Below are 144,179 nucleotides of genomic sequence, written 5' to 3'. Positions count from 1 at the left end.
CACCTTCGCCTACAATACAGTGCTGCAGGAAACCACGCAGCTTGGACCATTCCGTCTCGTATATGGGAGGGAGGACCGCATGATGTTGGACGCGATGCTCCCGTGCGGGGATGAAGCGATCGAACCCGATGGCGCCTATTTCGCGGAACAGGCCGAGCAAGCCCGCCAGCTGGCCCTCTTGCACATCAAGGAGCCGCATGCCACCGACGCTTGATAATATAACCCTCGGCACAGGGAAGTCCACTTCGAACCAGGGGACCAAGTGTGGGTGTGGACCCCCGTGCGCCTAAAAGGCTTAGGTGTAAAACTGCTACACCGGTATTTCGGACCCTATAAAGTCGGTAAGACGTCCGACTACTGTGCCGGAGTACCCAGGTTCGAACCCAACCTCGGCGGCTGCGTTTCGATGGAGGCGAAACGAAGAAGCGTCCGTGGGCTGTGCGTTGTCAGCGCACGTTAAAGATCCCCAGGTGGTCGAAATTACTCCGTAGCCCTCACTACGGCTCCTATTTCTCACTTTCCACTTTCACTCCCACCTCCTTCCCCTCCCTTGGTTTGGCTTGGTAAAACTTTATTTGGACAAACTTTAGGAGGACACTCGACTAGGCGCCAGTCGCCCCTCCCTTACGGCGCGGTTTAGGTGTCCACAGAAAACAAGTGAGGCAGTTACCGCGCCTTTCCCTTCCTAAAAATCAATAAATCAATCTCGGCCCTATAAGTTCTGCGCCGCTTAAGTAGTGTTAGCTATGAAGTTTTTCCAGATGGAAGTGTGACCGTCAGTGGTCGGCGCTAGCGACCTGAAATTGTGCACGTGGTGCGCTTAAAGCCGTACTTTTCACGTGACTGAGCGCCGTATCAACGTCGCGTTGTGTAACCTTGACGCTGCAAGTGAAACCTTGAGTCATTGTACAGTTCACCTCACCCCTATTTTTTTTTTCTCTTCTCACCTTGACATCGGGACGATGTTTCCCTTTCGCGGGGGAGAATAATGCCACGTGCCTAGCGCCGTGCGGCCACCGTGCTTGGTGCCGACGACGACGAAGCGGTTGTTAGCTCGAGAGGTGCGCTACTGCTGGACACTGTCATCGGAGCTAGAAGAAAACCTTACTCCCGGGTCTTACTTTCGCGGTATCGTGTACCTTCAGGCTCCTTGTGGCTTAAGTCGTGACAATACATAACCATTTTTAAATAATCGCACAAGTTATTCTTAAATATGATTAAAGAAGTTAGAATTGTAAAGACCTTGACTGCAAATTTAGTAAATTTTAAACCTAACAAAAATGCTATGATATGTAGATGTGTACTATTTTATAATTTTTTTTCGAGACTTAGTTTTCTGCCTTTTGCCTTACGCGAACAATCGTAGCATTTTTCCTGCACAATGTATATATAAACACTTTGCACACTTATGCCTTGTATTTTGTACTGCGCAATGAAGAATGTAAAACAAGAATGTACAAATTTTATTATTGCTCCCATTGTCTCCAATGCATTTCTTGCTGAAAAGCATTCGTTATAATTATGTGATGAAAAGACCGTAATTGACGATATCGTCACTAACTTAATTCATTGTAACCGTGGCAACCATAACGCATATGACTGTAAAAGAAACGTTTTTTTTTTGGTGAGATATAAAGATTTATGATTGTCGGCGAGGGATGCATATATAGTATATATTTTGACAATGAAAGCAAAGAATATGATTTCGTGTATTTGAACTTATTGATCGGTTTACAATAAAGCTATCTCTTATATAATGCACTGATTTCTTCTTTGTGCTTTATATTACAGTTGTTTCTCAAAAGCGGCTTCTTACCTTAAAGTCCAAAAGCGACTAAGGCTATGAGAAACATCGTACTTTGAGGCTCCGGTTATTTCGGCCACCTGGAATTCTTTAACGTTCACTGACAGCACACAGCCCATGGGTGCCTTGCTACTCCCCTCCATCGAAAAGCGGGTGCCGCCGCCGAGATTCGATCTCAGATCCTTGGCCACACAGTTGAGTGTCCTATTCACGGTACCACTGCGGCGGTGACAGAGTGTTGGTCCTTATAATCACGCCATAAAACATATCTATGTCCGACTGAAAATATCAATATATATTTGGTTAGTATATGTTCAGTTCAGGGGGATTTGCTTAAATGTCTAGACCCCCCTCTTTGTCATTATTAAAGTGATAGCATTCTAACATCCCTCGGCGGCAGCTTTTGATGGAGGCGATAAGCAAGGCGCCTGTGTGCTGTGCGATGTCAGTGCACGTTAAAGAACCCCAGGAGGTCGAAGTTTCCGGAGTCCTCTCCTACGGCGTCTCTCATAGCCTGAGTTGCTTTGGGACGTTAAACCCCACAAACCAAACCAAACGAAGCAATCTAAAATCAAGCGCTCTAAAGTGCGGATGCTAGAGCTTTTTAAAAAAGTTCATACCAGTTGAGAAACTGCGCTTCAAAAAGTGACCGAATTTTGTAGGCATTTTTTAGGTGTTTACGAATTGTCGCGCCACTTGGAAGCGCTCAATACAAGCTTTTAGCTATTTTCGCTATTGCATTTTGGGAATCAAATATTTCTCTCCTTTTCCATCTTAACTAAATATATGACTATCATCTTAAAAATTTGTGCCGCTGCAAGTGTTCCACTAATTTTATTTTCTCTAATGGTTGTTCAATTATCAACAATCAGAAAGTTTGGAGTTTTGAAGCAGTTTTCTTCATGGCCTAGGTGCCGCCACCATTCGCAAACACCTGAATATTGACCAATCAAAACCGCCGTTTTTTGATACATGGGCCCTATGGGAAGTTTCGTAACTGGTGGTATTGAGGAGCTCTGGATAACGCGGCATCGTATTTTATGGTTTTGCGGTGGCTAATAATTTACGCTTTTTCCAAATTGATCTATAAAACGCCTAAAATACATCGAAAACAAATATTGCAGGGTACGCCACTACTTTTTACACACCTGCGGGATGAAAAAATCGTAGGAGCTGCGGCGCATGCAAATTACAGCATCGAATTATTTTAAGGTAATCATTGGATATCTATCCTGAAAGGATTTTATTTCGCGAATGTTGAGCAAATGGCCATAACTGTATTGTTTAGACCGAAATTTGGGTGAATGTAAGCGTTTAAGCTATTACATTTATGTTCACCTGTATGCTTTATAGCCCCTGCAGTAGCATGAACAGACATATACCGTCTTTGCCGAAAGTTACCAGGCCGTATGGTTTGCTTCTCTCTTTTAATATCAAGTCAATAAGAATTTCAGAACATCCCAAAATCTTAAGAAGTGAGGATAGGCGCTTGCAATTACTTTTCCTAGATTTACAGCGTCAAGAGGCATGACTTCTCTAGTAGAGCGCAGTAGAGTATAGTAGAGCGCTAGAGAGTCTGAGAAGCAGACTCTGCAGCCTTCTTAAGTTTGACAAAAATAGTACCTAATAAAAGACAGCAGATATAAAAATTGGTTTAAAGTTATTGAGAGCGCAGGAGCTGTTAGATTTGGAGATTAAGTAACTTCCTTGCACCGTAGTCGCAGTGTCAATCTTTATTAAACGCAAGTTCTCAATACACAGTACGAATTACTGCCGCAACGTGTGGCCATAATTTTATATATTTTCGTTTCATCAAAGACATATGAATTGATTTCGGACTGTCGACAAATGGTTCTGATGTCTAGTTGTTTACTTACTGATTTCAGCACAACCTATGTCTTTTAAGATATACGCAAAGGTTCTTGATTATAACCAACAAGTAACTAATTACAACCATTTCGTCATAGTGGGGATTTCCGCTCGGCTTGCAGCAGACCTGTTGGAGCAGGTTGCATTCCGTGTCGAAATGCATTTTGTAAGATATATTAGTAAACCGGAGCATGGCCTTCAAGTTGAATTGGCTTAAGATTTTTTTTGTGTGTTCTAGGGCGTTATCATCATCACTTGTGTGATCACGTTCATCATTTTTTCTTCAATGCTGCAAACCAGACATAATTCCATTTGGCAATCACCAAGCGTAACCTAAGCCACAAAACGAATCATTGCGAAATTTCACCATGCTCCGAAGAAAATAGCGAGCCTAAAGGCTGTACAGATGCATAGCTAAACATTAGATGTGCCACAGGAAAGGGAATGTCAACACACACACACACACACACACACACACACACACACACACACACACACACACACACACACACACACACACACACACACACACACACACACACACACACACACACACACATATATATATATATATATATATATATATATATATGTGAAGGAAAGAAGCCAACAGTCGGCGAGGCTGAGGAAAGCGTTGGGGGTTGTACTTTGTCGTATTTATTTTTAATTTTTACTTCGATAATCACATCAATTAGTAATGTAATCTGTTCAGGGGAAAGATATATATATGTATATATATGAAGGAAAGATGCCAACAGTCGGCGAGGCCAAGGAAAGCGTTGGGGATGGTACTTTGTCTTTTTTTGTGTTTACTTGGATAATCAAAGAAATTAGTAATGTAATCTGTTTAGGGGAAAGATAATTAAACACAAAGTAGAAGAAAAAACAACGTGCCGATGGTGGGAACCGAACCCACGACCTCCGAATAACGCGTCCGGTGCTCTTCCAACTGAGCTACATCGGCCGCTGTCCCCCCTGCTACTTTCTTGGGTATTTATGTTGTCTGTATACGAACCTTGAGAGTGTTCACCAGCGCCACCCTCAGCCATAGCGGCGGACGCGGAACGTCCTTTGTACCGCCAGCGTCACGTAGAAAAGATCAAGAGCGAGGGCGAAAGCTGTGCTAGAACCCTCTTACGCTACCTATGGCTTCAAGACTGCCAGAACCTAGACCCCCGTAAGCTACAAGCAGATCAATTAGGGGAAATGAGGGTGCTCGTTATAATACATGAAGGAAAGAAGCCAAGAGTCAGCGAGGTCAAGGAATGCGTTGGGGATGGTACTTTATGTCTTTTTTTATGTTTACTTGGATAATCACTGAAATTAGTAATGTAATCTGTTTAAGGAAAAGATAATTAAAACAAAGTAGAAGAAAAAACAATGTGCCAATGGTGGGAACCAAACCCATGACCTCCGAATGACGCGTACGGTGCTCTTTCAACTGAGCTGCATCGGCCGCTGTCCGCCCTGCTACTTTCTTGGGTATTTATGTTGTCTGTATACGAACCTTGAGAGTGTTTACCAGCTTTATCTTTCCCCTAAACAGATTACATTACTAATTTCTGTGATTATCCAAGTAAACATAAAAAAGACAAAGTACCATCCCCAACGCTTTCCTTGGCCTCGCCGACTGTTGGCTTCTTTCCTTCATGTATTATAACGAGCACCCTCATTTCCCGTTAATATATATTGTCAGGCATGCGAACAGAAGAGAACAAAGTGCAAAAAGAGGCTCTCCGGGATAGAAGTGGAAGAAGAGGAAGCTTACCACCTGTTGGTTAGCACATCAGGCTAAGGTGCAGAACCATTCTGTAAATAAACCTTAACAGTGTGGTGGATGTGCTGAAAGATCACCACGGATACCTCTCTACCTCGTTCGAGCCGACGACTCGCTGGGCTCCCCCCTTTGACACCTACAATGATTCAAAACGGCGATGCACGGCAGCCAGGACCAGCGGCACCCGCATGGCAGCATTACCGTGAGCCGCGGACCTTTTCTCGCAAGGCTGGCGAAGACATGGACGACTGGCTCACCAATTACCAGCGGGTGAGCAAGTACAATCGCTGGGATGCCACTGTAATGCTGGCAAATGTTGTTTTTTCTTGGACTCCACAGCCCTGACATGGTTTGAGAACCATGAAGCGTCCTTAACGAGCTGGGATCGTTTTGAAGAGGAGATTCGAAATTGTTTCGGGGATACCACGGCAAAACGGAAATGCGCTGAGCAGACTTTATTCCAGCGAGCCCAAGGGCCTTGTGAAACATGCACAATGTACATAGTAGGGGTCCTAAAACTCTGCAAAGCGATGGATCCGAGCATGTCCGATGAAGAAAGAGTTGGCCCACCTCTTAAAGGGCATTGCGGTGGACGTATAAAACTTTTTAATTACAAAAGAAAACTTGGATTCTCCCATGGCCGTGATCAAGCACTGTCGTACGTTCGAAACTTTAAAGCTGCGTCGCATAACCCCGAAATTCGGCCGTCTGCCTAACGTGACCACTGTTGCAAGCATGGATTCTCACGAGCATTCACATGAGCCCCCGCATTTGGCCGACATGATTCGCCAAATTGTCCGTGATGAGCTCTCCCGCCATCAAGATGTGAACTGCAGTGCAATCCCCTGTAATAGCTGCTCCCTGCAGGCAGCTCCCATCCAGCGCTCTTTTTTGCGTTCTACCGCTCCTCCTCCCGTCCGTAACCACCCAAACGACTCATATGGCCCTGCTTCCCCAGCTCGTACCCACTACAGGGCGCCACCTCCTCCGCAACAACCCCAGCGGCTGGACTTTGTTGATCGCTTCGATCCTGTTACCGAGGACTATTATTTGGACCGTGCTCGTGAACCACCCGTCTGTTACCGCTGTGGTATGCTTGGCCACATATCCAGATTCTGCAGCCGCCGGAACCCGCCACCACGGTACCAGCGCCAGTGGTGGAATCGCCGTTCTACCGTGAGTCCAGAAGTCCGTGACCCGACCTATCCCCCTCCTTCGGGCTCCTACCGTTACGTACCACCACGCAACGACTCACCAGTTTCTGATCGCAGCCTGACTCCTCCTGCCCGCCGCTCCCGACAATCGCCTTCTCCCCGCCGTTCTTCTCCGCCACCGGGAAACTAGCGTGTGCGGCCGATGGAGGTGCGGTCGCCAGGTCATCGATATTGCCAATTCCTCTACCGGTCGTTATGCTGAAGAACCGCTTGGAAGTGTTAGTGGATGGTGTTTGTGTTATGGCCTTAGTGGATACGGGTGCTGCAGTTTCCGTGATGAGCTTAGATTTTAAGAACCGTCTCGGTCTCAAAATTATGTTTGGTTGGGATAGAACTGTCATATATCGAGGTGTAGAGGGAGAATCGTTGGTTCCACTTGGTATTTGTTATGTAAATGTAGCGATGGCTGGACACGAGTTTAGAACTGAATTTACGGTGCTCCCTAGCTCTACGCACGACGTTATTCTAGGAGTTGACTTTTTACAGCAGTGTGGCGCCACTCTCGACTTCAACAGTGGCGAGATATCAATAAGCCCCAGCCTTCGATCGGCCCTCATAGACGACTCGCCGCGGGCTGTCCAAGTGTTTTCTGTCTTCGAGGATACCGTCGTTCCGGCGATGTCCGCCATCTTCGTCCCAGTTGTGTCTTCGGGCGCTGTTCCCAATGCCTTCGACGCTCTAGTGGAACCCGCTTCCCTTTCCGGTGCTTAAAAGAGTGTTGGCACCCCGCAGCGTTGTCCGAGAGAACGAGGGCCGTGCCACGCTTTGGACTGTCAACCATACCAATGAACTTACCGTATTGCCGCGTGGTTGGAAACTCGCCGACTTTGAAGAACGCCTTTCTATGCATATCGCCGCGTTCAGTGACGACGTTGCTCGTTCAACTAGACGTCCAGATCATGCTGATTCCCAGTTTCAGTCCATGATAAATCAATCGCTACCCACCAACGATCGCCGAATATTGATGGAGGTTCTTATGAAACATGCGGACATGTTCGACTTTGCTCGAGATCAGCCACCACCGATTCCGCCTTCCCGCACCCATCACATGATCGACACTGGATCTGCACACCCGATTAGACAGACACCATACCGTGTTTCACTTTCAGAACGTAAGATAATTGACGAACAGGTCCATGATATTATGCAAAGAGGAATCATTCAGGAATCATCTAGCCCATGGGCCGCCCCTGTGATTCTCGTGAAAAAGAAAGATGGCACCTGGCGATTTTGTGTCGACTATCGCCGCCTCAATACTGTCACCAAGAAGGATGTTTACCCACTGCCGCATGTTGATGATGCCATTGACTGCCTCCATTCACCTTCCTACTTTTCATCTGCTGATTTACGGTTCGGATATTGGCAGATACCTATGCATCCGAAAGACAAGGAGAAGACAGCATTCGTGACTCCCGATGGGTTGTATTAATTTAACGTGATGCCTTTCGGCCTATGCAACGCTCCGGCTACTTTTGAAAGATTTATGGACACTCTTTTGCGTGGACTGAAGTGGCAAATTTGCATGTTTTACCTAGATGACGTAATGATCTTCGGGAGGACCTTCGCCGAGCATACAGCCGTTTAGCTGTGGTCCTTAACTGAATGGAGAAAGCGGGTCTTGTGCTGAACTCTAAGAAGTGCCGCTTCGGTGAACGACAGATCGTTGTGCTTGGGCATTTGGTTGACAAAGACGGTGTTAGGCCTGACCCACAGAAGATTGAAGCTGTCAGTTGCGTCAAAGAGCCCCAGTCTGTGAAAGAACTCAGGAGCTTCCTGGGACTTTGCTCTTACTTTCGACGCTTCATCCCTAAGTTTGCTGAAGTAGCCTACCCCCTCACATGCCTCTTGCAGAAGGATATTCCTTTCAAATGGACTCCTGAATGTGATTCTGCGTTTCGCCAGCTCAAGTTTCTTCTTATCTTGCGGCCCGTACTGCGTCATTTCAGCCCGACAGCTCCCACTGAACTCCACACTGACGCAAGTGGCATCGGCGTGGGTGCTGTGCTCATACAACGGCATGACGGAAACCAACGCGTTGTCGCTTACGCAAGTTGCACCCTTAGCAAGTCTGAACGCAACTATACCGTGACGGAGTAAGAGTGCCTTGCCGTCGTTTTTGGCGTACAGCGGTTTCGCTCGTACCTTTATGGACGTTGCTTTACAGTCATCACCGACCATCATTCGCTTTGCTGGCTGGTGAATCTACGCGACCCCTGCGGTCGGCTGGCCCGCAGGGCATTACGCCTTCAGGAGTTCAACTTTACAGTGTCTTACAAAAGTGGCCGCCAACACGCTGACGCTGACTGCCTCTCGCGGCTGCCTCTCGCAACTACCCTCTGCGATGACAACTTTGACGACTATCTTGCCGCCGTTTCCGTACAATTTCCGGATCTTGCCACTTTCCAGCGAGAACAACGAAAAGATCAAGACTTGGTATCACTTTTTGAAAAAGCTCATGATCCGGCATCTGCGAACCCTTTCTGCATTCGCGATGGTTTGCTGTATCGAAAAAATTACTCGTCTGGCGGTGCACGCTTTCTGCTAGTCGTTCCGGCTAGCCTCTACTCCTCTGTTCTACACTCTATGCACGATGACGTCACAGCTGGGCACTTGGGGTTTGCCAGGACTCTTAAGCGCATTAAGGAACGTTTCTACTGGCCAAATATGCGTCGAACGACTTAGCGTTACGTGAACACCTGCGTGCAGTGCCAGCGGTTCAAGCTCCCCACCACTTCTCCGCCGGGCCACTTACATCCGGTGACACCACCGACCACACCACATGAGCAAGTGTGTGTTGACCTCATAGGCCCGTTTCCCCGCTCGTCCAAAGGCAATCGCTGGGTCATCGTGTGCGTTATCATCTCACGTGTTACTGTGAAACTGTCGCCATCTCTTCCGCCACCGCCGCTGACGTCTCGTCCTTTCTTCTTCACGCTGTCGTCCTCCGTCATGGGCCTCCTCGTGTAATTATCAGTGACTGAGGCCGCCAGTTTACGGCAGATGTTGTGGAACAGCTTCTGCGCTATTGTACTTGCCAGTTGCGCCACTCTACGCCGTACCATCCCCAGACAAATGGCCTCGTCGAACGTACAAACCGGACACTGAAGAACATGCTTGCGATGTATGTTGACTCGCGGCACAAGAACTGGGATGACGTGCTTCCTTTCATTACTTACGCCTACAACACCTCGAAGCACGAGACAACTTCCTATAGTCCATTTTTCCTCCTCTACGCCCGTCCGCCTCGACGTTCTCTTGACACCATTTTGCCGTTCTCGCTCGACACCGAGCCGTCTGTTTCGAGCACCCTCTGCCGCGCTGAAGAGGCTCGTCGGGTCGCCCGATTACGCACTCTGGCCTCGCAGGACCGCTCTAAGCAGCGCTACGATCGTCGGAATCAGGATGTCTCCTATCTTCCCGGTGACTTAGTTTGGCTCTGGACACCTCTCCGCAAGCGTGGTTTGTCCCAGAAGCTGTTGTCGCACTACACAGGCCCATTTATTGTGCTCAAACGCATCAATGAGTTGAACTACGTCGTGTCTCGCCAATGTTCCCAAGGTCGCCCCTCTCGGAAAACACAGGTAATTCATGTCGCAAGATTGAAGCGCTGCCACTCTCGCTCGGGACTCTGACTGACAGCCCAGGGGTTTCGTCTGCGAAGGGGGAAATGTCAGGCATGCGAACAGAAGAGAACAAAGTGCAAAAAGAGGCTATCCGGGATAGAAGTGGAAGAAGAGGAAGCTCACCATCTGTTGGTTAGCACATCAGGCTAAGGTGCAGAACCATTCTGTAAATAAACCTTAATATATATATATATATATATATATATATATATATATATATATATATATATATATATATATATATATATATATACTTGAACCTATGGCAGCACAGCATGTCTACGAAGATCATACAATGGCACATGTAAGCACCGCGATTATGAGAGAAGCAGCACTATTCAGATCTACTTGACATTGACTCATTAACTAAGTAATAATAAAAAAGCCCTTGAAGCATTGCCTTGGAGATGTGTAGCTGCGGCAGTTAAAATAAGTTAAAATCAGCAGAATGGCAGTGGCTAAGCTACGCTTCGAATACTGGCCATTCTGCTGTCAATAAACTGTAACTCAGATAATAGATGCTACAGTTATGTCATTTCACAGGGATCACAATAAACATTAATACAGTAAACAGCCTATTGATAAGTACAAGGTGTTTAGTAATGTAATCATCAGCAATGTAATGTCATGCAAGCCTTACATCTCAGTAGGACGAAGGATGAAGCAAGATACGTAAAATGCTGTTCGGCAATAAACAACCATCCAAATAATGAAAAATGCGAGAACACAGATGCCCTGGAATGTCGCTAGCAAATGTTACGAGGAAGCGTTACACTGATCGCAAGCCTCGTTAAATATTAAAGGAAGTAAATATTGAAAAAAGATAGAGATTTGGAAATTCAGAGATCTCTACACAATGACCATTCTGCTCTATAAATAAACAAAAAGAGTCACTATTTGTGTCACGCAAAAAGCCACAATCTTACTGAAACTATCCGCCAGTTTTTTTACAAATTCGTCTGGGGAGTGAGAGCAATTAGGCTTAGCAAAATAGTTTACAAACCAGTGATTAGTGAATGACAAAGTTTCAATTGCCTCAGAAGAGAACCGTCATATATTATAGGTTTATACACTGCACGAAGCAAAATATTACATAATTGTAGGCAGGTATAATCACCCTAACCAAGAGCAGCGGTGGTGAGAAAAAACTACATCAGGAATGAATTCGCCCTTATTTTGTACGGTATTTTAAGATCAGCAATGAGAGTTTTCAATTGCGCCAGAAGAGGATACTAGATGTGTCCTATACTCAATGTCACCTATCAGAATAAAATGCGGTAGCTAACGGAAGGCGTCAACTTAGTTTGGGCATGGCTATGAGCTATGGGAAGGAAAGTGCCATATATGAAATGTTGCGAATAAGAAAAAAAGGCTAGTATTTGAGGGAATTGAAGAAGAGTTAAATATATCCTAGGCTATCCCCATTAGGACATCCATGAGCAGGGAACGTAATACAAATAAAAAAATCATTCGTCTTTATTAAAAACGATGCTATTCAAAAAAATGAGGTTATCGGGATCAGAGTGAAATAAAATAATCGCCTGAAATAAGAATCTTTGAACAATAGGCAAGCTCACATTCCACAGAAGCAGACTGGCCATGCGGATAAGGGAGAGACATTTGCCCTTACAGCAACTGTAGTCAGGTCACTGGTGCGTATGACGAATAACAGCAAATATCTCACAATGTACCACACTTCACTTCGTGAATGTCATGCGTGTGAATGCATTTTTTAACATCAACTTTCTTTACGATCGACGTCTAGGGGGCAGATAGACGGTGAAAGAGGGAGCTGCGTCTCACCCGACCATCCATACTCTTCGACGGGTGCATATAAAGTGTTGTCTCTCTCTCTTGTCGAATTTGTATTGCTTTTGAGAAATTGTCTCGGACGTATAATGAAATAAAACAGCTCAAGGAACGGGACGAAACACGAAGGAAGGGAGACAGACACAGGCGCTGACTAACAACTGAGATTTTATTCCGAAGCAGGAAACATTTATAAGGTACAAAGAGAGGGGTGTGGCCCTTATATATGTGTTCTGCTTCGGAATAAAATTTCAGTTGTTAGTCAGCGCCTGTGTCTTTGTCTCCCTTCCTTCGTGTTTCGTCCCTTTTCTTGCGCTGTTTTATTTCATTATGCAGTACCAACTAGCCCGGCATCTTGCACTTCTGTCTCGGACGGTCGGCAATTTAGCGCAACATAAATTTATGTACTAGGAGGTTCATTTCTTAGGTAAAAGTTTCCTTTTGATTTGTTTTTATTCCAGCCATCGTTACTTTTTGAGCGCATATTTAAAAAAAAATTGCTGGCATTCAAAATGCAGCGTATTTATTAAACCGTGGCTCTTCACCAGCTTGCTTTATATGATATATTCAGGGCAGCATGCCGTGAGACATAGTGTGCCAGGTTTGCTGTTACCATAGCAGTGCCATAGAAGGAAATCTACAAATATTTAATATAAAATAGGTGTTCTAGCAAACCGACAAATTGCTAAGAATGCTGTATTCAGCGCAAGCATGAGGCAACTTGCATATATATTTTTTGCGAGTAATAAAAAGGCGCCGGTATGTTAACATTTAGACATTCTCAAATTACACAATAGGTGCGAAAATTAATTGTTACTCTCCTTTCGCGTTCTTTGGACAGATATCATTACCACCCTTGACAAAATCGCATATATTAACAATGTCGCAGAAGCTGGCAGATATTCTTTATTCTGTTCTCTTTCCTTATCATTATAATTCTTTTTACAGTGTCGACCAAATAACCCAGGAAAGAATCCATGCAAGGCTGGATGTATCTGCCATGGGTTCCGATTTGTTCCAGCATTTCTTGGTGTATGTCTGGATCCAAATATCGCAATTCCTTGGTATATCCGCCCCCAAGTGTCATCGAAAGCGGAGTGAAACTACTGTACCAGGCAGGGAGCAGCGTGCTGCGTTTGCGAGAAATGAAAGTGGCTCTACTTCTGAAGCTAAAGTTTAATTAAACTACTGAAAATATTGTGTCAAATTTTCTTTACTTATTTATTTGTTAATTTATTCATTACTTCCAGCAAAGTTTCGCCGGGAGACTAGAGGAGCTACAATACAATAAATTTTACAGTTGTTATAAGTTAATGTTGTATTAACATGACGAAAAACATTCAAATGCAGTGACATCCTCAGCCTCAAACCTATCTATGGGTAAAAAGTGGGTCATTGTGGCCACTGAGTACCTTATCCTCTACGTCGAAGCAAAAGCTTTGCCTAAAGGCACCAGGACAGAAGTCGCCAATTATTGTGCACACATACTCTTGGGACTATGCGCCCCAGAAGTGCGCATCAGTAACAGGAGACCAGTATTTACGGTGGCATGACATAGGACATTATGGAGTAGTGAAACTAGTCGAAGACGAACAACAGCGTTCCCTTCACGGACAACAGACTCACAAATTGTAAGAAAAAAAACTCTCACCGATATGCTTAACATGTAAGTAGACGCCGAACATACAGCACTGGACGACATCCTACCATACTTGATTTTCAACTATAGAACCGCCATACAGGTGACAACAAAGGTAACCCCATTTAAACTTATATATTTCAGGCAGCCCACTACAACACCCGACGCGATGCTACCGTACGTCACGGAAGAGTACAATGTGAACGTGTCCGCCTTCCTTCATTGCCCAAAGTAGCTCCACTGCTTGCACAGCTATATAATATGGAGATCTGAGCACTAACGCTGCCATCTTAATTTTACTGCGCTGAAGACTGTTCTCATTCTCAAATACTGCTATGCGTCATGTCATGGGGTCGAATGTACAATACCTGGAACCAGAAGTTAAGGAAAAGAGCGCTTTAATATTTTTGAATAATATCTACCCAGGAAGCCAAATTTATTAAACTCGACAAATTTTCTTTTTATCTGCGTGGAGGAGGGCTCTGTGCCCAGTATATATTCGAAAAATATATTTATAAAAAACAGGTCATATACGTTTTGTGACGCCAATATTAATTACCGAGTGGTTCCTCTGAGATTAACGTGCCGCGGAGCAGCTGAGTAATAAGCGGCACTTAAACGAAAACGATATAATGTTATTGGTATTATGCATCTTACTTACGCTTTGTCTGAGATACTCTGAAGAGCAGACATAGCAGGAGGAGTGTATTGTCTTTCGAATAAAAATTGTAGAATTGGGCAGTAATTGGGTATATGACCGCATTAGTCCTAACCTTGATAGGAAAGCGGGAAATGACAAACTTTTCCTGCTTTTCAGTCGTTCTCTGCATCTGCACCTGTATCATTTTTAGAACACTTTGTTTTCAGAGCCATTCATACAAAACGCACAGCACAATCGGATGTAACTGTCGCCCCTTCCTCTTTTTCCGAAACGTTGGTGGGTGCGTGAGTTTAGAGTATGATATCCCGTCGTCCTAGGTAGACATATATCCGTGATATATGTCTACCTAGGACAGGTAGTAACCGCAGATCCAGACCATGAAAAGGAAATATCAAGAAGAATAAGATTGGGATGGAGCGCATTTGGCAAGCACTCGCAGATTATGACTAGCAGCTTACCGGTATCGCTCAAGAGGAAAGTGTACAACAGTTGCATCTTGCCTGTACTCACCTATGGGGCTGAAACGTGGAGGCTAACCAAGAGAGTTCTACTTAAGTTGAGGACAACCCAGAGGGCTATGGAGCGAAAAATGGTAGGGGTAACATTAAGAGATAGAAAGCGTGCAGAGTGGGTCAGAGAAATAACTCAAGTTAATGACATTCTAGTGGAAATTAAGAAGAAGAAATGGACATGGGCAGGACATGTAGTGCGAAGAGAGGATAACCGATGGTCGCTGAGGGTAACAAACTGGATTCCAAGGGAAGGAAAGCGTAGCAGGGGGAGGCAGAAAGTTAGGTGGGCGGATGAGATTAAGAAGTTCGCAGGGGTCAAGTGGATGCAGCTAGCACAGAACCGGGTTAAGTGGAGAAATATGGGAGAGGCCTTCGCCCTGCAGTGGGTATAATCAGGCTGATGATGATGATGATGATGATGATGATGATGATGATGATGATCCCGTCGTTTCTCAGTAATGATTCTACAACAGACGCTGACAAACTAAGGGTGGGGATGTGCTCCGAATAAAGTTCACTTTGGCCACATTTTCGCCAAAGCAAATGGTGAAACTTCCAAAAATTATTTTGCTGCATAATGTGCACCATGAATAAAGTTTATAAAGCAAATAATCTTTGATAGTTTTGAATTTCTTGCACAAAAAGAACACAATAATGATTTATACTCGTTTCGCAAGTTAACAGCTAGTGTCAGAATTCTGAAATTGATATCGTTACCATATCACTCAAGAAGGAGCATCGTTGATTGGCTTTAAAAATATTGAGCACGGTTAAAGCCGTTTGGCGCCTGAAAAGGTCGATGATATTTGCGAACAAAACAGGCAAAATGATAATAAGAATATTATGTATATACACACTTTATGTACAAATTTTCTTCCACCTTGCATAAGCGTCAAATTGCTTGTAGCATATTATCAATTTGCTGAGCAGAGGTGGGGAACTGAAAAAAAAAACTTCAACAAAGGCCACAGTTTCAAATATATCAAAAAAGGGTACGCATGACAGTAGCTAAAAACACGAAGAATTAGATTGATTATCACAAAATGGAGAAAGAAAATAAACAACGGACATACTTTTTTTAAAAGAACGAAGAAAAAAGTAAAGAAACAAGTGAATCTGTTATGGAAACAAGACCTTCACATAGATGTGCTTTCAGGGCTCTAACATCGTCGCCGTAGGAAAGATCTGAGCATATGGAGTCAGTGTTCCCCTCTCTGCCTGTCTTAAAAGCTATCTGCAGGGACGCAGAAACAAAGTGCTTATTTCCTGTCTTTAATCGTGTGTGTTCGGTGCTCGCTCCTTTGTTATTTAACATATGTTTCAGTGATTTGTCTACTGTTATCAAAATGGCACGTGTGCGTAAATGTGCCAATGATTTATGCCGGTTCCTTATTTTTAAGCATGTACCGAGATACAAGAGGATATCTATGTGTTGAAAAGTGGTGCCCTATAATCTGCAACATTTTAAACCCAGTCAAGGCAAAAGTGGTTTCGTTCACAAGCAAGCATTTTGGTGTCAATATTTCTTACTCTGTCGGTGTTGAACGCCTTATTAAATAAAAATTATGGATCTCAGTGTTTATATGAGCCCATGATTGAAATTCAATGAACATATTAGCTATGATATGAATTCCGCTTCCTTATAATGTGTAGGATAACGAGCGTATTCAGAAATTCTCATTGTAAAATATATATTCTGTTCATTGTACGCGCTTAGCTTAAATGTTCTTTCGTGTTTTGGAACTCCATTTGAATTGGTCCACCAGAGGGAATTTGAAAATGATTTAGGCCGTTTCGTACGCATGCACCATGAAAAGTTCCTCAGATGGCAATTTTATTATCAGCTCACAAGAATTCTTAAAAAGTTCAACCTCTAACATTTTCATCTAGGTGAGGAATACGAGACTTCATACGTTTTTAAATGCATGCAAACCAAAATAGATTACTCGTATATCCTGGAATCAATGTTTAAATGCACCAAAGTGAGGCTTCGCAACCATGTTTATTTTCTGCCAAAACAGTTCGTTGTACCAACATGGTGGTGTGAGTAAAATTATTGCATAACGTTTTAACTGCCCAACATTATCATAATGTCGCTAATATTTCTACACCCACTCTAGTGTATGTTGAGTGTATGTTATGTGTATGAGCGCATTATGAGTGTATGTTGTACTGCGTAACATAGCCTAGGCACTTGCTGTTCATGGACAGGGTAAAATTATTAAATATAGAAAACCTTAGTAGTTCAAACAGAAAGAGAGGAATTTATATTCTGACGCCAGCTACAGTTTTAGGAGTGTTTTAACACGGTTGGAACCTGTAGCGCATCTATTCTACACACGACGGTTGAAGGCAAATGCGGTAGTATAACATTTTTGTGCCCTCCTTCCGTAATTTATGTAAATAATGTCCGTAATGCCCAGTTCAGCAATATTCGCTGCTTTGTCGCACTCGTCGAGGGAGAAACAGGAGCAGCGCTGTTGGCATAAAAATGAAAATATGATTTGAGTGGCACATAATTCAACTTATATGAATAGGTAATAGCGATTGGCCTAGACAATCCTGATGGGACTCCGTGTTTCTATTTAAGCGCCGTAGTGATAGAGGTTTCCAGACGAACGCACTGCACATGATGCATGAAATAATCCTTGAAGCATAATCTGAAAATTTCGGGGGAACTATCGATCACTAAACTGCGACAAGGCGCAAGCCTCTATTACGCTGTGGTCCAGAGCCTTTACTACGGCACCTCTTTCTAACTGTTTTTCACCCCCACGTTGGCGAAAGTGCAACCTAATAGGCAAAATATTGTTACGAGTAGAAACCACGTACCAGTGGGCAACACAAATCCGGAATTGATAGAGACTGCTTAGGGGCTCAACTTAACCCTCAACATAGTCTTCGTTCACGCAACAAGACACTTTGTTCAGGTGCTGAATACGAGCATGGGATGCCAGATAACATTACCTGCGTCGCTGAAGCACAGTCCTGGTACGTTCTAGGAAAACGAAGCAGGGCGTCAATATTGCGGCTTGAGTTGCGTGACATCCACAATGTCGGAAGCTCGTGGTGCAGACGTCATTGGGTTCAAAGGTTCGATTTCGTATGTGACGTCGGTGACTCGGCGCAAGATACGGTAGGGGCCTGTGTAGCGTTGTAGAAGGTTTCGCACAAGCCCACCTGGTGGGATGGGAGCCAGAGCAGAACGAGAGAGCCTGGAGCGTAGTGCGACTGTTATAACAGGACGGCGACTGTTATAACATGGTGGCGACTGTTATAACAGGATTGCTGGAAGTCTTTTTAGGCAAAGAATCTGTTTTGAGCCATGCGGCGAGCATCATTAGCGCGGGAGATGGCATCACAAGCGTAAGTACTTGTGGCGGCGTCAGTAGCGGGTAGCAATGTATCAAATGGGAGTAATGGGTGTCGTCCAAAAGCAAATAAAATTAGAGTAGTCAGCGGTATCATACCGAGAAGATATATAGACCAATGTTAAAAAGGATAGATTAATGTCCCAATCCCGGTGTTCGCGGGAAGCATACATTGATAGCATATCTGTGAGCGTACGGTTGAGGCGTTCTGTGAGGCCGTTGGTCTGAGGATGATATGCGGTGGGAAATTTGTGGCGGACGGCGCACACACAAAGTAGCTCATCAACCACTCTGGAAACGAAGCAGGGAACAGGATTCGTGAGTAGTCACGTCGTGAAGGAGGAAATCAGCGACGTCTGTAGCGCAGCTAGTCGGGATCGCGCGGGTAAGGCTGAAACGCGTAACGTAATCGGTGGCTCCAGCGATCAATTTGTTGCGCGAGCCAGAGACTATGAAGGGTCACAGCAAATCAACATCAACGTAGAAAAACGGGTCAGTCGGAATAGAGATTGGCTGTAGGTGCTCACATGGCAATATGAATGGTTTTTCCGACCCCTGCACAGCTCACATGCGGCCACATAATGCTGGACTGAGCTATATAGACCCAGCCAGTAAAAGCATTAGCGCACGCTGTCATACTTGTGGAACACACCAAGGTGACCATCAGTGAAAGCATCATAAAATTGTTTCAGGATGGTGGAGCGCAGATGTTTCGAAATAACGATCAAGAGCTCAGCGCCATCAGGTCGCATACAGCGGCGGTATAGTGCGTCCCCTTCGAGTACGAACACGGCGAGAGCAGGATGAGACTGGCTGGTGGTCAGACGGTCAATAATAGACAGGAGCGCAGAGTTTGTCGGCTAGGTAGGTAAACGTCGATAAAGATAGGACGCATGCGTCACTGTCACATTCCGTAGAGCTCGGAGGATAGACATCGTGACTGGACAAGCAGTCTGTGTCTTGATGGAGGCGACCAGACTTATAAACCAGGAAAAAAGTGTATTCTTGCGACCTTAACGCCTAGCGTCCCAAACGCTCAGTACAATCTTTAAGTGAAAAAAGCCAGCACTGAATGATGTCGTGGTCCGTGATAACAGTAAAGGGTCGCCCAACAAATAAGGGCGGAATTTTGCAATAGGCCAACCTAGATCTAGGCACTCCCTCTTCGTGATAGAGTAATTTTATTCTGCCCTGGATAGTAGGCGGCTGGCATACGCAATCACTCTGGTGCGGTCGTGGTGTCCCTCAGCGAGGATACCTCCAATGCCGTGACCACATGCGTCAGTGCGGATTTCGGTAGGGACAGAAGGGTTAAAATGGGCCAAGACGCGTGGATTAGTGAGAGGAGCGATAAGTTCCGAGAAAGCTGCAGCTTGGTCAGAGTCCCAAAAGAAAGGTGCACCTTTTTCAGTAGGGTGGTGAGAGGGCGAGCAAGAACTGCGGAGTTCTCACTAAACGGCGAAAATACGAACACAAGCAGAGAAAACTTCGAACATCACTAGAATAACGTGACGCGGAAAAAGTACGAACAATGCAAATCTTATCGAGGTCAGGCTGAGCACCAGTAGCGTTCACTAAGTGGCCAAGAACTTTGATCACGCTATGGCCGAAACTGCATTTGGAGTTGAGTTGAAAGCCGGCGTGGCGAAATAGCTCGAAAATAGTAGAAAGGCGAGGGAGGTGGCTCTCATACGTTTTGTGGAGCCTAAGGTTTGATGCTGCAAGCATTTGTTTTATGCGGCGTATAAGGTTGATGGATTTTTTGTCTGTAGAGAGAGACTACAAACCATCATCGACATAGAAATCTCTCTCGACGAACTGCCTGACATCGCTGCCAAATTTTTCCTCTCCTTCTTGTGCTGTTCTTCGAAGCCCATACATAGGTTGCAACTGCTGGTGAAGGGCTATTTCCAAACACATGCACCTTCATTCGGTACTCCGCTATGTCATCTTGGATGCCATTGTTGCGGAACCACAGAAATTTTACATAATTCCGATGGTCGCCTCGCAGTTGCAGTGCTCATACGTCTGGCGAACAGATTTCGGAGCACTTCTCACGATGTGTCGGTGGCCTGTCCGCGTAACAACTCACCAGACCAAGTACGACCTTCGGCAGAACACCTGACTCAAGCGAAAGCAGTCATTATCTTGTCTGTGCAGAAAGAAGTCTATTCATTCGAGCTAGGACTTACAACAAGGAAAGCAACTTTCAAAGCCAAGCTCCCTGTGGAGACTGGATCCATGGATTGCTTCAGATGGCCTCTTAAAATCTGATGGCCGCCTCGACAGAGCCAGCCCCTTCGACCAGCAGAAGCGCACCATCGTGCCGGGGCGACACCACGTTACCACGCTGATTGTGCGGCATTGCTACGAGCAGGTCAGACATCAAGGACGCCACCTCGCTGAGGGACAGCCAGGTTCATCGTACCGAGTGGCCCATGGGACTTATTGTGAACGCTATCGAACATGTGGACGGCAACGTGCGAAAGGTCAAGATCAAGACGGCGACCCAGGAAGTGATAAAGACATTTCTTCGCCCTGTGACAGAAAACGGTCCTGCTTCCGCGCGTTGACTGAAACACCATATTGTGGTATATAACAGAACGGGGAGTGTGCTGTTACATGAGTTTGGTTCAATTTTCCCGCCGCGCGCAACCTTCATCTGGGGACCTATTCTCGAAATTCGCCTTTCCAGCCATGTTGGGACGTACTCGTGACATGTACATCGGGGCGGCGCGAAAACGCGTATACGCAAAAATTGATGACGAAATTTAAAAAACAAGGAAAAAAGTTACAAAAAATAACGTCGTCATCTGCTACTTGGCGCCGATTACAAAAATGCCAACGCTGCGATGCCGAGAAGCTGAAGGGTCCGTGCGAACCGTGTTTACGCTGCATTTACGCGTCGCGCGGCAGGGCAAGGCTGAAGAGATAGTGAAATACTCACGTATACGTTGCGGCTTTACTGTACTATTAGTTGCGGTCGTTGCGACCACAGTGCATCATAGTACACGCGCTGTCCCACGTCCAGCAGCAGCTAGGCTGAGCGACTGGCGGTACTCGACGCAAACCCCGCAAACAGCCGATCATCAAGCGCGAGCGATGCCTAACTTGAGATGCCTGCATGTGGCTGTGCGTAAGTTTCATTTATGAACTTTGTCGCACAGAGAAATCGGCATCAGAATCGAGCTTTGCACATTCACTTCTCAGCGATTGGGTATAAGGCATTTGTTTACGAACACTGAGGAGAAAGCGCCCAGTAGATTTTCGGGCTGCTATTGCCACTAGAGAATAGACAATCCTGTCCGACGACAACGCTGGCCTTCTCAAGGTATCACTTCCTTTGGAAACTGCCTGCAGCAGCCCACCGTTTCCATCATGTGAGCAAGTCTGCTACGGCTTGAAACCTACGTGTCGGCTTCAGTGGCGTAGCCTGCAGATGTCGGCTCGCTGGAGCAGCGTAGTGAAAACACGTATAGTGGAGAGCTCAGGTATTAGACCATATATCTGACGGTCTTAGCCTGCGCTGACGTCGGACCACTTTTAGCGTGTTAATGCCATCGGAATGCGATCGTCGTGGCTGGGCTACGCACATACTGCGAGTCAGAGAGCCGAGCGCCTGTAATCATTATTGAGCCATCGTGGCGGGGACGTTTTCACGCAGCCGCACAGGAAACGTTACTGCGAACTTCATCACAAAGATAAGAAGATATGATTTTCTAGCAGCAATGAAAATGAAATAAAAGAAGTGTAGCCAGATGCCCACTGACCGAAACAGCTTTCACACGATAGCATTTAATGTGCCCTGAATTAGACATAGCACGCTGTATGCACATTTCACCGCATGCAGAGTGTGTCACTCTGTTGTGGCAGATGTATTAATTACCTCGTTAAAATAAAAAATACTGTCGGTATTTTTCTCCTTGGTCTGAGCACGTTGCATACAAACATTTTATAAAAGTAGGAACACTGCTCATCTGATGCAGGTACACATCACACCACAATGTCACAAGTGAAACAAAATTTTTCAGGTACAGCCTAGTTCCCTTGCTACTGTTTACCAGTTTTGCACTTGAAATAGCATCCGGTACTTTCTTTCAGTGCAGCAAAATTCCTCAGAGGAGAGAAGGGTGACCAGGTCGGTTAGAGAAATGCCTTCACATATACTATTTGATGTTAAGGAATTGAAGGAACAGACATCAAGAGTGAATATGATATATAATGGCTAATTACAATGAGCTAGATGCAGAATGGAAACCGTTTTCGTGAAGCAACTGTCATCGTAATGTAGCATTTATGCACACATTAACCAGTGCACATGCTACACAAAGCCCGAACCTGTCCCTGAGTGAAGCAAGGGAGCTTAAGGTGAAAACAAGCGTGACTTTAAGGACACCGTATGTAAGAAGTAACAGCAACAAAAAAGAAAAGCAGAAGCACGCACAGGGACAGTATTAGACAAAAAGAGGCATGAATTGCAAGGCTGCTGTGGCCCGCAGCACATTATTTTTAGGAGAGACAGCAACGCAAACGGGTGGTGTTGTGGGTTTTCTGGCAAAGGTTCAATAATGCCAGGTGATAATACTGAATGATTTGTATTGGCTTTGCCATCCCCTGTGTGCTCTTCCAGCAATGTCTCATGCCCAAAGTGCAACTTTTTACCATTCACTCTGTACACTCCTGACTCAAAGACATGCTCAAATAAACCCTCCTGAATACGGGCATAAATATGGCAATAAAGCATGGAATTTACTTTTTCGATATTCTGATTGCATATCATTGAAAAACTAAACGTGATGGGTTGTTTAAATGAGCGTATGATTTTCAGCCAGTGCGTCGTGTATGCATGGTTTTTCCAAAAGGCTGCAGTATAGATTCTGTCATTTATTTTGGCAAAACATACACACTTTAAGAAACCAGGTGCTCACGTAACACATTCCCTGCAGCTTTCAACAGCTCGTCGTTGACTAACAATTGGTGTACCATTTGCTTTCGGTACGTTTTGGCATTTTTTTGCATGCACCTGACATGAACCCTTGATTACAAGAAAAACTGAAAATATAATATACAAAACAATACAAAATGTCTTTACAGCACTCCACACTACAATACACAGCCTGCAATGAAAGGCTGTCACACACTCAAGTAATTACAGAATTTTTGTACTTGTACAGCTCATAGCCATAGCTGAAAGGTGGCACGGCCTTCGAGACGAAAGAAGAGAAATTAGTTATACAAAGCAAGGGAGCACAATATAGGGTCTAAAACCCATTCTCTAAGTGTTTGGCCTAAGAAAACCCCAGCACCAGCAAAAGAACCACCCACTGTTTTACCAATGATTACCCAACACCACTGAGGATTGGTCCCCAAATGCTCACACCACTAGGCTGCAACTACTGTCAAGAGATGCTACGCGTTCTGCAGTATTACCAGTATCAAATATTATGGAACTCAATGTCATTTAAATGGTAGTCGGCACTTTGGACAGAGCAAGTATTCCCTGATTCTGTTATGGACAGGGCAAAGGTAGTTATAGTGTGTGTAAGAATGATTTTACCTGTGCATAAATGCCTGCCACACCTAGAATGTTCCCTTTATGCAGTCTACCAAAAAGCAGAAATGTTTGTCTCAGGAAGACAAGCTTTAAGCATTATTTCAGCAAGTCACTCAATGTGACGGCTATCAGGCAAACCAACACAGCACCTGAAAACTATAAGTAGCGTACACTCATAAGCTACCAAATTATGTGGAAGCCCACTTGTCTAGATGCCTCTAAAGCCGAATCTAACCAAGCCATACAGATGCGTTTTCATGGCATGAGGGTTGCCTATCTTATTACCCAAAGATCCAGCAAGGTTTATCACCACACACATTCGTCTCAAAGATGAAGCCCGAGACATCACATTGAGTACTCCGCCATGTCACCTGCCTGAAACATGCCCAAGATTTTCTGTTCACAACGTCGCGTTTTGTGCAGCACAGAGGTTTTAACGTTGCTGTATCAAAAAAAGCAAGAAGCCAATAGCTGAACATCTACGCTACATTAGGCTCTGCTGGCTCACAAGGCATTTGACTATGGTGCCAGCAGCCAAGTTATATATGCATCTGTGGGAGAGGCTGTACCACAGAAACAACACATGAATGTGGTCAAGATAACATCAAATCGCTTTGTTCACAAGTTGTTCAATACATCATGAAAATGAATGGCTCACTTATGGATAGTATGATGTCTACTGTGTTTAGTAGTATTGTACCTTCAGGAAGTTATCTTTTAAATGAAATCTTCTTAAGAATATATTGTGGTGTTCAGTCTTGGCAGCATACATAGCAGACATGCTAAATATGGGACACATTCTGAGGGTTAAATGCAGACAGGATTACTGAAGCTGATATAATAAGAAAGATTAGGGATGGCCACCCAGAATATACAAGCCCAGCAGAGAAGTTAATGATGATGAATATGGCCCCAGGACTTCTCACCACATGATGACTCAGATCGGAAGTGTCACAACGGTTGCACAAGGTCCACACTATCACCTGCAAAGGTTTAGTGCCTAAATTATATGAAAATAAAGTTTCGAACACGCATGGCACAGGAACATTCAAAACCATCAAAGCTGCAAGTTAAGCTGCGGTAAAGTGTCAACTATGAATGCAAGAAATGGTCTGTGAAAAATCTACCACCCAAGTGAACAATTTTTGTACCAGACACAGACGGCATGATGGCAGGCATTGTAGAATGACGGTTAACTTTTTTTTTGCAGAAAAGAAACGAGTTATACCAGGTGATTTCACTTGTTTTTCCTTTCTCGGTCGTCGAAACCACAAACCAAGATATCTTGACAACTACGAGCACAATCATCATTTTTTTAAGTTCGTGCAGTGTAGAGAAGTTGAAGAAAATTTTAATGCGCCTTAGAGATAGGCAGCTAAAAGCAACATAATATGCTGATTAAAAATATCGGATTCGCTGCATGCGTACTGTAACTATTCCTTTTATCATCAGTCATTACCCGCTTGCGTACAACTTGAATGCGAATGACGCTGTATGAACAGTCATCTTTGCAGGTTTTCTTATTACACTTACTTCTGTGATGCTCGACGTACTGCACCATTTCCAGCTGATGAACTGGGTTGCATTGCTAGTCGACACTCATCGAGAAGCCCGACACATTCCGGGAGCTCGTTGCTCGGCCGCACGAATAGATTTAGAGCCATCCAACATCAGAGGCATTCCCCACTGGCGATCGCACCCGAAAAGCCAGCAGCTTAACAGTTCAACAATCCGAGCGCAGGACGATTCTCGCCTCGGAGCATGCAAAGCCGCTACACTACACTCCTCGTCAAATGACTGTACTGACGAGCTATCTTTCAAGACAATTTGACAGCATTGCTGTGCTGCAGCAATTCCTTGATCACCACTTGCAGACGACGAACGGCACGAAGACCCCTCATAAGCGTATCTCCATGCGTACCTTCCTCCATGGTCGCCGTCATTGCTGGGTTATCATAACCGCGCAGACCAATGATTTCTTACCATGGGAAGAAAGGGTTTGAAATAAGAAGGCTGTTGGCGCAATCAAGCGGCCGCACACTGCTGCTCCCATTAGAGATGGTCTCAAGCGTCGTTTATTTCATATGCGCTCATACTTTGCCTTTTCATTGCGTTTAAAAACCCATACAAGGTGTTTATAAAGTTATCTTTTTACTTTAAGTAACACGCCAAGAAACTACGGTAGGCTAGCGGCTGCATAAATCAGCTTGCCTGTCGCCATATTCTCATTAGCATTATCCGGGTAGCTCGCCACTCGACTAAATTATGGCGGCCAAACGTCAGCATTTTCGGTAATGGCGCCACATAAGTTACGTCATGACGCGTAAATTTGGCGTAATCTAAATATGCCTCCGGCAACGCACTCCCTGACCAGAACAGGAGTTGGCCACCCTGGTTCAGTAAATGGCCGCAACCTTCCCTGATAAGCTCCATAAAACCCCGGCCCTCAGTCACCAGCGGCCGCGGAACAATAGACCACGGCGACGGTCAGACCTGTGACGCAGCAGGGGGTGCTAAGAATGCCTGGCTCCGCTGGACAGGCCGCCATTGGAAACTGACCATGGCAACGTTTAATGCTAGAACCCTAGCTAATGAAGATAGTTTAGCAGTGCTCTTACAGGAACTAGAGGGTATGAAATGGGACGTGATGGGGCTTAATGAGGTTAGGAGGGCGAATGAGACATATACTGTACTGAAGGATGGGCATGTACTGTGTTATCGAGGTTTACCAGAGAGGCGACAACTAGGAGTAGGTTTCCTTGTCAATAAGTATATAGCGGGTAATATAGATGAATTCTATAGTATTAATGAGAGGGCTACAGGCATTGTAATTAGGCCTAATAAACGGTATAAACTGAAGGTTGTACAGGCCTATGCACCTACATGTAGTTATGATGACCAGGCAGTTGAAAGCTTCTATGAAGATGTAGAATCGGCATCGCAAAAAGTAAAGACGCAGTATACTGTCTTAATAGGTGACTTCAATGCCAAGGTAGGGAAAAAGCTGGCAGGAGACAAGGCAGTAGGTGACTATGGCATTGGTTCTAGGAATAGCAGGGGGGAGTTACTAGTTGAGCTTGCAGAGCGCAATAACTTACGAAACATGAATACCTTCTTCAGCAAACGGAAGAACTGGAAATGGACATTGAAATGTCCTAACGGAGAGCAAAAATGAAATCGAATTCATAATGTGTTCAACCTCCGCCATTATGCAAGATGTAGAGAATCGGGAAAGTGCGATGCAGTGACCACAGGATGATGTGGTCCCGATTTAGCCTAAATCTGAAGATGGAACGCAACCGATTAGTAAAGAAAGAAACCCATCAACGAATTAGCGGTGAGGAGGAGGGCAGAAGAGTTCAGGATCTCGCTACATAATAGGTATTCAGCTCTAACTGAGGCTGGCGACACTACCCTAGAGGCAAGGAACAATAATTTCAGCGATATCATTACTGAGTGCGCGGTAGAAGTAGGCGGTCGGACAGTTAGAGAGGATACCGGTAAGCTGTCTAAGGTGACGAAAGATTTGATTAAGAAATGCCAGAGTATGAAAGCTTCCAATCCAGCAGACTAGATCGAATTGGCCGAGATATCAAAGCTAATCAATAAGCGCAAGGTGGCCAATATACGGAAGTATAACATGGAGAAAATTGAGCATGCTGTAAAGAACGGAGGAAGCCTTAAAGCGGTAAAGAAGAAATTGGGCTTAGGCGATAAGGGACAAGACGCGCAACGTCATCACTAATATGGACAAGATAGTCAAAGTAGCCGAGGAGTTCTATACAGATCTCTACAGTAGCCAACATAGTCAGGACCGTAATGAGATTGGTGGTAGGGGAAAACAGTCAGACGTTCCACCAGTGACGAAGGACGAGGTCAAGAAAGCACTGGAAACTATGAAAAGGGGGAACTCAGCTGGAGAGGATCACATAACTACAGATCTGCTGAAGGACGTTGGGGATATCGTGCTAGAAACACTGACCACCCTAAATACGCAGTGCCTGGTGTCATCGACGGTACCGGAACCATGGAAGAATGGAAACATTATCATCATTCACACGGGGACTCGAAGGACCTTAAAAGATTACAGACCAATCAGCTTACTGTCTGTTACGTATAAGGCATTTACTAAGGTAATCGCTAATAGAATCGGGGCAACCTTAGACGCAATCAAGCAAAAGATCAAGACGTATTTCGGAAACGGTACTCTACTATCGATCATATCCATACCATCAATCAGGTGATAGAAAAATGCTCGGAATATAACCAGCCCTTATACATAGCATTCATTGATTACGAAAAAGAATTTGACTCAGTTGAAACCTCGGCGCTGATGCAGGCATTGCGAAGTCAGGGGTAGACGAGCCATACGTGAAAGGGCTGGAAGATATATATATAGTTTCTGCAAAGCAACCATAGTTCTGTATAAAGAAAGTAACAAAATTCCCATAAAGAAAGTTGTTAGGCAAGGAGACACAATCTCCCCAGTTATATTCACAGCTTGTTTAGAGGGAGTATTCAGAGACTTGGAATGGGAGCAGTTAGGGATAAGGATAGATGGAGAATACCTGAGTAATCCGTGATTTGCTGATGACATTGTCTTGCTAAGCAACTCTGGGGATGAACTGCAAATAATGATTGATAACCTAAACAGGAAAAGTAGGAAGGTATGCTTGAAAATCAGTATGCAGAAGACTAAGGTAACGTTCCACAGCCTCGCGAAGGAACAGCAGTTTACATTAGGTATCGAAATACTGGAAGTAGTAGGCGAATATGACTACTAAGGACAGGTAGTAACCGCAGATCCGGACCATGAAAATGAAATAACAAGAAGAATAAGATTGGGATGGAGCGCATTTGGCAAGCACTCGCAGATTATGACTAGCAGCTTGTCAGTATCACTCAAGAGGAAAATATACAACAGTTGCATCTTGCCTGTACTCACCTATGGGGCTGAAACGTGGAGGCTAACCAAGAAAGTTCTACTTAAGTTGAAGACAACCCAGAGGGCTATGGAACGAAAAAAGGTAGGAGTAACATTAAAAGATAGGAAGCGTGCAGAGTGGGTCACAGAAGTAACTCAAGTTACCCAACAGACGATCACTTCTTTGATGGTCAGCATTACCTTTTTCAGAACGTTGGAAGGGTTCCTAATCACAAATGTTCTGTAAGCTCGAAATACGGTGGAGAACATTGACTCATGCTACAAAGTGCCTTGTATTCATTTTACAGTGGCAATGTAACTAGCACTCGTTAAATTAATAGCCAGAATGATCAACAGTGTCAATATAAGAATGGTTTGCCTATTATGGCGCCTTTATAGCCTGTGTCTCTTTGGGACGTAAATAGAAAACAATCAAGCTTAGCTTGCAATATAATATCAGATGGTCGATTTGTTGGAATGTGAAAATATGTGCTTAAATTACTATTTCAGGAAACAATTCGAACATCTATTTCATATCCATTACACATTTTTTATGTTAAATAACAATTATATCGTTTTAGAAATACCTGATGTATACATTAAATCACGTGAAATGGCTAGCCGAAAGTGATAGCTCAAACCTATCGACTCGTGGAATGCGGGATATTGTTCCAGACCTCTGGCACGTATGCTGCAATTGTCTCACCATGGCACACAGCAGAGACTGCCCAATCCTGGCATCAGCTGGAAAAGCTACAGTAGAAATACATGTCATCGTGGAACACCTTTAACTGACACTGTGTAAACAGAATAAACGCGAGAAATCTGCAAAAGAATAAAGTTACGAATATTGGTCAATTGATTTATCTAATCTCGCATGCAATATACGTAAAAATGCACAAATAAATCTACAGGGCGAAGATCCCTACCAGTAATTTTCAAGCATTGCTCCATTTCCCGATGTTAGTCCTTGGTTTTAAAAGCTGCATTGACAGCCAACTACGCGTTTCATTCTATAAAATATTTGATACCCGGAGGCAACAACACAGGGGATACCACAGTGCGCGTTAGAAGCCCTGAAAATAAATGCACGGGTGGAAGGGATGTTTTCCGGAACAGAGAGGACGGAATTATCGGCCCATCACTTCTTTAGTATCAAGCTGTATAGAAGCACCTCGGCGTTTCTTTTTCTATTGCCTTTTTTTCTTTAAGCGCATTCCCCACAGGTTTTTCGTTGCAGATGACGATCCTTGACACACAAGTTTCTGGTTCTCCAGATTTTGCGCGGTACCTTGTCTTTCCTGCCTTCTTAATAATTATGGTCCCGTACATAACACGCGAGAACTCTCGTCTTTAACACATTAGCCTATTCTCGATGTTCAGATTTCCCCCAGCCAACACATCACCTAAGAGAGATTGCGCACCGGTGAAAGCCATAAAAAACATCCCAACACGTGAAAATCAACGCGAAACTTCGCAAAAGTAAAGTAAAACACTGGGCAAACTAAGCAAAGAACGTCAGGCGTGGGTTCGCTCTTATCTAACTGCGCAGCAACCGTCGAGCCCTTGTTGCGCGATTACCGAGCACACATTGGCCTTCACTTTACAACCACACCAGCTAATGCACAGAGGTAAACGGCTTGAAATGCAGCGTAGTTTGCAAACAGATACAATTTCTCACCTTGCCTTTGCTGGAAGCTGCCGGTGTGACACTAACTGGCCGACCCATGACGTGTGCACCGGCACTTGTTCACGAGATGCGCAATTCAAGAAACGGGCCGGCGCGGTAGGCATAAATTGCTCGAAAAGCAACGTTTAAAGCCAGAATAACATTCCCCACCTTGCCATCCTCACCAACTGCAGTAGTTCCGCTTCGAAGGCCAAGGCAGCCGCAGTCAGTCCTCAGGAACACGCACGCAGCCCGCGTAGACGGCCCTGCCCTTCCGCACTTTGCTGCGGTCTGCGCCGGCAGCACTCGCTCGCGCGGCGCGACAAATGCTGGTGGCGCCATTCATTTCGCGGTGCCGATGGGCTTGTACTAACGTTATCAGTCATGCGTCTTTTCCTGAGGCCAGATTTTGCTGAGTGTCCGCTCTTTACCCAACTGTGGTGCCGCCATCCATCAATTGGCGGCAGCGCAACACGTTGTGCGTCATTTCCGGGGGCCAGTTTTTGCCGAGTGTCAGCTCTTTACCAATCTCTTTCTCCATGGTAGGGATGCCATTCGCTGTGCGAACGGTGGGCGAAACTGTCGGGGTCAGGATTTTCTTCAGGCGAAGACGAAACAAGGAACTGAGAATAGAAAGTTGGGCACCGGAGTCAATATGGGCAGAGGCATTAACACCATCCACAAGGACTTCGATGAGGTTAGATTGTGGATCAATGGTCAACAGAGGTTTTTCAGACCGGGTCGCGGATGGAGCACCACCTCCCGGAGCTGCATCGTTTAGTTCTCCGAGAAGCGGCCGGCATACGACGCAGAATTACGACGAGGAAGAGGAGAATGGGAACGTGGGGTTTGTGGGGAAGGCGAACGGATGGTAACGCAAAGAGGTGGAACTAGATCTGCACGGGGCGGGCAGTTTAAGGCGAGAAACGGCGCGGTGCAGAATATCGACTGCGATTGACATAGTAAAATGGGCATGACGGCATTGACCAGCGGTTGCAGCAGTGACGGGAGATATGACAAACACTCGAACAGTTGAAGCAGATTGGGAGATCGTCAGCGGTACTCCACTCATTAGGGCTGCAGTAGAAGTATCGAGGCATAAACCTGGTGTTAAGAGGCAGCAGCCATCACAGGACGAGTCGAGTTGATGTCGATTATGCCCGGGACGTGGTCAGCAGAGATGCACATTGTTGTGTTCCAAGTGATGTGCTCATCCATTCTGTTGTGACTGGAGCAGTGTGGGTCAATGAACCGGCCCGCACCCCTCTTCGCGCTTCGCCGGGAGGACTCGTCGCCTGCCTGCGCTCAGCGGGACGCCCTCCACGGCGGGCTCCCTCACTCTCCTCTAGTTCTGGGAAACAAGCCCCATCTCCACCTCCGGCCTCCGTTCCCTCCGTTCTGTATAGAGATAGCTGCCCCTGGTGCGGAGACAGTCCGACCCTATACCACGTCACATGGGGATGTAAACACAACTACACTTTCCACAAACAAACTAACCCGAGTGCGGAGCAATGGGAGGGCCTGCTAACCAGCTGCGAGCTCACCGCCCAATGGGCATTGGTGCAGCACGCATGCGAGGTAGCCAGGACCAGTGGAGCCCTGGAATGAGGGAACCACCCGTGCTAAGGAGTCTCCAACGGTGGCGAAGAAGGGGCTGCAGGAAGACTCTCCGAGACTAACCAAAAGACCTCAATAAAGTTTTTTCACTCACTCACTCGCCCGGCAGTTCGGCCTACGCCTCGGCCGATGCTGGTCGCACCCTCTTATCTGGTGGATAAACTAAGTTAACTGTTTAACAGTAGCACGTACGTCTTTACTGCATCGACGACGCACAAACACGACATTGGCGACGAAGATGGGATTTGACCCGCGCTACGCAACGCTATTGACAAGCATGGCTACGCGAGGGTTAATACCAGAATTCAACGGCTCATCTTGGTCATCGTGGGTTGGACGCCTCCAGTTCTACTTCGAGGCTAACAACATCACAGACCCAGCCTTGAAGAGGGCCAACCTGCTAACGCTGTGCGGGGAGCAGGCTTATTACACTGTCTGCGCCCTTATTCAGCCAAGCACACCTGCGGAAGTGCCTTACGAAGAAATCGTTGCGGCCCTTCAAAAGCACTACAACCCGAGGCCATCTGAAGTTTACAGCCGAGCCCGCTTCCGCAAAAAGATCAGCTGGAAGGCGAAGCTGTGAGCGCCTACGTAGCAGCGCTCAAGAAGCTTGCAGGTGACTGCAATTTTGGGACGCTGACCACAGCTAGGACATCTACCGGGCAGCATGAAGACACAGCATCTGCTAACACTACCATGCTTATATTGGACGTCATGTTACGTGACAGTTGTGTGCGGACTGAATGACGAGTCACTACAGCAGCGCCTGTTCGCTGAGAGGGACCTCACGTTTAACAAAGCTTACGACATCGCCGTGCGAGCGGAGAGCGCCGGTAACCAGCAGAGAGAGATGCACCGGAACACCGAGCCGGCACATCAAACAAGCAACCAGGTACATAGACCTTCTGTTTTTGCAAGCTCGGTCAAAAACGTACAACGCTGCTGGCGGTGTGACGGCCAACACAACGCCCAGGGATGCTGATTACAGTCAGCCACGTGTAATTTTTGCCACAAGCAAGGACACATTGAGAAAGCATGCATTACGAAGCGGAAGCTTGCCAAGGTAAAGTCGCCTTCTCAGCCTAACCACAGCATAGACGCCTCAGAGAATAGGCCGCCATCTGCAATTTCTGCGACACCGAATTGATGCAGAATGCATATCCACCCAACCGAAGACAAAGTGCGAGCGACCGCCGAAGCATAGGCACCAACAAACAAGCAAGAGCTACAGGCGTTTCTCGAACTCTTAACGTTCTACGACCGTTTCTTAGACCAAAGAGCTACGGTGGCCAACGGCTTATACCAGCTGCTCCGGAAAGATTTGAAATGGACATGGTCGCCACGCCATCAGCAAATATCGACGCCCTGAAACACCTGCTTCGAAGCTGTACAGTCCTCAGCCATTACGACGAAAGGAAGCCACTGCATTTGTCTTGCGACGCATCTCCGTATGGAGTCGGCGCGGTTCTTTCGCAGTCTGATGACCAAGGAAGGGAGGCCCCGATGCCTTCGCCTCACGTACGTTTTCAGAAGCGGAGCGCAACTACGCGCAACTAGACAAAGAGGGGCTGGCCATCGTCTACGCGGTGACGCATTTTCACCAGTACATTGCCGGCCGAAAGGTGATATTTATAACAGATCACCGACCACTAATGGGCATTCTGGGGCCACAAAAGCCTATGCCACCGACATTGTCTCCGCGAATGACACGTTGGTGCATCAAGCTCTCAGCATAGGACTATGATCTGGTTTACCGCAATGGGACTAAACATCAGAATGCCGACGCGCTAAGCCGCCTGTCACTGAACGAAACAGTTGACGAATCGCCTCCGCCCTGAGACGTTCTTATGTTCCAAGCACTGCCAGAACCTCCGCACAGCAGGCCAGGCACAGTTGCAGCATCTACGCAGAAGTGCGCAACTCTACGCCAAGTTTACACAGCTGTACAACAAGGCAACCTGCACAGACTCAAAGGGGACAACTTCGACGCTTACCGCAGGCGAGCTACAGAGTTGAGCAGCCACCGCGACTGCATCCTATTAGAATCCCGGGTTGTGATTCCGAGAGAGCTACGCGCTCAAGCTATCTCTCTCATCCGTGCAGGACAAAGGGGCATCGTTGCCATGAAAGTGTGTGCCTGAAGCTATATGTGGTGGCCTAACATTGACCACGACATTGAAACAGTCCGAAACTGCAAGCCTTGCCAAAGCAGCCGGAGCAATCCGCCGAAAGCTCCTCGCCCAGAATGGGAAACCCCACACACGCCCTGGCACACCCTGCACATTGATTTTGAAGGCTCAATTGAAGGCTGCACTTTCCTTGTGCTCGTAGATGCTTACACCAAATGGCTTGAAATAAGGAAATTGCGACAGACGACTTCGGCAGCAGTCATTCACAACCTCCGATCACTGTTCGCAACGTTCGGGATTCCCCGCAAGGTAATGTCGGACAACGGAACACCGTTTGTGTCTACAGAGATTCTCAAGGTTTATCGCGACAACGGGATCTCATCAGTCACATCGGCCCCCTATCACCCAGCGACAAACGGAAAAGTCGAGCGCTACGTGGCCGAGCTAAAACGTGCCCTTGGGAGAGACCAGACAGGGTCACTGCCGCGCCGACTTGCACGTTTTCTTTTCAAGCAGCACACAACAGTAAAAAACACGACAGGCCAGACCCCAGCGAAAATGATGTTCGAGCGCGAAATGCGGAAGAAGCTCACAGCTATTCACCTCGAGCCAGAAACAGAGAGGACCTGGGAAGAAAAACCAATTCCGCGCCGCGGGACACTTGTTGACGGACAGCGCGTCCTCGCCCGCAAGTTTCTCAGAAAACCACGCTGGGAGGAAGCTACTGTTGTGAGACGCATAGGCCTGCGCTCTCGGCTCGTCAGCATACATGGAAAAGTGGCACGCCGACACCTCAACCAGCTGTGTGGATTTACGACGCCTTTCGAGAGCGTTCCGGCAGCATCGAGGACATCTGAACCATCCTCCCACATAACCTGGCATCTCTCCACAGAAGAAAAGACTGCACCCACGGCAGACCTACAAAGCACAGCGTGCAACATCCAATCTACAAGTGGTCCTTCGCTGTGCGCACAGAGCCAGCACATCTCCACCCGTCCTTGCCGACCCCCTGCACGCTATCAGGCAACTTTTTAAGGGGGAAGGAAGTGTTGCGCTCCAAGTGCTGTGCTCGTCCGTTCTGTTGTGACTGGAGCAGTGCGCACTAATGAACAGGCCCGCACCCCTTTTCGCGCTTCGCCTTGAGGACTCGCCGCCTGCCTGCGCTCAGCGGGACGCCCCCCACGGCGGGCTCCCTCTCTAGTTCTGGGAAACAAGCCCCATCCCCATCTCCGGCCTCCACTCCCTCCGTTCTTCGCCCGGCAGTTCGGCCTACGCCTCGGCCGACACTGGTCGCACCCTCTTATCTGGTAGATAAACTAAGGTATTTGTTTAACAGTAGCACGTACGTCATTATTGCATCGACGACGCACAAATACGACACACATATTAGCAACCCCTTGGCGAAAAACAGCCTGGATGAAGGATACAGTAGGCAGGGTGTTGTCCGTCAGCTGCGATGAGGAAACAGCGGAAGCCATGGCATCGAGTTCGCGGCTGGCGATACGGGCCAAGTTAGTCTTGCTTGAAGGCTGAGGGGGGTAGGCAGGTCAGTAAAGGACAATCTAGCAGCTGTGTTCGACAGGCGGGCAAGACGGTGACTTATGTGTTTTTGTTTCGCCAGCTCGAAGCGCCGGCAAACCTGAAGAACAGAGTCCACAGTAGAACAGCCCCTGCACAAGAGGAGGTAAGAAAGTGTATCGGCTATGCCCTTTAGTAGTATTCGGTCCACTTTGTCTTCCACGGTGATGGCCGAGTAAATGTTTCGGGAGAGAGATAGGATGTCTTGTATGTAGGAAGTATAAGATTCAGACGAAGTTAGGGCGCGAGACGCCAGATCGTTTTTGGCAGCAAGGTGGCGTCCAATATTATTGCCGAAGAGGTCGTGAAGCTTTTGTTTGCATATGTCCCAAGAAGTTATCTCGTCGTCGTGCGTTTCAAAGCAGACGCGCGCGGTAGCGGTTAAATAACATGACATTTTCTAGCACGAGCAGTGCATCCCAGCGGTTGCGCTTGCTTACTCGCTTGTAAAGGGCCAACCAGTCGTCCACATCAACATCGTCGCTCCCGCAGAAAGTGTCCTAGGCCCGGGATTGAGCCATGACCATAGCTGGAGCGACGGCCATAGAGGGGATTGCATCTGTGGACATGGTACCGGTAGCGACGTGGCGTCCACTGCGGAGACCCAGCTTGTTCTACGGGATGGATTATTTGCCCTCCGCCAAAAATGTTACGAGTGGAAAAGAATGCAACAGTGGGCAACACAACACCAGAATTGATGGGCACTGCTTAAAGTTTCAACTCAGCCCTCAACGTCGTCTTCGTTCACACAACCAGCCACTTTGTTCTCCACTTGCTGAATGCCAGCATGAGAGACCAGATAACAATATTAACCGAGTCGTATGAACGCGCCTATGTGACTTAGGGGTAACGTGAGTGCAAGGGTCTTGACAGGTTGATTCTGATATCACCCTCACATATGAAAGCAAAGGCCAGATTTTGCAGCTTCTGCCCAAAGTAATGTTTGGTAGCGGCACATCCAGTTATTATTTAGTTATGTCAGCTTCCAGCTACTGGCTTCCATTTAACGAAAGCGTTACGGACGGACGGATGATCCGCGAGCACGAGCCATGAAAGGCTACCGCACAAAAACTGACTCACTTACTCGACGACAAAGACACAGTTGTCGAAGGACTCAAACCACCGGTCAGTGAAAATGACGTCTCTATTGGGATGTTCACTGCGTAAGCGCTTCGGTGCCGCCACTTGTCTCCGAGAAGCGAGGATGTCTTCGCCAGTGCGGGGGAGGGTTACATTTGGCATCGTTACAGCCTTTCATTGTAACGGACCGACTGTCAATGCGATTATGAGCGCTTAAAGGCTTTCGAATGAATATACTTTTAAAACCAAAAGTATACAGCTTGAGCAAATGAGTTTTGTGCGTATTGTATATAATGGCTTCTTAGAGGTCCTAACAATTCTGAGAACTATATAGTTTTAAACGATTGCTATGCAAGCAAAACCATTAAAAACGTCTTAATCAAGCGGTGTACTTTCATCATCATCATCATCAGCAGCAGCAGCAGCAGCCTGACTATACCCTCTGCAGGGCGAAAGCCTCTCCGTTATTTCTCTAATTAACCCGGTTCTGTGCTAACTGAATCCACTTGATTTCTTCGAACTTCTTAACCTCATCCGGCCACCTAAATTTCTGCCGCCCCCTGCTACGCTTTCCTTCCCTTGGAATCCAGTTCATATCCACACCATCAACCAGGTCATAGAAAAATGCTCGGAATATAACCACCCCTTATACATAACATTCATTGATTACGAAAAAGCTTTTGACTCAGTTGAAACCTTGGCGGTGATGCAGGCATGGCGAAATGGGGGGTAGACGAGCCATACGTGAAAGTGCTGGAAGATATATATAGTGGCTGCACAGCAACCATAGTTCTACATAATGAAAGTAACAAACTTCCCATATAGAAAGGTGTTAGGCAAGGAGACGCGATCTCCCCAGTATTATTCACAGCTTGCTTAGAAGACTTGGAATGGGAGCAGTTAGGGATAAGGGTAGATGGAGAATACCTCAGTAGTCTGCGATTTTCTGATGACATTGCCTTGCTAAGCAACTCGGGCGATTAACTGCAAATAATGATTGATGACCTAGACAGGAAAAGTAGAAAGGTAGGCTTAAAAATCAATATGCAGAAAACTATAAGGTAATGTTCAGCTGCCTCGGGGAGAAACAGCAGTTTACGTTAGGTAGCGAAGCACTTTAAGTAGTAGGCGAATATGTCTACTTAGGACAGGTAGTAACCGCAGATCCGGACCATGAAAAGGAAATAACAAAAAGAATAAGATTGGGATGGAGCACATTTGGCGAGCACTCGCATATTATGACTAGCAGCTTACCGGTATCGCTCCAGAGAAAAGTATACAACAGTTGCATCTTACCTGTACTCGCCTATGGGGCTGAAACGTGGAGGCTAACCAAGAGGGTTCGACTTAAGTTGAGGACAGCGCGGAGGGCTATGGAACGAAAAATGGTATGGGTCACATTAAGAGATAGGAAGCGTGCTGAATGCGTTAGAACAGTACCTCAAGTTACTGATATTCTAGTGGAAATTAAGAAGAAATTGTATTGGACAGAACATGTAGTGCGAAGAGAGGATAACCGATGGTGTACTTTACTAGATCCAAAATTTGTATTGGGCAGACCTAGTTAACCTGAACATATCACAGAAGGCAAGCACGAACATTTCTTCGAACATGTAAGCAGCTGAGAATATGATTAATAATGGTCTTTTGCTTTCTAGTGATGTTCTTGGGGAATTCTTTTACAGAGATTCTAGTGATCCTAACTGGCTTCCCAATTAGAAAAAGTGCTTAAAATTATGTTACATATTTTTCCACGAACCTTTGCAGTCTGTGATTTCTGCTGACAGGCCTTAATAAGCTGCCTAATCCCTTTATTTGAAATGAAAAGAGCGACGTTTTGGATATGCAAGATCGTTAAGGCCGAGATGCGCTTTCATCATTTCTTATGTCGCGCAAGATCCGCCGAGATGTGCTGCAAATTGTTCCATTCAAGACCAAATGTTTCAGCAATGTTCTAGGTTCTATCAGTCACTTTTTGCTGCATTAATGTCTTTTTCGAGATCTTTGTCCTGAGACTTTAAGTAAGCCCTGAGGCCTGCACCACCTATGGGGCTGAAAGGTGGAGGGTAACAAGAGGATTCTACTTATGTTCAGGACAACCCAGAGGGCTATGGAACGAAAAAGGGTAAGGGTAACATTAAGAGATAGGAAGCATGCAGAGTGGGTCAGGGAAATAACTCAAGTTACTGACATTCTAGTGGAAATCGAGAAGAATAAATGGGCATGGGCTTGACATTTAGTGCGCCGAGAGGATAACCGATGGACGCTTAGGGTAACAAACTGGATTCCAAGGAAAGGAAAGCGTAGCAGGGGGCGGCAGAAAGTTAGGTGGGCGGATGAGGTTAGGAAGTTCGCAGGGGTCAAGTGGATGCAGCTAGCACAGAACCGGGCTAATTGGAGGAATATGGGAGAGGCCTTCGCCCTGCAGTGGGTATAGTCAGGCTGATGATGATATTGATGAGGCGTGCACCAGGCATCGTCGACCAGCGAGCACAATTCCTTCTTTCGATGCTGCCATGTTTGATAATTGTTTTCTGGCGAAAGGAAGCACTATAAGGAGCCAATTTATGTACAATCGTAGTATCTTCTGCTGGTGCTTTCAACTATGTCACCACTGCGTGGCATCTAGCTGAAGTGATGCAGGGACTCCCATTACAAGTCATGACAACAGCCATCAACGTGTCATTCTGGAGGACTTGACCTAAACGGATCCAACCAGCCATCAATTTGAAGCCTTGCAACCTGAACACGGACTTATGTATCACACCTCACGCGATCTCAAAAGGGCATCTAGACATCTACGATGGCCAGTAAGCAGCGTCTCTTCCTTGTCATTCCCAGTTGCAACGAAGGCCGCCCATTTTCCATGGAGTGGATGGAAAAGTGCGATTGGCAACCTTCAAAAGCCCCGCCGGGGTGGTGCAGTGGTAAGACGCCCGACTACTGTGCCGGAGTTCCCGGGATCGAATCCCGGCCTCGGCGGCTGCGTTTCGATGGAGGCGAAACGAAGTGGCGTCCGTGTGCTGTGCGATGTCAGCGCACGTTAAAGATCCCCAGGTGGTCGAAATTACTCCGTAGCCCTCCACTACGGCTCCTCTTTCTCTCTTTCCACTTTCATTCCCACCTTCCTCCCTTCCCTTCGGCGCGGTTCGGGTGTCCACAGAGCAAGTGTGACAGTTACTGCGCCTTTCCCTTCCTGTGAACCAATTTAACTTTATTTAACTTTTAACCTTCAAATATTGTGATGAGATTTTAACACTGCGCAATCTCGTCTCAGCCCTTGAACGCTCAGCCCGATGTGGTACGAAACTCACTAGTCGTTCCGAACGAATTGGGAGTCAGTTAAGAGAGAACTGCTGAAGGTGTTAGCCATCATGACGATGAAGGAAATAGCCGAAGTTCTCCTTCACTGCAATGTCAAGATCCCCAACAAGCCCGTCCTCGCTTGCTATGAGGAAATTTCGCCTCTTTTGTTTTGACGACTCAGACATAAGGTGCAGTTTGTATGCGAGGCATCAAGGAGTATTTATAGCTGCATCGTGACGAGCCCGCCAAAATTGATTGTTGAGTTTATTCAAGAATCGGCAACTGTAGAAAAGAACGTCGACTCCTGAGCCTTCAATGCAGCAGTTATATCCTGATCGCACATAATGACGCCAGCGCAGCATCCCTGGACAGTAAATACCTGTTAGAAAGCATCCAAACATTCGCACACCAAGAAATTTGCCAATCCTGCCTGCAACCTCTATTACCGTCTCTCGCGGACGTCATTCGTGAAGAAGTCGAACACGCATTCGGTGGTATCCAAGCGACATCTCCGAAGCCTGCGGCGAAAGAAGGCACCGCGATTCACTGTGCTGGAGAATTACGCTGTCCTGCGCACTAACGAGGCCCGCCAAGTCCCCCTCCCTGCTAAGAACGCGATCTTGAACGACGCCTCTTGGCCCACACCAACGAACCATACAAACGTCCTTCCAGCCCCAGAAAATGCGACGCATAGAAGACCTCAAATAACAACCGCCTGTGTTTTCATTCCTGCATGGTCGGCCATATTCTACGCCATTGCCCGTTTAGAGGAGTCGGCCTCCGCGGATTTGCATTCGACGCTCCCAAACCCCTTCCCAGTGAAAGGTAAGACAAAATCGACGACTACCTATGGAGGCTAGAGTATCATTTCAAGCCACCTATTCGCCTTCATCGATGTTGAATTTACTTTGCAGTATAAAATTCAAGAACTCGGCTCGCGTCCTTAGTTATGCTAGGATATGGCTAGACCAATTATTGTACTTAGAAATGTTCACACAGAAGTACTTAAAATGAACATTTACGCGAAACCGCTTCATAAAACAGGTTATTTTACCCTCATGCATAAGCAAGTGTTTGGCAAGAGTGGCGCTAATTAACCAGAATTATTAAAATACAAAGGTGTGCTTTTAATTCAGGCATGGATCATCTGAATATTTCCCGCGTATTCTGAACAAGGCATAACGCAGACGCTTCCTTTAAACTTTTGTTTACGACTGTTGTAGACATGTCTCAAGGATTTAAGAATAATTTATTGAAAAGCACAAAATGTTTCGCAGCATAATTATATATGTAACTTTCTCGCTTTTCCGTGTTACGAATCGTTGTTGTCCCGAAGAAATTTCCAGAAGGCTCTTTGAGGAAACTACTACGAATACCTGTTTTTATTTGATTTGAACAAAAACGTTTTTACTCTGCGTGGGACGTGTAGCTCAAAGGTGGGCCTCTTGCAAAAGATAGTTATTTATGCTCGCAGATGCTGCTTTTTCTGCTACTTAGTTCTAATGCTTCGACCTTCATGAGGTGAACCTTGTAATACGGCCCGAAAATGCAGCGTCGATATATGCTTTGAAAAGCAAAGAGAAGTTTAATTTCGTGTGATTGCTTCTCAGTTTGTGCTCATTTGGGGGGGGGGGGGGGGGGGAGTGTACTGAGGTGACACGGGTGCGGTAGAAACATGGGTGCGATCGAAAACAGTGGAAGTTTGGAGTCATTAAGACGAACAGTATTGAGAAGCTAAGTAGTATGTCACACGAAGGTGAGCCAGAAAGCGGTGGAAGTGGGATGACGGCACGATCACCGTTAATCACTGATCGGTGCGTATAAACTGGAAGCCAAAATGACGTCATGAGGGCAGCGCGGAAAAACAATAAACGCATGAACTTTGAGAATGTGTTGTGTAATCAATTCGGTACTGTAAGCAGCAATGAGGTCAGTTCGCTGCGAATTTGCCTTGCGGTGCAAAACGTAAGTGACAGGGGTAACAGCCTTAAACTCGCTATGAATGGCTTCGCTGAGAGCAGACTCCACGGCTTTGGTATTGACGTGAGCAAAAACAGCAGTCTCAAGCAAGAACGAAAGAACGTTGGCAGAAGCAAACTGAGGACTTCCACAATCCGACAAATGAGCATTGTTTCTTGCGGCAGTGGTGTTTGTTTCTATTCAGCAGATTATAATTGTCCATGAAAAAAATATATTGGCGGCGGGGCGAAGGATAGCGGTGAAGGACTTAGGAGACACAATACGACGAACGGATACTCAAAGGAGGTTCAGAAGAAGGTGTCGGGGACGCAGCTTACTCTTACGGCTCGTACATGACGAAAATATGACGTTAGTATCCGCTGGCGGCTGAGTCGGGCGACGCAGCCTGGCAAACCACAAGCGCAAAATATTGGTTGATTATCAGGTATAAATGGCGTGGGCGCAGTCGAAGTGCGAACCCAAGAAAAGGAGCCAGTCTCGAAGGTTGTGCTGGGAGTGAAGTATATGTAGTGCAACGAAAAGAGTAACCATCAGCAGGTTCTTAGGGTACTGAGATGGTAGAATGTGGAGGCTGTCGGGGAACTTATTTCTCTCACCTGGGCTGTGTGCTTACTTGCCTAATTGGTGGAGGAACAGGATGAAGCGCCCTGGTGAACTTCTGAATGGCACGGCGGATCTAAAGGCGCAATGCTGTCTGAATGCCAAAGATTTGATCGCGAAGGCCATTTCCCAAATAAATGATTAGATGTGGAGAGCAGTGACAGCTGTTCGAACCTACCCAAATAGAAAATGACTGCATAGGACTCGGCAGTCGCTTTTCGATGAAGGCGAAAAGCAAGGCGCCCGTGTGCTGTGCAATGTCAGCGCACGTTAAAGAACCCCAGGTGGTCGAAATTTCCGGAGTCCTCCACTACGGCGTCTCTCATAGCCTCAGTCACTTCGGGACGTTAAACCCAACAAACCAAACTAAACCTAAATCCTTGTCCGTTCATTTTGATCATCTTTAACACTGACTGACTCAAGCAAGAGACACAACCTCCAAAATATGGCGCGCGGCGTCTGTCTGTTCTAGCGCGCTCAAGTTGATGCGCACATACACTTATATATGCTTGTTGAAGCATTCCCTTTTTCTCCCGCCGAGTCGCGCGCCGTCATTAGTTAGGCGAAGTCGAAACTTCTAGATAAGACGAGCGCGTTCCGGCCGGTTATGTCAACATCGCTGTCGGGTGATGCGAAGAAGAGTGAAGGCGATGCGTTCATTTCCACGCGCAGTGCTAGTGCTGGCAAAGAGGTTTCTTGAAAGTCGTTGAACCTTCGATGTGGCGCCGCTCGGGCTTCGCGCCGCGCCGGCGTAATAAATATGCGCTAATTTCATGACAAAAAAGAAAAGGCAAGAAGGCAAGAGTATCGCGCCATGATGATTCCCAGATGAAGAATGGCCTAGGACGCTTTCGAACCACATGTCGCCAAGACAAGATTGCCGCGGTTCAGGCATGCACCGCACGGCATAGGCAGAGGTGGTACGCTTATGTGTGACGACGTCTTGGGTCATTAGATTCTTTGGTCGGCATTTCGGGTCAGTGTGGTCATACTGTCGATTAGCCCTCTCGTCGTGTGTGGTGGTCATGTGGGTTGTGTCTTAGGCACAGTGGAAGAAAGAGAAGTGCTCCGACGGCGCTGCAGCGAGCGCGCGGCCGCTTAGTGTGACCGGAATAGAGGGCAGCCGCTAGGGGCAGCACGTGTTCTGGCGGCCATCCTCTCTGCCGGTTCTGCTGGCGTGCATATGAAGCACCTGCGCGCGGCCTGATATTTTCGCCCTTAAATCAGCATTAAAAGGCCCCAGCACTTGCGATATTTACACCCCAACTTCTGAGCAGATAGAAACTTTCGTAACACTTACTAAACAAATAACTCCAATTCCGAGCAGAGACGCGTCGTCTGCTCCAGCAGACGACACGCTACGCTCGCCGCTCCAGAGCACTAAAGCATTATCATAATAATAATTGGTAATTGGTTCACAGGAAAGGAAAGGCGCAGTAGCTTTCACACTTGTAGTTGTGGACACCTGAACCACGCTGTAAGTAAAGGGAGGAAGGGGGAGTGAAAGTGGAAAGAGAGAAAGAGGAGCCGTAGTGGAGGCTACGGAGTAATTTAGACCACCTGGGGATCTTTAACGTGCGCTGACATCGCACAGCACACGGACGCCTCTTCGTTTCGCCTCCATCGAAACGCAGCCGCCGAGGTCGGGATCGAACCCGGGTACTCCGGCAGAGTAGTTGGGCGTCCTACCACTGAACCACCCCGGCGGGGGGGCATTACAGAGCACACACCGGGCGCGCTTCTAGCGGATTGTTGATACATCTGGCCAAAAAGAGAGGCTCCATGACATAATGCCGCTGGTGCAATGCTTCTTGGGTAGCTGTTCAACGCATGTGAAATGAAGGTACGCTATTTATTCGCCCCTTGTTCGCATCGCAACCAGACGCCGATTACATAGCGGTGAAGGAAGCAAGATCAAAGCGCTGTCGGGGATGGTTTTCACCCTCGCGGGCGCGACAACCGTTGCCACAAGAGAAACCGCGGCGCCAGTTGGTATCAGAATGAGCGTGGCGCTTCAGTGGCAAAGTGAAGCATAGAAACACAAAAAAAGCAAAGCTATCCGTAGCCGGATGCGCGTGTCTATGTCAGAGGACGGCATCCACACGGGCAGATTGATGCTTTTGCCGCGCGTTCAATCTGCGGTTCACACTTCATGCAGGCATGCACAGGATTGCATGAAAGAAACAAGGAAACTGCGCACAGGAATGAAGGTAATGTGCGTCGTCGAATGATTAAAATAATCGATTGCAGCCAAGAAAGATTCTGTTTTAATGAGACACTTCTGCATAGCCTTCACAATTTCTTCAGTTCACTGTTAATATTTGGAATACGTTGCTTGCTCAATGAGCTTTATCGCATTTTTGCGCAATTCGTGTTTTGGTGAAGGTAAGACTCGAAAAACACCTCTGTGCTGCCCGATGCCACAAGTCCATCAGGAACACCTCGCGTACAAATTTCCGAGTCATTCACTACGGTCACTGCAAGATACTTTGCAACGCCAGGACATAAATCACAAAATACAATATTATGCCAGAATTGAAAAACAGTGTGCGATTCACAAATGTCGTACAATTTTGAATCCTACATCGTGCGCTGCGACTTGCGCAAGGGCGTTATTGGAGTGGCCGCAAATACTAGCGCAACTAAATTATGCAATATGTTTTAAGCAAAAGAGAATAGGTGGACGAACTTTAAGAAATATAAGAAAAATTATTTGCCTTCGGAAATTTTCATTGTTCACTGTTTTCTTGAAATTAGCGCGATCGTACGTCTGTATATTAAAACATATAAATCTAAGCTTTCGCAGTTTGACAGATAAATAGGCTGAGAAGATAGTGTGGAAGTATTGCCGCTCTACCACAAACATTGTTTGAGACAAAGGCCCGCAAAATAGTCAAAATTTATTTCCTGGGCCGATTTCGCCCCGCCGCGGTGGTGCAGTGGTTAAGGTGCCTGATTACTTTGCCGGAGCACCCTGTTTCGATCCCAGAGGCGAAAAAAAAAAAGGAATCCGTGTGCTATGTGATGTCAGTGCACGTTAAGGATACCAGGGCGGTCGAAATTACTCCTTATCCCTCCACAGCGGCGCCTTTTTCTCTCTTTCCGATTTAATTCCCACACTCCTCCCTTCCCTAAAGGCGCGGGTTAGGTGTCCACAGATCATTTCTGACAGATACTACGCCTTTCCTTTCCTTCGAAAACCAATTATTATAGTTTAAGAAATTTCATATACTAGGTGTTTCTAATAAATTTTGCGGAAAGGATTAGCCGGAACCGCTATGCAGCACCCTCCTCTTCTTTATTGTTCATGTAAATAAAAAAATCGACACTTCCAAAAAAATTAAAATTATCTGACTACAAACAAATACATCATATTTTTAGTTAAATTGGTTCACAGGAAGGGAAAGGCGCAGTAACTGTCACACTTGCTCTGTGGACACCCGAACAGCGCCGTAAGGGAAGGGAGGAGGGTGGGAATGAAAGTGGAAAGAGAGAAAGAGGAACCGTAGTGGAGGGCTACGGAGTAATTTCGACCACCTGGGGATCTTTAACGTGCGCTGACATCGCACAGCACACGACGCCTCTTCGTTTCGCCTCCATCGAAACGCAGCCGCCGCGGTCGGGTTCGAACCCGGGAACCCGACCGCGGCGGCTGCGTTTCGATGGAGGCGAAACGAAGAGGCGTCGTGTGCTGTGCGATGTCAGCGCACGTTAAAGATCCCCAGGTGGTCGAAATTACTCCGTAGCCCTCCACTACGGCTCCTCTTTCTCTCTTTCCACTTTCATTCCCACCCTCCTCCCTTCCCTTACGGCGCGGTTCGGGTGTCCACAGAGCAAGAGTGACAGTTACTGCGCCTTTCCCTTCCTGTGCACCAATTTAACAAAAAAAAATATGATGTATTTGTTTGTAGTCAGATAATTTTAATTTTTTGGGAAGTGTCGATTTTTTTTTATTTACATGAACAATAAAGAAGAGGCCCCTTCATGGATCACTGCCTTGTCGTGGCGGAGGGGCTTGCGAAACTCGATGAAGTCGTGAGCTCTGCTGTGTAGGGCCACCCAAGATAGACAGGTCACGGCAGAGAGTTCTGACAAAATGTGATTCACTGGAGAAGGTAATGCCAACCCACTCCAGTATTTCCTGCCAAGAAAACCCTATGGCCAGTCACAATACCATTATCGATATGGCGCCGGAAGATGAGCCCCCCAGGTTGGAAGGCGTCCCACAAGTTACTGGGGATGAACAAAGGGCGATTCCTAGTAGCTCCAGGACGAATGAAGCGGCTGGGCTAAAGCCAAAAGGACGCTCAGTTGTGGATGTGTCGGGAAGCGACCGGAAAGTCCGATGTTGCAAGGAGATATATCACATAGCAACATGGAATGTAAGATCTATGACGCAAGGTAAACTGGATATCGTCAAGCGAGAAATGGACAGATTTAACATTGATATCTTGGGTATCAGCGAGCTCAAGTGGACCGGAATGGGAGAATTTAACTCCGGCGACCATTATGTCTTTTATTGTGGCCACGAATCCAAGAGAAGGAATGGGGTCGCTCTCATAGTAAACAGAAGAATGGGCAAAGCAGTGCTAGGGTACAACCCCAAAAACGACCGAATGATTTCACTTCGGATCCAAGGTCACCCTTTCAACATAACAGTTATCCAAGTCTATGCACCGACCACTGCTGCTGAAGAAGCTGACGTTGAGAGATTTTATGTGGACCTACAATGCCTTTTAGACCGCACCCCATCATCAGACGTCGTTTTTCTCATAGGAGACTGGAATGCTAAGGTCGGGAGTGAAGAAATATCCGGAATTACAGGCAAGTTCGGTCTTGGTGAGCCAAATGAAGCTGGGCAGAGGCTAGTAGAGTTCTGTCAAGAAAACAACCTGACCATAGCGAATACTCATTTTCAACAGCACAAGAGGCGCCTGTACACATGGATTTCACCGGACGGTCTGTACAGGAATCAGATCGATTATATTATTTGCCGGCAGAGATGGAGAAGTGCTATACAAGCAGTAAAAACAAGGCCTGGGGCCGATTGTGGCACCGATCATCAGCTTCTTGTTGCCAAAATTAAGCTTCGATTGAGGAAAACGCAGAAAACTAGAAGGCCTTTCAGGTATGACCTGGATCAGATTCCATTAGAATATGCTGTGGAAGTGAGGAATCGATTTCAAGAATTAGATCTAGAAGACAAAGAGCCCGAAGAGATGTGGACTGATGTTCGTGATATAATACAAGAAGTTGCTACTAAGGTAGTTCCAAAGCAAAAGAAATGCAAAAAAGCAAACTGGTTATCTGAAGAGGCTTTGCAAATAGCTGAGGAAAGGAGAATGGCAAAAGGTCTGGGGGAAAGAGAAAGATACAAGGTTCTCAATGCGGATTTTCAGAAAATAGCAAGGAGAGATAAGAATGCCTTCCTGAACATACAGTGTCAAGCAGTTGAGGACAACAGCCAATTAAGGAACACAAGAGCTCTGTATAAGACAATCAAAGATATCAAAGGAAGCTTCTGTGCTAAGCTGGGCGTGATAAAGGACAAACGAGGCAAGGACCTCACTGAAGCCTCAGAGATAAAGAAGAGGTGGCAGGAATACACAGAAGAACTGTACAAGAAGGACCCGGATGTGCAAGCCCAACATAGGACGGTTGTGATTACTGATCTCGAGCCGGGCATCCTGAAGAGTGAAGTTGAATGGGCCTTAGCCAGCCTTGCTAAGAACAAAGCTAGCGGAATTGATGGTATTCCAGCTGAGTTGCTTCAAAACCTCAACCCCGACGCTGTTAACACACTGCATACATTATGTCAAAAGATTTGGACAACCCTGCAGTGGCCACAGGATTGGAGGAGGTCAGTTTACATCCCCATTCCAAAGAAAGGCAGTGCCAAAGATTGTTCCAACTACCGCACGATCGCGCTTATTTCGCATGCTAGCAAGGTGATGTTAAAAATCCTGCAAGGTAGGCTGCAGCAGTATGTGGATCGGGAGCTTCCGGACGTGCAAGCTGGGTTTCGCAAGGGCAGAGGAACTAGAGACCAAATTGCCAACCTTCGCTGGATCATGGAAAAAGCAAGAGAGTTCCAGAAACCTATTTACTTCTGCTTTATTGATTATGCGAAAGCGTTTGACTGCGTAGATCACAGCAGATTGTGGCAAGCTCTCCAAGAGATGGGAGTTCCAATTCACCTCATCTGTCTCCTCAGGAACCTTTATGAAGGGCGAGAGGCCACAGTCAGAACTGGTCATGGTCTTACTGATTGGTTTCCGATTGAGAAAGGGGTGAGGCAAGGCTGCATACTGTCGCCCTGCCTATTTAACCTATATGCAGAGTGCATCATGAGGAAGGCCGGTCTGGACGAGTCTTCAGCTGGAGTGAAGATTGCTGGAAAACGTATCAACAACCTTAGATATGCGGATGATACCACTTTAATGGCAGAAAGTGAAGTGGAACTCAAGAGACTTCTGATGCGCGTACAAGAAGAGAGTGAGAAGTTTGGGCTTAAACTGAACATTAAAAAGACGAAGATCATGGCGTCTTGCCCTATCAAGTCCTGGAGCATCAATGGACAAGAAGTGGAAGCAGTGACAGATTTTCTGTTCTTGGGCGCCAAGATTACCTCGGAAGGAGACTGCAGCCATGAAATTAGGAGACGCCTGCTTCTGGGAAAGAGAGCAATGGTTAGCCTTGCCCGCCTAGTAAAGAGCAGAGACATTAGTCTGTCAACCAAGATCCGTATAACCCGTGCTATGGTCTTTCCAGTTGTGATGTATGGATGCGAGAGTTGGACTGTGAAAAAGGCTGACCGCCGAAGAATTGAAGCGTTTGAATTGTGGTGCTGGCGAAGACTCTTAAGAGTTCCTTGGACTGCCAGAAGATCAAATCAGTCGATATTGTCGACCATAAACCCTGACTGCTCATTGGAGGGTCAAATTCTAAAGTTAAAGCTCAGCTACTTTGGTCATCTGATGAGAAGAGAGGAGTCGCTGGAGAAAGATTTGATGTTGGGAAAGGTTGAGGGTCGCCGGAGAAGGGGTAGGCAGCGAACGCGATGGTTAGATGGCATTCTCGAGGCATTGCAGATGAAGCTATGTGATGTTAAGAAGATAGTGAGAGACCGGAAAGCGTGGCGTGACATGGTCCATAGGGTCACGAAGAGTCGGACACGACTGAACGCCTGAACTGAACTAAAGAAGAGGAGGGTGCTGCATAGCGGTTCCGGCTACTCCTTTCCGCAAAATTTATTAGAAACACCTAGTATATGAAATTTCTTAAACTATAATACCATTTGCAGCTATCTGACTCTATTATAATTTCTGTAATCAATGCAATCAATTAATAACCAAAGATGTTAAAAACAAAATAGAGCATAAGTGCAGCACTCTACTCTTTCGTTATTAATAATTTCCTACGCCCCGAAAAACAAACATTTGGCAACAAAACCAATAGCGGATATCTTCTTCCCAGTAATCGGGCAACACTATATCAAATTTTAAAATCAATTTATGAGGTCGGCCGACCATGCTTTCTTTACCTTACATGGAATCGCTCTATAGCATCCGACCTTCAAATTGTACTGTAATGCATGACACGCACGTGTAATGGTAATAAAAAGAAATGTGAGCAAAGGTGCGCCTACGGGTTCCGCTGTTTAAATTTCTTGCGTCATGTTTACATTTCGGTTGCAGCAAAAGCCTTCTACAATTGTCCGTAATACAATAAATAAGGACATTGGCGTGTTTTTGCTATCAATCGGAAAAAAGAACGGCGAGAAAAAAATTAAACTGCGGGGTGCGCGAACGTAAGTGTGTTCATTTTTTTTTTCGGCGCGACAGTACCTGAAACTTTGCACATGGTGGCAGCTGTGAAGGCTCACATACTCATCTTGCACTCCTTTGGATGCTTTTTACGCGCCGCTCACAGGAGTGATGTCAGCAAATATCGTATTACTTGTGTTTGTTGTGAACCGCAAAGCTGCATATCAGTTAAGAAAACATTCATGCGGCCGCGAGTCGAATTATAACCCTGAAAATGGGCAGAAATATAAAGATACATACCTCCAACCAAAAAAAAAATGTTTCAAGTAGGTGAACTCGCCTGTGCGCCAAAATAAAGCGGCCGTCGTTGGCGCGCCCATAGAAACGCCAGCGAAACGAGCGACGAGACAGGCCCCCAGTACCGGTGCTGACCCTGGCGGCCGCGCCATGCATAAGTCACACTAAGCGGCCGCTCCCCGCGGCGCCGTCGCAGCACCTCTTTTTCTTCCACCGTGATCTTAGGACAGTGTCTCGTTCGTCGTGTCGTGTGGTCGGGACGAGACAATGGAACGGAGTGGTCGCGTCAGGCCCGGCAACCTGGGGAGCAGCCAAGCGAAGCCTCCTAGACATTCTGCCGAGTGTCTGCCGACGCCGCAAGAAGACACAGATCGCCAAAATATCGGGACAGGATGAGGAGTGAGGATAAATGCACTCAGCAGCTGTGCCAAAATATTGCAGGAAGACAAGCTGATAAAGCCAGAGAACAAAGAGATGTCCGATGGCCGTGAGATATTTAATGAATCGCGGAAGGCATAGCGCAAGCGCTCCGGCCCTCGCCACTGGCCGCGCTTCTGCGTAGTCCGTAACAATATTACTGAGCGTAAAACAGGAAACTGAAGACAAAGCGCAGATAAATGTCCTGTGCCTGCTTAATGAGTTCTTACAAATGGAATTGCACCACGGTGGATGGCTGCCTGTAAGAAGACTTCAGCTACATCATTATCTCCAACGCTGACTTCAACGTCTGGAAAGTCGATAATGTAACAGCATTTATCGGGTTTAGTGCTCCATTATTGGTGATACGGTTTTGCAAAATAAATGTCTGATTCTGAAAGAGCAAGCACGTGACGATTATTTGTTTCGCTTTTAGCTGGCAACTACTTGCAATTCAGTGGTTCAAGTTCAACCGCAGTGGTATAGTACTGTGGGCTGTCTATCTACCCCTCCTTGAAAGTACAGGCTTCGTAAAAATTTAGAGCCTAGGTGTCTGCGTTTAAGTCGTGTAGGTACACTACCGTAGCATTCATGCAAGCCCTCCGTGGTGTTGGCAGGACAAAAAATCCTATCTTCAAGAAATGTGAAGCAATCAGGCTGTATTTTGAGCCAAACGGTGTTGCAAAGGAATAAACTCTCCGGGCTCTAAACATGTTAAATTTTGTGACCACACTTCGTTAGGGCCTTTAGCGGCGTACGGGTAAAACAAGCACGATCCTGAATAATGTTCTAACCTTTGCTTGCGTTTGCATGCAGCTTCACTTCAGCTCTAGCCCTGTGATGAAATCCTAATAGTAGCTGTGAATTACTGTTTGCTCCTGACCTTTTCCCCGCAGAAACGCAGACCTCAGATGTCTTCTTTCCTATTTTGGCGACATCGTTGACTTCAATAACGGCCGTTTGGCTCGAACTTCTGTGGTTACGCATCGCATAAGGACAGGTGACGCCGCTCCCATTCACAGACGTCCGTATAGAGTGTCCAGTATAGACCGCAACATCATTCATCTTTAGTTGGACAAGATGCTTACTAAAGACATCATAAAGCCATCGCCAAGCCAATGCTCCTAACCAGTTGTCCTTGGTTAAAAGAAAGACGGGATTTGGCGCTTCTGCGGTGATTACCAAACCTCAATAGTATCACAAAACAGAAGTGTGTCCTCTCCCAAAAATCGATGACGCTTTGCATTGCCTTGACGGAGCCAAATTTTTCACTTCCATCGACCGTCGATACGGGTATTGGCAAATTGCTGTCGATGACGAAGACCGTGAAAAGACCGAGTGAATTTTCGTTGGTCCTTCTTCTGGAAATAGGTTCTTCTTGGTGACATGAAGACGTGGCAAATTGCACCACAGGTGCGCCCTGTCCAAGACGGTTATCATAGACCACGAAATATAGATAACGAAACTTCACAGTTACAAAGAGAACAACTGAAGTTTATATACCAAACTTGGCAATATTTACAGCAAGGTAAGGCAAAAGATACATAGATCTAGCTAGCTCGGCCTAGCCGAAAATGTACACATCAAGCCATAGCTGAGAACACCAGACTGGTCTCTCGGGCTCGGTTTTAAGCCCTCGGTGTCCAGCCCACATTTCAAGTACGTCCAATCGCCACGAACTTCAAGATTGATTCGTCGTCGTCATCATCATCATCATCATCAGCCTGATTATACCCACTGCAGGGCGAAGGCTGCTCCCGTATTTCTCCACCTAACCCGGTTCTGTGCTAGCTGCACCACTTGACCCCTGCGAACTTCTTAATCTCATCCGCCCACCTAACTTTCTGCCGCCCTTTGCTACGCTTTCCTTCCCTTGGAATCCAGTTTGTTACCTTCAGCGACTATCGGTTATCCTCTCTTCGCCCTACATGTCCTGCCCATGTCCATTTCTTCTTCTTAATTTCTACTAGAATGTCGGTAACTTGAGTTATTTCTCTGACCCACTCTGTACGCATTCTATCTCTTAATGTTACCCCTACCATTTTTCGTTCCATAGCCCTCTAGGTTGTCCTCAACTTAAGTAGAACTCTCTTGGTTAGTCTCCACGTTTCAGCCCCATAGGTGAGTACAGGCAAGATACAAATGTTGTATACTTTCCTCTTGAGCGCTACCGGTAAGCTGCTAGTCATAATCTGCGAGTTCTTGCCAAATGCACTCCATCCCAATCTTATTCTTCTTGTTATTTCCTTTTCATGGTCCGGATCTGCGGTTACTACCTGTCCTAAGCAGACATATTCGCCTACTACTTCCAGTATTTCGCTACCTAATGTAAACTGCTGTTCCTTCCCGAGGCTGTTGAACATTACCTTAGTCTTCTGCATATTCATTTTCAAGCTTACCTTTCTACTTTTCCTGTCTAGGCCATCAATCATTATATGCAGTTCATCCCCCGAGTTGCTTAGCAAGGCAATGTCATCACCAAATCGCAGATTACTGATTTATTCTCCATCTACCTCCCTAACTGCTCCCATTCCAAGTCTCTGAATACTTCCTCTAAACAAGCTGTGAATAGTACTGGGGAGATTGTGTCTCCTTGCCTAACACCTTTCTTTATGGGAATTTTGTTACTTTCTTTATGCAGAACTATGGTTGCTGTGCAGCCAATATATATATCTTCCAGCACTTTCACGTACAGCTCGTCTACCCCCTGATTTCGCAATGCATGCATCACCGCCGAGGTTTCAACTGAGTCAAATGCTTTTTCGTAATCAATGAATGCTATGTATAAGGGCTGGTTATATTCCAAGCATTTTTCTATCACCTGATTAATTGTATGCATATGATCGATAGTAGAGTACCGTTTCCGAAACCCTGCTTGATCCTTTGCTTGATTGCAGTCTAAGGTTGTCCTGATTCTATTAGCGATTACCTTAGTAAATACCTTATACGTAACAGACAGTAAGCTGATTGGTCTGTAATTTTTAAGGTCCTTAGAGTCCCCTTTCTTGTGAATGAGGATAATGTTTGCATTCTTCCATTGTTCCGGTACCGTCGATGACACCAGGCACTGCGTATACAGGATGGCCAGTTTTTCTAGCACGATATCCCCCCGTCCTTCAGCAAATCTGTAGTTATCTGATCCTCTCCAGCTGATTTCCCCCTTTTCATAGTTTCTTGTGCTTTCTTGACCTCGTCCTTCGTCACTGGTGGAACGTCTGACTGTTTTTCCCTACCGCCAATCTCATTACGGTCCTGACTACTTTGGCTACTGTAGAGATCTGTACAGAACTCCTTGGCTACTTTGACTACCTTTTCCTTATTAGTGATGACGTTGCCCGCCTTGTCCCTTATTGCATACATCTTGTTTTTGCCTATGCCCAATTTCTTCTTTACCACTTTAAGGCTTCCCCCGTTCTTTACAGCATGCTCAGTTTTCTCCATGTTATACTTTCCTATATCGGCCACATTGCGTTTATTGATTAGCTTTGATCTCTCGGCCAATCCGATCTGGTCTGTTGGATCGGAAGCTTTCATACTCCGGCGTTTCTTAATCAAATCTTTCGTCTCCTTAGACAGCTTACCGGTATCCTCTCTAACTATCCTACCGCCTACTTCTACCGCGCATTCAGTAATAATATCTTTGAAATTATTATTCCTTGCCGCTAGGGTAATGTCGCCATCCTCAGTTAGAGCTGAATACCTATTCTGTATCGAGGTCCTGAACTCTTCTGCCCTCCCCCTCACCGCTAATTCGTTGATGGGTTTCTTTCTTACTAATCTCTTGCGTTCCTTCTTCAGATTTAAGCTGATTCGTGACCTTACCATCCTGTGGTCACTGCATCGCACTTTCCCGATTACCTCTACATCTTGCATAATGGCGGGGGTTGAACACGTATTGAAGTCTATTTCATTTTTAGTCTCTCCGTTAGGACTTCTCCATGTCCATTTCCGGTTCTTCCGTTTGCTGAAGAAGGTATTCATGATTCGTAAGTTATTGCGCTCTGCACTGAACTAGTAACTCCCCCCGGCTATTCCTAGAACCAATGCCATAGTCACCTACTGCCTTGTCTCCTGCCTGTTTCTTCCCTACCTTGGCATTGAAGTCGCCCATTAGTACAGTATACTGCGTCTTTACTATTCGCATTGCCGTTTCTATCTCTTCATAGAAGCGTTCAACCGCCTGGTCATCATAACTACAGGTAGGTGCAAGACCTGTACAACCCTGAGTTTATACAGCTTATGGAGCCTAATTACGATACCTGCAACCCTCTCATTAATACTATAGAATTCATCTATATTACCCGCTATATATTTATTGACAAGGAAACCTACTCCTAGTTGTCCCCTCCCTGGTAAGCCTCGATACCACAGCACATGCCCATCCTTCAGTACAGTATATGCCTCATTCGGCCTCCTAACCTCACTAAGCCCTATGACATCCCATTTCATGCCCTCTAGTTCCTCTAACAGCACTGCTAAACTAGCTTCACTAGTCAGGGTTCTAGCATTAAACGTTGCCAGGGTCAGTTTCCAATGGCGGCCTGTCCAGCGGAGCCAGGCTTTCTTAGCACCCCCTGCTGCGTCACAGGTCCGACCGCCGCCGTAGTCAGTTGTTCCGCAGCCGCTGGTGACTGAGGGCCGGGGTTTTATGGAGCTTATCATAGGAGGTTGCGGCCAATTACTGCACCAGGGTGGCCAACTCCTGTTCTGGTGAGAGAGTGCGTTGCCGGAGGTGTTCACTGGCATCAGGTCGCACACCAAACCTGTTGATGCAATTCCATCGACACGCGGATTTTTTTTTTCATCCGGTGGAGAATTACGCGACACCGGTATTTGAACCTGGGTCCTCTCACAGGCGAGGCGGATGTTCTACCGCTACGCCACCGCTGCACGTGGCGTAGCGTGGCTACGTGCAACTTCAGCAGTGTGAGCGAAACCCTTCCACACAACGAAAAAAAAACAAAACACAAAACACAAAATTTCAGAAGCTGCCCACATTCTACTGTCCACCTTGCCGTGTTCTCGCGGTAAGATCATCAAAGCAAATGAGCAGCGTCATTAACAAACCGCTGCCGTCTCGCACTCCTGCTCTTTCTAGAACTTGCAAGGCCCGTGACCTCTGGCTTAACGGCGGCGAGAAGAAAAGACGCTCGGTCAATCGGTCCTCCCGGGAACGCCTTCCCCTTTATTCAGCGTTCCCCATCACTCTTCCACCGGCGCCGAATGGCACCCTTCTTATTTACGCAGCGTGTCTGTGAATGGACGTTTCAACCGCGACGGCGGTGTCGTGTCGGCTCGTATCAAAAGCATACGGTAGGTACGCACAATGCAGCTTAACGTCCTCCTTTGGGGACTCGATTGCCTGTCAGCCGCCCGCTGACACTTGTCACTCTAATGAGTTTCCCTGCTTCATCCAGTGATTCGCGGCGCCTTCGAGTCTGCACGCAGCTAGCATCAGTTCATGCTGCAAGCAAAACTACCACGATGCGCTGAGTACGTAGCCGCTAATGCGGGGGCGCCTAGCGATACCTTAAACGCCCCTCCCAAGATTTTACAAGGGGCCCAAATGACACGTTTAAAATTACAACCAACAAAGGGTATCGGCATACGTAACGAACCCCCTTGAGTGTGTTGAAAGTAGCTTTAGAATTAAACCAGTTACAGCTTCATGCATGCTCTCCAACAAAACCTTGCTGGGTGAGAAACAAAGATAGCATACACACACACAAATACATGATACTGCTTGCACGACGTGCGTCCTGTTCGAAGTACAACTTCGTGCGCGGCGTTCAGTTCACACTTTCACGCACGTACTCGTTCTGCTCGCGTACAGCACACACAACTAAAGTGCATGCAATAAAGGGAAACACTGGGAAGTTCGGTTTACACGCATGTCGACATCAAACACTGGCATCATAAGGCATGCAGCTCGTCCGTCACATGTTCCACACAGTTTCATAGTGTGCCTCACATTACACCTCACTGAGCTTTGTCAGCATTAGACGTTTCCTTTCTTTCCTGCGTCCCGGCGCAATCACCGCTGTCTGTTTCCTAGTTCTCGTTCTGTAACCTGGACAGTGCGTCGGCGCTGCCGTGAGCGCTTCCCCTACGGTGTTCCACCACCACGTTATATCTTTGCAAAACGAGAGCGCAGCGTGCCAACTTTGCACCCTGTGGGGTGGTTTGGGAAAAGGAGGTGAGGGGGTGTGAAGAACATGTGATAATTGGATAAAAGACGAAGAAAACCACGTTTGGAGAAAGAAGAAGAGGAAAACGTGGAGGTTGGCTCGAGGAGCGCGAGGCGCGAGCAGGGGTGAACAGGCGAGCAGCGGAGCCGACCGGCTGTCCAAGGAGCTCGGAGCGGTGCGTCTTCTGCCAGGCCTGACCCGGGGATCCAGACCTGGGGCCTGCCGGCCGTATCCTGTCCTGTTCTCCTGTCGTCCACGAAACTCGGAACGGTGGTCGGGCCCGGGAGTGCCACAGCGGCAGCTCTTCACTGGCACCAGCGTTCGGCGCCGTGCTGAGCCCAGGCACGTCGGAGAGGCCTGACACATCGGCCGTGGAAAGGCAACTCGAGGCCTCTTGCCTCTACTGGGCCCCGTCCGGTGGCCTAGCCTTCCGCTGGGCTTACCGAGGCCCTATTGCACCGACCCTTCAAAACTCTGACTACCCGGAGCGTCTGCACCGGCTTCTCCATCCAACAACTTGGTGACTTTTTGACAATTTGTGTTTTGTCATCGTCCCACTTGCTCGTTCTACTCTCGTCCCGTTCATAACTGTACATAAAAGTATTCGTCGTTAAACTGGTCGGTCTGGTCATCCATTTAGATTGCTGTCTCTGAATAAACCACAGAACAAGGTGGCCAGAAGATTTAAAGAAAAGAACCTCACAGGGGGTTGTGATCAGACACAACCGCAATCTGGGCACTGTACAGCCAGAGGTCGAACTATTCCTGCCAACAAATTGCTCCGAATTCCTTCCTTTATATGTATACAGTTGACCATCACCTCTGGGTTTCCGAAAATCGACGACTCGCGAAAGCGATCGGTTGCTCGAAGCCATTATCTGCGCATGTTCCTTTCTTTTAAAAAGAAATAAATAAACTCCAACTCCAAAAAAAATTGCGAGACAGGCTTCTGCTGCCACAGTTGAGGCATCTCTGCACAGTCAAAATGGCTTGCACGTTTCTGGCGTCCCAAGGGCTAAGGCTTCGCAGAGCACCGTCATGAGTTTTTGGAACGCGCTTTCGGCTCTCGCAGACCATGATATTGTGTTTGGTAGTTTTGTCCCGTCAGTTCCATTACCGACGTTCCGACCTCTACACAATTAGGCACGTAGCCCCTGTTGTAGCCACACAACCCGAGTACACTATGGAGCTCCTTTTTCGTTTTCGGCGCCTTCAGTCCCTTAAAGCTGACAACTTGTCGGGATGGGGTGCATGAGTTCCCGAACCAACCACTTGGCCCAAACAACGGATTAACCCTATCGCTACCTGGCACTTTTAAAGTTTAACCTTAAAGTTTGCTTCCAGCTGGCGCTCGGACCTCGTTTGGCATCTGTGGCAGCTGTTACAGTACTCACGCACGTTCTTTTCAATATCCGGTCAATAAAAGCTGTACGTAATCCTAGCTTTTGTTTTTCGGATTCCTAGATGGCCATCCCGGCTAGCTTCATGAGCCAATTTTAAAACTTCTGGCCGTCGTGATTCGGGGAGCACAAGCTGCATAACTTGTTTGAGCCGATTGTCTTTATGATAGAGCAAGCCATCTACATCTGCAATGCCTCCCCTCCCTTCCTGACTGTTGTTCCAAGCTTCTATCATCTTGGGGTCACTCTTTTGCTCCTTCTGGAAAACTGCATACGCGCTGCTTTCTCCGGTTGTACTAGGAGCCGTGTCTTCAGTATCTGGAGTACCTGAGTAGCGACCGAACTCAGCACGAGTGTCGTTTTTCTCCACAAAAGCGGCGTTCTTCGCTGCGCTTTCTTCCTTACATGCCAAAAATTTTGCTAGGTCAAGCTCGAGTTCGAGAGCTAAAACCCTCAGTTCCTCCCTTTTCACCTCCATAGCCTTCTGGCTATCGGAAATCTCAGTAACGGATAAACTGTCCTCAGTTACCACCGCCTCATCTGTTGCGCTCACTTTCCCCGCCTTTCGCCTGTCCGGGTTTAAATGTACGAACCGGCTCTTCATGCACCCCTCGGAATCCTACACAGACAGCAATGCTTGCGCCAAGATGAAGGCCAAAGAGGACTCACTCGCTTGTCGAGATGCTTCTGCTGGCTTCCGACCTTCGTCGCCTGTCCTTTGTCCTTCCTACTGCCGTTGCCTCCGGCCTCCTTGTCGCTGATGACCAGCATTGCGATGTCTGCAGCTGGTCCTTATGACGCGCCGCTGCAGATCCCCTTCGTGATCTTTGCTTCGGCAGCCGATCCTTTTGACGCGCCGCTGCTTGCTCCAGATTAAGCCCTTGGTGTCTGCCGCTGTTCCTCTTGACACGCCGCTGTATGCCCCAGCGGTAGCCTACTAGCTGCCGCTCTCCTTGCTGCGGCTTCGCTTGTCTGCTCTCCTGGAATGTCTCTTCCCTGCTGCGTCTGCGTGTCAGGAACGTCATCGTCTTTCCCCTGTGCTCCTACAGAGTTATCGGCGACTGCGCCAGTGAATTTTCGTTGATCCTTCTTGAAATAGGTTCTTCTTGGTGACGTGAACACTTGGCAAATTGCACCACAGGTGCGCCCCGTCCAAGACAGTGATCACAGACGACAAAATATAGATAACGACACTTCACAGTTGCAAAGAGAACAACTGAAGTTTATATAACAAACTTGGCAATATTTACAACAAGGTTAAGCAAAAGGTACATGGATCTGGCTAGCTCGGCCTAGCCGAAGATGTACATATCAAGTTATAGCTCAGAACACCAGACTGGTCTCTCGGGCTCGGTTTTAAGCACTTGGTGTCCAGCCCACATTTCAATTACGCCCAATCGTCACGAACTTCAACATGACTGGTTCGTGCACGCAGCTAGTATCAGTTCATGCTACACGCAAAACTACCACGAGGCGCTGAGTACGTAGCCGCTAATCCGAGGGCGCCTAGCGATACCTTACAGACCGCATTCGTCACAGCGGATGGATTATACCAGTTTATAGTCATGCCGTTCGTTCTCTGCAATGCGCCAACTATCTTCGAGCGAATGATGGACTCCTTGTTTCGAGGCTTTAAATGGACTACATGCCTATGTTAGCCGATGACGCTGTAAGTTTTTCCTCCACATTTTCCGCGTACCTCGAAAGACTGACAAGCATTCTTTCCGTCTTCCGTAGAGCCGGGTTGCAGCTGAACTCGCCGAAATGTCAATTCCGATGCCGCCAACTCACAGTCCTTGGGCATCTTGTCAATGCTTCTGGTGTCCGCCCAGATCCTGCTAAACTTCAAGCTGTCAAGGACTACCCTCTGACTCGATCTTGTACAGATGTGCGAAGCTTTCTCGGCTTGTGCTCCTATTTCCGACGTTTCATCAACAAGTTCGCTTTCATCGCCCGTCCCCTTATCGACCTACTTAAGAAGGACACCCCTTTTACCTGGGGTCCTGCTCAACAAAACTCTTTTTTTTTTCGCTGATTCCCTTGCTTACCTCACCACCTGTATTTGCCCATTACGACCGGTCGGCTCCAACAGAAGTTCGCACAGATGCCAGCGGATATGTTATCGGCTAGCCCAAAGTCCCTAAGGTCAAAGCCGTGTAATCGTATATGCCAGCACTAGTCTTTCGCTGCCGAGCGTAATTATTCGATTTCAGAGAGCGAGTGCCTAGCCCTTGTTTTCGCCGTGTCTACATTTTGACCCTACCTGCTTGACCATCATTTCTTGGCTGTGACAGACCACCACGCTCTTGGTTGGCTATCTTCACTGAAGGAACCTACAGGCCGACTTGGTGGATGGGCATTGCGCCTTTAAGAGTATTCTTACAGCTTTGTCTACAAGTTAGGGCGTCTACATCAAGCCGCGGACTGCCTGTCCTTTCACCCTGTGGAACCGCCAGATACTGAAGACAATGACCTTGTCCTTTGCTTGCTTGCTGTTTCTGATCTGCTTAACATCGAGGGCGAGCAGCGGTAAGACTCCTTGCATCCACAAATCGATCGTCGCAGCGGAGCCACCTCAGACCCTACACTTCAACTCTTCGTTATTCGCGATCACTGCCTGTACCGCCGCAACCCTCGCCGTTATGGACATCTGCTCCTGCTCATCGCTCCTCAGCGTCTCCACTCCTCTGTCCTCAGAGAACTACATGCCTCCTCGGTGTCTCACGAACGTACGATCGGGTCCGACGCCGCTTCTTTTGGCCAGGTCTATATTGTAGTGTTCGCCATCACGTGGCCGGCAGAAAGCGCCCATCCACTTTGCCTGCTGGTCTTCTGCAGCCTATCAACGTAACCCTCGAATCCTTCTAGCGTGTCGGACTAGACATCCTGGGAATTTTTCCGACGTCCAGTGCGCCGGATCGCTGTTACGACCGACTATGCCTCCCAATATGCTATCACAAGTGCAATAACAACCAGTTGCGCCACCGATGTCGACGACTTCCTGCTTCAAACTGTCATCCTTCACCACTGTGCTCCACGCCAATTGCGGACGGACCGGACGACAAACTCCGGCCCTCTTCCACGCAGCATAGCTCACTACAGTGTACCCTCAAACGAACGGGCTAACCGAGCGGCTGAGCAGGACCCTCACTGGCATGCTATCTCTGTACGTCGCACCCGACCAGCGTGACAGGAACATTGCCTTGCCCTATGTAACATTTGCTTCCAATTCTTTGCAGCATAACACCACAGGCTATTCGCCTTTCTATCTTCTATTTGGTCGACATGCTGCATTGCCATTGAATGCACTGCTGCCGCCATCTTTGAAGTCGACCATATAGTACGGACGTGGGGCCATCGTTTAATCAACTATGACCCGAAAAATTGCCCGCGACCATCTCACCGCCTCCCAGACCTACCAGAAGTCTGCTTACAACCGCCGGCATCGCCCTGTACACAATGCCCCAGGATCACTCGTTTTCGTTTTTTTAAGTCGATATTTATTGCCTCAGGGCATCAGTAGGTTATGAGATGAAGGATGAATAAATAATTAAATGAATGGAAAAAGGTTGGCTGATTTTATGAAGTCCAGAAGTGAGCGATGATGAGGTTCCTGCGTCCAAGTGACGTATGAGGCAGGATTGGTTGCTGAAAGGCCAGCTATTCTCAGGTGCCGGATTCGTGTTGGCTTGAGTGCTGGGCAGTCCCACAGCAAGTGGTGGATGTCGGCCTCGACATCTTCGTTGTTACAAATCGGGCATCCTAGGCGAGGATATAAGTGTTGGAAGTATGGCCACGTCCTGGTTACTGCTGGTGTAAGGGCAACACCGACCCGGATCCTCCTAAGCGCAACCTCCTCTGTACGGGTGAGACCGCGGGGAAGGGATATCGCACACGGAGGGATAAGTGCACGTGTGCGGCGCCGGAGGTGCTCCTTTCTTGACAAAAGGAGGGTAGCGTCGTCGACTTCGAGAAGCCGTGGGATTGATGCGTCTTGGTTCACGAGGCGGGTTGCAAAATCAGCTTGACTTTGGGAAGGCAGCAGATCCCGTGGGACCCACTCAATGCGTATTGACTGTGGGATGCGCGCCGCAAGCTGGTGGATGTCCTGGCAAATTTTAGGGCAGCGGCTGACACGTCGGAGCTGACGTACTGCTTGTAGTGCGTCAGTGCGGATGACAATGTGGGCTGTAGGGAGCATGGTTATAGAAGTCACGGAGCAGAGTGCCTCTTGAACTGCCACAAGCTCAACGCAGAAAGATGTAAGTGGTTCTGAAAGCTGAAACGTAGTTGTCTGATTCAGGCTAGGTCTCCGTGGACAGTGGATTGCCGTTTTGGCTTCACAGCCTTGCAGGCTTCCATCTACGTACACCACTATGGAATCTTGAGGCAGGTTAGTATCTTGCTCTTCAAATCTCTGGCGTAGCAACGATGCAGAGTTGGCAGACGTCGGTCTGCGGATGTCAGTTGGCTTGTTGTCTCCTAACTGTATAAATTTCCAGGGAGGGAGAACTGGCGCAGGTGGCTGAAGAATAATGTGTGACGTTGCATACACCCTCAGTGCTTGCGTTGAATGTGACAAAGTGGCCTTGAGTCTGCGAGCATCTCGGCGCTGCTGCACCAGTTCATCGATGGTGTTGAGCTGCGCATTCTCCTGTAGAGCTACGACCGGTGTGATTCGTGGAAGGCATGTTATGGTCCTCATAGCTTCTCGATTTACGGCTTCAAGGCGATCCCATTGTGCCCTTGTAAGATGCTGGAACTGGGCCTGATAAACAATACGGGGCTGCAGAGCCGCCCTCACTAACTGGCGTGCAACAGACGAGCCAGCGCCACCCGTTTTAGGTGCAATTCTTCTTATTAAACTTATAGTTTGAAGTGCTTGCTTTTTTGCCTGAGAGAGCCAAGCAGTCGCTGATGCTGATTGGTGAATTGTTAAGCCCAGAATTTTCAGGCTCGAACTTTCTTGTATTGGGGTGCCTGATAGAGAGAGACGAATTGGATTTGAGGCAAGTTTACGGCGTCCCCAGCGGTTGGCGACTGACGTGTATGAAGTTTTACACACAAAGTTGAAGGCCAATGGAGGATGCGCAATCAGAGGTTACGTCTAATGCTGACTGAAGGGCGGCCTCTTGAGTGAGAAGATCATGGTGAGTGCTCCATACCGTGATATCATCTGCGTACTGCAAAAACTTGATTTCAGGGATATCATGTAAGCGCCACGCCAATGGGATGATAGTAATATTGAATAACGTCGGAGACAATACTGATCCCTGGGGCACGCCACGTAGTGAAACGAATGAACCAACAGTGTCACCGCTGAGGCGTATTGCAAATTTTCGTCCGTCCAAAAATGATGCGACAAAAGTGCGTACTCTCGGAGGGAGATGGAGCATGTCAATGGCATTCAGGATTGCAGCATGACTGATGTTGTCATATGCCTTTTCAACATCCATTGCTATTGTGGTGCGTACATCGCGGCTGCGGGTACATGACAGAACTGCTGAGGCCAAGACAGCCAACCCGTCCTCTGTACCTATGTATGGATGAAATCCAATTTGAGCAGGGTGATAAAAACCGTGCTGTTCAAGCCACCAAGAAAGTCGTGTGGCTAGCATTTTCTCTGCGAGCTTGCAAAGCGTTGATGTTAAGGAGATTGGTCGCAAGTTGGCGAGGTCCGTTGGAGGCTTCCCAGGTTTGGGAATAGGGATCACGACAGCGGTTTTCCAGCTCTCGGGTACGACACCATCAAGCCACACTTTGTTTATGGTGTCTAGTAGTTGAGAAAGTGCAGCAGTACTGAGGTTTTTGTAAACCTCATACTGAATTTTGTCCAGGCCGGGCGCTGTTTTCCGTTTCGCATCGTCAATTGCAGCCAGCAGCTCGCACATCGAAAAGGGGCTCGCAATTCCATCTTCGTTTCGTTTCCTTCTCGGCTTGTCGGTGTTTTGGAGAAGCTGCTTCGCCAGTACAACGACCCTTATTATGTGCTCTGTCAGGTGACAGACGTGACTTTTGAGGTTACCCACCTCTATTCTCCAACATCATCCACACGCCCTGCCACCGACGTTGTTCACGTAGTTCGCCTCAAGCCGTACCATACACCTGATCCGTGTTGTACTTAGAACCGGGACGGTGCTTTCGCCGCTTGAGTTATGCCAGGGAAGACGAGGACAAAGTGTTGTGCGCGCGTGTATAATGTGGGGAACGCGAGGACAAAGAAGTGTGTGCGTGGTTTCTTGCTGGGCGCCGCTAGCTCGAAGCGTTTATCTGCGGTTCCTCTCTTTAAATATTTGTAATGTATCTCATCTCTGTCTGCCTGTATCTACGCTACAATATTTATGTCTTTTGCATATGAAACCTGTTCACAGCAGCTTGGAAGAACCTTGAAGCGTGAATAGCAGCGTTTATTGGCAAAGTTGCAGCCCCTGCAATCAACTCGACAGTTTCTTCTACAAGCCAATTAGTGGTATGGTGGAAAGAGACTGGAGGGCTGGACATAGTGAGGTATATTAACGAATCATGTCCTTACTTTCTCGCCTGAATTCCCGCACTCCACGATATGTGGCAGATCATTCAACTATGGGTTCCTTATCACTTACCAGTAAAATACAAAATGGCTGTTTTGTCATTACAGGACCGAATAAAGAGTCCTTTTGCTTTCTTTCGATGGCTCGACATTTGCAAGCACAATTTTTCCTTTTCGCTGTTCCTGTGGCCCTATCAGCTGTATCAGCTCCGACCCTGCCCCTGTGCCAGAGCCATGCTTCAACACTAAGGAACATGTCGGATATGGTAAGGGCAATAAAAAGTATTTCATTTAGATCTGGTTAACCTCAGTTGAATTGCGAAAGCAACTGCAGAAACTTCTTTTCCGTGCTACATCATTGCCAGTCATGCCCTATCATTGCAAGGAGCTACATTATTGGGGACACTTAAGCTCATAATTTAAAGGTATATAATTTTACCCCCACATATAAAGTCACGCTCCAACAAGCTGTATGGACATGCGTGCGTGTCGTGGGGGTAACGAGAATGGAAACGGTTCTTGCAAGCTGATTCTGATATCGCCCTCCCATATGAACGGAGCGACCCGAGTTGGCAGCTCCTGCCTGTGGCATGGAGTTAATTTTAATTCAGATGCCATGACAGGCTGATTCTAATGTAGCCCTCCCACATGAAAGGAGAAGTCCGAGTGGGCGCTAATTGCTGCGTACACGCTCGGAAAAAATAGGCTGCTGACTAGCCTATCTTCATCATAACAATCATCCTCAAGCTGAAGATCGAGAATTAAGATGCGCTATTCACAGTCTTTTAGTAAATATCTTATAGGTAACAGACAGCAAGCTGTACTTTTTAGGGCCTTAGAGAACCCTTTCTTATGAAGGAGGATAATGTTTGCATTCTTCCATGGTTCCGGTACCATCGACGACCCCAGACACTGCGTATACAGGGTGGCCAGTTTTTCTAGCACGATATCCCCCCCGCCCTTCAGCAAATCTGTAGCTATCTGATCCTCTCCAGCTGATTTCCCCCTTTTCATAGTTTCTAATGCTTTCTTGACCTCGTCCTTCGGTGATCAACCAGGTGATAGAAAAATGCTCGGAATATAACCAGCCCTTATACATAGAATTCATTGATTACGAAAAAGCATTTGACTCAGTTGAAACTTCGGCGGTGATGCAGGCATTGCGAAATCAGGGGTAGACGAGCCGTACGCGAAAGTGCTGGAAGATATATATAATGGCTGCATAGCAACCATAGTTCTGCATAAAGAAAGTAACAAAATTCCCATAAAGAAAGGTGTTAGGCTAAGAGGCACAATCTCCCCAGTAATAGCACAGCTTGCTTAGAGGAAGTATTGAGCGATATGGAATGGAAGCAGTTGGGGATAAGGGTAGATGGAGAATACCTCAGCAATCTGCGATTTACTGATGACATTGCCTTGCTAAGCAACTCTGGGGATGAACTGCAAATAATGATTGATGACCTAGACGAGAAAAGTAGTAAGGTAGGTTTGAAAATCAATATGCAGAAGGTAATGTTCAACAGCCTCAGGAACGAGTAGCAGTTTACGTTAGGTAGTGAAGTACTTGAAGTAGTAGGCGAATATGTCTACTTAGGACAGGTAGTAACCGCAGATCTGGACCATGAAAAGGAAATAACAAGAATAAGATAGGGATGGAGCGCATTTGGCAATAACTCGTCGATTATGACTAGGAGCTTACCGGTATCGCTCAAGAGGAAAGTATGCAACTGTTGCATTTTACTTGTACTCACCTATGTGGCCTAAACGTGGAGGCTAATCAAAGGGGTTCTACTTAAGATGAGGACAACCCAGAGGGCTATGGAACGAAAAATGGTAGGGGTAACTTTAAGAGATAGGAAGCGTGGAGAGTGGGTCAGAGAAATAACTCCAGTTGCCGACCTTCTAGCGGAAACTAAGACGAAGAAATGGACATAGGCAGGATATGTAGTGCGAAGAGAGGATAACCGATGGTCGTTTAGGGTAACAAACTGGATTCCAAGAAAAGGAAAGCGTAGCAGGGTCGGCAGAAAGTTAGGTGGGCGGATGAGGTTAAGACGTTCGCAGGGATCAAGTGGATCCAGCTAGCACAGAACCGGGTTAAGTGGAGTAATATGGAAGAGGCATTCACCCTGCAGTGGTTATAGTCAGGCTGATGATGGTGATGATGATTCACAGTCCCAGGTGTGGCTCAGTTGGTTAAATCACTGGGCTGGAGATCCGAGGATCCGAGGGATGGAGATTTGTTTGCCAATGGAGACATACTTCTTTATATGAGGAGACGGTAGCTACACCTCTTCATATGCTCGGCGTAGCTGTAGCCACCTGAGATCTCGCTTTGGCTGTCGAAGTGTTCCTTTCGCAACAAAAAAGGCAAACCATCGGGCAGTAGCGAGCGGCAGCGGCGCGGAGCCGACAGCGGCGTCATCGGTTGCTAGGCAACGGCTTTTAAAGGCTATTCGTGCCCACCGGCCACTGGCTACTCGACGAGGCGAAATCTCGCGTATTGTTACTTTCGTAACAATAGGTAGCCCTTGAGTAGCGTGTTTGCATTCCTCAGTGTAATAGGACACACGTTAACGCGAGTGCCTTAAATGCCTCACTATGTCGTCGGCAAATTATGTACGCGTTTTGGGTGCACGACATATAGGGCATATGCTAATAACCTATGAATCGATACTAAATAAATGGCAATCGGATGATTTTGGAACAATGATTTAGCCATTGTCAAGATGATTTCATCATAATTTACGACTTATAATAAAATAGTTAAGCAGATGCGTGTAGGAAGCCATGCATTTTGAGGTCATCATAACTAACACTAACCATCATTTACTAGTTAAGGCTTGTTACACTAACACTAACCAGGCATGAACTAGTACTAAGAAAGTGCAAGTCGTGGTTAACTATCACTAAAAATAGTAATGGTTAGATGTTCCCAGACATCCATACCAGTCATATGGTGACGTCCTTCGCCGTGACGTCATGACCGGTGTGACCTCATTTCCAATCATGTCTAAAAACCAGAAGTGATAATGATGTCACATTAGATCATGACGTCAGGACTGGTGCTGACGTCACCAGGAAATTCACGCATGTACGAAGCTTCCCCCGCCAGGATTCGATATAGGCGACCGTACGGCGCCTTTCATTTGGCGCTTCCTCGAACGACGCACCACAGAGCATATATAGGAATAGATGCTGTACAGCAGGCATCTCCATTTCAGCAGGCATCAGCGGCGTTCAAATCTGGTTGACAGTGAAGCGAAGATGCAGTATCTGTAACAATTATAATCAATAGCAAACGTTCTCGCAGTAAATGCATAATCAGCGCGGCGGCAAAAGCTTCCGCATTGAAGCATTTTATTGAGTCAAAGTGCCCACTAAATGTTTGAGTGCGGGGCTCCATGTCGCTGCTGTAAGATCTCTGAACAACGCTGCATTTTGGCTGAGAAAGCGAAGATATGTAGCCGTGATTTATGCCACTGTACATCTAGCGTTCCAGTCGTGTTTCCCTACACACTCCCTGTCCTCTGCGAATGAGTATACTACGCTTATGTTGGTCCCCAGAGGGTGTAGAGAAGCTGCAATATTGCAGTTTTTTGCTAATCCACATGACAGCCCTACACTACAGAACAATAAATAATTGTCGCACGGTCTATGTATTTGTCTGCAGAATACGTGACCAAGTTAATTTTGCAGGTGTAAAAGTGAAATGATTTGAACAGGAATACTTTGGTTAGCAGTTTATTTTCATTACGTGCCATTGCTTTCATTGCTGCTAACGCATGCGTCATGGGTCCATATTTTTATTGCTATACGGATGTCGTTGTATAAAAATTAGCATAATTGAAATTGTTACTGGCTTTGGGTGTTGAAAATAACACAGCATAGGACCTTGCACCAGCTGCATCATGATGACCTTGAATGAAACATTCGGTAACATAACACACGGAAACAGTCTGTTATGCCTAGTGTCTGTGGTCATTGAAATATTCAGAATGTGGGGTGGAGATTTCTGAAATCAGGGATGGAATTACTCGACTACATGATTATCCGAATATATTTGTTCATTTTGTGTAATGGCTGTACCATGAATTCAATGACTTTCATTCTTGCTGGGTCCGAATTCCGTCAGCTAAACATTATTACCGAATATATGTTATGCTAGTGCATTATATCTATTCCTAGTTACAAGTTTTGATTCCTAGCTCGGTTGATGATAAAGCACTTTCCAAGGTTGCTTACATGCTCTGCTATCAGTTTGGATGGCTTAATGATGTATTTGACCCTTGGCTAGTGATGTTGCAAAGGTACAACCGGATGCAGCTCCAGAATCAAGTGGAGTATTGGTGCAGCCTGTCCCAGCTGTGGTTGATGCTCAATTTCTGTGCGCAGGATTGTAAGCGCTCCTTTTTGCTTCTGATGCTGCTGTAGTCTGCCGCATTTCACTAGCAGTAGCAGCTGGTGGCTGCAACTTGCCAGCAAGGCTGGCAGGTTCTCAGTCGTCATCTGTAATGAGCAAAAGGCAACATATGCGCGATAAAGTAAATCTCTGCTAGTACTACCTTTTTGCACATTGACTGCAATGTTGGAGTTTCTTGCTGATTCACATCGCAGTCCTGCACCACAGAGCAATAAACAATTCCCACACTGGGCATATTTGTGCCTGCAGAATATGTGCTTTCATGAAAAGTGTGTTGTAAAGAAATAAAGTATGCAAAATAAGTGAGCATTGTGAAATGGTGACATTGAAACAAATGGGAGGATGTAATGAAATCGAGAAAGCTATCACATCCTCTTTTTTGTGCTCATGATGCTATTTAGAAGATTTCTTGTGTATCCGTCCGGGGTGCCTTCTCGGAAACTCATTTATTCTAAGATGATGAGAGGTATCCAAAGCAGCTTGCTTCTACAGTAGCACACAAATGAGGAAAGCCATAAAGACCACCGAAATTTGAAAAGCGCGAAAAGTTACTACTCTTAACAGCGTTTCATAAATATTTAACAATAGCTGCAAAATCTACGGATATATGGCGAAGATTTGTGCATTGCGAATACACGTGAGAAAATGCAATTCGTTGTGAAACTGCCTGCAGTCAATAACGCGGATAGAAGAGTAACGCAGAAATCTGCGCGAGTTGGTGAACGTTCATGATGTAAAAAATAGATCGAAGACCACAAGGACAGAAAGGGCGATGCGGACTAGCGCTATCTCCTGCGCTTATCTGCGTCGCCCTTTCTGTCCTTGTGGTCTTCGATCTATTTTTTAAATCATGAACGGTTAGGAAAGCACATTAAAGAAATTACCCAAGCACAATATCGGTGCAAAGCACGTTACCTTCGCAGTAGAAATGCATATTTTTTGGATTGTTAATCATTGGTTGTGATAACCTGACGACAGGCAGATTTTTGACGCGGGGCTGATTGTTCTGTGACATCGTTGTCGAATTCATTACCTAATCTGATCTCCAGGTGAGCAGCGATCGCTCACACCGGCTTAATAATGGGCGTATTGGTGGCTGATGCTGATCCTCGTCCTAAGCAGCAGTGCAGTGTGAAACATCACTTTACAAAACAAGCACTGCATTATATTGAATAAACTTCAGTTTCCGAAACTACTCCCGTGCACACTCGCACACGTATAAAAGATAGATAACAGCACCCCATGATGCTGTCGATTTTGCAAATACACTGCTGGTACTTATATGAAATTAGCAGCAACAACCAGTAAACGGTGGTCCCTCCCTGCGTACGACACTGCTTGAGGACTGCTTGCACAAATAACGCAGCTTGCATGTACAGTCAGATTAAAATGAAACGTGGACACGATTGCTTGTTTCTTTACATTACAAAATTTATTATCACCCGCAAAAGACTCGAGCGTTCAAAGGTATAGTTGGGACTGTCATTAGTGAGCTCTGTCCCAGGTCATGCTGTCTGACGTAAACAAGAGAAATATGCGTTGATCACAAGTTCTTACCCGACTGGTTGTGTAATCTTGAAAAAAAGAGATAACATACGTCGCGCGAGCGTAATTAAGAACTTACTTCCTGTACTTTCACATAACATGCATTGCTGCACTTAGCGCCGCTTATAGTGCACCCACGTTTTGAGCACGCATGCAGAGAATACACAAAATGCAGACATGCAAACAAATCGGCAGTCTTGCAATGTTTCACCTTGCACGTACCGGTACTGGGGCGCTCCCGCTTTCCTTTAGCTGCCTTCTCCTTCCATTTTTAGGCTGCACTGAATCCCGGAACGTGGCTCCATGCTATTTCTTCTGATTACCTTCCATGTATCTTTTCGGACAAGGAGGGGGTGTCCGTTTTTTTTTGACACATGGGAAAGGAGATCCTTTTCTTCAGAACTAAATGGTGGTGCTGTCTTGCGTAAAAAAAACTGTTTCTTGTAAAGAGAATGGTGTTTCTGACATTTTTCTGGATACCAGTAAACGAGAGCATCGAGCACACAAACATTCAAAAGCAAGCAATGCGCATCTACAGTGTACCCGAAAGCTTTCCACACATAAATCATTCCTTCACCATGGCCGCTCGATAAAAGGGCACTAGGTGTGGCATCCTGCGTTATTCAAAACCCGTTGGAGACGTCTACTTCCCAACACCACTGGCGCGGCGCCACTGCTCGGGGAGAGCCGCGTGCGGAGAGCTGAGCCGACTGCGCTTAGAATGAGGCTTCAGCATTATCGGAGCCTTGTGTATAAAGGGATTGTGATAGTTAATAATTGAACATAAACTGATTACTACATTTCACGTCTTTCACGTTAACCTATAAATACTTGAAATGTGAGCTTATTCAGTGAGGCAGATATTTTTGAAATGAAATTTTAATATTATTATCGAAATAATCTTTCTGGTATGGCAACCATTGGTCGATGACAGGACAACGAGATATTATCCCCATGTCGTCTGCTATTCGATGCGTCGGCTGCACTCTTGCATTCATACCGTGGTTGGTAGGTACTGAGACCTTTTTTATTCTGTGAAAACATTTTATTCATATGTTCTTTCTTATTTATTTGAGAAGCCTTTACGATAATATGTGACCTTAGTGATCCTCGGACTTGTTTCGAGCTTCGTCTCAACACTGTAGAGAAGGCAGAAATCGACAGGCTCTGGCTCTTTTATTTAGGCATACAATCAGAAACATATTATTCTTAAGTTATGAGAGTTAGCTTGCTTTAGGAACAAGCGCTCCCGCATTTGAAAAGCAGATGGCCAGCGTTTCCTTCCGTCGTTTACTTTCGCGGCAAAAGGGGGGAAGAGTTACCGTTGTGTTGCTTATTGCCGAGCGATTTCCGTCTCTGTGTAGTCCAAAAACGTTGTGGAAAACTCAAACAAGCATACATTGAGTCAAGAGCATAAGTTGCGGCATTAGAGAAGCAGACACAAACTTTGAACCAGGTGGTACAATTGACTTGCTGTTGTCTGCTGTGTTAGTGAAATAATTATTTTCGGCTGGTGAAGCATTTCTGCAAAACTATGTTCAGTTGGTCCATGGCCAGCGCACGAAAGCGTGCACCGCCGCCACCACCACCGCCGCTTTAAAACCGCCATCGCAAAACCCAACGCGATTCGAATGCGCTTCCCTGCACGGCACCGAACAAGAGCCTCCCACCCGCCTCCATCTCCATTTCTCCTGCCTCGCAGCCGAGCTCCCGACTACGACCGACTCGGAGACTAACCTTGCGTTTGATCTAGTGCTTGTCCAGGAAATGACTCATGACAGGTTGAACGTAAATATACAGCATTTATTATGTAGTGTGCGAGCCCTAAACTTTCGCAGGAAAGCGCCGATTCCCGGATTACGACTGCGCCCTCAGCGGGCTTGTTTACATATCTTTCGTATTGTGTAGATGTATGCTGCTAGTGCCCACAGGTATTTAATGCAAGTTGAGCTAGCGGCATCAAAACTATCCACTTCTTTTCGCAACCGGTTGCACATTTATTTGTTCACAAACTATAACAGCGCTGCAACAAGCGCCGCGGAATCTACGTCTCATGCCAGCGATGCACGCGGGTTGTGATGCAAGCAGTCGTCGATATGGGGCACTATTATTAGAACTATACTCGATGGCCACATGCAACCGCTGAAAGAAGCCTGAGCCAACGGCAAATAGGGATAGTTCCAGGCTTCTAATGGCACAGGCCGAGCAGGGGCACATGATGTCATGGGTAGTACTAGCATCTTGTATAACAACCATTTCGTTAATATAAGAAAATGCAACTGAAAAGCAAAGCCCGGATGCAATGTACGTTAGCACCTGATGAAGCATCATTTTGTGCTGGCGATGATAGTGGAACATAAATATGTCACCATATGTATTGTGATTGAAGAGTTTTTCTTCACTTCTGTGGGGTTTTGAGTAGACGTCGTACTTTTGACCATCAATTCCTTCATCAGAATGAAAACCTGCGTAGAACTTGGCAACGTTTATGTCTAACCTGTATAGCAATTGATTGCTAATGATTATAAAATTGTAAGAGTGATTTACTAGCTTGCTATACTGGGTGTCTTTATGCATAAAGATGTTCTTGCATAGCTCCCACTCTCACACCGCATTCACATTCCATTAGCTAATTGTCCTGTGTCTGTACCTATGAGGGAGAGTACCACTTGCAAACAGTGCCAAATTAAAGGTGCTTACGCAAGCAGAAACAGTTCAGTTGTGCATAAACTTCAAGTAAATCATTACCTACAATCAAAACAGCATTTGTAAATGTAATGTACCTTGAAACAAGGCGACCTGGACATGCACTGAAAACAAGTCATTAACAGGCAGATGAATTTGGTAAAACATTTGAGATGATTAGTTGCATAAATGATTTTTTTTTTTTCAAATGACCACTGTAATCAATTACGCTTCTGATCAAGTAAGTATATTTTTTCCATTTCTGTAATATTCTGTTCAATGGTAATGGTGTCAATGAAAGTATAATATTACACAGTCGCTCCGCTGATACTGTTTCGCATACTACATATATAGATCATAGTTGAGGATGCCCACGTAGTGTGCTTCACTTTGTAATATTATACGTTTCAGTCATTACATGATTTCGTTGTTCTTATGGCAGTGATGTATACAATTTTTATGCATATATACTTTCAAAACGTCAGAATACTCTCGAAGCCTTTGGTGACTCATCATTTTACTTTTGTCTTCCGCCTGTAATTTGTGCGACGCCAATGCATGCTAAAGAACGCCAGGTCGCCGAAATTTCTGGAGGCCTTCACTACGATGTATCTGATAACTTGAGTCACTTTAGGACACAAAACCCCACAAAGCAAACAAATCATGTGTGTGCTATTATGAGTCCCTCATTTTGATATACGTGCTTGGCCAACACTGAAAACATAATGCATAAATACATAAAGGACAAGCCATTTTTCAGAGCTGGATTTTGCTACAGCGCATGCAGCCTGAGAAAAACGTCTTCAAGACAGCGAACAGAGTATTCAAGGGACGTGCCTGCTTGCAGCAACAGATAGTATCAGTACTCAAAACGCACTGCTCACACTAGATACAGGAATATGAGAATGTGAACTCCGCGGGTTAATAAAAGGGTTCGAAAAGTTGCGACTGAAGTTGTACATTTTAAAGCGTGTGTAAATACTTTGCTATAAATGAATGTAATATGCCTTTTTAATTTCGTAAATACTTTGCAAACATCTGATTCTTGTGAATGATATTTTAAAAACAGGCCGGTCAGCACTACACCAATTGTCGCCATGAAAGTGCGGGCGTAAATGTGCTGGAGCGTGATACAACAACCTTTAAAGTTTGCTAGATAAAGTTAAATGTCCAACGTTGGCAACTGCAGATGCACTTGTGTTGACGCTGAACGTTTCGGCACCACAAAAAGCTGGCAAGACTGACGCCAACAGCACAGGTGCAACGGGTCTCACTTCTATAGCGGCACTGTGAACATCAAAACTGCACACACTATGTACATAGTGCTAACACCAAGCACACATGAGGAATCAAAACAATCTGCAGCGGGTCTCACTTCTTGTGACGCTGTGAACGTCCCGGCTCCACACAATGAGTACACCGAGTTGGCACCAAAAGCAGTGGGGACGCATAAACATCCACTCATCGACTGGCTACTTGCGAGCTGCTACCCGAGACGGCAGAGCAAGCGCTGTTTTAAACTGCGCAAACTCACTGAAGCACTAATGCGAAGACGATCAGTTGATTTGTGTACGCTCTCCGATGCAGCTAAGCACTAGGATCTTGAAGACAGTGCAATGAATGGCGTCCACGACGCGCTAGAAGCCTCCCAAAGCAAAGGCACGACGAGCAGCCACTTACGGCCATCTGGCATATAGTTGCGTCGATAGAGAAGACGGTCACGAAGGGAGAAATGCTGCGCTTGACGACGAAGTGCGCGAGGAGCCGGTGACAGTGACGAGTTCGTAAAAAGATCGATTAGTGATGTAAGCCACGGATCCTTGCGCTGTTCTGATGGCATGTCGTCGATGGACAAGGAACACAAGGAGGAACTGGAGGCAGGGGACAACGGAGCGTCAGGCGACACTGGCGAGCAAGATAAAGCGTCTGCGTCGGAGTGCTTCCGCCCTGTACGATAGATGACTCGGATATCATACTCTTGTAGTCTAAGCGACCAGCGGGCGAGACGGCCGGTGGGGTCTTTTAGTGAAGACAACCAACATAAAGCGTGGTGGTCCGTAACAACATCAAATGCGCGCCCATAAAAGTATGGCCGAAATTTCTGAAGTGCCCAAACAATCGCCAAGCATTCCTTTACTGTCACCGAATAATTGATCTCGGCCTTGGTCAGGATTCGACTTGCGCGCGCCACAACGTATTCATCAACACCGAGATTTCGTTGGGCAAGAACAGCGCCGAGACCGGCCTCGCTGGCATCAATGTGCACTTCGGTAGGAGCAGCCAGATCAAAATGGCGCAATACGAGGGGAGAGGTAGGTATTGTGCGCAATTTCGTAAAAGCAGTATCGCAAGCCGGCGACTGGCAGAAATATCTTTGTGGGCGCTGAGAAGTTGCGTCAGAGGAGCAATGATGGTCGCAAAGTTCGGAACGAAACGCCTTAAATATGAGCATAAGCCTATGAAGCTGCGTAGTTGCTTGATAGATGTTGGCTTCGGGAACTCAGCGACAGCGCGGAGTTTAGATGGAACAGGAAGGATGCCATCCTTGGACACTGAATGCCCCAAAATAGTAAGTTGGCGAGCAACGAAATGGCACTTTTTCAGATTGAGCTGCAGACCAGCGTCGCAAAGACATTGCAAGACAGTTTCACGGCGAGTTAGGTGGGTCGCGAAGTCGGGTGAAAATACGACGATGTCATCCAAGTAGCAAAGACATGTGTGCCACTTCAAACCGCGGAGAATATTGTCCACCATGCGTTCAAAGGTGGCGGGTGCGTTACACAGGCCAAACGGCATCACGTTGAACTCATGGAGCCCGTTGGGAGTGACAAAAGCTGTCTTGGGGTGATCGTCTTCAGCCATTTGAACTTGCCAGTAGCCAGATCGTAAATCGATTGAAGAGAAAAATTCCGCTCCATGCAAAGTGTCCAGCGCGTCGTCTATGCGTGGTAGCGGATAGACGTCCTTTCGTGTGATCGCATTAAGGCGGCGGTAGTCCACACAGAATATAATAGACCCGTCTTTCTTCTTGACTAAAACGACCGCGGACGCCCAAGGGCTACTGGAAGGCTGAATAAAACATCTACTGAGCAGCTCATCGAATTGCTCATCAATAATGCGGCGCTCTGAGGCTGATACACGATAAGGACGTTGGCATAACGGGGCGTGCGTACCAGTATAGATGTGGTGGGAAACAGTTGATGTTCAACCCAAGGATGGCTGTTGGATGACAAAGGAAGTTCGGAATCGGTTCAGCAAGTCGGAGAGCTTGGCGCATTGATCTGGAGCGAGAGCACTGTCGATGGCTTTGTCAAAGGCAGCAAAAGGCGATGAAGGAGATGAGGAACGAGGTGGATTAAGGGCACTTATGGTGTCAGAGATTCTGTCGGCACAAGCGGAGAGAAGCGGTGGGACGGTAACAACATTTTCTGATGGAACAGGGTCGGCATGCCCAACGCACTCGCCACATTGCAACGTGAGTGGATAGAACGAATCATTAGTAATGGCTGGTTCGATGTGGCCGCTTGGTACACTAAGGACGGTGAAGGGTAGGGGAAGACAGCGTCGTGAGACGAAAAGGGAAGATGGGGTGAAGAGCACTGTACAGTCATAAAGAAAGGCACACTTTATAGGCCCAATAGCGGCAGATAAAGGCGGGATATCAGCAGCATCCGCAACGTGGCATTTGGCTTCCCGAAGAACGTTAACGGCGGTCGATGCGGTGCACAGCGGAGAAAGCTCTACTTCGGCACGAGTGCAATAAATTACGGCGCGATTGCGACACAAGAAGTCCCACCCTAAAATAATGTGATGAGAGCAGTCACGAAGAACCATAAAACTGATGACATAGAGAGCGTCCTGAATGGTGACTCCAGCCGTGCAGGTACCGAGCGGTTTGATGTGCTCAGCAGTGGCGGTGCGCAAAGAAACCCCAGAATACGGCAGAACAACTTTTAGTAACAAGCGGCACAGTCTAACGTCCATAACCGAAACAGCAGCACCAGTAACTACAAGCGCAAGAGTACAAACATTTTCGATGGTAACTTCAATTAAATTGTTTTGTGGCGAAACAGGACTTTCACTGTTCGACGAAAGCGCAGTTCTTGCTTGCTGAACTGCGTCTAGGGGTTTTCGGGCATTGGCGAGGTAGAACGGCGACGCATCGGCGACGGAGAGCGACGGCGCGGAGAGATTGAGCGGTTGTTATGCGAGAAGTGGTCAAAGTGGGACGAGGGCTGAGAGGACCCACGGAGAGGGGACGGCTGCGCGTAGTTGACCGGGCTCTGATCGAACGCGTACGGTGCCGGCCGACGGTAGTACAGGCGTGCAACATGGCCAGGGAGACCACATGCAAAGCAAATCGGCCGATTGTCAGATGAGCGCCAAGGGCGTACAATAGGTGGCGCACGACGCTGAATGAAAAATGCCCGCTGAGGCGAACCATATGATGCAAAAGGCGTAGGAGGTGGTAGTCTTGCGGCAACCTCAGCATACGACAGTGGAGTGTGTGCGGGCGTCGGGACAGCGTCGGCATGAATGAGCGGAGCTGTCAGTGCAGCGGCATGGAGAGTTGGTTGTCGAGGGGGCGGAAGTGCTTCGGCAACTTGTTCCTGAATAACCTGGCGTATGTTCGAAGCGAGGTGTGAGCTGGATTGCGGAACGTTTGAAATTAATGATAATTGGCGGGCAACTTCTTCCCGTACGAAGTCTTTAATTTCTTGAATAAGTGCGGAGCTGACAGTGCCATCGGACATAGCCGCGATCGTGCCTTCATGTTGTCGAGGGACGATGCGTTGGCGACGAAGATCGTCGTAGCTTTGACACATCGTGACAACGTCACGTACAGTGCGGGGCTCTTTGGCCATGATAATGTTGAATATGCCTTCATGGTTGCCCATCATGATGTGGCGAATCATCTGAGCTTCAGTCATTGATGCATTTACACGATGGCACAAATCTAAAACGTCTTCGATGTAGTTAGTCAAGTTTTCGCCTTTCTGCTGCACCCGCTCGCGAAAACAGTGTTTGGCGCGAAGCTTGCGGACCGCAGGGCGACCGAAGACATCCACAAAGCGAGATCTGAACGAGGCCCAAGTTGTAATGTCAGCCTCGTGATTTGTGAACCACAACTTTGCGACTTGTGTGAGGTAGAATATCACGTTGTTAAGCTTCAAGATATCATCCCACTTATAGCGGGTGCTTACACGTTCATACGACGAAAGCCAGTCCTCCACGTCCTGATTGTCGGTACAGCTGAATGCCGGCGGGTCCCGCTGGCGAAGCACCCCGGAGCATGGAATAGAAGGGGCCGAGGTAGCGGGGCCTGTGGTGTTAGTTCTGGAGTCAGGCATTGAGGTAGGAACTCGGCGGGTGCGGAGCTCCAGGGCGAGGAAATGGAAGAGAAATCCCACGATCTCCACGAAGTGTTAAGAGGGGATAGCAGGCACTGGTAGCGGGCGCTGGTAGCGAGCAGGACCGAAGCGGGGCTAGCCTAACTTGCAGTCAGCTGGTCTGGCAAATCACTTCCGCTTCCTCTCTCTCTGCAATCTGCCCACTTAATCTTAACTTCTTCTTTACAATTGAACTAAAACTAACTAGCCATACAGCAAGTACTCAGGTGGTCGAAATTTACAGTTTTCGCCACTACGGTGTCTTTTGAAATATCGAAACGCACGATCCGTGAATGAGCGACCATTAGAGATAACGCGAAGAGGTCGAAATTTCGTGAGCCTTCCAATACGGCGTCTTTTGTTTCAAGGTGAAATTTTAGGTCACACTTGCGGCGCAAATAACCTCAATGGTAGTTGCAGTGCGAAGAGTACTCTAAAATTGTGGGGGGGGGGGGGGAGGGAACTCAGGTTTTGATAGCTGTTACATTTAAAAAGACAGCATTTAAATGTAACTGTTTGATTCCTTTAATATGCCTCGGTAGCGATTCCACCGGCACTGACGCCAGCACAGTACTTTCCTTTCAGGACTGCGGTTATTTAAGGCTCCATAACAGCGCTGTTACGTACACGTCTGATACCCGCGGCTAGTCTGCCCCCCCCCCCCCCCCCCCCCACTTTTCGCCTCACAAACCAGCACCAGTACACGCGCACGTTCTTACGTTGCTCACCCAAATGCGGCTTTTTGAAGTCATCACGGACAAGTGTGGTGGAAGGGCGTGGCACGTTCCTGTAGGTATTTTATGAAGGTAAAAAAGTTACCTAAGCAAAGACGTAGTAATTCAACAAAATGAGGCAAGTGTTTGACAAAAGCTAAGCGGCTTGACATTTTCATTGTCAATGATAGAATGGACATTCTGACTGCCAATGAAGCACTCACGACGGCTACGGTTTCTGCTGCTTAAAGACGTGAACTTCACATCATATGCATGCGGACTTGGGCTTCGTTAGGCAGCAACGACTGCAGCACGCTTCAATGTGCATTCGCATCATGCCGCCTAAGAAATTAGACATGCAAGATAATTCGACCTTTGAGGCGGCCTTGCTTTGCTGCTCATCGCTATAGTCCTAACATGCTCGGGCCAACGGGCACTGGCGACAGCTTTGTCTAGTGGCCTCCCATACTAGGCACTCCACTCATGCGAATGGCCCTTTTCTTGCACTCTTTCTTTTTAGTCTTTTCATTAAACGTTTTCACCCTCACCATGCCGTAACACACTCGCTGCTAATAAACTGCCGTGACGTAGAATGCTAGACCAGTCGTGGCCTACTCAAAGGAGTCATGCAGTACGTTTGGGCGGCTGGCCACATCGCGCTCTGAATGACGAACTAAAGCCAATTTTCTATGGACATTTGGGGTTGTCTTTACTGCAAGGATGCCTGGTGCTGGGAACTCGTGTCGTCATTCCTGAGCGCTTCCAGTCGTTCATACTTGAGGAGCAGTGCCAAGGGAACTCTGAAATCGCCAGGACGAAGGCCTTGGCGAGAAGTTGCGTGTGGTGGCCTACAACTGACAGAGATGCCGAACAGAAATGGGTTCGCCAAAAGAACCGCATCGTCAGTGTGGCTCCGGAAGAAGACACATCTGCTCCTCTAGCGCCATATCCTGAACCCGATGAGCAAGTGGAGACCTGTCAGTGTCCCCGTCAACAGACTGGAGTGCAACCCCGCTATACGGATACAGAACCTACCGAACGGAGGTACTCAATTCGGTCCAAGAGACCACCCGACCGCTATGTACCATGAACAGGGCTTTGTTTTGAACTATAGGTGCGGACGGATGTGGTATCGCGAAGTGTTATTGAAGTGGGCTCGGTAGCTGTGCCATGATGCAGCCTCCTCATCCACTGATTTTCGCTACGCAGGTGCTCGCGCCTGCCTTTGCCTGTATCTTACTAGCCATCTTCGACACTTCGTGGCTCGTTTTACGAGACCCGGGACAGCCGTTCTACGTCGAGATCAACGGACCCTTCGTTTTGAGCCGCGCTGATGCGTCGGTGAAAACAGCGCTCCCTTCCTGGACCATCGACGCCGGATGGCAAGCGACAGCGACATCATCGACCCTGTCAACGTATAAAGAGCACCGCCTTCCGCTTGCGCTCTGTGGGCTCGGTAGCTGTGCCATGATGCAGCCTCCTCATCCACTGATTTTCGCTACGCAGGTTAGTTCTTCATACTGCCTTTTTTCTAAAAAATGTAGTGACCGTTTCCTGGTACAGCTGCCGAGCCTGCAGTGCTGCATTTCTATGGCTGGTGAATGCTTTTGTGTTGTAAAATCTATTCTTCTTTTGTCCGGCGATACTGAAACGAACCCTGGTCCGGACAAACTTGATAGTGTTCTTGCTGAACTTAAGAAATAGTCAGCCGGTCAAGGCCAAATACTCGCTGATGTACAGGAACTCAAAGATCAGATGCGTTCTGTCGACCAAACCATTTCCGATCTGAGTAAGCGCCTAGCAGACCTGGAATGCCTCTTTCAGGACATTCCTACTCTAAAACTCTGCATAGAATCCGCCCAAGCCGTTGCCGCTGAGACTGCTGCTCTTGTTACCAACCTTGAGGCTCGAATAGACGATACAGAGAACAGGTCACGCCGCAACAACTTGATATTCTATGGCCTTCCAGACACCAATCCCAGCGAGTCATTCACAGAATCTGAAGAAATACTAATTAAGCATTGTCAAGATGACTTAGAATTTACCTTGGAGCGCAGTCAGATAGAGCGTGCTCATCGCTTGGGACGCCTTAACAAGGACCGTCAACGTCCTATTATAGCAAAATTAGCCTCTTTTAAAACAAAAGAAACCATTCTTTCCAAAGGCCGTATGCTGAAAGACACGGACTATAGTATTGGAGAAGATTTTACCCGCTCTGTTCAAAAAGCCCGCAAACATCTTGTCGCATTTGCAAGAGCAGAAACCGGACCGTTTTCTTTGCGGTACAAGACCCTATTTCTCGGCAAGAAACGCTACACTTTTGATGATGCTACTGAAACTGTTAAAGAAATAGCATAGCGCTTGCAGCACCGTCAACACTTATCTAATCCTCGCCATAACTCCCCTCGCAGAATATTTCGTTTTCGGTTATCTATACTAACATACGCAGTCTGCTCTCTAAGTGCGATAATGTATCCAGCCTTGTTTCTTCAACGGGCAGTAACCTGCTTGTACTGACAGAGACTTGGCTGACCGATAACGTGAGCGACACTGAAGTTCTGTACAACTTACCAAATTTCAACCTTTTCCGAGCTGATCGCAAAGGCCCCCGAGGAGGAGGCGTTCTTATCGCTACCAGCAATCAACTACAGTGTTCCCACATTCACATAAAATCCGACCTCGAAATATTATGGCTGCTTTGTCGCGCCACACCAGTATCTATACTAATTGGTGTTTGCTATAGACCCCCCACAGTAACCCCGAATTCCCTCGAAAGCTGCACAACATCCTGAACAAACTTACAACAAAACACAGTAATGCACACGTTTTACTTTTTGGAGATTTCAACTATCCTGGTATTGATTGGAATAACCCTCATCAGCCTATTTTTAGACAGGATGAATCACGGGCATTCATGGATGTGTGCTTAAATTTTAATCTAACTCAATTAGTTACCCAGCCTACACGCATCGCAGGAGATACCGCTAACATTCTTGACCTTATACTTTCTAGCCACCCTGACAGCCTCAATTCCATTACTTATCTTCGGAAAATTAGCGATCACAAAGTCATCCATGCGTCCTTCTCCTTCACTCTAACAGCAAAAGAAACTTCCAAAAAAACAATCACCCTTTATAACAACGGAAACTACGAAGCCATAAGTAGGGAACTGGAAGCTTTTTTCCCAACTTTTCAGCGCTCTTTCCAAGAACAAACAATTCACAAAAATTGGTTGATGTTTACCGATAAAATGAACGAACTTACTAACAAATATGTTCCCAAATGCAGCTTCCGCGCGAATAAACAGAAACCATGGTTCACCAAGGCTCTGGGGAGATTAGAAAACAAAAAGAAACGTTTGTTCCGCAGGGCCAACCAGACTGGACAGGACTGCGCATGGGAAAAATATTACACCGCTGAAAGGACATACCTGGTTGCAGTAAAAAACGCCAAACGCTCATTTTATCATATTGACCTGCCCAACATACTAAAAGATAATCCAACTAAATTCTGGCAGCTTTTAAACCCGCAATCTATACGCACTGTTACCCTCACTGATGATTCCGGACGCGCTGTTTCCGATGATGAGTGTGCTAACATCTTTAATTCTGCTTTCGCATCTGTATTCACTAAAGAACAAGAACCGCCTCCCCTCACGACAGCAAATGACCAAAGAACTTCAAAGCCTGGCGTTACTTTCTCGGAAGCCGGCATATCATGTCTTATTGATAAACTAAAATTGTCATCATCCGCCGGCTTTGACGAAATTAACACAAAGGTTCTAAAAAATGTTAATCATACATCTGCTAAGGTTTTATGCTTGCTTTTCTCGCAGTCTCTCTCTACAGGTGCCGTACCCCATGACTGGAAAGTGGGGAAGGTCATTCCGGTCCACAAGTCGGGTAACAAAGATTCACCACTTAATTATCGGCCCATATCACTCACCAGCATACCATGTAAACTTATGGAACACGTTATTTACTCTTTAACGATGGACGTTCTGGATTCAAATAATTTTTTTCATTCTTCGCAGCACGAATTTCGCAAAGGATACTCCTGTGAAAGTCCACTAGCACTTTTCATTCATGACTTACATGCTAACCTTGATGCTAACCTCCAAACTGACGCTATTTTCCTCGACTTCGCCAAGGCATTTGATAAGGTACCTCATAACCACTTATTTTTGAAACTTTCTCGCCTAAACTTGCATCCCGATATACTAGCATGGATAAAAGAATTCTTAACTCACCGCTTCCAATCAGTCATCGTCAATAATCAAATGTCTAACCTCCTACCAGTCTCCTCGGGCGTGCCCCAAGGATCCGTCCTTGGGCCACTTTTGTTTCTAATTTATATTAACGACATTCTGAGAACTTAGATTGCCATATTCGGATGTTTGCTGACGATTGTGTTATTTACAGCACAGTCACTAACACTTTCGAAAAACCATCCCTTCAAAATAATTTAACTCGTGTGAAAGACTGGTGTAATGAATGCTAATGACACTTAACACAAGTAAATGTAAATATATGTCGTTTCATCGTCGCCATTACCCCCTCCTGTTCAGCTACAGCATATCTAACGTTCCTCTCGACCTTGTCCAATCATACAAATACCTCGGTGTTCATCTTTGTCAGGATCTTACGTGGAATACGCATATCTCAAACATCATATCATCCGCTAACAGAACACTAGGATTTTTAAAGCGTCACCTACGCTCTGCACCTCAGCATGTCAAGCTCCTCGCATACAAATAACTAGTTAGATCAAAATTAGAATATGCATCTCCCATCTGGTCTCCGAAACAAGCATATATGCGTAATTCAATTGAAGCAGTTCAAAACCGAGCAACTAGATTCATTCATTCATCGTATTATTTTGATATCAGCATATCATCCTTAAAATCACAGTCCAACCTACCTACCCTTGCTCATCGTCGCTACATTGCTAGTTTATGTTTGTTTCACAAGTGTTTTTACTCCGAGCTACGACAGGAACCTTACATCTGCGCACCCCCACCACGTATCTCCCTCCGCACCGGTCATCAGCAGCAAGTGTCCCGACATCGCGCCCGCACCACTACATTTTCTTCCTCATTCTTCCCCCGGACTGCCAACGACTTGAACGGCCTTCCCCGAGAACTTGCTGCTATCACATGTCCACCTTTATTTCTTGAACAAATCACACGTGTACTTGCGCAGTGAAAATCTTGTATTTTTATAACTTACTTACTCATATATGTTACAAATTCTGTTTTTCATTTCTGTGCGCCCCTCCCCTTATGTAATACCCTCTAATGAGGGTCTTTAAGGTATTAAAGTGATGTGATGATGTGATGTGATGCTGCAGAGCTACTTCTCCTTGGCCATGCTCTCTCCGCTTACCCTTGCCACTGTGATAAGATGGCGTATTAAAGCGCGTTGCGCCATCCACCACAGGGCATTTCTTTCGTTTCCGTTAGCGCGGAATAAAGCCGTTCTTGTCTAAGCTATGCTACCAGAGTTGTCTTGCCTAAAACACGACAGTTATCCTTGCTCTAAAATCATATATTTTAAGGTTGTTCTTTTATGATACCGTAGGTTCAAACGTAAGATGGATTTGAAACGTCTCCTGCATGTCAATGCCAGTAAACCTCGCCCATTCGAATTGTGATGGTCTTCATTCCAGAGGGCAAGGCTTTCAGTATATCATATGACACACAAACAACTTTACAAAATATATAAAATGTCACTGGTAATAGCGCAACACAGAAACAAGAAAACCTTTACAAGCATGAAGAGGTTGCCCAGTGATGTAAACAGAGCGAGGCATATCGAGTAACATCTTGGCAGGTGGCCTTTGCTGGTTTAACCGTGCCGCCAAGTGCTCTCTTCGCAGTGAAAAGTGACTAATCACTTGAAGGGCAACTGTACACCTATCTTTGCATGCATTCTTGAAAAAAAAAACAAATACAAACGCCTAAAGCCTCATGTTTATTTGAAAAAAATATTATTGTGCTATACGATTTCCCCACCCTTTCGGAAGGTATATAAAGCAACGATAACATTACTGACAACAACATAGTAGTAGCTTGGGAAGCAACAGCGATTACGAATACACCGCCAATAATGAAAGCCATCCACATTCTATTGGTTCTTAGCTTGGCTACCGTTTCCATGTAAGTGCAGATGTCATTTTATTTTAAATAAACTTTTACAGCCAGTGTTTTAGGGGATTAGTACTCAAAGCTTACACTCGATTCCTAATATGCCGGGAGACAAAAAGTGTGTCAGAAAATGTACAGCAGATAGCAGAAATTGTTAGCATAGAAGTCATCATAACTTGTTTACATGTTCAGGCCCTCACGGCCCTCTGGGACACAAGTTTATCTGCATCGATAGTCTGCCACGTACTGATCAGGAATAGACCTGTATTTCTGAAATCGGATCTTCTGAGCTAGAGCACCCGAAAGAAAACCCATTGACTAAACTTTTGACTAAAGCAAAGTGTTCAGGGGAAAGTTATATTTGGAAGAAGCAGGCAAAATGCAACACTAATGCTACAAAAGAAAGTGTGTGTGTGTGTGTGTGTGTGTGTGTGTGTGTGTGTGTGTGTGTGTGTGTGTGTGTGTGTGTGTGTGTGTGTGTGTGTGTGTGTGTGTGTGTGTGTGTGTGTGTGTGTGTGTGTGTGTTCGAATTGTAAAGGCAAATTAGCAGTAGTGCGTGACCTGGCACCGAGCAAAGCAGAAATAACGGAGGCGCTACCTGAATTTTCGCTGGATGTCCCCCGATTGGAAGCGGCCTTCTCTGAGGCAGCCATGATAGCTTTGGCTTCCAAAAGCTGATCGAGACTCATTTTATTCTGAACTTTAGTTCAAAAAATGCACCATGCGTTCGCACCGTTATTAGACCAAAAGCGAGCTACACCACAAATACGTTACTAAATTAAAGAATGCAAACCGTACGCGGTCACCATGCTGTTTTGGTGCCTAAGTGAAAATGTTCATATAACCTACTACGCGCCGCTACTGTCGGGTATCACCCGATATCCACGGAGGTTATAAATACGTTCTCTTTGACGCCGATCGCCAGGAGCACCAGAGAGGAGACCGCTAAGTATTATATGCACGAGTTGAGGAAAGCGCATTATTTTGTCATAATTGTTCAGGCCGTCTTTAATCCCAAATACACCCTTACGTGATGTTGTGCACATAAGCAACTTTTACCCGACCTAAGCAAGCCAAGAAAACATGTAATTACCGCGTAATTAAGGCTAGCTGCTGGTTGCTCAAAACTTACCGAGAAAACTTATTTCAGGCACTGTGATGCCTCGGTACCTCTATTTAACATATTGTGAATACAAAGTATGAAGCCAGGACTAACGTTTGACGTTCGTTTCCACAAACTGATGCGTTAAAAATACTAACAGAGGCGCAACACCTACATATCAAGATATATAGAAGGCAAAAGAGGCAGGGTGCCGCCGCTTATGCTAGACAAGAAAGCAAATATGATTACGATGTGGCTAATTCCATTGAGCGAAGAGGGCGGTTGTCGAAGCAGCGACCCTGACCCTTTAGTAAAAAATGCCAAACGGGTCATTGAACGTCAGTCTACCTCAACACACCTTTCTGTGCGATAATGAAAGCATTTCTGCATTTAAATGGATGAATTTCTCATCCTTTTCGTGTTCATTTTTGTTATTCGCGTCTATAACACTCAGAAGAGCAGCGCTCTCCTCAAGGATTCTATTCCGAAGAGTCAAATACCACGCATTTTTTTCTTGTCATGCATGAACATGAAAGCACAAAAGCGGCTCTCTGGCTTGCTTGATTCTCACGGGGGAACAAACTGCGAAATAAATTAAACATTATTTGCCGGTTTGTTAAAGGGCAGTATGTTATGTTAAATGGTGTTACGAATATCACTCAAAGAGTACTTTCTTCCTCAATTCTTTGTCTGTCATGCGCAAAATGTCTAGCTATAGAAGAGATCGTTTTCTGCCGCGGTCTTGCAGACGTATAGCATAGCGCAGTAACACTGCGAACCCAGTTGATAAACTTAGTCCACCAACAGTGTGGTTGCGTACTGTTGGCTAGCCTGTCACATCACGTCATCACGAACTACTCAGAAACATGTCCTTGTCTCCCGGCAGCAACTTTCTCGAACTTGTTCTACCACAGTGTTACACCGCGGTAACTTGCTGACCGTGGCGGTGTTGTCAGGAACCGCCCTCTTTCATGCAATTCCCTGAAATTCTTGTGATGTAAAAAAATAAATAGCTAAAGACACTTTCCTTTAGTCTGAACTTGCTTTACGATGAAGGGATCCGCGTAAATGTATTCGGCCTTCAGTTTGCACCACCTGAGGCACCGTTTTCGTGCACCGTCTTGAACGCTGCTTCCGCGTGTGCAAATCTGCTGATCCTGGAAAAGAACCACGAATTTTGAATGAAAATGGCCACCGAGTATAAACTTTGCTGCTATGAACTCAATCGACGATTCCTTAGATCGCAGGACGCGCAAACAATAAACACGAAGCACCAGTGTGACCCGAGCCGCCAAGCAATCCGACAAGTGGCCTGAAGTAGTCGTAGGCGCCACTTGGGAGGAATAAACTGAGTACGGCTGCCGAACGCACGTCCTATCCGGCATATGTGGCATGTTTAATTATGAGATGGGCTTCCCTGTAAATCGGCCTCGGAAAACGAATCCCTACTGCGACGTCGAAGCCATTGACCTGTTCAGCACTCAGGAGTTCGGTCCGCTGAAACCTACTATAGGCCTAGCGATTGGTAGGGGCCACAGCGCCTATCGTCCCCTGGCGCAGCCGCGGGAGGCGCTGCTGTCGAAAGATACGTGATTTGTCCAAGCATTCTCCTGTTGTACAAATATAGTTAGCAGTCGTGCTAATAGCATGTTTTCCTCTGATACGAGCGTGTACTGCGTTAAACCAAGCAGCGCTACATAATCTGCGCCGCTCGCCGATTCGGCTGCGGAGAGCGACAATGCGGAGCACATGCACGCCGTATGCTGGAGCTTAACACGTTTTCGTGAATGAAAAGGGCAATCGAGTGTAGTTTTGGCTATAGTAAGGTGTATTCAACAATTTTTTACACCACATCATGCACGCACAATCCACAAAAAACTGCGGAGTACGATCGGAGATAATGTCGCTCGAGCGCCCATACCCTTGGCAACGGGCATGATCCGGTTCACACTGCGGAAACATTTGGTCGACTCTGCCTGGCGACAGCATGTGAGCGTAATGTCAGCTACCCTGTCACACTACTTCAACACTAACAGTGCGGAGGTACGTCTGTGTCGCCCGACTCGACGGAACGGAAAGTTCTGCTGGAATCCTTGGCGAACTCCATGTCAACTGAATAAACAACTTCGGCGACGCGCCTTTGTTGCCTCTCCAGCGTAGCCGCGGCCGACTCCGGAGTACGGCACACAAAAGAAGAGGGGAGCCACGACGGCCCCACCACAAGGAGGGGTCTGGCGCTCAAGAACGGGTCGGAGATAGGGAGCTGGTTTCGATTGCGACCCACTGCCCGACTGCATTCAAAACGCCGTACCGCGGGAGACAACAAAGCGATGAAGAAGGGTTTTTGTTATCAAGTACTGTTTGCGAGCACGGCAACCATTAAAAAAGGATAAATCGCAGTTAAGTGCATGTTGGGGAGGTGTTTCGTTATCGAGATTTTCGCTCAGCCAGCGAATGAGCCAAACACTGCTGGCGGGCGCAGCTTGCATTTAGTTTTTATAGCCCAAGTCTATCATACGGAAGAAACACCTCGGCGATCTGCTTGGATTCTCAGCTGCTTGTACAATGTGACAAGCTGTTTGGAAACAACTGTCTTCGGAAACAAGTCTCCGGCTAGACGGGCGGACGTGTTTTGTCCACACCGCTGTTCTGCTCCCTTAGTGTGAACAGGCTTAAACGCATATCTGCATTCACCGCCTGGAAGACGCCGCCACGGAGCAGATGGTTGAAAAGAAAATGGTCTGCAAAAAAAAAACATATCTGCAAGCAAAGAAATGCGCAGGAACGAGGAAATCAGCTCAATCTTAGTGCTTTGGTTGATGTGTGGTCGCCAAGGAATTCGCACACCCGGCAAACAAGCCAAACGGCCTTGAAGTAGGGTATTTTCCTGCTTGTTTTGGTTGGCGAACACTGTCAAACTTAGGCAACACCAAATCAACTTGTTTGGCCTCCCGGCTGTTCGTGCGGTTTGATATGATGTTGGGGGAAAGTTCGGAAACATGCTGGCGGCTTGTTTAGCGAACGTGTTCTGTTGATGTCACTGTTGTCTTTCCGTAGTGTGACTCAGCCTTTACTGTTATAGCTACCGCAGGTCAGTGAGCCAGTGCGCACTTATCAGCCCCGACAATGCGAAAGCACCGGCTCATGGCAGGCACGGGCGCCATTTGAGGACCTCAACGTGATCTGCATATAGATGCTCACGGCGCGTTGTAGCTGATGAGGGTTAGGGGAGTCGGTAAGCTCTGTGATAAAAAAATCCGTTGCCGAGTGTCGGACGGCACTTGAGGTCTCACGGTATGCCAAGGCTGGTATCTGCAAGTTAAAGTCGAAGGCGGCCATATGTTTTCACTAAAGGCGATTTCGCTCACTAGCCGCCAAAAAAGTTAGTATGCATGCCAATGTCAGGACGCGCAAAACACAGTGCGAGCAGACGTGATTTTGCACCGAACTCATGTATCACATATGCACTTAAACGTGTTTCCACTTTTAGAAGCTACCGAATAATTTTATTAAGAAATCTGCTCATTTACATCTATTTTGTACTACAAGAAAGTAAGGCTACAGCTCATTTAAAACGGTCGAGGCCTCTCCTATCCCAGTGCTGTCCCCGCCTGGAATGCACTGGCGGAAATATTTATGAATGATTCTTTTCGGTGGGAAGTAAGCTTTTCGCGGCCCACGAAATATCAAAAATTCGAAATACAGCCACACCACGAAATTTAGATGAGGCTATCATTCTGAAGCAATACATATGACGGCCACTCTGACATGTACACTACAAAGCCACCTTATATTTCATGAATAATTTGTATTGTTGCGTACTCAGTGCCTAACGGTGGCGTTTATTCCTAGTTTTAGCGCTGCGAGTCCGCAAGGCCCACCCACACACACCAGCCTCGGTTTCTTCCTCTTCACTCCAGCCTATTCTTCCTTCCCCCGTCAACCCGAAGCACGTGACACTTGCCCCCTCACAGACGAAGCCCTCAGGGCAAGCAGTTTAAGCACGATGCCGAGGATGGAACCTTTTTACCCGAACCACATGCACCACCTGGGTAATGCGTGAGCATCTGCCATTTTCGGTGCTGCGTGAAATTACATAGTTCATATCACTCAGGCGCTCCACAACGACAAAAGAGCCGCTATAGTGACACAGGAACTTCTGGGCTAAACCACGCTTTCGCCGCGGCGTCCACAGCAACACTGAATCACCGGGCACCTAAGAAACATGTGGGCGTCCGTTGTGATAACGCTCCTTCGAATGTTCCTGTAAGTCCAGGATGCGTAGGCGGGCAGTGCGGCCAGCTTCTTTGGCTTGACATAAAGTGGCGGCGATAGAAGGCTCGTTGTGGAGGGAGAAAGGAAGAATAGTATGGAGAAAGTTGCGTAAACCTCGAGCATAAAGGAGGTAAAACGGACTGTAGGCAGTCATCTCATGTTGTTCAGTGTTAAACGCGTATGTAATGAAAGGGAGGATGTCATCCCAGCTGTTGTGATCAAAACTTACGTGCATCGCCAACATAGTGGTCAAAGTGTGATTGGTGCGTTAAACGAGTTCATTCGATTGCGGGTGATATGCCGTTGAATGACTGTAGTCGCAGGAGCTCAGACGAAGAAGCTCTTCGATAACTTCAGCTGTAAATTGGCCCCACGGTCACTGATCAGAACTCGAGTAGGGCAATGGCGCAAGACGAGAAATCGCAGAAGAAATAGGGATACTTCGTAAGCTGTGGCTGAGGGTATTGTGGCTGTTTCTGAATATCGAGTGAGCTGGTGAACACATACTACTATTCACCTTTCAAGGATCGCGGAACAGGACCCAAGAGGTCGACGCCCACCTGCTCAAAGGATGCGGTCGGAGGCTAAACAGGGTGCAGCGTTTTAGTGGTCTTGAAGGAGACAGCCTGTAGCGCTGGTACTTGATACAAGTGGCTACATAGCGCTGAAAGGCTTGCCGCATTTTCAGCCAGTAAAATCGTTGCTGTGTGCAATGAAGGGTCCGGGCAACACCCAAGTGGCTGGACGTGGCATCGTAGTGCATCATTTGAAGAAGCGGAATGCGGAGATTTTCCGGCATGACGAGAAAAACGCGTGCCCCTCCGGGGCTGAAATTTGTTGTATAAAGCAGCCTGGCACGAACGCAGAAACGCACATTTCTTGAAGCGTGAGCGGCAGAGAAGAGGGGTGCCAACGTCTGATCGTTACGTTTTTCTGTCTGGAGCAGTTGAGGATCAGGAAACGTTGCGAAGACAGGCACCAGGTAGGCATCTAAGTTGTCACCATCCCTACAAGTTGACGAAAGCGGCAAGCGTGACAGACAATCCGCGTAAGCATGATGAAGGCCGCTTTTCTATGCCAGAGTGCAGTTAAACTTACAATCGTAATGCCCATCGAGCAAAGCTCACGGAGATATACGAGCCAACAGAATGAATGGTGGTCGGTGACGATGGTAAAACCATTGCTATATAGGTATAAACGATATCGTTGCATCGCAAAAACCACTGCGAGGCACTTTTGTTCAGTAACGATGTAGTTACGCTCCGCCTTGCTCAACGAACGACTAGCATAAGCTATCACGTGAAGGTCGATGCTATGAAGCTGGATGAGCACAACGTCAACGCCCACGGCTCTAGCGCCGGTGTTAACCTCGATGGGAGCAGGACATAAATGACGCAGGGTAGGTCTCGATGTCAAAAGGAATTTGAGTTGGCAGAAGGCTGAATCGCAGTCAGCAGTCAAATGTAACGATTCATCTTTGTGCAAAAGGCAGGTGAGCGGGTAGGCAATGTCAGCGAATATGGGCACAAAACGCAGAAAATAGAAAAACAGTCATAAAAAGCTCCGACGCTCTTTTCCTGATTCCGGCACTGTAAAGGTGGTGACAGCCGCAATCTTCTGAGGATCCTGCCGAACACCATGCGTATCAACCAATTGACAAATATTTGTTTCCCGTTCACCAAAGTTGCACTTCTTACAGTCGAAGACGAGGCCTACTTTCTCAATGCAGTCAAGAACAATGGCGAGGTGGCAATTGTGTTCCTGAAAGATCTTGCTGAATATCACAATGCCGTCTAAAGAGCACAAACAAATTTTCCACTTGCGTTAGCACCGAAGGAAGTCAATGAATCGTTCAAACATAGCAGGCGGATTAAACAATCCAAAAAGCATAGCGTTGAATTCATAGAGACCATCGGGTGTCACTAATTCCGTCTATACATTGTAGCTCGGGGTCATCGGTATCTGCGAGTACCCTAATCACAAGTCTACGGAGAACTATGACGCCGCGTTAAGACATTCGATTGCATCGTCAGTACGTGGAACGGGATGCAAATCGTTTTGGTTACGGCATTAAGGCGACGATAGCCAACACAGAAACGCAATTCGTTGTCTTTTTACTGAGGATAACTGGAGCCGCAGAAGGACTTCAAGATTCCTGGATGACGCCACGTTGGAGCATGTCGTGAACCTGTTAGTTAATAAGCCAGCTTTCACCCGGCGACACACGGTAGGGCTTCTAATCGGGCGAGTGGTTCCAGTAGTAATCGAATGAGGAATGCGAAAATTTTGAATTAGTGACGGATGATCTCTGGAGAAGTATAAAACCGAAACATGCTTGAAAGCAGGTCAGCAAAACTTCGGCGCTCCTATATTCCCAAAGATGTGTTTGTTATTGCCTGGATTCGATACTCTACAAAAGGGGGTGTTTTCTCTTCAAGAGCATAGTCACTTAGTGCCGAAACGGAATTCGACACATCTTCCTTGAAATGTGCGAGCCTCATGCCACGAGAAAACACGGCTGGCTGGTCTGAATAGTTCGCAGTCCACAGCAAGGTGTTGCCTCTGGTCATTAAAACTATGCAGCGAGGCACCAAGACACTCTTCTTTGCGCAGTGAAGTGTTGTAGTTTCCAATCCGGTGTCGAAATCCTCGCACAAATTTGTAAATGGAATAACTTGGATGAATTCACCCGACATCGCACATACAACTGTAATCAGACACAAAAAATGCTCCTAACTCCAGCGAAGTGGTTTCTACAAGAGTTGACTTCTACGTAGAATTCAGCGAGATCTGTCACACTACGGCAGCTAACGTCTCACCACACTATTGCAAAAAGTATATGCCTAGAAATACTTAATGTGTGGAACGAGGTTAACACTGTGAATTCGGTTCGACACGCTTATCCACCAATCAAAACGTTCGCACAGCACACACCCAAAAGCACCAATGATTAACCGCCAACACCACGGAAATACCACAGCTTGATTCACGCTTTTACGTAACTTTACGTCCTAAACGATTCTCGAATGCTAAACTCATCAGAGACTGTTGCTCCGGTGTCAATTAGTGCCAAGGTGCGCATGTCATCAATGAATACTTCTAGTTTGTTATTTAACATAAAAACAGGCAGAGGTATTGGAAATGTTGATTTACCGGCGACCTCACCCCTATCCGCTGCTCCTAGTTTCCCGAATGGGAAGAATGGCGCCGAGGAGACGTGAACGTCCCCGTCTTTCGGTTGGCGGCGTCAGACTGTGGTCGAAATTAGGCAATCCACTTCGCATCTGCTTCGGGCGGTATGTATATAAAGTCGGTGTCGTATAAAATACAGTATCTAGACGATCAGAAACGCTGGGCCGCGGGCGATGGTCTTGTGGCAGCAGGCCCCACCTACGGCAATACCGAGAAATGTGTCCGGTAACGCCCCAGGTATAATACACAGGTTGCTGGCGAAAACAGATCAGCGTAAAGTGGGTGGAAAATCGTTCTAGTTGGCGGTTATAATCAGGCCGGCGTTGCTGACAAACCACCGCACGTGTGTAGGTGGTCATTTGGGCCATCCGTTCCTTAAAAGAGATTAAATCTTCATAGTGCCTGCTCTCACCTAAGCATGGCGCATTTAAAGCCGGAGCCCAGGAAATCTGACGGGGTCGCGTGTTCTGCTTGCAGCGCGCAACGATCACACGAGTGTTTATCCCGGCATGCAGAATCTTTGTCATGCAGCAGTTCTTCCCGCACAACCCGCGTATGAGATTAGCCGTGCATTCCGGACCACAGACATCAACGCTCGCCACGGATGTGACGTTGGCCAGTCGCCCAAATTTAGGTGCGATGCGCTGCAATCTAAATGTTTCCTGATGACGTCAGTTGTCGTGTTCAAATTGTATTTACTAGTAAGGAATGTATAGACATCTTCAGCGATTCCTTTAAGCAGTAGAGGCTTCACAAAAGTTAGCGCCATGTAGTGAAAGGAACCCAAACTTTGAGCGGCGGCCAAGTATTGATCCGTCCGCCTGCGCCTTCCACAGAGTGCTGCAAACGTGCGCCTTCGGGGTAGCCGTGCGTGCACCGCAAGCTGCGTTGGAATTCGATTGTTTCATTTTTTAACATCCCAGCAGTCGCTGCTAGCAACACGCTCTATTGGGAATGCCTGCATATTCATGCGTGCCCTTCTGCAGCCAGCGCACCATCGTAGACGCGCACGGAATCAAGGTACACGCGAGTATGCGAAGCCTTGTTTGCCATCCTAATCGACTTTACAGGTGTCACTTGCATCATGTTAAGCATTACTGCACGTCCCTCTTATTGGGAGCGAGCTCACAGAACGTAATATCACCTAAACCAGCAAGGTTGTTTTGCGTGCTATGGTGCCTTTTGAACTTGGAAGAATATGATTATGCTGTGATGGAGGACACGGGAGAAGAAGCAATGCGTCTATCACGAACGTATAGTGTAAATAGTTTAGTTCAAAACGTTTTGCCCGTAGATTGCGTTCGCCATTTATTATTTGACTTATGACACGGGCATGATTACCGAAGCTATTTTTCGCCGTGCTTGATGTAGAGAGCAAAATGGTTTCCTAGGGCTCGCGACCTCCGTGTTTTGCGCTGCAAAAGCAGCTGCCAAACCCGCGGCGTCTTGTAAAGCAGAAAAAGATGACATCTCACGAGTGTGCCGCAATATACTCACTTCCAGCCAGTTTCGACAAGTGTTATTGCCTGATGATGCGTGCAGTGCAAAATCCGGTACGTGTCCAGAGCGCGCCGCTCAGGTTTGCATTCTTTGCCTGTTAACGCCTGCCAGTGCGGCCGTTAAAATAACAAAGCTTGCGTTTCACGTTTGTGTTTTTCGTCGAGTAGCCCGATGTTTTGTTAATATACAGCCACCTGAAATTCATTTCATATTGTAAATATGCCGATTTCTTGTTTATTTCCTCGGTCAGATAGACATATGAAGACTTAACCTCATGTACCTCATATGAAGACTTAACCTCATGGGAAGGCTCGGTAAAGAGGAACTACGCTGAAAGGAAAAGAACTTTGAAAAATCAGTTCACATTACTGTGCATTGTTTGTGGTCGATGCAGCTGGCTGTGTTCATAAAATCAGATTTATTTCCTATTGTTATAAAAAACATTTCCGCGACACTTAAGCTCTGCCGTTAAGCCGTGAAGGATGTGACGCGATAGCGTCTCTCTCCGCACGACGATGTTTCCTTTCTTCAAGTTTAAAATTTTGGTTTTTAGTTTTCGTTTATTTATTTATTTAGTCCTTCTAATATTTATTTTCTTTCTTTTTATTTTATTTAGTATTTTAAATATTTATACACAATTACTCAGCATCAGCAAACATTGCCTTTCCATTCTGAGCCCTTTGACACCTTTGAACACCTTCAAATATTTCAATTAATCAATTACTCAGAGGAAACCTTCGGTTCGTCGGTGTTAGCACGGACATTCAAAGAGCGTCAAACCAACCCGCAAAGCCAACAGGCATCCGTTGATACGTTTCGCTTTCTTTTCCGAAGTGACGGTGATGCGCAAACTAAGCAAATAAACTCGCGATCGTCTCTCGTGGCTTCCAAGCAAATAGCAAATGCACACAGACAAAAAAAATTCTCCATCTTATAAAACTTTGCATACTGAATGTCGATAAAGATGAAGCTACGCGGATCGACGAGGGGTGCGTGCACGACTCACAGAGTTGTTTGTAACGGCACTGAGCTGCCCGTCCGGTGAGCACCGCCACGCAGTGGCAGTGAAAAATGCATCTAGGCTTCGCTGCCAGAAACCGAGAGGGAGAGAGGAGAGATCCCTCGACCAGGTAGTGCCTTCTTTTGACTTCGAAAGGTCTGTCCAAGCGCAGCACACTAGGTTCAAACGTGAGAAGCGCGGAGAAAACGGCGGGCACTGACAGACGGACACGGAGCTGACGGATGAAGTGACCGAGGCCACTAATTTTGCGGCAGATGTTGTGCAACAGCTTCTGCGCTATTGTACTTACCAGTTGCGCCATTCTACACTGTACCACCCCCAGACAAACGGCCTCGTTGAAGGTACAAACCTGACACTGACGAACATGCTTGCGATGTATGTTGACTCGCAGCACAAGAACTGGGATGACGTGCTTCCATTCATTACATATGCATATAACACCTGGAAGCATGAGACAAATGCTTCTATTCCATTTTTCCTCCCACCCGTCCTCCTCGACGTTCTCTCGACACCATTTTGCTGTTCTTTCTCGACACCAAGCCTTCTGTTTCGAGCACCCTCTGCCACGCTGAAGAGGCTCGTCGGGTCGCCGATTACGCACTCTGGCCTTGCAGGACCGCTCAAAGAAGCGCTACGATCGTCGGCATCAGAATTTCTCCTACCTTTCCGGCGACTTAGTGTGGCTCTGGACACCTCTCCGCAAGCATAGTTTGTCCCAGAGACTGTTGTCGCAGTACACATGCCCAAATATTGTGCAGTTCCAGTTCCAGTTCAGGCGTTCAGTCGTGTCCGACTCTTCGTGACCCTATGGACCATGTCGCGCCACGGTTTCCGGTCTCTCACTATCTTCTTAACATCACATAGCTTCATCTGCGCACACACATCAATGAGTTGAATTACGTCGTGTCTCATCAATGTTTTCAAGGCCGCCCCTCTCGGAAAACACAAGTAATTTATGTCGCAAGAATGAAGCTCCATCACTCTCGGGACTCTGACTGAGAGCTCGGGGGCTTCGTCTGCGATGGAGGAAATTTCAGGCACGCGCACAGAAGAGGACAAGGAAATGTGAAAAAGAGGCTCTCCTTAATAGAGGTTGAGGAAGAGGAAGCTCACCATCTGTTGGTTAGAGCACAAGGGTAAAGTTAAGTATCACTTTGTAAATACACCTTAACAATATAGATAATAAAACCGTACTCATGTTTTTCACTCGAATTTTCTCGGAATATGACTTCACTCGAATTTTTTCGGAAGCATCCGCAGCAATCTTTAATACATGTCTTAACAGGTTGCACATTCTGCGCACAAAAATCATATTTTTTTGCCAGTAAGGCATGCGCTTCCTTCAAACTTCTACCAGTTTTAAACTTGAGAGGCTCGTGGGTTTAATGTAACATATTAAGTGAGACGGTTGACAATTTTGCGGCATTTAACCTAATCGTACGATTTAAGCCGAGAACATTTTTTCTCGTTTTTTGCAGGGCAGGCATTTGGGACCACAGAAGATGTCTTGCATTTGTGAGTACACTTCATTCAATATGTGCTCTGCGCGTTATTTATAGCGATGTATTTCGAATTAATGCAAATAAACTGTTCCTACAAAGAAGCAGAGGTTTTGCAAACAAAAAAAAAGTAAAACACATCAAAACTGCGTAATCAATGAACTAAAAGCGAACGAGGCAAAGCTGAAAACAACATTGTAGGTTCAGACAACGCGGTTTTCATTTAAAGTGTCCATCAAATTATACCAAGATACTTTGTTGGGCGAGTTGGTACTTATTCATTATTAATATAATATAATTATCAATATATTATTAAATAATATACAGGAACACCGGAAACACTTGGAAAGTGGAAAGGACAAAACCTTTCTGGTATCACATTGCCAGTCATATGAAATAATGAAGAAGGAGAAGAAGAAGTGCACTCCTAAGTTTGACAGTGTTAGGATTTTATATCGCCACAAAGAGAAGATAACGAGAGAGATAGTGGAATCATATTTTATTTCAACGGTTAATACGTGTGTCAGCAAGACTTCTCTTGCTCTTTCAAGCAAAGAGGCGCCTTTTTAAAGTGATTTTTTAAAGTAATTTTTTTATGCAGCAGGTGAACCCAGGGGTTGTTCCACGTGACTGTTTCGTTTTCTTCATGTTTGTTTTTTCTGGGCCTTGGAGTAAAGGGCTTAGGCTTAGTTGTGAGTCAGCGCTTCCACTGTGGCTTTCTTGTATCTTGTCCTTTGTCTTCGTATTCGCGCTGTTTATATTAATAATCAAATTATACATTTGTCTGAATTATGCTTAAGGCGAATATACCAGGCCCAGGCGTTTGAATACTCGCGAATTGATTATACATTATATCTGGCATCAGAAATTAAAGCACGAACAAGATTACCCTGTTAGATGTAGTGAAGAAAACAACTCCGAAAATAACTCGGAAGAAAGAGAACTTCAAAAGATCACATTCCGATACAGAACAGATGAGAAATTGTAGAGAAATCAGCAAAAATTATCAATTCACTCATATTACATGCACAGGTAAATTTTTTGTTTCCATAGAAACAATTTTGGACGATAACATAAAAATTAGAACACCATATTTGCTTGAGAAAATCTTCCGATAAAAAAATTTAGTTTCACCTTGTGCCATTGCGGCATGAAGAGCGAAAGGTTGTTACTAATAATGACAATAGAGGCAAACGTAATAGCTCAACGTCTTAGTTTTGTGTTCATAAACTTATTTAACAGCACCTGGAATGGTATCAATGAGCATGTACTTAAAATGAAAATAGCTCTGAACATTCGGTTTTAATACTGCGGAATTCAAGGGAGCTGTTGGAAATGGGACTTTGTCACAAACCCCGGCTTCACGATCCCCGGTAAAGGGTCCCCTTTACGGTTACGCGCCGTACCTCTGTGAGGTTTGAGGGCACAGTTAAATGTTCGGCCGGTCAACCCGTGAAGTACGTGTGTCGGTGTGCGATTGAGGAATAAGTTCAAGAAAGTGTATTTCCTTTATCACAAACAATTGGATATTTATAGATAGTAGTCCAAGTTACACTGCATAATAATAGAACAACAAAATAAAACGCCATGGCACGATAGTGGTAATAGACGACTCAGTAAATCACAAGAGAGAAAACCGACAATGAGTAAACACTAAGATAAAAAAACATAATTATAAAAAAACCCAAAGCAAGTATTAAAGGTATAGTAAGTAGGAGCAAGTCTTACATAAAAAAACAAAAGCAAGACTAATATTCAATTAACCAACAGTACGTGGCTAAAAGTATTTTCCGCAGCTTTCTTATCTGATGGGGCGTCTGTCGTAGTCGCGGAGGTTATAAGTAGTGGCAGCCGTACAATTAAGATGAGGTGAAACGATGAGTTGATCGCGGGGTCGGTGAAAATCAAAAGACACTTTCCCCGAGCGAACGGCAACGAGAATGGCCCGGAAGACTGCATCTCCCTAGAGCGCATTGTCATGTTCTGCCTTTTTACAGTCTCGGCTGGCTGCGCAGCAGCTTATCGTCAGAGACGGGCGATGCCTGGTTGCTTCCCCAGATAATCATGTCGAAGCACGCTCGGAGGAGCGGGGCGATCCCGTAACTTCCACTTTATATGTGAGGCAGCTTATGACAGAGATAAAGCACAACCCTCGCTTAGATATCCTCAATTCTTGTTATTTTTTCTTATTAACGCCCAGTGAATATTTATTCAAAAAACATTTTGGGGCAGCTATCTAATTCTTTTATGAATACAGCTAGAGATTGATATTGGACTACAAGTAATTGCTGCTCTATATTTAGAGTCGTTTTAATTCATTATGGCCAATTGTGCTGATATTTTTTAAGTAAACAATATCTTGATGGTAATGGGACATATGCAAAGGTTTTATTGCCTGCAACGCATTGACAAATAGTTACTATTCCGTCGATGCCAAAGTTTCGCTCATGTTGTGCAGCATAGTTTTGGACAACCGCTTCCGCTGCCATAACGAAGCCCGGAATGGATTTTGCCCAAATAGTAAATAAATTGGAGGACTTAGCTTATATGAAAAAATGGCTTATATTGCCTCAGGATCTGGTGACTTCATTTCCGCACTGTCGTACGATGATGCTTTTTTTTTTTGCTGGGCGCCAAGCCGCGATTGCAGCCCTACACAAACACTGCTAGGTCTGAATAAGTGCGCACTAGTTAATCTTACCAAATTGAAACAAATATTTAAAAGAACGAATCGGAAAGAATCTGGAGTTGAAGATGAAGTAAACGCGTGAGTCTGTCCTAAATATGGCAATAGATCTCTTGGTGCAGTGCCAAGAAACCTGGTGCCACGATAACCACTGTTTAATGGGATATTTTTGGAACCTATCATTCTGTTCCGTTGAGTGAGCACACGACGTCTGACTCTGCTCTGAGAGTTAAGGCATTTGGACATTCAGCGCATAAAGCACTACTAGAAACTGAAGGAGTTCTTTTTAAAGGTTTAATTATTTATACGCCAAGTGAAGTCGTGAAATATGAGCCAAAGTGCAATTCATCCCATATGGACACAATCACAATATCTGGGAATCCATAGCACAAATCCTAGAAACACGCGCTGTCGATCGCGCCACACTCAAGATTCACGGTTCTCGTCGCATCGTCAGGATATGTAAACCAATAGACGATTGCTGCACTACAACTTTCGTCCTCGATAAAGATGGTGATAAAAATCATCGTGAAAATTTTATTAGGCTCGAAACCTCAATCATGCTCGTACGATACGCAGATTTTTTATATAGTATTCCCCTGCAATGATTGGGCATAAGAGAAGTCGAAGATTATTTTCATTCTACAGGGAGAGAGGGCCGGCACAAAAGGCCAATTGGCCTGACGAGGTCCCAGCCCCTGTAACAGTGGCAGCGATGCGCAACACATAATAGAAATGCACAAGCGTGATAACAATACGGCAATAAAATGTAAAGAACTGATGACATTCGGTACATACACCCAGGCAGAAAAGGGCACACATGATAATGTGTTTGCATAAAATTGCAAGTAAATAAGCACTGTTGCCTCAGTGGAACACCAGAACGTATTAAATATAATATAGTTGTGATAACATTATTCAAAGCGTGTGAACAAGCACAGAGAACACAAATCACACAAACATAAAATGTTTACTGATGACGGCAAGAACAGAAACTTAAATAAAAAATGGTATACAATAAAGAATAGTAAAGAGTAACAAATATATGCCAAAAACGAGATAACATTACGCAATTTAGTATGTTTACTGGCTCAGTTTCTAACATATAGTTCATTATTTTAACACCTTAGAAATCAGCAATTATTTATTGATAATATCTTCAAGAAAAACCTAGGCAACTAACTGCTATTCACTATCAATGACCGAACATACAAAAAAAAACAGTGCGTCTAAATATTAATTTTAACATTTTAATCAGAGGACAATGGTTTATGATACGCAACAAAGTGCTGGAAGTGGTAAAGACATTTGGACACCTTTCTAAGTTTATGAATTACAGTTTTCCAGTATACTTTCTCGACAAGTAGATAGCAAATATATCTTACGGCTCTACATCTAATAGACAGAAAAGGAGAGGGCGAAAAACTCAGTCAATTTTTAATCAGGGCATGACAGTGACCTAAGGAACCCAAAATGGCAAACATGTAACGATAAGAGAAAGAGTAAAAGCAGAGTACGCGAAGGAATCAAACGCGAGTTAATTATATTGCAGACAACGCCATATCCAATTAATTTCTATTGGGCGTGACATGTAATGCAACTGAAAGATAGTTACTATAGGCTTAAAAAAACGCGTGGAAGGGAACACAAACAAACACAGGACAGCGCTCATCATGAGCTGTTGTGTGCTGCTTTGTCCACGTTCTTTCGGGCTCTTTTAAGCCATTTATTCAAAGTTACATAAGTGTTGAAAAAGGGAAAGTGGCGGGTAATAGACAATCGCATCTGCCATATAAACAGAAATATTAGCGCAGTAAAAGTGTGAAATTTGACCTGCAATGCTTGTATTCAGGGTAAACATATTGATTAATAAGCAAAGGAAAAGACTCCTCAACCATACATAGCATCATAAATTCGACGCCTTTATTACTTTTATTGTGAAGGCAATACTAATCAAGGTTCTAAGCTTCCAGCGTGGCGCGGCCGCACCTACGTGAAACTGTGACGTCACACCCAACCTGACACTAGTGTGAGAGCTTGGCTACCGACTCAAACGGTCGGCGTAGCGCGGTCGCAGCCACGGCGCAGCGCTTTACGTCACACCCCATGTGACACAAAAGGGAGAGATGGGCTGGCAGGAGCTGCCAACTTGGGTCTCTCGTTTCACATGGGACGGTTATGTCATAATCAGCCCGATAGGACCTGGCACTCACGTTACCCCTATAGGCCACTAATGCACATCATACGGCTTAGTTAAAACGGGGCTTTATATATTAGCTGAGGAAGAAGAAAAAGAGAAGAACGCTCAGTCACCCGCTGCTAATGCTTTCGCTCAATGTTTGGTTCAGCAGCCTTGAACCCATGTAATTGTTTTTAAATGTTCTTCAAGCTTTTCTCAGATGCCACGTTAACAAGAAAGCAACTTTCCTTGTAGTGTCCATGCTGTGTTGGCTTAAATGGACATTATGGAAGTTCGGAAAGAAAGCTGTCCTTGACTTGTTTGGGTTTGGCAATTTTAATCCATGTTTTCGTGTGACGTTTTCAGAACGCGCTTTCTCATATGTTCTAGCTGCAAATTTAAAAATTAGTGGCTGGTATGCTAACATCGCCTTTTTGAGAGACATTGTCGTTTGCAAACAGTTCACGTTTTTTTTTTTAATTTGGAACCGTACGCTAAATTATAATAACAGTTCGCCTTGCGCTGACATATGCCGTACCAGGCCCTTCTTGACCAAGCCAATTTGAGAGAGGAAATCAGTAAATATTCATAAAGCAATGTTTCTCACAAATGCGAAGTTTAAGAGAATCTAGCTTTGAATGGAAAGGAGGCCAGTACGCTTGCTTCTGTCAGAAAATACGTGAAGACTTTAAGGAGCGTAATGAAACAAGGACTACTGCTCAGAGAACTGTGCCAATCTGATAGCATTGAATTACAGCTGCAAAAATTACATGCCAGCCCAAGTGTAGATTGTTGAACAGAAGCCATTGCAATACTTAACCAAACCATATATGCTTAACGAAGGAAAGCTGGCTCACATGTTTCGTGGCTTTCTGTGGCCTTAACATTTGAATATCTCCTCTTTGCAGTGTCGACCAAACCAACCAGCCGAGAATCAATGCAAGAGCGCCTGTATTTGCCGCGGGTTCTGGTTTGCTGCAAATACTTTAGGTGCATGTTTAAGCCCAGCTGAAACAATTCCGTGGTATTTTGTTCGAGAAGTGTCATCAAAAGCAGAGTGAAAATGCTATGCTTCGAGGCTAGAGACCAGGAAAAGGTCTAAGAATCTAGAGTGGAAATAATGGTGGAACGCTTGTTCTTCCCACACCTGACTCAAATAAAGCAACTGAAAATAAACTTTGAGATCTACTTTATGAGTGCAACTGTTCATGAAGTGAATACAGTTTCGCATTCCATGAGCAGTAATCTGCCTCTTTTTGACACAGGAGATCATGCCGGTCAGCCAGCATGCAGTGATGTAATATTCTCGCGTTTATAGCGTCTTCATTGCTGTTATCAAAAGTAAATTGCTATACTTATAGGAGCGTTAAAACGCCTTACAGTGTTTGCTAATGTAGGGATTAACAAGGCAACAAGGTAAGGTGATGTTCAACAGACTGTGAATGGAGCAGCAGTTTACAATAGGTAGCGAAGCACAAGATGTATAAGGGAAATTTATCTCTTTAGTACAGGCAGTAACCGCAGATCTGGACCATGAAAGAGAAATAACTAGGAGAACAAGACTGGGATGGCGCGCATTTGGCATGTGCTCGCAGATTATGACTAGCAGCATACAGTATCGATCAAAAGAAAAGTATGCAAGAGTTGCATCTTACCTCTACTCACCTTTCCGGCTGAAACGTGGAGGCTAATGAAATGGGTTGCTCTTAAGCTGAGGACAACGCAGATGGCTATGGAACGAAAAAATTTAGGTGTTATGTTGAGAGAAAGGAAGCATGCAGAGTGGAGCAGAGAAATAACTCGAGTTAATGATATTCTAGTACAAATCACGAGACAATGTGCATGGGCAGGGTATGTATTGCGAATAGAGCGTAACTGATGTCGCTTAGGGCACAAAATTGGATTGCAAGTGAAAGAAAGCGTAGTAGGGGGGAGCAGAACTTTACATGGGTGGATGAGGTTAAGAATTTCGCTGCGGTGAAGTGGATACAGATAGCACTGGACCGAGTTAATAGGAGGAATATGGGAGAGGATTTCGCCATTCTGTGGGTATAGTTCTGCGGTCTTGGAACCATAATGTACACGCACTACAAACACGACGTTTGGCTTTATGGGCTGCTGCATAAAAGTGGCATCTTGTGTTCATTTTTAAGATATATTCTAGATGTGTAACTAAAATAAACGAACTTTTACACTTAATATAAGACAGTATGATGTGTGGTCTGGATTTTGTCAATGTAATCGCCTTCGATGCTTCTTAGTCTGGACTTCTGGCGATATGGAATGAAGTTATCGCCTAATAAATAATTGAAAATATTAATTGGATTTTTAGAAAACGTGCAAACGGCAGTAAACTACAAATATGAAATGCTGTGTTGTTTTTTTTTTAGCTGAGCAGCTGGAGGGATTTTGCGCTGGGCAATCATAATTTATTTTAAACTCAGGTTTCTAACTTGTGCTATAAATGGCACACAGTTGACTGCCTGTTGCGTCTGAAGTACAAAAAATGATAAAAGAGAGCCGTCATCATCTAACAACTTAAACGGAAAGCAGGTTCAATAAAACAAATTTTATACACTGGACAAATCATTTGCTCTGTGCCGAATATATTTGTATCTTCATTTCTGCTTAAAGTTGGGCGGCAGAGAAGTGCGGAGGTCGAGTTCACATGTTATTTTAGGTCGCACAACACAAACATCTGCCAAAATAGTAAACAAAATTACGTGTGCCGCACATTCGGACGTGTCGCCAGCCAAATGTTATTCAGGCTGTTTCAATACAATATTAAAAATTTAAGAGCATTTAGCCTCATATATTTAAATATTCTCTTGGCATTTGCTTTTTTAATGTACACTCTTTGTATGAGCTGACCGCTTTATTCAGTCGTGGCTTAAACATACTGTAACGTGCTGAGGTTCGGAAGCGAGAGGAAGACAAAGCCGCGGAAGAGGAAGAAGCGGAAGTTGGGGAGCCTTGGACTCGCAGTTTCCCCAACTGAGAATAAAAGCCTGGTTACGTACTCAGTACGTAACAGTTTGGTGGAGGTGCGGGTTAGCCAAGTACGGATTACTCTAGCAGTCGACGAAGCCTGCGACACTCTGGCTTTCCAGCGCTGCCCTTGAATATGGCTTATGAAGGAAATGCCCATTCGAATGCCACTAACGGTGAGCAACTGGAAGCATCGTCGCGAGCCCTGGATCTTCCCTGGGAACTCTGACGAGGATATTGACGAGTGGCTAATACATTCTAAGAGGAAGAGCCTGTACAATGGACGGGACCCCAATGTAAAACTATGTAATGTATTGTTTGCAACCCACCGCACTATTAATGTTCGACAATCATGAAGGCAAACTGAATAGCTGAGACTTTTTCACGGGAGAAATAAAGAAGTGTTTCGGAGTGGAGCTACAAAGACGAAACGCGAAGAGCAAACGTTGCTCCAGAGAGCCCAACCTGGTGAGACTTGTATCAAATATATACATACGTTGAGCAAATTTTGAATGTATGCAAAGTGGTAAACGCTTTGATGTCTGATGAAGATTACCTGATATATGCATACATTCCTGACATGAAGGTATAATAAGAACCCTACCGCTGACTTGATCAGGCACGGCCGCACTTTTGAAATCGTTACGCTTCGTAGTACAGCCCCTAAATTTGGCTGACTAGCTGACTTGACTGGCCATTGTCAATCTAGTGTATACTTTGTTTGCTCCCAACTCAATGGCTGTCTTGGTAGGCCGAATCATCCGAAAAGGGCTTTAAACTAGGAATCTCTCTTCCGAGATGAAGACGAATATGAAGTTTGCGCGCCACAGTAAGAGCCCGTGACCCCATCTGTTTCTTGAACTCCAGCTCGCACTGCACCCAAAATCTAGGAAAGCCGACAGTATGGCACTCACTCTTCCCAGCAGCGCTTGAGGTGAAGGACCACCGGCACAGGTGGATTCGCTCGCGGGCAACGTAGGCGTGACTACGATTCTCGTCCTGGGCAAGTTTCTACGCACTGTACCGCTGACCAGTGACCGCCGCCACCTGTATGCTGCAACAGTGGAATGACCGGACATATATCGGGCTACTGCAGTCGACGGAGATTGCGGCTGCAAGACTACCGGTCCAGGCCCAACACTTTGCATTGGCTCGACACTGAAATTATTCGCCGAGCGCCTTCATCAAGTCGAGATGGTTAAAAGCACGACCCAGCATAGCTTGCCAACGCCTCTTCAGTTTCTGAATACAAAACCAAGAGCCTCTAAAGAAGATTGCCATGCAGTTATTTTTGCTGTACAAAAATTTTATTTTCATCTCTAAGGAAATCGGTTTACTATCGTAACCGACCACCATTCAATCTGTTGGCTTGCAAACCTTCGTGGTCCCTGCGGCAGTCCCCAGCGATCGTCTTGGTGCCTCGAATTGTTCATCTTTCACTTTGATGTACACGAGCGGCCGTCAAAACGCCGACGCTGACTGCTTCTCGCGCTTGCCGTCGCTCCCAACTAATTTTTGCGATGGCGACAGTTTTTAACACTACCTCGCCCCTATAATACCACTGTTTCCTCACCTTCACCACTTCCAGAATGAACAGCGCAATGACATGACCTTGGGAACGCTCTTCGAAGCTGCTCAAAATTCAGCGGATGCCCGTTTTTCTGTTTGTGATGGCATGCTTTACAAGCGAAATTGCAGCCCCCGAGGTGCATGTTTTGTTCTGTTCGTTCCCGAAAACGTCCGAATTCCTTAAAACGAAGCACGACGACGCTACTTCTCACCACTTGGCATTTGTCTGGACCCTTCACAGGACACAAGAACTATTTTACTGGCAAATATTGCGCCAAGCTATTCAACTATTTGTAGCCAGATGTGTGGAATTTCAGCGTTACTAGCTCCGTACATCACGCCTACCGCGGCCGGTGCAACCTTTCGCAACGCCAACTGCACTTTTAAGCAAGTGGGAATCGACCTCCTGTGTCCTTTCCGGGTTTTCGAAAGGTAACCGATCGTTAAATTTGATTCTTGACCACCTCGCCCAATACACTGTCATAACTGCAGTGCCGTAAGCGACTGCTTCCGAGGTGTCCAAATTACTTCCACGGTTTTTCATTCCTCCACACTGTCCACCTCGAGTTCTCATCATAACCGTGGACGGCTGTTTACTGCTGATCTTATTGAATAACTTCTTAGACTCTGTGCCTGTGTTTTCCGTCATTCAACGCCGCATCATCCTCAAACGAACGGCCTTGCTGAACCCGCCAACTACGCTCTCACCACTATGTGTGTAATTTATATTAATTTCTATCATGCGAACTGGGATGACAACTTCCGTTTTATAAGGTACGCATTTAATACCGCGACACATGAAACTACTCGGTTCTACCTCGTTTACTCTCGCAGCAGTCTGGATAACCTTCTACATTTCACCTTCCACTAAGACCGTTCTATCGCCAATACTCTCTGTCGAGGTGAAGAATCTCGCGGCCTTGGCGACTACTTATTATTGACACACAGACTCGCTCCAAAGAACGTTATGACAACCGATGCCCTCTTGTCTGCTATGCACCTATATAGTGCATATAGTGCTGGCTATATAGTGTGGCTGATGTGGACGCTGCTGCGCAGGCGTCGAATACTCCGGAAGCTGCTGTGCCAATACACTGGCTGTTTTGTTATCTTGGAGCATTTAGTCACTTTAACTGACTCATACCACACCGCACTCAAAGCGGGCGATGCTCAGGAAAGGCACAAGTGATTCATGTCGCTCGGCTTAAACCATTTCATCCCAGAAGGCCTGTCTCACGCACCCTGGGGGCTTTGTTCGCGAAGGAGGAAGTCTAACGTGCTATGGTTCGGGAGCGAAAAGAAGGAGGAAGTGGAGGAGGAAATCAGCAAAAAGTGGAAGCTGCTGGGCCTTGCCCAATTTCGAGCACATTGCAAGGTTCTTGCATGCTGGATCTAGCCTTGTGCTCGTTTTTCTTCGTCTATATAATCAGCCATTTTGTCGGTTGGAATTTCTGCCCTAAAATCCATTTTTCCCGCTCGAAATTTGTGCTATAGTTTTATTTTCTTCTGATTGGCTTTCTTTAAATGTTCTTTTGGGAGTTTCCCATTTTTTTAATTTTTAATTGTTTTTTGCCGGCGATAACCTCTGGTTCGATGCGGGCTTTCTCGCACATTTAGTTTTATTGTCATTTTCAGAGTTTACAATAAAGGGCCTTGGACTGTAGCTTTCCTAATCTGAGAATAAAAGCCTGGTTACGTACTCAGAACGTACCGATATTATGTTCAGTAATGTCAACCTCAAAATAAAGCTCATCCCGTGCGATCAGTCCTTACATTCTCCTATGCTGTAGCACGCTTTCCCTCTCTCAAACGTCTGTGTGGCAAAGCAGACAGTTACAGGATCTCTTGCTTTCTCAATGCATGCCCCATGCATGCCACTTTCGGCTTTTGTGCTGCGATTAGAAAAGCCCCAATCCTCGGTTGCATCCTGAAAATTCTGCTCTCTCTCTGACCCTTATCGACAAACCATGGCGATCAGTATAAGCTACACCCCGCGACCGCGCACAAGTAAGAGGATAAAGATGAGAAGGAAAGGCAGGGAGGTTAACCAGTAAAGAAATTGGTTTGCTACCCTGCACGGGGGGAGAGGGGTAAGTGGGTATAAACGTTGTGAGTGAAAGAGGGATGGGTGATGACAGTACAGTCACGGCACATCATGTCACAGTCATATCACGTAACATAAGAAATCATAGCCTTTCGATCAGTCCTGTGCTTTTCATAAAGTGGAGCAGTGCCTGGGAGGCCTTCACCGCAGACGATCGCCGTGACCAGGGAACTAAGATCTTAATTTAGGTTAATGGGCGTCCATCTAGACGCTCCAGCGCACGGCATAGACAATGTCTTTCCTCGCTGTATATGGGCCACTCACAAAGAATGTGGCCTATATTCTCGTCCTCCCGAAGTTTGTGCATGCAGGGCTATATGCAATACCTATCACAAAAGAATAAGAGTTTGTAAATGCTGCACCAACCCTCCACATTATTGGTAGAAATGGTCTCTGCTACCGCCTGTACTCAACACATTACGGGTGGCTCTCACCCTCACCCTATTTTGTTCTTGCTGTGGTAATTATTAGAAGATAACGCCACCTGGAGCACCGCTCAAGCATCGGGCTCAGGAAAGTTCTGTCCCTTTAAATCTGCCATATCTGGTTTGGTACATTTTTTCCCGATCGCTTCACCTTTCATAGAAATCGGAACTGCTTCGCGACACACGTGCATGCACTCGTGCGGTCGCAATTTATTCAGCTTCTATAAAGACAGAAAATATTAAAATGACAAAACTTCAAACAAATGTATGGTTCCAGAGTGACATTTAACGGGGATAAATACACCCACCCCCTCCCCATCTCTATGAGACAGAATAAGACTGGCGCCACTATAGAACCAGCGTGTGGACTCAGGCACGTGCTTGCGCGTTTTAGCTCACACGGTGCGCAATAGTACCTCTCAATTTCGTTTCTACAGCTAGCCATCATCATGTAACTTGGATCATTTCTATGAGCCTCCACCTTAAGCATATATTTTGATGCCCTTAAGAGACAGGTGCTGTAGACATTCCTGAATTTGGACGTTGGTTCGTTGCTTGTAAAGATTTAAAAGGTCCTTCACTTGTGTTCTACCTACTCTCAGATGAGTAGCGTTAAACGTCCATGTCTTTAAAAACGCTGAATCGTCATTCCCGGCGCTGCCATTGAAAGTTCACAAAAGGGTACAAGAGTGATAGTTCGTTACTCAAAGGCAGCCATTCGGAAATACGGTATGGGCAGATTTGGGAGGTATGGGGTTCGATCCCCTGTGCCGCCAGTTACCCACCGGTTTCCAATGGGTACAAGATTTCCCCCGGCCTGGTGCTCGGCTATTCTGGGGTGAAATGCTTGGGAAAAGGGGCCATGGACCAGAATGTTGGTTGTTGCCGCGCGAGGCGGACTTATTGTTGTCCGATGGCGGAACGGATCACTGCCCCATCGGCGCAACTATTCAGGCCGTGACACCTTTTCCCAAGCATTTCACCCCAGAAGAGCCGAGCACCAGGCCGGGGAAAGCTTGTACCCATTGAAAAACGGGTGGGTACCCTACTGAAAAAATTGTATGAGGCAATAATCTCACATTTTCTCACAGTCTCACTCAATTCACGTAAGAAATCACATACAAGTCACATATAATTGCGTAAGATCTCCTAGTTTCTTGTACAATAACATAAATTATTGAAAATATTTTATGATAATGATGTGCGCCGTATGAGAATCTATGTGGTTCGATGCAATTGTGTGAGGTTATTGTCCCGTAGAACTTTTCGTTTTTCAGTAGGGTAACCATCGGCACAAGGGATCGAACCCGGCACCTCCCGAATGCAAGGCGGATGCTTTACCTCAAGGCCACCGCTTTTGACTGCTGCAGCCGCCAAAATTCTGCAAGAAGCGCTAGTGCGAGCAGAGCAAATCGCACTGATCTGGTTCCCGGCTCATCAGGGCCTTTAGGGGAACGAGAAGGCGCACGCTATCATCCGAGGGCTCAATTTCCGGGTGATTGCCGCTGACGCAATGACTCCACGTGAGGAAGCCCTCACCTAATCGGATCTTATAGATACTGATGGAGCTTTTACTTTAATGAGTTTTAAATTTAAACGATAGCTACAAACTTAAGTGATGTTTTAGTGTGCCACAGCATTAAAATTTCGTAGAATAACTGGTGAATTGTTACGGTCTTTGGGGTATGCGTGCGGACTCCGAACTGGGGGGATGGGTTTTCCCAGCGGAATTTATTATCATGCTCGTTCGACCCATGATACATTTTAGGGCTGAAGTCGCAAAATATGTGGTGCATACCGACCCATTGACTGTCGAAGTTTATGTGAAGGAAACACTTGTGCCCACTCCCTGTAAATGTTGGGGGAATACGAAAACTGCATTTAGCATCTACGAAGACAGTCACATCATAGCGCCTTGCAATGTGCCTTCCAAATCACCCATCGCCTCTCATCGGTGGCACGTTTCAAGTTCTAGTGCAGCATACATGCTCGTGTGTGTAAAGAGGAATGTACTCGTGGCTCATTATTTTATTTCTGTAGTGAACGGTGGCACGTTGTTGCCGACATTCAGTTTCTCCCCTGAGACCGCTGTTTTGTCAGGTATATTAAGCTTTCCTTCAGTGGACATGATATGCCCACCGGTGTGGACCCGGTCGAATTGCTTTAATGAAACCTCTTAACGTTTGTTAAGAGTCATGAACACCAGTAGACTCAGTCAATTCTGGCTGACCTCTTGCTTGAACAGTCATCTGATTTTGGCTTTGCTCAGCCCACTAGACCGCTTTCAATACCCAATTCGCACATTCGTCAAGTTATCTACCGCGGTTCTTCCCGTCCTCTGCTTCAAGTCCTGTGGAGTATGAGCACCGTGGGCATGGTTTTCATAAAAACATTGTCAAGAAATGCTACACATGGGAGTAATTTAGCATTCGTGTGGTCTTTAGGCGGCTCCAGTAATCCTGGTGCGGAAGCAGGCTAATACATGAAGATTCTGCGTTGGCTTCTTCGCTCGCTAAGTATTTCCCCCTTTTCGAATTCCATATAATTATTCAATCATACAAAACATTTTGGAAATTAGCCGCATAAAACATGTGTCTGTCTTTTTAGAATTTATATTCTTCATTTCTTTAGTTCTTCAGTTATTCAATAAATTTCTACTCATTTCATACATCTCCCACTCATTGATAAGGGCTTCTTTGAGGCTGACAGTAAGTCTAAAATAAAATAGGTTAAAAAAAGGCTTCATCAACTCTTCGTTGGCTATCTCACACCAATCATTCATCAATGACTAAAGTAAAAAATTACCATGGTACTATTTTTTGCGCACCCCGTGATTATTTCCGTCACGTGGTGCTGACTACTCGTACTACGACGCGCAAAGCTTTTCGGCCGGAGAAGCTTTACAAGCTTTCGCATAATATTTGTTTATTTATGGTTTTATATCTCATGGAGTAGAAATATATAAAAACTTTGCCGACGATTAGGTTACTTCCTAATGCGAAATTTGAGCGCAGCTAAGCAGCTGTTCCAGCCTTTCGATTGATTGAGGCGAGAAATCGAGCAAGACATGTTTGTACAATTGCGGAGAACTTTTACACAGGCTGCTCGTAGGGAAGAATGGCTGCGGCTATGCGTTTCGACTCTGCCGGTGCGCATATAGAGATCCACCGCCACCAGTTTGGCGCTCCTATTGCTGCCGCACCGGTGTGACATTGGAACAGAAGCGAAGAAAGCAATTAAGTTATCGGGAGTTCGCGGGAGGCAGCACGTGGGTCCATAGGAATATTGCGCCGCGATAAAGATAGCAGTGACTGACTGATGTCTCTGACGCCTCTAGCGAGTCAAGACAACGTGCCTCTGCGTTCGGCTTGGAAAGCACGTTCCGTGATCCGCGGAATGCGATCCAGCGCTTCGGAAACCGAAGGAAACCATCGCTACTGCGCAGAAAGAGGGGGAGGTGGGTAACAGCAGCGACGAACGAACGGTGGTAGCAGGAGCGCGAGCAGCTATCGTAGAACACGCGCGGCCGCCGCCACGGAGGCAGAGCGAGGGAAGAGTACACGCAGCTGGGAACGGTGGCGGAAGAAGCGAGCGCTGCCTATACCCACTCAATAAAATTTATTGATGAGCTTTAGCGCTTCCTTGAGCTGCAGAGCTGATTACGAGGGACAACGGCGACGTCGACGGCAATGACGAAAAAGACGCGAAGCGCAGCAAAGGGAGCCAAAGCGCGGGGCTCTACCATGTGCTTCACCGCTGCATCGAATGCGGTGGCAAGATGCTGAGCGACCCGGTTTTTGTCCAGTATAAGATTGTCTCCACCGGATTAACGCCAGACCATAGGCAAGTATAGCATCTGCCTACGGTCGTACCATGTGATGGGCTCGTTGCCTCCAAGAGTATGCCGTCGAGATTGTGTACAAACGCAGCCGACGACAAGCTGCGCAGAGTCTTCTTTTTAAGTCCTCTTGTAAGCTATTGAGAGCGACTTCGGTTCTGGTTATAGAGTTTCTTAACGTTGAGGATTTAAACTGGGAACAGCAAAAAGATATGGGTCTGAAGCCTCTCTTCAAACTTCCGGGGAACCGTAGGTCTACTCTTTGTTCTTTTGCCCACGATGGTCTCCTGTGGAAGAAGAACTACTTCGCTGTGGGACCACGATTACTACTCGCTGTTATCCAAAACACTTATTCATCAGTTTTGAAGGTACTGTGCGGCGATCCCAGTGCTGGTCACGACGACCACTTCGGACGTTCCTCAGTGCCAACAGAAGATTTTACTGGCATAAGATGCGATCTATCATTGAGAAGCATGTGGACGGTTGCACTCCCTGTAAGTACCAGAAAGATCCCGTAGTGGCTCAAGCTGGATTGATGCGCCCTGTGCCACCAAACAGCGTGTCCTTGAAGCAGGTCTACTTTGACTTGCTGGATCTGATTCAGACCTTGCTCTGGCAGCCACTAAACCATGGTTTAGGCCGATTAGCTTACTCGGTTCTGCGACCCGGTCGCTATCCTATGATGAAGTGTCTCGCTATCATCAAGTGTCCCTGTTACTACTCCGTACTGTCCAGCTACGCCGCGAAACGCCGCTAGTCATTATATGCGAACGCGGTCGTCACTTTACTGCTGTTTTCGAGGAGTTCTTGGTCTGTGGGTAATGAATGTTCGTCACCCCAAACGCTATACACCGCAAATGAACGGAATTACTTAGCGCATCAGCAAAACCTTATTCAATATGATTTCAGTGTACGTGGCCTCAGATCACACGTACTGTGACAGTACCATGCATTTTGTTACGTACGCTTTTCTTACTACTACCTATGGACGACTGGCTATAGCTCTGTCCTCTGTACACCTCTCCTCCACGCCTCATCTGAGGACAATATTGCCATTTTCAGTATGCGATGATCAATTCATCGCATAGTCCCTGTGCCTTGCCGACGAAGCTCGACGCATGGTCCGCCTGCGGACCATTGATTCTCGGCAACTCCTCAAGGCACGCTGCGAAGAGCGCCAACTGTACGTCAACAACGTCTAGCTTAGACGATGACTACGATGGCCTGGCCTGCAGCAGGTTCTTTTGGCTGACTATGATAACCCTTACGTTATCAGTAGCAGCATCAGCTATGTCACCGCCGAAATTGCGTGCCTCCTTGCAACCTGTCGCCATAAGACTGAACTATCTCATGTTGCTCGCTTGAAGCCCTGCCACTCTGTGGAGACTTCGTAACTAGCGTTATTGGCTTCGGCACTGCAGGACGAAATTTCCAGGGACCGCAGACGATGGGACTCTATTAGCTATGATGGAAAATGTTGTGAGCTGCTGTGGTGGTTGTTGGCATTGCAGTTGAACGCTTTCAGAGCTGCGATAACAAACAAGTAGTGGACAAGAGGTCTCTGGATGGAAATAAAACTTGCGCTGGTTGGCTAGTCATCGCAGCTCCTGTCATATCTTGTTTTTCATCCTTCCCGCGCTGGCTTTATATTGTAAAACCTCTCGACATCGTGTTTTTTTGCGAAGCATTTCACAGTAAAATACACAGAAAACGTTTATTCGACGAAAACACGTAACGGTATACATCCTAATCACCGTGGTTAAAGCAAAGGTATTAAGTCGGTATATTGAATCATACTTTCTGACAACTAATGCGTTGACAGAGTGAGTTCAGGTAGGTACACCATGGACACAAAAACCTCTTCTCTCCCAGCTTCTCCGTGGATCTTCTTCCCGACGTATGGGCATGCCTTAAAGGCATTTTTGTCTCCGCCACTAAAACGCTGACATGAGACCGATGAGGCTTTAAAGTGATAAACCGTGTCTGGCATTGCCCAAATGTTCTGCATAAGAGGCTGGCTTGGGATTTTGAAGAAGACTCAGTTTCAAATGGTGCTATCTTAACCGTAGGCAATTATATTGCCACTTTACTGTCCCTCTTATCGCGCTATCAAATTGTCGAACCATGTCTTGCTACCTGGAACAGCGTCTTCTGTATCCTTCTCGTGCGTCACCTTATAAAAACACCTGCCGGGGTATTTTGCTCCTAGCCGTGTTTGTCACTGGTATTTGGTGGAAGTTCGGAGTGAGATCCCTTGTAGATTGGCCACGAAGACACAGTGAAGCTGCTCACCGACGCGCGGATGCCACTCAAATCCATACAGCCAGCCGCCACCTCCTAGACCTGCACCCTGAGTTAGTCACTGACCGTACCGCTGGGAGCTATGGAATCCGCTATGGACAGCCAGGAAGTCAGTGCACCAGCAACGCCCCACCGTTCATCATTTCCGCAAATCGATCAGCGGCATCATTTCAAGGTCATCACTTCGAATCTGTTCAAGGCTTGTTGGCCAGTTTGGACTGTGTGGTCACGTTCAACCAATGCAACGACTAGCGGAATAGGATGAATGTTTACTACCTTGGGCCAGCTGTCCACCGAGTTGCCCACAACTTTTGAGCTCTAGCGCGCAAAACGAAAACGTAGAGATTACCATTTTTTCCAGGTCTCAGCAGTCAAATGAGAGTGTGCAACATTTTAGGGCGTAGGAGTACTACCCGTAATCACGGATTTAACCGATATCTGTCCGAAGGCGCTCATTCTCTTTCTTCGTGAACTTGAAGTGATAGAGAAAGAGAAATTGGCGTCGCACGGCTCGACATTGAAAAAGCGGAACGGCCGCACAGTTGCAGCTAAGTCCCCCTCCCCCTCTCTCTGTCCAGTTCGCTGTAAACTTGAAGGGAAATAGAAGGTGGCGACGCCCTCATTAAGCGAATTAACAGTGAGGAGGCGGAGCGGTCGCACAGATTCAACCAGTGAGAGAGTGAGGCGTGTCTTTGTTGCTGACGTCGGGCCTTCATCTTGAAATGTTGAAAAAGCGTGTGTTACTCCGAACTTAGCAGTCGTCCTCCTCGCCTTAACTGGCGCTCGCTATCAAGCGAATTTCCCTTCTCATGGATTACTTTTCTTCGTCCTGGAGACCTTTTTTCATGCTAGGAATGTGTTGATGCAGAAACTCTGGAGCAACTAATTTGCTCATTCCCTATATTCTCCTCAGATGTCTATTTGTCTCCCCCTTTGATCCCACTCCAGACCTATAATCACGCTTAGAGCAGTGAGTTCTAAAGAGGGATGCAATACATAGTGCCAAACTTCGCTCATTTGTAATAAGAACCACTGAACATGGTGCACGGAAAGCTGAAAACGCGGCTGCGTTCGCAATTGCTTCGCGACGCAGTAGATGAATCCGGACCTTGTGTCACTACTGCGCAGGTTTTTCGTTCTCGACGTGCTGAAGTACAACGGTTACGAAGACAGCGAGAACGCGACTCTACTAATTTTGATATTGCAGCTAAACGGCACGAGATCCTAGAAGCATAAAGAATGAGGGAGCGTGCCGAGCGTGCTCATGCAAAACAAAGCATAATAACGTGTAAACGGCATGAAAACTATTGCAGGGATAAGTGTGCTATTCGCCGATGGCTAACTATGTTAATCGGCGGCAATGTTTTTTGACGACATAACACGACTTTTCAATTTATGACTGAGGGAACGAGGGTACGGCATCATATCCGTTTGTGAAGGAACGGCTGTTTGTTGGCTTCATTTCATAAATGTCGCATTTTTTCGCAAAAGAATCTAGAAAGACAGAACGTTCAATGCGATAAAAACAGAGTGCTCCATACGGCCGCCAGGAAAGCGTAGCGACCGCACAACTGCGTGTGCGTGCCAGTAGCCAGATACTAGGGAATGGGAGAGCTTGTGAGGAGCATTGTGCGTCAGCAGCTGCAAAAATTCCAATTTTATGGCCCTTCTGCAATATGCAGCCACCACAAGCATCAACATCTTAGCATACATTATTAGTCATAGCGATGTCCTACATTGAACTGTCCCCCAACCGCATTCATTCTACATTGCCGGACAACCTGCCCGCTACCAGCACCCCGTCCTGTGGCAACAAGAACTGAGCCCCGACCTGCGTCTCGCCAACACCAAAGCGCATTTGAGGCACACGCTACACAAACGACCGCTCTATTATAACTGCGGATGGCCTTCGAAATTACCAATACCGGCTGGCAAGTTGAAAGGATTTTCAACGAATGCGCCTTTACCTAGTTATGACTAAAAACCACAGGGCATTGAGGTTTCCCTGGCACGTCCTCTATGATTTCACAGAATGGTCAAATAAAGTATATTTCTCCGTATAAACACTTGACAAAGGCAAATAATAAATACACAGGGGTTTCAGTAGAATCACTGCTCCGAAATGCACGAATTTTGTAAACAATACTTGTTCGTTCACCTTGAAGAGCTAATGTTTAAATGAAATATGCTTAATTTTTCATCTGTGATAAAGATGAAGGTTGAAATATTCAGTATGGGGCAGACGCTCGAACACATTGGCATTGAAGAGTTCCGCTTTAGAAGAAAAGACACTGAGAAACATGAAAAGTTTTGAACTATTCAAAAAATAATAATTTTCAATCATTTTAGTGCGTAAAGTCTTGTTCCACCATGCCATGGTTTCCAGAATATTAAGCGCTCGTAGATAAAAGAAAACACCTGAAATTGTGGCAGTACTTTCACTTCTCTCGATGATTAACCGACTCTAAAACTGTATCGCTAATATTTCATAGGACCCTACCGCATAAGATACTGCTCATCTCTAACGCCTGGTTTTTCATGCTATTGTATATATTTGTTCAGATTTTGCGAGAGCAGTTTGTCCATAGTATACTGTACAGTAATATTTCCAGAATTTTAATCCGCCATTGATGTTCTGCAGTTGTTTTGCGCCATGGCATTTTGTTGCTCTCTCTCTTTTTTATCACCTCCTACTGTAGTATGGATTTACCGTATAATCGGCATCACTCTATAATATGTAATAACAACGACACATACGATTGCTTGTGCTTCCTCATGTTGTGAATACTGATATTTATGCATTCTCACTCTCCTGAATGAGCATGTGACATATCCGCCATGTTTTTAAAATAAAAGTTGTACTAAAGTAAAATTAGGAACGCTGTCCTCACAGCGTTTGGATGTAACCTGAATGTCTTTGTATTCAGCACTTGTGCGTCAAATAAAAAAAAACAACAGCTTTGGAAAACGTTAAATAAAGTTATAGTAAGGACGGGTTTAATTCTAATAATTCTGCTGTACAAAGGCGAAATATTTGACAAATCGGATATTAAGGCTGCTATAGTACCGCGAACATCGGCATGTTCATTGAAAATGGCGATGTGCCCAGTTAATAGGATCAGAAAAACTATATTGCAAGAGCTCCGAGAAGTTTATATATTGTTGCGCACATTATGCTGCTCCGCGTAGTGTTGTACATGTGAAATAGGAGGTCGATTTGCATGCGCGAACACTGGTTATCGAGCAAGCCCAACTCTGACGATTGTTTAATTTCACGCATCTCCTGCCTATTTTGTAAATAATAAAGCCACCTCAATAACAACTTGATGAACCCTGCACGTTAGTCTTGGATGTGCCGAACATCGACGAAGCCGACGCTTGGCCGGGCTCCCAGCTGACCCAACCCCAATGATAAGTCATGATGGAGGACACTTGTGAAGCTCAACTGGCCGTGAGCAACAGCGTTAGCCCAGAACATTTTCTGGTCTGGTCAATGAGATTGTAGAGGATTGGTTGACACGCTACAAACTTGCGTCAGCAAGTGCAATCGCTGGGACTCAGCTATGCAACTCGAAAACGTGGTCTTCTTACTAACCAGGACAGTGCTTCTATAATTCGAGAACCATGAAAACGACCATTCAACTATGGAAACGTTTGGCGAGCACAGTTGCCTGGAGAGACCCGCATTGCTTATATCAAGGAAGTCGTGAGGCCCTGCCGCAAACTGAATAGACGCATGTCCGAAAAAGAAAACAAGGTTGGACATCGTTTCAAGGGGTTAGCCGAAGATGTTTATTATTTTCATATCACAAAATAAACCTTAGTCAGTGCCATGCACGTTATCCAGTAATGTCGTATAATTGAAACTTCAACATTTCGGCGTATTTTACCCATCTTTGGACACCTCTCCAACGCCCCAAATTTGGCGAGCATTGATTATATTGTCCACGACGATCTTGACTCTCCCCAGAGATGAGAGTGAAGATCTCGCCAGGGGCGCGCACTGCATGCGTACTCGGACTGAGCAGTTAAGTCACAGCAAGCTGAACTTTGGTAATGTTACGGCAAATGGTGTAACTAGTTTGCTTTAGTGGATACTGAAGCCAAAGTTTCCGTAATGAATCTAAGTTCAAAAATCGTCTTTTACTGACAGGAATGTTTGAATGGAACCGAAGGGCCAGCTTTTGAGGTGTCGGGGAAGAAGATTTCCCTTCTATGGCTTTCTGCCTCATGCCAGTCGTCATGGCTGGGAAAACTTTGCGGGGTAAGTTCGCAGTTGTAGCACGAGCCACGAATGATGTTATTCTCGGCATTCATACTTTTCCGCAATTCTGGAGCATCGGTCGACTGCGCAGCAGGCGAAATGTCTCTGCGCGCCGCAATATTCTGTCTGCCTTTGTAGACAACACACTAAACACTAGTGACGGCGCGTTTTACCTCATCAACATATATTGTTTCCTTTGTGTTTGTGTTGGTTCAGAGTTTTGCCGAGCGAGCAGACACCCGCTCTCAGTTTCTTGAAGCTGACATGAAAGGCGCCGCGAAGAAAAAATTACTAGTGTCCCGCGCCGTCTTTCAGGTGTAGATGATTGTGCCCACTTATGGACTCGGAACTTTTCCTCAATCTGGTTTTTTGGCCATCCGGCCTTTTGACAGCTAAGATTTCCCTACCCTTCGCTTTCTGCCTCCTACTCCGCACTCGCAGGTGGATGCCGACTACAGGGCGAACATAAACCGGATGATAAGCACTCCCTTACATCGTCCGACGAGCGAGACATATATGAAGTTCCACACCTTAATCATTTGTTGTGTTCAACGTTGCCCAGAAAGCAAAATTTTATACCTTAACATACACGTATAAAAGAGCACTACACAAAGATAGAGTAGGGAATCCTCAGTTCACTGCTCGTGCCAGCGTTTAGAGTAGCGAAATTGTCTCCGTCTTGGAAGAGCGATCATCACTAGCAGTATTTTAAATACGCGTTTGCTTCCGCAGAGAAAAAACTGGGGAGGTGGAGTGTGAGTGAGAAGAATGTTGGTCAAGGAGTGGTCTAGGGAAGGGTGTGTGAGAAGAAAGTAGGTCAGAGAGCGGGAAAAGTTTCTTGAGTATGCATTTCTCGGTCTGGAACCGGCGATCCTGTGGCCTGCAAAAGAAAACATGAATATATATGCAGGGAAATATTTTGTTCTCTTGTAGACATATTACCTATCAATGCACTTTTGAATGCCTGTCCCTTTTCAAGAAAAGTGCGTCTGCACTGAATCTGCTTTAGGTGCTGACTAATCGTCCACACCGCATTGCAGTTTTTTCCGGTACTGTAGCATTTACTTATTTTTCACGACACAAGGTAACCGGCTCCAAACTGAGAAATACATGCTGAAAAAACAATTTTTCCCAGTATGTGACCTACTTTGTTCTCACCACCCTCCCCTACACACTTCTTGACCTACTTTCTTCTTCCTCTTCCCCCTCCCAAGCTTTTCTTCTTCGGAAGCAAAAGCGTGTTTACACCCCTGCCAGTGATGACCGCTATGCGAAGACGAAGACAAGTCGACTTGCCTAAAAGCTGGCTCGACCTGCGAACTGACTATTCCCTCCTCTAATCTTATTGAGTGCTCTTTCATACCGTGTAACGATCTTCCTCTCGTTCTGGAAGCATCAAAATATGTCACATAAAGCCAACGCTGGTTATGCGATCCCGATCGGACCGAAGTTAAGCCGAGTATCGCCATCCGAGCGCGGGGCAGTTAATGAACAGGTTCTTGATATGCTGACGAAAGCCCCTGTCATCTTAGTGAAAAAGGACAACTAGTGGAGATTTTACTTTTTTCGCATAAACGCCTTTACAAAGAAGGACGTTTACATCTTCTGCTTATCGACGATGCCGTAGGCTATCTTCAATCCGCTCCTACATCTCGTCAGTAGATCTGCGCTTTGGCTATTGGCAGATCCCGATGCATCTGCCGAATCAAGAAAGTGAGCATTAGTGACACCTGACGAGCATTATGAATTTAATATATATCCTTTCGGGCTCTAAAATAGCACCAGCAATGTTCGAGCGATTTATCCGTTTAACCAGCAGGTTAACAATATTGTTGACCCTCTATAGGCAGCCACAAAACGCCTCTCCCTAAAATTTAGAACTGTTCATCTAATTTTAGCCTCTTTATGAAGTAGGCTCTGAAACAAAGTTGTATGAGTCGTCAATAGATGGCCAGTAATGACCGTGTTCTACCTAAAAGTGCAGTCGTCGTCTTCTTCGCGCGCGCGACATGTTGGCAGAGTTCTGGCCTCAGCAGCAGCCGATATTCGAAGGTAAGCGTGGCGACAATTTCATTTCCTTGTAGAGGCGTCCCTAAATATGGCCCTTGCAGAATAGTATAATCTATTACGCAACAGATGCGGCAGAGCAGGACAAAATACATAGTCTACAATATTGTTGAGCTGCCAGAATAAGGTAAAAATTTACCCTCAACGATGGGCAGTCGGCTGTTTGTTTTTATATCCACAATTGGTTTGAACGTGATACAGGACATGTAAAGGTTAACAGAAAACTGTTTAGAACTAGCTCTGCGTTGCCGTTTGTAAGTGAGCTGCTCAAGGTCACTTTTTGTTTGTAGGGAAGGGTTTATGGAGGGAATCTGAGTACTCGTGTTCATATAAAGGTGAAATGAGCACCGCGGAATGTTAGATTTTCATCACTCCATCTTTTTGGTTTCTGTTGCCGACAAGTAACGAACTTATTTTCTTGTAGCCATGGAGACAACGCTGTTTTATGGAAGTCGCAGTCAACACAGCAGGTCAGAGGGCGCTGTGCTCTCTGCCATAAAGGTGTGTCAGGCTTCAAGTGCACCAAATGTGACGTCTCATCGTGCCTGAAAAGCAGCAAGAACTGTTTTCTTCAATTCCACCTCAAGTAGGACATGACTGAGGCATGTCAGCTTGCCAGCTTTGTGCTCACTATCTTGGCAGATCAACAAAATTGTTGACGCTCTGTATTTTTTGAAATCCTTGTTCAAACGCATTCCCATTTTTTATCACATTTGGACTAATAAAAATGAATACAATCCAAGAAAAAAATTATAGCATCTCCCTATCTGGTCCTGCCACATAAGGGGTTATGGACACAATTATGCGTGGTTTAAAGTGGGAGACATATGCATATGCTACCTAGTTGACTTCATCTTCTATGGAAAGAGATTCCGGGAGCATAATGACTGGCTTATCATTGTGCTTGACTGTATTCGAAACGCAGGATAATTTTAAACTCCAAAAAGTATCCCATCGGTGAACGGAAGATTTTAGTGCTTGGATTTGTATTGGATCAAATTGTTATTCAACCCGTCCTCCAATAATAGCAGCACTGCGAGACTGCAAATCCTCACAGTGTAAAAATTTCAGAAGCTTTCTGGGGCTGTATTCATGACTCCAGCGTTTCGTCTAAGAATTAGCCAATATTGTTCACCCGCTCACTTCCCTCCTGTAAAAAGACGCTCTGCTGGTTTGGCCACCATAATGCGAGTTATCGTTTCGACAAACAAGGTTTCTGCTGACCTCTTCTCTTTTACGCCGTTTTGAACCGGCTGCTGTAACCGAGGGTCACACGAATACGTGGCGTCGTCATTAAAGCGGTACCCATTCAGCTTCAAAACGGCGTCCAACATGTTATCGCGTACGCAAGCCTCCCTAAAACAAAATCAGAACGCCACTGCACACTAAACAATGTGTAATATCCTGCCGTCATCTTCGGTGTCAACAAGTTCCGACCCTATCTGTACGATCGCTACTTCGATATAAGTACCTATAGTCACTCCCTGTGTTGGCCGGTTGGCCTGAGCAACCCTTTAGGTCGAGTAGTTCACTACGATATGTCTACAAGAATACGACTTTTCTTCTACAAGAATACGACTTTTCTGTGTCCTATAATATAGGTCGCGGGAGCGCTGAAACTATTTTTTTCGATCTCCGCTTCCTTGTACGCCAGTCAGTGAAGATGATCTAGCTGATATCCTGGCGCCATTGATTGAAACATCTCCTGACATTGTAAAGTTCCAGCACGATCCCCCTCTTATGTTAACACCCCACTCTTATTTCGTTGTGTGATAAGGCGCAGAAGCATACAGCTACAACATCCTTAGTTGTTCGTGATGGACTGTTCAAAAAGACGTAAGCACTTAGTGGTGCCCGTCTGCTAATTATTTTCCCGGCTTCTCTTGGCGGCGCTGTCCTACATGCAGTACATGACGACATCACGTCAGGTCATCTAGACTTTGCCCGCACTCTCGCGACAGTTCTACAAATAATTAGTTGCTGAAGGTTCTGTACACATACAAATTTCTACATATGCGCTATGTAGCAAATATAGTCATTTGCTAACTGGCTGCCCTTCTTCAACCGGGCAAACACCGTACATCGCTTGTTGAAAACATTTGGATTGATCTGATTGGTCGTTTCCCCAAATCGTTTGATGGTCGCTGCTGGATTATCGTAGCTGCTGCCTATCTAACCCGATATGTCAATACGTCTGCGCTCGTTTCTGCCAAAGCAGCCGACATTTCGAACTTTTTATTCAACGAAATTGCTCTTCTTTCCCTTGCGGGCCCCCAAGTATTCATAAGTGACCGCGGTCGACAGTCTGCTACAGATATCGTGGAAGAAAGTTCGCGGCTCAGCGGCTCCGAATGCTCTAATTGTAGTTCCTACCAACATCGGACAAATGGCCTTACTGAGCATGTCTGATCAGCATGATGCCAATGTAGGTAGCATCAGGTAACAGGGACGCAGCGTTGCCATTTGTGACTCGCGCCTATAACGCAGCTACACATGAGATGATCGTATATACTCCTTTATTCCTTCTGTACGCATGCTTGCCAATTACCTTCCTGGATACAATTCTTCCATTATCCGTGCACGATGATCAATGCCACTCGCGACATCTCTTTCTCGTAAGAGATTCAGGTCGTCTTCCTTGTTTTCGAACCATTGTAACCCAAAAATAGGCTTTAGGAACAGCAGGGGGGAGCGACGTGTTGAGTTCACATATAGCAATAAGTTAAGAATCATGAATACCTTTTTCAGGAAACGAAAGAATCGGAAGTGGATATGAAAAAACCCTCACGGGGAGACTAAACTAAATTGACTTCATACTGTGCTCTATCCCTGGCGTAATTCAGGGTGTAGAAATAATCGAAAAGGATGTAAAAGTAATCATTTGCCAGAGGAGCAACTACTACACCAATGACGCTACGCTGCGCAGAGCTGTGCGTGTGAACGAGAACGAGGTGAAGGTGAGATGACTGGTTCCGGGACAAGCTTTAGTCTGACTATTCCTGACTTCCATACATTCCTCGCCTATTGTATAGATAATAAACTTCCCCACGTAGCAATATGAAATAATGCGTTAAAAGAGCAAGTGCAAAAAAGGTGATCCTTAAAATTAGCTTGAAGAAATGGCGTCAGCAAGTCGCATACAAATGAGCTATGCGCTCCCAACCGCCCACTCCGATGTTTATTACTAGCTGACTCACCAATCCACCCACCTGTAACTCATACAGCCCGTCTGGAGTGACAAATACAGTCTTCTCGTGGTCCCTCTCGTCTACCTCGATTTGACAGTACCGAGATATGAGGTCCATGGAAGAGGAATACTTGGTGTTGCTTGGACAACTTGAAGAGTCATCGATTCTGGGCAGTGGATAAACATCCGTTTTAGTTACACTGTTCAATCGTCGGTAGTCACACTGAACCGTAATATGCCGTCTTCCTTCTTAAGGAGGATATTTCCTTAACTTGAGGGATAATTGGAGCACGTTCTTTAGATGAGACGCGATACTGTGATGTCAAAGTGGTTGTACTGTATCATCGGTAATATTGCGATATTTTACACGATGTCTTCGAAAGACGCGCGGCAGCGACGCGAACGCACCTGCGTAGCGATTGAGGAGGTTTCGCAGGATATCTTGCTCCGTCTGCAGTATTGCCGGGTTTATGTCGTACTTAAGGTCGGCGACTTCCTCTTGTTCCGTTAAGTTAAACTACACGTACGTAGTTTCAGCGATGACATCAATATAAACGACCGTTGTTCCCTTATTGAGATACAGGTGTTCGTTGGTGAAATTGGTGAGAAGAAAGTCTAATTTGCCATCTTCGAGGATGACGACATCCCAAACAACAGCTATGCAGCGGTCAAGAAGAAAAAGCAGTTTACTCTCAAAGAAACCTTCAATTCCTCGAAGGGTGTGCGCACCGACAGTCACCATTACACAGAAGCGGGGAGGAACAGCCACGTGCTCGTCGATAATGTGCAGAGGCACCGGCAGAACACAGTTAACTTCGACGGCATTCTCAGTCGAAAACTGAACCTATTGAGATTGCAGGTCGATGATGGCGTCCTTTTCCGTCAGAGAGTCCATAAAGTGTATAATGTCTCTGGAGAAATCGGCTAGCAAAACAAACGTTGCCAGGAAGTTTCGCCCTTGAACTGCGACTCCGCTGTGCACGTTCTTCTAGGTGTAGTCAAAAGCCCTCCAGCGGTACTATCTGTGGGACGTCCCAAGCTGTCGTAACCTTCTTGAGTGTCGGGGCAAATGATCCACTAAAAATAGAATAATCGGCCCAGAATCCACCGAAGCGGTTACGGCGAAGCCGTCAGCTGAAATGTATAAATCGGCTGGCGGTGGCATCTCGCTACAGTAATATCGAGGTATCCGGTCTCGGCTTCGATGCGTCGAAGCGGTGCGGTGTCGTAGAGAAGCAGGCGGGCTACGCAGGTGGTCGGGTCGTCAGCTTGTCGTTAACTTGGCTGGCTTGGCAATAGTCGTCGTCTCTGAATTTTCGGCGTTGGCGAAATGGTTTGCGTCGTTGGAGGGCCTTGTACTCTTTGTCGTCGAGCAGCCACACTTCCAGAGGCTGCTGCATCTATAGTTTTCCCTACGGAAATTTCTAGACTGATCCCGCGGCTCAGAGGAATCGCAGCGCTGAGCGAAAGTGATCTGCCAGATTCATGATTAACGTAACATGTACTTGCCGAGTGCTCCAGGGCACAGTAGACATGGTGCATCTTCACGTTCGCGTCACAGGAATTAAAGGTGGCCAGCCGGCCGAACTGTCGAGCCTGTCATCGGCTTCTTCATGAGGAAGACCATGAAAGAGAGGGGGGTCTCGCTGGTGAAGCAGGAAATTGGAAGTTATTTCTTGAGTGTTCATAGTGATAGTCTGTGTGCTTGTAGACTTTTGATCAGGAAGCGGACCGAATTCGGAAGATAGGCCACGTAGTCACCGGCTGCCCTGGTGAACCGGCGTTTCTACACTGGGATTGCGTCCTTGGCTGCAGTCTCGGCTTGAAAGGGGCGTCAGGTACATAAACGATCTACCCAGCACTTCTCCACCAGGTGTCATGTTGACCAAAAGGCGTGTGAAAGCCGTAGATCCAGTAACACAAAGAGTCCGGTGTTGGCGAACTTCAGGCACGTATAGTCCGAGCACGAAAAGGGAACTTCGTCGTCTTCTGCTTCTTTTCATTACCTTCATCACAGTGACATCAATATTCTAACAAGTAGTACTTAAATGCTAGATTCGGAAATGTCGTGTTCGGAAAAACATTATTACGGCAGGTTAGAAAGAAACACTTGCAGAGATTCAGGGCCAACAACATCCTCAGGTAACGTATTTCATTTCCTAATTGCTGGCGGAAAAAAATAAACAAAAGGTGTCAGTATGAAACTTTTACTCTACGAAATGCTGTGAAAGATTAGTTCTAGTATTTCTTTTAGATTAAGAAACTATGTAAACCTCGGAACCTATATTTGAAGCACTATTTATCAGAAGGAAGAGGAACTTAAGGCGTGAAGTGCAAGCGTGGATACTAATACTGGCAGGGTTCGAGCTGTTCAAACGTTCAGTTGGAGAGTCATTAGGTGAATATTTGTAGACAACAAACCTTGCTGCTTTCAGCTGTGCACTCTCTAATTTTTGTATGCATTGTTGTGTGTGCGGAAACCAGCAAAGAATGTTGTACTCGAGCGCAGGCCAGACAAGGAGAGAATATGCTATCAATATGGTGTCTGGGGAAGCAGATGGGATCGATCGCTTATGTGAAAAAAGCACGGAAAATGCTTTTGATGCTTCCCATTGCACATGGTTTTCCATGTTGGGTCTCATGATATCGGTAAGGTACTAGCCGTAATCTGCGAGTGCTTGCCGAATTCGTTCCATCCCAATGTTATCGTTGTTATTTCTCTTCCATGGTCCTGATCCGCGGTTTCCACCTGTCTTAAATAGACATATTCACCAGTGCTTCGCTACCTAACGTAAACTGCTGTTCCTTCGCGAGGCTCTTGAATATTACCTTCTTCTGCATAGTTATTGTCAAACCTTCATTTCTATCTTTGCTGTCTAGGTGATCAATCTTTTTTTGCAGTTCATCCGCAAAGTTATTTAGCAAGGCAATGTTATCAGCAAATTGCAGATTACTGACTTATGCTCCATTTAACCTTGCCCCTAAATGTTTTCGTTCCAAGTCTCTGAATACTTCTCTAAGCAAACTGTGAATAGTAGAGGAGACGTCGTGTCCCCTTCTGATTGTGTCTCCAACGAGACGCTGCCCTTCCTTTGAAGAATGTTGTCCTACAGTATTCTGGGCACACAAACATTGTGTGTGCATCCATGAGCTCACAAACTACACGAGAAAAACGCAAATAACATACATCAGTGACCCATGTTGCAAACTCGAATAAAGTTTGAAAACACACACATCAGTAGAAAGATGTTCCCAATAAAACATTTTCATCTTTGTCCAGACCCACTTGAAAATGTTAAAAATCGGTAACACATCGCGGCTGTTCAAGGTCATTTGTGACCGCGGGCCGCGGAATGCGTAACGGGCCGAAACCTGGCGTACTATTGCTTTCGCAATAAATGAGCACGCAATGCTGTAATGGCGGCTAGTTGGTTTTCCATCATCATGTTGGCGCGCTGAACTTTAACTCGAGACAATTCACTAAAACAAGACAACACTCGCGCACGTACCAGTCTTGTCTTGTGTTAGTGAGTTGTCTCGAGTTAAAGTTCAGCGCTCGTACAAGATGATGAAAATGAAAACGCCCATGTTAACTTACACATCCAAGCTGAACGACAGTCTGAGCAAGGTATTATCTACTACGGTAACAAACATAACACTGGCGTAAGCATTTTATTAAGCGCTTGATAGCTTGCGGTTCCATTCAACCCTAAAAGACTGAATTGAATATCAACAGTAAATGCATATATGCTACAGTGAATCATATTGATACAATGTAAAAACCACCTAGGCTTCAAATCTGGTGATCTGTGGAATGGGTACTAGAAAAAACATGTTCACCATTAAACTGACATTTTGTAACTACTCTCGGGAAGAAGGGCTGTTTTAATACCCCTTCCATAACGACAGCGACTCTCCTAGTCGTATCTTTGCAATAACTTTCGACAGCTGGTGGAAATAGCCAATCGCTGCTAAGCTTAATGTCAAGACATGTTTAGTTAGCGACGATAATGTGAAGAATATAGGGAAAGAAGAGAGCTTCAAGCACACTGGTTCTGTTATAGGACTGCGGAAACTTAAATGAGCATCTACCATCAGTATCGTGAAAAGGTAAATGAACGGCTTTTGGGGCATATTTGCTCTTTTCTTGCGCTCCTATTTTTTCTTATCCCATACGAATATTTTGTTGTCGATGACAAACGTCTGATTAAAAAGCAACACTTTCACGTATCGTTACGGCACAAATTTGACATTTTCGAGCATTATTTTTGTTTCTTTAAAGCCGAGGGCAATTAATTGTTCTAGATGAATATATATTCATAAAAATGTATCAATAAATATTTTTTACGAAAGCCACTTTTTACGAAATCTTTAAAAAAGATTCAGTTCACTTACTACCATGTAAATGCAGACGTCTATAAACATTCATTGCTTAGATTTCGTGAAAGGTCTCGGTGATTGCTTTGTGTTTTTAATGGTATTTTTGTTAGCTTGGTCGCTTATGCCGAACACTCTCAGGATCAAATGCTTATTTCCGTCTTTAAGGTAAGTCTGAATATGAGGTAAGTGATAAGAGAAGACCATCAAGTATATACCGTGTTTTCAAAACTTCTTGCTTAACTTTCTTGAATTTACGTTTGAATATGTGGCCATTAATGCGTGATAACTTTACTCTGTAATTCGTAATTATACCTTCTGTTTATGTTGATAAGTTAACTATCTCTTCAAGTCGGGAGTTTTGAAGTTCAAAACACTTTTTATATAATTAATTGTCCGGCGTAATCGGTTCAATTCGTCGGAAACCTTCAACAACAGAACAGCGCTCATTTGGTGTCTTGAGGACCTATAGGGGAATACCAGATATGTTTTAACGGCCTCTAGCAGCGAAGAGGATCCGAGAGTGACTTCATAAAGCAATGGTCTTAGCTTTTCGTGTTAACAACTCCATCTCGCGTCACGCTCCCTCAGTGTGGCGCCTCTGGAGTACTTCCTCCTCTTTACACAATAAATGTAGAATGCATAAATTATTTGGAAGATGTGATTTATGGTTTGTTGAACTTTTCAAGACACAAAAGGAAATAATATGTTACATGAAAACAAGCAATGTATTTAGCGAATATGTACGCGAGGCGAACGTACCTTCGCTTCAGAATCAGCACGGAAGAAAAATTCAGAACGCGAATGCGAAAGGCATATCCATGTACAGTTGTTCTCAATTACTGCGGAATATCTGGTGATATAAATGAACTATATCTCGGAAATTGTTTTTCTTTTTCTTGTGCCCCTGCCTTCGTGGTCAGTTCGGTACTACCCAAACCGAATTTTTCACTCCGAATAGAAAGACCTTTGTTGGAATAAGTAAAGCAGATGAGCACAAAATTGCTGTTTCATTTGCTTTTATAAAGCCTAAGGACCGCTGCGTGCTATAGATGGTATCAAAGAATATCACACAACGCTCCCAACTGCATCAACAATTCCTCCAACTGTGTCCACTATGCCTTGAAGGTCATTATTCGGGGGCCCGAACGGAGGTCCAAGCCAGAAAGGGAAGGCGTCAGTAAGTGCTATGAGTGTGCCTGAAAATAGAGGTAATACAATTTTAGCTTTTCTACGAATCTTGAAGCAGTACGCCACCAGAATAATACTAATGAGTGAAATATTAATTTGCCTACCTGCAAACACGACAGTTGCTCGCAGCAACAGATTATGGAACCGACGAAACATCTCTGTTACGATCCTGCAAAAAAAAGGACAGTGTTCAAAATTGCAAAATTCTAAGAAAGCAAAAACATACCTCAGAAACCGTCTTAAAAACAAATATCGTATAATAAAAAAGAAAAAAAAACTATTGTTAAATTTTTGGCTTACTAATTTTATTATCTCATACCCGAAACTTTGAAGATGCTTGGAAAAGATTTCTTGAACTTAATTATGTGTCAAGTTCTATGTCCCCCTAGATTTTGTTTTTGTAGGGCTTCCAGATTTTCACCAAAGGTTTATTAATCTCACCCAAATAGTTTTAATCGTGAGGTCATTCATGTTAGCACACGAGCGCACGAAAAACTACAAGCACGTTGTGCTACGCATTGGAGACAGAGAAAATTTATATCAGTATGTTCGTAAAGGTATCTTACAAGATTTCATATCGGTCTTAGTTATTTTTAATATGGCAATCTTAAATTACTTTCATTAAGCGCTGCATAGATTTCAATAGGTAAAATGTTATTACTCGTCTGAAACGTAGACTTCTATAAATATTTTACCTGCCCTACACTGTTTGATATTTGCCCCACATATATATTTTTAAAAACAGGCCTTTGGGGTTCTACAGAAAATAATTGCAGCTAACGAAGCAAACAAATGTTAAATTTTTGCTATACTTTTGAAGCCTATATATTCTCAATATGTGCATATCACTGTCGGATAATAACGCTATCTTTCATGACAATAACAAGGTGCCTATAATGGGTGGCGCAAGGTGATGAAAGCGCCAAGAAAGTTAAACGGGAGTAAGCGTGCCCTCCGTCGCTGACAGCCGTCCTCTAGTACGTCACATGTCAATGTCACTAGCACTGCAATGCAATCATGTCTCAATATGCGCAGTAGCTAACCTACGACTCAAATCACTAAAATGGTTTAGCTTTACAGCTAGAGGAGTGCATAATGGCATACATACAGCGTTTAACAAAGCATTCACTGTAAATGGACTTCTCGTGAAAGGTTTCCACTTGTTGAAGAATCGGTAGTACCACCGAGGAGAACATCGTGTATTTATATGCACTGATCGAAAGCGATTTAACTTGAGCCAGAATCATCTCTTACCCTTCTAATCTGTTATGGAATTTTACGACTATGGTACGCAAGAGCAGAAAACAAAATTTCATGCGGCGTTTGTAAGCTAGTTAGAGTCATGCAAAGGCTGCTGACCTGCATGGTTCTGCACATTTATATAAGGCCGATGGCACGAAACATCCGTGTATGTGTGCATTATAAAGGACGTCAAATCATTCATACGATGACCCAACGACGCAAAATATGGCAGCTGTCAAGAAATACATATCGAAATACTTCTGCAGGCTGATGTGTTCTCGTGGTCAGGCCGAAGCAATAAAAAATGAACCCGTCGCTTTTTACTTCAGCAGCAACATACAGAGGATGCTGGCTAACGCGTGATGAAAGACTTGAGCAATAAAACTATATTGTGCCGGAGCGTGCCGGAAGCTGCCTATCCGGAGTGCTTTATCCCGGTCATAGGGTGCTGAGAGGAGGCATATGTTTATCCCGCTCTTCTCCCTCTGCTGGCTATTGAGCTTTCAGATATCTGAAGATAATCTTTTTTTTTTTTTTTGTTGAATAAAATAATCGAGCAGCGACCTCCAAAAGAAAGAGTAGAGAGCGAATATGTGCAGTTAAAAGGCGCGATGTTGATTATGGTGTTTCGAGAGTAGTATTTGTAAAAAATAAATATGAAAACGCGCTACACCGTCTACAGTGCAGTAGATTAATAGCCACCGAAATATTTCGGATACGTCCTTCGATTTTAGCCGCCAGCATCCATGTGATAAAGGAAGCCTAAACTGCTCAATACAAAGATATATACCACGTACATCATGTTAGATCTTTATAATATTAATGAGACGGAGCGCAGCACGTGTTCCTTACGTTCGTTAAGAAAGGCTGGTATATTGAACGTCATTTTAGGGCACTGAGGGAAGCCATTGAGGCAATCTTGTATACTGAACGCCTCTAGTTCAATTTCTGCGACTTCTACAGTCTTCTTTTGATGGTCATTTCATTTTCCCTCTCCGCTGATAAGTACCGAACAAGACGAACCATTCTTTGCAATATTCTGTAAACTTTCCGACATGAAGCCCCGCTTACTGTTGCCCGTACAGTACCAATATACAAATTGCTTCTCAATGTGAATAGGAGAAATGGCTTTTCGCACAATTCTCAGTCCTCAACGAAATAACTAAGGTGTCCACTCCTTTTCATCGATAACCAACTTGTCAGGCTCCCGAAGACTGATTTTTTACAGTTCTAAACATTCGGTGACAGAGATAGCCAAGAGAAGACGGAGTCGTTCTTCACTTCGGACTGCCACTATGATTTCACCTGCATTCGACACGGAATTAGGAATGCATCAGATGTGTTCCCATGCATTTTTTACACGGTGTTAGGGCCACTCAGACACACAAAGGTTATAGCGCACAAAGAGGTCTCCTGCTGATTTCCTAAGAGTATACATCTTGGCACAGGTATTTGAAGTCCTGCTGGTTGCTAGCCTTACATTGTTCATAAAACCTGCTCTTCCAAGAGAAAATGACCCATTTGGGCTACAAGATTTTGGCTGTGCGCATCAACACTGATAGTGTGAAGCTGAAAGGCATCGCTAAATCTCCTTTAAGAACAAAATTTTATGCCACCCACGTTTCTTGGGCCTTTGTCGCTATTTCAAACGCTTCACGTCCGGATTCGCCATGATATAAGAGCCGCTCCTAGAGGGCTGACGCTCAAACGACGATCAAGAGGCTACACTTACGAAACTACAAAGACACCTAATGAGCAAGCCAATGCTGGCTCTTTAGCATATGGAGCGAAGATAAAAATTCCTACCGATGCGTCTAGGTATGGTCTCGGAGGAGTGCCGTTGCAGCCACAACCGAACAATAAGATGCAGCCTGGTATGTATGTTGCGCACAACTATGCCGAGACAGGACCTATTTTTCGCAGTTTCTCACCAAGGTTTCCAGTTCTATAGAACTGACAGCTACTGGGTGAAGTATTATAGCAGGAAATGCCCTAGGTGTACTGTCGATAACGCCCGAAGACGCAACGCTTAGGGTGCCTGCTTCTAGCTCAGCATAGAGTGGAATCTCTGCTTCAGCTGGTATGTCTGCCGAGGTCAATGCTTGTCAGAGTATATTTGCTGTAATTTAAAAACGGAATAGACAGGGATTTCCACATGAGCTTGTTGAAACCGATATGGGTAATCCTACAGACAATACTAAATGAACGCACCACATCAGAGCTAATATTTTGGCTCTCGTATCTGTCGATACTTGTAATATCTATAACGCCATTGACCATAGTATAGGAAGTATATTAAGATTAGTAACATAAAAAAATTGTTTAAGCTGTCGGCCATTATAAGAACAATCGATACAATGGGTAATCGCTTTATGGATATTTTTACATTTCTACATTGATTGTGTCTACCACCAAGAAGTCACAATTTCAAGCAAAGCATTCTCATACCTGACTCATAGACAGTACTTCCTTTCTGAACATGCGAATTACCTGTACACGCAAGCACAACGCACATACACGAGCGAACACCCGCGCATGCAGAAAGGTTATAAATGCCGAAATGTATAGGAGGTCTTTGTGGTTCAGCGGGCAAATTTTTCCAGTAGCACACATTACGGACGATTCTGGTGTCCGTATGGGAGGCTGGCTTACGGACTGTACTATAATACTATGAAGACCTCTTTAGAAGGTGGCTTCATCGCTCCTCTGAAAATTCTTGCCGTCCTTGCGGGCACCTGTCCTATCTCCAGAGAAGTGGATCTTCTATTTCCAAGGAAGCTCCAGACGTCCTCTCCACGTCAGGTTGCGAGACCTCCGGCGCATGCTACTCATGCATGATTGCAGCTCAGGTCGGCACGGAGGCTAGGCCTAGTGGTGCCGCTGCCACGCTGGCAGCGGTAGCTTCGCCGGAGTTGCTTGCGGCAACTCCTTCCCTGCCGTCGACATTTCAGCCTGACCATCGGCCTCAGGTCCAACTTGGTGCTCCCGGTTCTTCAGCACCAGCGCCCATTCAGCCTTCCCAAAGTGGACAACAGCCCGTAAGTGAACTGTTCTCTGGGCGGAGCACGGCTATGGCCACTCAGCTAACACGACGAGATGCACATCCAACAGTGCGACCTGAGGAGGCAAGCTCTCCAATGGACCTATCGGCTCCACCATCCGTATAAACGAGCAACCGCGCCCCTCACAAGCGTCCTTCGGAAGATAATCAACCGAATTCGTCCTCGGTAAGTGGTGGCTATCAAGGAAAGCGCTCCTGTTTAACTATCGAAAACCAGGTTGCACCTACACCGGGATAGTCATCTTATAAAGTGGCGAATAAATCTCTAGCCAACAAAAGCCTCACCGATATACCAAACAGGATCATCCAGGCCAACTTGGACGCGTGTCTCGGAACCAGAGGTTTTCGGGGCTTCACGGCAAGGAAGAAGTCAAACACTATAGCTGTGTGGCTCCCGACACTTACTGCGGTGGAACGTGTCCAAACGCTTAGTTATATTTCAGTCACAAGTGAGATCTCATTGCCTGTGCAAGTGTATCTAGTTGAAGGCTCCGACTTGCAGCGTTGCGTCGTTTACAACGGCGACATAAACGAAGATCAAACCACCCTCCAACGTGAGTTGTATTGCCCAATGCACCGAGTCACACAGGCTCGACACATAGGAAAGGGGCATTCCTGCATGATCACCTTGCAAGACCCTCCGACACTCCCAGCCTGTCTGTACTACTACGGCTGCATATTAGGCCACAGCCGTATAAACCGAGTGTGGTTTACTGTTATAACTGTTTTCGGGCAGGGCACATGCGCAAATCTTGCCCCTTTGCTACTGCCGATGAAGGTGCGTCTGAAGGAAAAGTTACGTACCGATGCGGCCTCTGCAAATCGGACGACCACGAGATAACATCTCCAAGTTGTCCGACAAAGCAAAAGGCAACGCAGAAGGCTCGTCTTCGGAACACTAAGTGTTGGCCAATAGAGGACATGACACCGGTCAGACATCCAATCGCTTTGTAGCTCTTCTGTGGGATGATGACGAGTGGCCAGAGCTTCCTGAGCCCGCTTCGAATGCACCTCCAGCTAAGACAGTCTAATGATACGGTGCTCAAGAAACGCCGTCGACAACAGCCAATACAGCAGCGTACTGATCTACCAGACGACATGGCTGTAGTGGATGAGCAAATCAATCGTCTCTTAGCAGAGGTCTCTTAGCTCCGACAACACCGCGAAATGCTTGCTCGACGCCGGCGAGCTGCAGAAGTAACCGCCAAATGTAGTTATTGCCCAACACAACCGCCTTCATCCCGCGCAACAGGGCCATTTGCTGCCTCTTCCCAGAGTACCACAATGCCCAATGATAACTCTGCAACATCGCTGCTCCGCTATATGGTCAACCAGTTGTCCAACTTGACATCTGTGATACTACAGCGCTTGGACTAACACGCAAAAATGGCGAAATCCGGTCGTCCTGGTGTACTACAGTGGAACTGTAGAGGCATTTCCACGAAGGTGGCCGAGGTCAAGACCCGACGGCGATTTAACAAGCTTCGGGTGTGGGCTATGTTACTTTAGGATACGAACGCCTTGCCATCTATTCCTGGCTTCAGCGGCTACGTGTCTCCTTCAATGACCGACCGTCGCGTGCAGACTGCTTCTCCCCCGGGAAGGCGGCGATATATGTTGAAATGCGTATTCCTCATGTACGCCTTTCTCTCGAAAATTGGTGCATATCATACCAAGGGGTAGTAGCAGTTGCTGCGAAATTTCTGAAAGGAACCGTTGTTCTTGTTTCTTATTAGGTTCGACCAGCTGGAGACGCCTCTACCCGTATTAATCTTGGCTGGTTATTAAGTGTTCGTCGGCAATACCCCGGGTGTCCAATTTTAGTCGGAGGCGACTTTAACGCCCCTTACCCAGATTGGGGGTATCCGACTGCAAGCCCTCGTGGTGGGCGTGTGCGGGACGCCTTCACTGATGCCCTGTTTGTTCTGCCTAATCACCCTGGGACAGCAACATGGCCTGTGCGTCACATACCTAGTGCTGCCTATGCTCCACACTTGACGTGGTGGTTGGGCGCAGGAACTCCCTCATGGCACATGGAGCCGGACTGCATGGGAAGTGATCTCCACCCTATCCTCATCGGTCTCCATCCCTCCCGTCTCGGCCCTTTACGCCGCAAATGTTCTGTGATAAGCTGGGACAGCTTTCGCTCAGGTCTCGACAGTATGTCTTCAGATTCACCGTCACTCCTTGTTGACCGTATACAGACAGCACTAAACAGCGCTAGGACTACTACCTGGATTGATGTAGGTCGACCGGCACCAAATCTCGGCCTGCTTAATTTTTGGGCAGCCCGCCGTCAAGCTGAGCTGGCTGCTACGCGAGACCCTACTTTGGGGCAGGCACGTACACGACTGAATTATCTTACCGCGAAGGCTCGGAGATATGAACGCGATCTCTCGCGACGCCAGTGGCATGCATGGTGTGAACAATTTTCTGATAAATCATCGAATGCCTCACTATGGCGAACGTTTCGTGTAATGGAAAATGGTCTTCTTTCTACTGATGCAGCAGCAACAGCATGCTTTGCGGCTAATCTGTCGCCGGGTGATTTCGCCAAAGAAGCTGCTCGAAAATGTTTCCCAAAATACGATATACTGCCTCCTTCAGCTGTAAACATTAATTTGGCAGGTATCCCTGCAGACGCGTGGAAACTACCATCTGCTGCCAACGCAGATGGAATTGCGAGCCCCTTTTCGATGTGCGAACTGCTGGCTGCAGTTGACGATGCGAAACGGAAGACAGCGCCCGGCCTGCACAAAATTCAGAATGAGGTTTACAAGAACCTCACTACTGCTGCACTTACTCAACTACTAGACACCATAAACAAAGTGTGGCTTGATGGTGCCGTACCCGAGAGCTGGAAAACCGCTGTCGTGATCCCTATTCCCCAACCTGGGAAGCCTCCAACGGACCTCGCCAACTTACGACCAATCTCCTTAACATCAACGCTTTGCAAGCTCGCAGAGAAAATGCTAGCCACGCGACTTTCTTGGTGGCTTGAACAGCATGGTTTTGATCACCCTGCTCAAATTGGATTTCGTCCATACATAGGTACAGAGGACGGGTTGGCTGTCTTGGCATCAGCAGTTCTGTCATCTACCCGCAGCCGCAATGTACGTACCATATTAGCAATGGATGTTGAAAAGGCATATGACAACATCAGTCATGCTGCAATCCTGAATGCCATTGACATGCTTCATCTCCCTCCGAGAGTACGCACTTTTGTCGCATCATTTTTGGACGGAAGAAAATTTGCAATACGCCTCAGCGGTGACACTGTTGGTTCATTCGTTTCACTACGTGGCGTGCCCCAGGGATCAGTATTGTCTCCGACGTTGTTCAATATTACTTTCATCTCATTGGCGTGGCGCTTACATGATATCCCTGAAATCAAGTTTTTGCAGTACGCAGATGATATCACAGTATGGAGCACTCACCATGATCTTCTCACTCAAGAGGCCGCCCTTCAGTCAGCATGAGACGTAACCTCTGATTACGCATCCTCCATTGGCCTTCAACTTTTTGTGTGCAAAACTTCATACACGTCAGTCGCCAACCGCTTTGGACGCCGTAAACTTGCCTCAAATCCAATTCGTCTCTCTCTCTATCAGGCACCCCAATACAAGAAAGTTCGAGCCTGAAAATTCTGGTCTTAAAAATTCACCAATCAGAATAAGCGACTGCTTGGCTCTCTCAAGCAAAAAAGCAAGCACTTCAAACTATAAGTCTAATAAGAAGAATTGCACATAAGACGGGTGGCGCTGGCTCGTTTGTTGCAAGCCAGTTAGTGAGGGCGGTTCTGCAGCCCCGTATTGGTTATCAGGCCCAGTTCCAGCATATTACAAGGGCACAATGGGATCGTCTTGAAGCCGTAAATCGAGAAGCTATGAGGACCATAACATGCCTTCCACGAATCACACCGGTCGTAGCGTTACAGGAGAATGCGCAACTCAACACCATCGATGAACTGGTGCAGCAGCGCCGTGATGCTCGCAGACTCAAGGCCACTTTGTCACATTCCAAGCAAGCACTGCGGGCGTGTGCAACGTCACACATTATTCTTCAGCCACCTACGCCAGTTCTCCCTCCCTGGAAATTTATACAGTTAAGATACAACAAGCCCTACTGACATCCGCAGACCGACGTCTGCCAACTCTGCATCGTTGCTACGCCAGAGATTTGAAGAGCAAGATACTAACCTGCCTCAAGATTCCATAGTAGTGTACGTAGATGGAAGCCTGCAAGGCTGTGAAGCCAAAACGGCAGTCTACTGTCCACGAAGACCTAGCCTGAATCAGACAACTAGGTTTCAGCTTTCGGAACCACTTACATCTTTCTGAGCTGAGCTTGTGGCAGTTCAGGAGGCACTCTGCTCCGTGACTTCTATAAACATGCTCCCTACAGCCCACGTTGTCATCCGCACTGACGCACTTCAAGCAGTACGTCTGCTCCGACGTGTCAGCCGCTGCCCTAAAATTTGCCAGGACATCCACCAGCTTGCGGCGCGCATCCCACAATCAATACGCATTGAGTGGGTCCCACGGGATCTGCTGCCTTCCCCAAGTCAAGCTGATTTTGCAACCCGCCTCGTGAACCAAGACGCATCAATCCCACGGCTTCTCGAAGTCGACGACGCTACCCTCCTTTTGTCAAGAAAGGAACACCTCCGGCGCCGCACACGTGCACTTATACCTCCGTGTGCGATATCCCTTCCCCGCGGTCTCACCCGTGCAGAGGAGGTTGCGCTTAGGAGGATCCCGGTCGGTGTTGCCCTTACACCAGCTGTAACTAGGACGTGGTCATACTTCCAACACTTATATCCTCGCCCAGGATGCCCGATCTGTAACAACGATGATGTCGAGGCCGACATCCACCACTTGCTGTGGGACGGCCCAGCACTCAAGCCAACACGAATCCGGCACCTGAGCATAGCTGGCCTTTCAGCAACCAATCCTGCCTCAAATGTCACTTGGACGCTGGGACCTCATCATCGCTCACTTCTGGACTTCATAAAATTAGCCCACCTTTTTCCATTCATTTAATCATTTATTCTTCCTTCATCTCAAAACCTACTGATGCCCTGAGGCAATAAATATCGACTAAAAAAAGACCTCCTTAGAGATTAAGCAAATTGCCATTGCTCTGCTTATGCCAGTTGGGCAGAATATAATCAAGGCATAAATCTGGGCCAGCTGGCATGTCAATAATAATTAAAAAAGTAACACGTTTAACAAGGACATATACCTAGAAAAAGAGAAGACAAGCGCTAAACATCCAATGAGGCTTTACTACGACAGAAAGATGCATAAATACACTCGGCGCAGCACAGATTGTGTAATAACACCTTACCGAAAAATAGAAAGCTCTACCGGGCAATAACCTCATAAAATCTCATCAAATCGCATAGACTCTCATATGGTGCACATCTATCATAAAATATCGTACATAATTTATGATAATATGCAAGAAACTATGAGACTTTATGCAATTATTTGCGACTTGTATGTGATTTGTTATGTGAGTTGAGTGAGAAAATGTGAGGTTATTGCCTCATACAATTTTTCAGTAGGGAATACAAGCAAAACTTGATCAAAATGTGGCAAACTTTTCCATAGGTACATTATTTCCTTTCTGGACAAGACAAGTGAAGACGTGCTGACACAGTTATCACCTTCCGTACTAATGTCATAGGCCTCACATATCTCACGTATTTCACTAATTGATTCGGTTTGGTTTATGGGTTTTTACGTCCCTAATCTAATCAGGTTTTTAGTAACGCTATGGAGAAGAGCTCTTAAAATTTCAACCACTTCATATTTTTTGTTGTGCAATCACACGACACATCAAACGGGTGTCTTGCTTTCCACCTCATCAAAAAACGGCCGTCGAGGACGGGATTCGATCATGCATCTTTGGGTTCAACAGTAAATTGCCGCCCCCATAGAGCCACCATGGCAGGTCAGATGTTAAGAATGCTCCTGGGAGCACTGTGATTTGACGCTCGTCCGACGTACTGGTGACTTAGCAAAATGGGACTATACTGAAATGTGATCACCCGAAAAGTGTGTGCAATTACAGATCAAGCGTACTCATTTATACTCAAGCCGATTTCTTGTAAGATCTTTTAGCACATTGTCTCCAAATATGTTTGCATACTTGGGAAGTGACAACTTTTTCAGTGATTGTCAGTTTGAGTTCAGTGAAGGATTATAGACTGTCGCAGCAGTAAATGAATCTATGCACAATTTCAGTCTGGCATTGAAGCCCCGAAATTAGATATAATACTCGTACATTTTTATTAAAAATCGTTTGATTTGGTTATTTATAAATGTGCTATTTGATCTAAGAACTTTATCAGAATTTGTGTGGTCGATCGAAGATTTATAATGATGACAGGCACCAGATTGTCAGTATTAAAAGTAACAGTTCAGACACATGCAGAGTGCGGTCTGGCATTCCACGCGATTCAGCCCCTTTCCCTTTGTTATTCCTGGCTAATGCAAGCTGCCTACTTAAAAAATAATTTGTGAAACCAATGATCGCCTATATAGCTGTGTAGTTTATACAAAATGCAAATGTATAGCGGTAAGCTTAGACTTAACGAGCAGTTATAAAGTATACCTAACTAGTGTACTGAGTTGCAAATATCCTTGTACCCAAAGAAACGGTATTATGATCATACCCCCAAAAGAACACCAACCTCTGCAATACAAGTACACCTTACAGAACACGTCTTTAGCAAAGGTTAAACAAATATAGTATAGCATCTATTACAAATATTTCTAACTAACCATACCACGTACAAAACTAACATAACAAAGAAAGCAAATACAAATTAGAAAATTTAAAACAATCATTAGTACCTCCACCAAAGAAACAAAATTGATGTCTTACAATTCTGGTTATGCAGCCAATGCTGCATTATAAATCTTAATAATGGAGCGCTCAACCTAAGTGTCTTATATCGAAGCTAGAATATGTGCAAAACCGTCTGCTGAATTTATTTTTGGAAGCAATAAAGACAGCAACAAATTTCCTCATTTCTTAGTAAAGAAGATTACATCCCTAGCAGTCAGAAGGAAGAAAGAAAGTTTGAAAATGTTTTATAGTATTATAAATAACAATGACTAATTGAAAAACACTAAGTTATGGATGCTGCTATGTGACGTATAACTCGACATAAGACTCTAATACTGCAATAGAGCGATGGTCTCGCATAAAAGGTTTACATGCTCATGTTTTAACAAGGCTTGATTGGAACAAGCTCGCAGAACAGGCAGTAAGGGCTGAGTTACGAAGTGTTCTTATCATTGATTTTTGATGTTCCTGAATATGCCTGCTGCTTGTTAGTGAGGTATTCTGCACTAATTTACATTGCAATTTAATTTGCACTAATTTTTATGTTCTTATAGTTTTGGAAGAAGCATCTAATGAGAGATATTTGTGTTGTGTATTTTACACTGTTGTCTTCTTTCATGTTGCTCATTAGCCTTAAAAAGACCACTCCTGCTTATCGTTTATTGGCAATGTTTTGCAATGTTTTGTACTCGTCCTTTTCCCTTATTAGGTTGTATGTAAGCACTCCTATCATATTCCTAATGGCCAGACAGTACCTCCAAACAAATAAATATGAACTTCCACTCATGCAGGAAACATATGAGCAATCCCAAATCAGGCTGCATATTCTAGAACTCACGCCTAGGCTATCCAGATATTGTGCGGGTTAACCGACATAAGCATTGAAACGTTCAACAACGGGGCCGCCTTGCATGTAAAAAGTACGGCCCACTAGTAATTTTGATATGCAGCGCGGATATGGCTATCGATGCCGAATTAGTGTCCATATGGATGTGAATTGGGATCGATCGGAAAATATAGCACAGGAGGGGTACTTCTA

The sequence above is a fragment of the Amblyomma maculatum genome, chromosome 3, assembly GCF_055883805.1.
Source record: "Amblyomma maculatum isolate TAMU_Amacu chromosome 3, ASM5588380v1, whole genome shotgun sequence".
Classification (NCBI taxonomy): Eukaryota; Metazoa; Arthropoda; class Arachnida; order Ixodida; family Ixodidae; genus Amblyomma; species Amblyomma maculatum.
The sequence above is the reverse complement of the archived record's forward strand: the minus strand, read 5'-3'. Positions refer to the sequence as shown.